The sequence below is a fragment of the Panthera leo genome, chromosome C1 (genome assembly GCF_018350215.1).
Source record: "Panthera leo isolate Ple1 chromosome C1, P.leo_Ple1_pat1.1, whole genome shotgun sequence".
NCBI lineage: Eukaryota > Metazoa > Chordata > Mammalia > Carnivora > Felidae > Panthera > Panthera leo.
Genome location: NC_056686.1, coordinates 98,592,364 through 98,725,727, shown reverse-complemented (window position 1 = coordinate 98,725,727; position 133,364 = coordinate 98,592,364). Strand labels below are relative to the sequence as shown.

The following is a 133,364-nucleotide window of genomic DNA, read 5'->3' as shown; positions in this document are numbered from 1 at the left end:
TTATAGCCCAGGGAAATGAAAACTTGGTTTATATAGAAACCTGTACGTGAACATTTACAGCAATTTTATTTGTGATAGTCAAAAGCTGGATACCACCCCAAAGCTCTTCAACAGGTGAATGGCTAAATAAACTATGTGACCTCCACACCATAGACCACTACGCAACAATAAAAAAGCAACAAACTATTGATACACATAACACAGATGAATCTTAAAAACACAATGCTGAGTGAGAGAACCCAATACCAAAAGGTGACATACCATATGATCCTATTTTGGCATTCTCAAAAATCCTCAAAGAAAGATCAAGCTATAATGGTGGAGAACAGATCAGTGGTTGACAGGGTGTTTGGGGTGAGGCGAGGATGTGACAACAAGCAGACGGCTGAGGGAACTTTTTGGGATGGGGGAACTATTCTGTATCCCAATGTTGGTGGGGTTTTCATGAATCCATATATGTGTTAAAATTCATAGAACTTTTCACCAAAAAAAAGTGTTACCACAGATATTTTTTTTTTTTAATTTATTTTGAGAGAGAGAGAGAGAGCACGCTCATGCCAACGAGCAGGGTAGGGGCAGAAAGAGAGGGAGAGAGAGAATCCCAAGCAGGTTCCACACCATCAGTGCAGAGCTGGATGTGGGGCTCTATCTCACAAACCGTGAGATCATGACCTGAGCCCAAACCAAGAGTCAGACACTCAAGTGATTGAGCCACCCAGGCTCCCCACCATAGATCATTTTAAAATAAAGAAACCCAATGATATTGATTGTAATGAAAATAAAATCAAGTTACCAGATTTCTCAGAATATATTCTGTGTTATTTTATTGAAAAAAAAATTAAGTATTGTGAAAAGTAATTGAATACTGCCTTTTTTTAAAAAAAGACCTTTTTTTTTTCAATATATGAAATTTATTGTCAAATTGGTTTCCATACAACACCCAGTGCTCATCCCAAAAAGTGCCCTCCTCAATACCCATCACCCACCCTCCCCTCCCTCCCACTCCCCAACAACCCTCAGACTGTTCTCAGTTTTTAACAGTCTCTTATGCTTTGGCTCTCTCCCACTCTAACCTCTTTTTTTTTTCCTTCCCTCCCCCATGGGTTTCTGTTAAGTTTCTCAGGATCCACATAAGAGTGAAACCATATGGTATCTATCTTTCTCTGTATGGCTTATTTCACTTAGCATCACACTCTCCAGTTCCATCCACGTTGCTACAAAAGGCCATATTTCATTCTTTCTCATTGCCACGTAGTATTCCATTGTGTATATAAACCACAATTTCTTTATCCATTCATCAGTTGATGGACATTTAGGCTCTTTCCATAATTTGGCTATTGTTGAGAGTGCTGCTATAAACATTGGGGTACAAGTGCCCCTATGCATCAGTACTCCTGTATCCCTTGGGTAAATTCCTAGCAGTGCTATTGCTGGGTCATAGGGTAGGTCTATTTTTAATTTTCTGAGGAACCTCCACACTGCTTCCCAGAGCGGCTGCACTAGTTTGCATTCCCACCAACAGTGCAAGAGGGTTCCCGTTTCTCCACATCCTCTCTAGCATCTATAGTCTCCTGATTTGTTCATTTTGGCCACTCTGACTGGCGTGAGGTGATATCTGAGTGTGGTTTTGATTTGTATTTCCCTGATAAGGAGCGACGTTGAACATCTTTTCATGTGCCTGTTGGCCATCCGGATGTCTTCTTTAGAGAAGTGTCTATTCATGTTTTCTGCCCATTTCTTCACTAGGTTATTTGTTTTTTGGGTGTGGAGTTTGGTGAGCTCTTTATAGATTTTGGATACTAGCCCTTTGTCCGATATGTCATTTGCAAATATCTTTTCCCATTCCGTTGGTTGCCTTTTAGTTTTGTTGGTTGTTTCCTTTGCTGTGCAGAAGCTTTTTATCTTCATAAGGAAAAAAGACCTTTTTTTTAAAGAGAGTTTTAGGTTCACAGAAAAGTTGAGAGGAAGGAACAGAAATTTCCCATGTACCCCATACCTCCCACACATGCACAGCCTCCCCCATTACCAACACCTGCCACCAGATTATTACATTTGTGCAGCTGATGAACCTCATTATCACTCAAAGTTCGTTATCACCCAAAGAGTGCTATCTCTTCAGTGTTGCTGAATTTGATTTTGCTGATTTTTTAATTTTTTAGTTGTTGAGCTAGGGTTTTACAACTAATTCAAATCTACTTTCAAATAACACGGTACCACTTTACGGGTGGTCTGAGTACCTTACAATAACAAAATAATCTTGACTCCTCCCATCCCATCTATCCCTGCTGTCATTGCTATCATTCATTTTACTCATATACAAGAATACATAAGTAGTAATATACATCCAATATGTATAAGCATACACAATTGAATACACTATTATTTTGAACAAACCATTTTCTGTTAACTCAATTCATAAGAAAAATAAAAGTTTTAACCAATATTGTTAAAATGTCCATACTACCCAAAGCAATCTACACATTTCATGCAATCCTTATCAAAATACCAACAGCATTTTTCACAGAACTAGAACAAACAATTTAAAAATTTGTACGGACCCACAAAAGACCCCAAATAGCCACAATAATCTTGAAAAAGAAAAGCAAAGCTGGAGACATCACAATTCCAGACTTAAGTTGTATTACAAAGCTGTAGTCATTAAAAAGTATGGTGCTGGCACAAAAACAGATACATCGATCAGCAGAACAGAAAGAAAAACCCAGAAATGAGCCCACGATTTATTTATTTATTTTTTTATTTATTTATTTTTTTATTTTATTTTATTTTTTATTTTTTAATATATGAAATTTACTGTCAAATTGGTTTCCATACAACTGAGCCCACGATTATATGGCCAATTAATCTTCCGCAAAGCAGGAAAGAACATCTAACGGGAAAGACTGTCTCTTGAACAAATAGTGTTGGGAAAACTAGACAGCTACATGCAAAAGAATGAAACGGGACCAATCTCTTTTACCATACATAGAAACAAACTCAAAATGGATTAAAGACCTAATTGTGAGATCTGAAACCATAAAAGCCCTTGAAGAGAGCACAGGCAGTAATTTCTCTGACACTGGCCATAGCATTGGTCTCCTGAAGCAAGGGAAAGAAAAGTAAAAATAAACTATTGGGGGCACCTGGGTGGCTCGTCAGTTAAGCATTTGATTTTTGATTTTGGCTCAAGTCATGATCTCACAGGTTTGTGGGCTCTATCTGCACTGATGGCATGGAGCCTGCTTGGAATTCTCTCCCTCTCTCTCTCCCTCTCTCTGCCCCTCCCTTGCTTGTGTGTGCGCATGCGCTCTCTCTCAAATAAACTTAAAAAAACTAAAAAAATAAACTACTGGGACTACATCAAAAAGCTTCTGCACAGCAAAGGAAATAATCAATAAAACTAAAAGGCAATCTATGGAATAGGAGAAGATATTTACAAATGACATATTTGATAACGGGTTAGTATCAAAAATATAGAAAGAACTTACACAAGTCAACACCCAAAAACAAATAATTCAATTCAAAGATGGGCAGAAGACATAAATAGACATGTCTCCAAAGAAGACATCAGGGAAATACAAATCAAAACTACATGAGATATCACCTCACACCTGTCAGAATGGCTAAAATCAACAACAGAAGAAACGGGTGTTGGCGAGGATGTGGAGAAAGGGGAACCCTCTTGAACTCTTGCTAGGAATGCAAACTGGTGTAGCCACCATGGAAAACAGTAGGGAGGATCTTCAAAAATTTTTAAATAGAACCACTTTACGATTCAGCAATCGCACCACTAGGTATTTACCTGAAGAATAGAAAAATACTAATTCAAAGGGATATGCGCACCCCAAAGTTTACAGCAGCAGTATTTACAATAGCGAAGACATAGAAGTAGCCCAAGTGTCCATCGATTGATAAATGGATAGAGAAGATATGGTAGCATACACAATGGAATATTATTCAACCATAAAAATGAATGAAATCTTGCAATTTTCAACGATGTGGATGGAGCTAGAGCATTATGCTAAGCAAAATAAGTCAGAGAAAGATAAATAGCATATGATTTCACTCAGGTGGAATTTAAGAAACAAAACAAATGATCACAGGGGAAAAAAGAGACAGACCAAGAAACAGACTAGTAACTACACAGAACAAACTGATGGTTACCAGAGAAGGTGGGAGATGGGTAAAATCGGTGATGGGGATTAAGGAGTGCACTTATGGTGATGAACACTGGGTGGTGTATGTAAGTGTTCAATCGCAATACTGTACAGCTGAAATTGATATTACATTGTATGTTACCAACCGGAATTTAAATAAAAACGTAAAAAAAAATTAGAAACAAAAAGAAAAGAAAGTGAAAAGTTTTTATTTTACCTTCTTCAATCCTCTTTTTTTCTTAATGTAGATCCAAGTCTCTGACCTATATTCTTTTCCTTCTCTAAAGAACCTCTTTTACCATTTATTGCCAGGCAAGTCTACTTGGCAATGTATTCTCTCAATTTCTGTTGGTCTGAGAATGTGTTTCTTCTTCACTTTTGAAGGATAATTTCATAGGGTACAGAACACTAGGTTGGTGGTTTCTATTCTCCCAATGCTTTTAATACTTCACCCCACCCTTTCTTTGTTTGCATTATTTCTTTTTTTAAAATTTTTTAAAATGTTCATTTATTTTTGAGAGACAGAGAGAGACAGAGAGAGAAAGAGAGAGAGAGAGAATGATATCAGGGAGGGGCAGAGAGAGAGAGAGCGAGACACAGAATCCGAAGCGGGCTCCAGGCCCTGTGCTGTCAGCGCAGAGCCTGACATGGGGCTCAAACCCACAAGCCGTGAGATCATGACCTGAGCTGGTTGGACACTTAACTGAGTCACCCAGGCACCCCTGTTTGCATCATTTTTGAGAAGTCAGAGATAATTCTTACCTTTGTTCCCCTGTTGATCGGTGTTTTTTTCCCTTCTTGAGGGATTTTTTTCATTATCTTTGATTTTCCTGTTATTTAAATATGCTATGCCTAGATGCAGTTTTTGATTGGTTTGGTTTGCTTTGGTTGGCATTTGACACTGAACAGACTTGGTGTTCTCTGAGAATCCTGGATCTGTGTTGGGGCCCCTGCCATTTAATTGGGAGGATTCTCAGTATCATTGTTTCAAATATCTCTTCTGCTTGTTCTCTGTTTCTTCTGGTGCTCTCATTGCATATATGCTTACCTTTTGTGGTTGTCCTACGGTCATTAGGTGTTTTGTTCTGTGTTTTACGATCTTTGTTCTCTTTACTTTTCAGTTTCGGAGATTTCTGTTGAGATAGCATGACACTCACAGATTCTCTCCTCGGTGTGTTCAGCCTATCATAAGCACCTCAGAGTTAAGTCTTCATTTCTCTTTATGTGGTTTTTAATCTCTGGCATTTCTTTTTGGTTCTTTCTCAGGATTTCCACTTCTACATACATTGCTTATCTGTTTGCATATGCTGTGTCCTTTATCCACTAAAGCCCTTTACATATTAACCACAGTTGTTTGTAACTTCCTATCTAACATTTCCAACATCCCTTGTCATGTCTGATGCTAACTGTGATTTTTGTTTTTCATATGCCTTGTACATTTTCCTTGACAGTTGGACATTCTGGGTAAAAGAAACTGCTGGAAATAGGCCTAAAGTAAGGTGGTGCTGGGACATGGGATGGGGGGGGGGGGGTTTAGGGGTGGGAGGGGGATGAGGAGTCTTCCCCAGTCCCATGATTAGGTTGCAGACTTTTAGTGAGTCTGTGCCCCTGGACTGTGAACTTTTAGTGTTCTTCCATTTTCTCTTCTCTCCTAAAGTGAGATAGGAGTTGGCTATATTTCCTTCTTCCCCATGGAGGGTTAAAGCTGACTGGGGTTGAGAATTTCCCTTCTCTCAAGTCAGTTTTGGTAAGTCCCCTGCAGCTTTGGCTTTGGTTAACTAGTTTCTGCTAAAGGCGGGCCTTTTCAGAAAGAACAGCTTGCTTGGATGTATTTAAAAATGGTTCCTTCTCCCTCCCCCGCAGGAAGTGCCAGGATATTTTTTTCTGGTAATTACTGTGAGGATCTGGTAGAGAGCCGAGAGGTAAATCTCACAAAATTGTGGAGGCCTGTCATGTCTGGGCCCCTGGAGTTTTTATCTCAGAATTCTCCGCACTGAACCTCTAGCAATGTGCCCCACCACCCTGCCGCTGATTCCCAGGGGGGTTCTTTCTCTGTGTTTCTGCTTTGCTAAGCAGGGGCGCTCTGTATTCACCTCGCTCTTCAATTTGGAGGGCAGTGGTCTGCCTGTGGCATGTTCTCTCTTACGAATCCGAGAAGAGTTGTTGATTTTTCAGTCTGTTCAGCGTTTTACTAGTTAGGATGGTGTGGCGACTCCCAAGCTCCTTACGTGTGGAATAAGCGACCAGATGTCCAATAGTGTCTGTTTAGAACTCTCATTGTTAGATCTCATATACTAATTACTAAAATGCCAGTAATGGTTTTAAACTTTAAAATCAGTACAGCTAACAAGTCAGATTGAAATAATTAAGTCTAATATTATGAGTGAAACATCAGGAGGGTCATTCTGGACATGTGTATGCCCTATTACTACCTTGGACAGTGGCCTTTCTGAATAATACATTTTAATAACCAGGTGTACTGGAATTTTTTGAAAGGTGTGTAGGAGGAAGGAGAAGGGGGGAGAAAAATACAAAATGAAGTTGACAGTTGTTATTTTGGGATGGTGGAATAATTATGGGCTTTTTTTGGTGTGAATTTGTTTTTATACATTTTCTACAATGAGCATATGTTATTTATAATCAGAAAAAAAGGTGTAAATGCTACAAATGCTATGTAAATAAAACACTCATTTTTTTAAATTTTATTTTTATTTTAGAGAGAGAGCGAGCAGGGGAGAGTGGCAGAAGGACAGAGAGAGAGAGAGAGAGAAAGAAAGAGAATCCCAAGGAGGCTCCACGCTTAGCACAGAGCCTGATGAGGGGCTCGATCTCACAAACCATGGGATCATGACCAGAGCCAAAATCAAAGGTCAGCATCGCAACCTACTGAGCCATCCAGGTGCCCCTAAAACACTCATTTCTTGATACTTTCTTTATATTTGCTTTCTAGTTTTGCCAATATTATTCTGCATAATTAGAAAACAGGTTCAGGATACCTGAGTGGCTCAGCCGGTTAAGCATTTGACTTCAGCTCAGGTGATGATCTCATGGTTCATGGGTTCAAGCCCAGTGTCGCGCTCTGTGCTGACAGCTCAGAGCCTGGAGCCTGCTTTGGATTCTGTGTCTCCCTCTCTCTGCCCCTCCCCAGCTCACTCTCTGTTTCTCTCTCAAAAAATAAATTAAAACAAAATTAAAACAAAAAAAAATAGATTCAATTTTGTAAAAGTTTTAAAGTAGGGAAATATTGGCACAACTGTAAAGTACATATTTCTGTGCTGATTTTCTTTATTAAGATGTATCATGCTGAGGCAGGAAAGATATAAAAAAAACGTAAAAATATATGTATGTCGGAGGCTTAAGAGAACATTCATAAATCATTTCGTAGTACACCTCTATCTTTCAAGGTAGCTATACAATTTCAAGGGCAAGCATCTGACAGAAATAGTTGCAAGTACATTGGAAAATTTTAAAAGGATCTTCAGGGGCGCGTGGGTGGCTCAGTCTGACTTCAGCTCAGGTCATGATCTCATGGTTCATGGGTTCAAGCCCCACATCAGGCTCTGTGCTGACAGCTCAGAGCCTGGAGCCTGCTTCAGATTCTGTGTCTCCCTCTCTCTCTCTGCCCCTACCCCACTTGCACTCTGCCTCTCTCTCTCTCTCTCTCTCTCAAAAATAAATGAACATTAAAAAATTTTTTTAAAGAATCTTCAGACCACACAGTCAAACTCATCGTGCTCTGCTGGGTACCAACAATGCAAAGATCCTACTGATTCCATAGGCTCCTTCCTTAGGTAAAGTTTGAAAGTCAAAGCCAAAGTATAAAGAATGATGTCATCAGCCCTGTCCTTATGGGGCATGTCCCAGCTGGCCCAGACAGAAATTGCTGCAGGGAATCATGGAGAGGAAGGCTGAGAGCACACTGAGGAGGTGAGAGCTATGAAAGGAAGGTGGGAGGGACTATCTTAAGCCAGGGATACCATCCCGGCACAGGCATAGAGACATTGTCAGGGACCGTGGTCAAAGAAGTCAATCTGGAGGATGCCTGACTAGTCTGGAGAGATTATATAAGGCACTGAATTCAAAGCTAAGATATTTTTATTTTTCTTTGTAGGCAGTGGAGAGCCTTTGAAGGATTGTGAACAATACATTGATATGATAGAGATTGTTCTTTTGAGGAGTTTGGATGGCTCAGTCGGTTAAGCATCTGACTTCGGCTCAGGTCATGACCTCAAGGTTCATGAGTTCGAGCCCCGCATCATGCTCTGTGCTGACGGCTTGGAGCCTGGTGTCTGCTTTGGATTGTGTCTCCCTCTCGGTCTGCCTCTCCCCTGCTGGCTCTCTGTCTGTCTCTCTCTCAAAAAATAAATAATAACATTAAAAAGAATTTTAAAAAATTGTTCTTTAAAGTGACTTACTTTGCAACTAGTTGTCTGTGGGATTATCCACCTCTACTAGCCTGTTAGCCTTGCAGGCAGAGATTGTGTCTGGTTCGCTGTTGTCATGGGACTCGGAACTGATACTAGACACTTCAACACCTTCTGTGCAAATCAGAGAAGGTTGGCCCCTTCCCTGGTCCTGCAAAGCTAATGTATGGTGAGCTGGCCACACCTGCATTAGCAAGATCTTCCAGGCAGAAGCAGTCCACACAAGGTTTCACGGGTTGGTGAGAAGAGCTAGATTTCAGTCCCACTCGCCCCTCCCTCAGGTATCCTTGTGCAGTAGACCACCTAGCATTAGCTGAAGACACTGAGAAGCTACACGCAGGGGACTAGTTCAGAAGTGATCCCACTAGGCAGTGAGCCAGGCTAATGGCAGTGGGGTTAGAAAGAAGAGGAGAGGTCTAAGCGGCACGTACACTCTCCAACACTTTGACTGGAAGGCTGCTCTGAGAGATCCTGGGTAGTATGTGTCATAAGCACGGGCCTTTCTTAAAAATTTACTCCATTCAGCTCCTCAGTGATGCCTCTACCAGCAAATTCTGTTTTCAAAGTCTTGTGTGAAGGCAAAGGCTTCTCCATAGATTGGCCCTAGTCTCCTCTAGTCTCATTTGGGGGTGTTCAAGCATGAGAGCTTCCTCAGGAAGCTTTGGTTTTTCTTGAGTTAACAGTACTTACACACACGTATCCTCCTGCTGTCTTAGAAAGAAGCTGTGAAGAATGTTGAACAACTGGTTGGCAATAATATTCTGGTGGTGGGAAGGACAGGGTGGGGGTGGGGAGAGAGGTTATTTCTCTTATGAGTTTCTGGTCATGAAGACCACTTCTATCAAAGTGAGGCCCACCCAAACCCCAGACCACTCGAAGTCTGCTATCCCAGAATCACTTGTTTGCCTTGTGGCATTTCTGGTGGTTCCATCCTGCTCTCTTTCACTGGTGCTTCCTCTTTCACTGAACATCTCTTTGCCAGAGTTCCTTCTGGCATGGTCTTGTGTTTTGTTCTTCACTTACTTTACATGTCCACTCAGCAGTCCTATCCACTCCCATGATGCCCCAAATGTCCCACTGCCGTGACTCCCACTGATGATCTCCAGCTCATGCCTCTCTTCCAAACACCAGACCTTATAGCATCTTGATCATTTGACATTGCCTTCTAGATTTCTTGAAGATTTCTTAAAATCAACATAACCAAAACCGAACTGATTACTTTTCGTGTTTCATCATAAAAGTAATATATTCTCATAGTGACAAGTGAGACCATTTGAAATATGAATATAAAAAGGAAAAAGGAATCTCTACATCACTACTACATTTGTACATGCATATCATTTACGTTCATTTCCGGTGTTTCTTAAAAAAAAAAAAAAAAAAAAAGACTACATACACTCTCTCTGCATCTTGCCCCCTAACAGTGTAGTGTAGAAATTCCCACCCCCTTGCCCTACCACATTTACTAGTATAGACAGGATTCACTCTTTAAATAGCTGTATAGTAGTCCATGGTGTAAGTGTGCAAGGGTTTACTCCACTTCTCTCTTTTTTTTTAACTTTTTAATGTTTATTTCTTTTTGAGAGAGAGGGAGAGAGACAGAGACAGAATGTGAGTGGGGAGGGATGGAGAGAGAGGGAAACACAGAATCTGAAGCAGGCTCCAAGCTCTGAGCTGTCAGCACAGAGCCCGACGTGGGGCTCGAACCCAGACCGTGAGATCATGAACTGAGCCGAGGTCGGATGTTTAACCAACTGAGCCACCTGGGTGCCTCAGGTTTACTCTACTTCTGATGGGCATTTCCCTTGTTTCAAGGTTTCCCTGAAAACAATTCATCTGCAATTCATCTATATCTTTCAGTAGTCTAGAATGGCTTAAGTAATATAAGAAACATCTTTTCTTCAAAGCTTAGATACAACTCAGCTGCCAAAGCATTCTGGCCTGGTCTGGTCCTTTTAAAAGGGAAAAATCTCCATTTTGAACATCTCCCAAGGCTACCCATATGTTTAATTTTTCTGCCTCTTCTAGGGTCAGTGTTGGCAGTTTACATTTGACTCAAAATGGGAAGGAAAGGAAAAATAAAATAAGATAAAAACAGAGACGGGGGGCAAACCATAAGAGACTCTTAAGTAGAACAAACAGGGTTGCTGGAGGGGAGGTGGGGGAGGATGGGCTAAATGGGTGATGGGCACTGAGGAGGGCACTTGTTGGGATGAGCACTGGGTGACATATGTAAGTGATGAATCACTAAATTCTACTCCTGAAACCAATATTACACTATATGTTAACTAACTTGAACCTAAATTTAAAAAAAAAATCATCCATTCCATCCATTTTCAAGTTTACTGCCAGAGACTTTTATATAATAGTGTTCCTTTATGATCGTTTTCATCTCTTTCATACTAAATTCTTGACATTTCTCTCAAATCTGCTTTTTGTCCAGTTTTATGGAGACCAGGAAGAGGAACCACTACCATCCCCAAATTGAAGTCATCTTTGACTCTTTCCTGTCCTTCACCTTCCACATTTAATCTTCCATTCAGCTCTGCCCACCTCCAAAATAGCTCTTGGGTCCATCAACCCAATCTGGACCACAAGTGCCATTGCTCCCCCGTATCACCATCACATCTTTCCTGGACTATTCCAGTATAAATCATCCCTCCACTTCCTCACTTGTACCTCAGCACCATTTCCACACTGGGGTGAGCAATCTTTTTTTTCTTTTCTTTTTTTTAAGGAGCAGAAAAACCCAATTTTTATTACATGTATAGGTATGGGAGCCCCAAAGAGAGGTGAGACTCCTGGGGTGAGCAATCTTAAAATTCCCATTGGATCATATCACTCTTCTGCTGAAACTCTTGCATGAAATTGCCTTTTTTTTTTTTAGTTTATTTATTTATTTTGAGACAGAGTGCGAGTGGGGGAGAGGCAGAGAGAGAGAGAGAGAGAGAGAGAGAGAGAGAGAGAGAGAATCCCAAGCAGTCTCCAGAACCTGACCTAGGTCTTGATCCCACAAACTTTGAGATCATGACCTGAGCCTAAATCAAGAGTCAGATACTTAACCAAGTGAGCCACCCAGGCACCCCTGGAATTGCATTTTTAAGGTAAGTTCCAAAGTCCTTTCTTATGCGTAGGATCCTGTGTGACCAGATTCCTGCCTACTTCTCAACTCTCACTTCTCACTATTCTTCTCCCTTATTCCGGTAAAATTTTAGTCCCAAAGACCTTTTCTTATTTCTCTAAAAGCACCAGGCTGGAAAGGATGGCTTATTTAATAAGTGCTGGTGTAAAAACTGGCTCTCCATCCTGCAGAAAATAAAGATTTCTTCACCCTACCTCACACCATATTTTTAAGGTAAAATAAATTCAAATTTCTTAAATCTTGAACCAAATTTTAAGAGAATATATGTATAACCTACGAATTGGGTTCCAACCAAGAAACCCAGAAGCTATATAAGAAAATACAGATAAATTTGACGATACAAACATCAAAACTAATCATGTGAACAAAGGCACCACAAAAAAGCTAACAAGATAAATAATAGTTTGGGATAAAATATTCACAAGGTAAATGGAAAAAATAAAGGTCACACTATATGTGTTAACAAAGAGCTCCTACAAATGATAACAAAAAAGACAAATATTCCAATAGAAAACATAGGCAAAGGAAAATAAAAGGAGAATCTCTCTCTCTTCTCTCAGTGTTCCCTTCTGAAACATTGTCAGCGTAAGTATGAATCATTACCTTTTAGGAAAATATTCTGACAATATCTATCAAAATTTTAAAAATATATCCCAGAGGGGCATCTGTGGCTCAGTTGGTTGAGCGTCTGACTCTTAATTTTGTCTCGGGTTCTGATCCCAGTTGTGACAGTGAGCCCCGCTTTGGGCTCCGTGCTGAACATGGAGCCTGCTTGGGATTTCTCTCCCTCTCTTCACCCTTCCCCTGCTCATACACACACACATTCACTCTCTCTGTCTTTCAAAATAAATGAACATTTAAATATGTAATATATATATCCCAGAAATCTCACCCTTAAGAATCCAACCCAAAGAAATAATCATAAGAATATCAGATACAAGTAATAATGATGATACCATCGATAATAATAGTTGACATTTATTAAATACATTTCATATGCCAGGTACTGTTATAACTATTTTACAAATAGTATGCCACTTTATCTACATGGCAACCCAATGAGGTAAGTGTTATCATTATTTCCCTTTTACAAGTGAACTAGAAAAGGATGTATATAATAGTGTTATTTATAATGGAGACACAGGGATTGCCTATCAATGGTGGAATGGTTGAATAGAATGTGACCATCCAGAGGCGCCTGGTTGGCTCAGTTAAGTGTCTGACTTCCGCCCAAGTCATGATCTTATGGTTGGTGAATTCGAGCCCTATATTGGGCTCTGTGCTGACAGCTCAAAGTTTGGAGCCTGCTTCAGATTCTGTGTCTCCCTCTCTCTCTGACCCTCCCCCTCCCCCGCTCATGCTCTGTCTCTCTCTCTAAAAAATAAAAAAACATAGGGGCGCCTGGGTGGGTCAGTTGGTTAAGCGTCCGACTTCGGCTCAGGTCATGATCTCATGGTTCTTGAGTTTGAACCCCGCGTCGGGCTCTGTGCTGACAGTCCAAAGCCTGGAGCCTGCTTCGGATTCTGTGTCTCCCTCTCTCTCTGCCCCTCCCCTGCTCATGCTCTGTTTCTCTCTGTCTCTCAAAAAATAAATAAACATTAAAAAAAATTTTTTTTAAATAAACATAAAAAAACTTTTTTTTAAATGTGACCACCCATATTATATGATAGTGTGCAACTATTTGAAAGAATGATTTGGATTAGTGGTTCTGAATCTTGGCTAAATACAGAATCATTTGGGGAGCATTTGAAAAACACAGATGCGTGGACCCAACTCCAAACCAATAAATCAGCATCTGGGGGCAGTATGTATGTATGTGTGTGTGTGTGTGTGTGTGTGTGTATGACACAAACACAAACATGGAAAATATTTGGAAATATACAGGTGTGGTTGTTATTAGTTAAGAAATGGGGTACAAATGGTCCACGAGTCCAGGACAGAGAGAGAGGAAGCAGAGACAGGATGGGAAGAAAGTAAAAAAGAAAAACAGGCTTTAAACTGAAGTTTACCATACAAAACAGCATATATTCTCGTAATAGTTATCTCAAGGAAGCGAGATTTTAGGTAATTTTTAATACTTTAATGCATAAAATACATATCCTATAAGCATGCATCATTTTTATAATCATAAAAAGCTTTCACAGCTTATGAAAGAAATTGAAGAAGATACAAAGAAATGGAAAGACATTCTGTGCTCATGGATTGGAAGAATAAATATTGTTAAAATGTCAATACTACCCAAAGCAATCTACACATTCAATGCAATCCCAATCAAAATTGCACCAGCATTCTTCTTGAAGCTAGAACAAGCAATCCTAAAATTTGTATGGAACCACAAAAGACCCCGAATAGCCAAAGTAATTTTGAAGAAGAAGACCAAAGTGGGAGGCATCACAATCCCAGACTTTGGCCTCTACTACAAAGCTGTAATCATCAAGACAGCATGGTATTGGCACAAAAACAGACACATATACCAATGGAATAGAATAGAGACTCCAGAAGTGGACCCACAAATATATGGCCAACTAATCTTTGACAAAGCAGGAAAGAATATTCAATGGAAAAAAGCCTCTTTAACAAACGGTGCTGGGAAAACTGGATAGCAACATGCAGAAGAATGAAACTAGACCTCTTTCTTACACCATTCACAAAAATAAACTCAAAATGGATGAAGGACCTGAATGTGAGACAGGAAACCATCAAAACCCTAGAGGAGAAAGCAGGAAAAAAACCTCTCTGACTTCAACCGCAGCAATTTCTTACTCGACACATCTCCAAAGGCAAGGGAATTAAAAGCAAAAATGAACTATTGGGACCTCATCAAGATAAAGAGCTTCTGCACTGCAAAGGAAACAATCAACAAAACTAAAAGGCAACCGAGGGAATGGGAAAATATATTTGCAAATGATGTATTGGATAAAGGGCTAGTATCCAAAATCTATAAAGAATTTACCAAACTCCACATCCGAAAAACAAATAATCCAGTGAAGAAATGGGCAGAAGACATGAATAGACACTTTTCTAAAGAAGACATCCGGATGGCCAACAGGCACATGAAAAGATGCTCAACATCACTCCTCATCAGGTAAATACAAATCAAAACCACACTCAGATACCACCTCACGCTGGTCAGAGTGGCTAAAATGAACAACTCAGGAGATTATAGATGCTGGCGAGGGTGTGGAGAAATGGGAACCCTCTTGCACTGTTGGTGGGAATGCAAATTGGTGCAGCCACTCTGGAAAACAGTGTGGAGGTTCCTCAAAAAATTAAAAATAGACCTACCCTATGACCCAGCAATAGCACTGCTAGGAATTTACCCAAGGGATACAGGAGTACTGATGCATAGGGGCACTTGTACCCCAATGTTTATAACAGCACTTTCAGCAATAGCCAAATTATGGAAAGAGCCTAAATGTCCACCAGCTGATGAATGGATAAAGATGTGGTTTATATATACAATGGAGTACTACTTGGCAACGAGGAAGAATGAAATCTGGCCATTTGCAGCAATGTGGATGAAACTGGAGGGTATTATGCTAAGTGAAATGAAGTCAGCCAGAGAAGGACAGATACCATGTTTTCACTCTTATGTGGATCCTGAGAAACTTAACAGAGACCATGGGGGAGGGGAAGGGGGAAAAATGTTACAGAGAGGGAGGGAGGCAAACCATAAGAGATTCTTGAGTACTGAGAACAAACTGAGGGTTGATGGGGGATGGGGGAGAGGGGAAAGTGGGTGATGGGCATTGAGGAGGGCACCTGTTGGGATGACCACTGGGTGTTGTATGGAAACCGATTTGACAATAAATTATATAAAAAGGAAAAGCTTTCACATTATCCTTCCCCCTCCCCCTGCTATGTGTTGCTCTTAGTTCACATAATGGCCTCTGCTGGAACAAGGTTCCTTTGATTATTTGGTGGCTAACTGTTATCCTTGGGCCTGCAGAATTCCTTTGAGATGGATTTGTTCTCTCACACTCAACCCTGTCCCATTGTCCTTTGCTTCTAAAGCACTTAACACAGTTTGAAATTATTTGTATGGCTATTAGTCTGTCTCCCCCTCTAGAGTAGAAGCCACAAGAGGTCAGGGGCCAGGTCTATTTTGCTCTCCATCAATTTCCCAGTGCCATGCCCACTGTTGGGCACATAGGGGGTCTCCAAAAAAAAAATCTTAGTAACCACTTGGATCATTTCTCTGCATTTAATAACTTTCCATACATTCCTTCCTTGTGTTTTAATGAGATTTTGTGGTCTTTGATGTCTGGGACTGTGTCTTACACCTTTTTATTCTCTTGAAATCTCAACAGATCTGTCTGTGGGTGATTTGATATGTTACTAACCCTTGTTTCCCTCCGGAACATCACCATCTTCCCTTATATCATGCCCACGGCTGCTGTCACTTTCTCCTGCTGCTCTGGGAGAAAGATAAATTGGAATGAATCCCAACCATCCCAGAGGCTTCCGTCCTTTTAAGTACACTTCAGCTCCTTTGATTATACTTTGATGGTCATCAGCTGCCAAGTAAGTTACCGTTCCCTTTTTTTGTGAACTTCCCCTTCTCCAGCCCCCAGTGGTAGAGTTTCCCATCCCATCTTGGTATTAGCTGAATGATGTCCCTCACAAATTCATATGTTAAATTCCTAACTCACAGTACCTCAGAATGTGACTGTATTTGAAGGCAGGACCTTTCAGGTGGTAGGTAATAAAATTAATATGAGACCTTTTGAGTGGGTCCCCAGTCCAATCTGACTGGCGTCCCTATAAGAAAAGGAAGACATAAGGATGCACCTACCCAGAGGAAAGGCCATGTGAGGATACAGGAGAAGGCAGCCATCTGAAAGGAGTCTCAAAAGAAACCAACCCTACTGGCACCTCGATCTTGATCTTGGTCTTCTGGCCTCCAGAACCGTGAAAAAATTAATTTCATTGTTGAAGCCACCCAGTTGGTGGTATTTTGTTATGGCAGCTCTAGCAGACTAACACACTCACTTGGGTTTCCCACAGCTGGACAGAGACATCTTAGTGGCACCACCCTGTGTTGTCCTACCTCCTATCAGTCAACCAGTTGCCCTAGGAAGGGGGGAACAACCTTTCAGCTGATGTCTTCTGAAGGGTGAGTTTCTTGCTTCTCTGGGGTGGGTTTCTGATACTCTTTCTACCTCTCCCAGAAGTTGGGGACAGTGTTCCTCTTTACACAGGAGTTTCAATCTTAGGACCACAGGAAGCTCACTATTACCACTGTCCCAGCTTTATTATTTCTCTTCAGGAGGCCTATCAGGTAGTCTTCAAATGAGTCACCTGATGTTCAGTCTTGGTAACAGAGTTCTTGGTTTAGGCATCCAAATCAGGAATCTACTAAAGTTAAATCTTTCTTCTGAGCTTTCTCTCAGGGCTTTGGGAAACCAAGAAAGCCCACAAAGGCTACATTGGAGATAACCCTTCCTTTGAGAAAGGAAAAACGTCTCAAAATACATGCTGGAGGCATCATCACCAAAAGGAACACTCAGACCCTACTTCTGTTCCACTACTCAGAAACCACAATATTTGTTATTGAAACATGATTAAGGAGACCAAATGCTAAGGAAAACGAGGCATTTTACCACAGGTTTATGGCAGTTTATAATCTACAGTCAATGTTGAGAAAATAAAATTTGGCCTTTTGGGTCCCGCCAATAAAAATGATCAAGGTTAAACCATCTAGACAAAACGATAACAATAATAAAAATAGAAAAAAAAATTAATGAAGTCTGAAATCTAAACATCTATGAGTCTTTATTTTTAAACATTTCATAAAGAAAAAAAACTCTTGGAACAAAGTGTCAAATGACTGGTACCAATCGAAATAAGTCTTACATTTGGCTGTAGTTCCTAAACTTATCATATAAACACTACAAGTCTTTCATTACCAAGTCTCTGCCTCATATCTAAGCCTCCTTGGGGTCATGGGATAATGGAGTGAAGACAGAGACAGGTCTGATTTGCAGAACATAGTATATTTTTACTGTCTTCATTTCACACTCTAGCATCAGGAAAGGAACATAATATTTCAAACCCTATGCATTGGAAGGCTATGACAAAGTCCTATTAACAAAGGATACGTATGTTAAGTCCCCTTCTTCTGCACTGTAATACCTATCATGGCTACCTGCCAATTCATTCTCTCCCATTACCATGACAACCCCCATCATCATAAGCAGCCAGAACAACCCGGAAGTAAAGACTAAGTCTTTATCCCCAACTCATGTGACTTTATTTCAAATAATAATCTTGTTTTTCTGTAAGCTCTTGCCTTATTATGACATCAAGTAGCCAGTCCCTAGCACTGGGGAGATCCAAGGGCTCTTGGGCTCTTGACGTCTAGGACTGCTTAGATTCTGGTTTCCTCTTCAATAGCCCATTAAGAGTAAGATTAAATAAATCCTCAGTTTTCCAGCTCAATCAAATTATACCCCCATCATTAAATGAGACTAAAATGATCCAAGATAAAAGGCCACATTAAACGACACTAGGCAACAAATAAACCACACAAAAAAGCCCTATCAGAAAGGAAATGGAAGAAACAGCATACAGGTCAACCCCATCTGTGGGGTTTTGTATCCCAGCTGGAGTGCCTCGAACAATTTACCATAACTTCTTTTGATTAATAATCTCTAGAAGCTTCCTAAACCAAAATGTCTGTTATAAATATTTCAGTTTCATTGAAATGATATAGTTAAAGATATAACAAACCATGGCTATAATTACTGGGGAATTATATAAGAGCTTTTCTCCACAAGCTGAGGACACAGTAATTATTCTTTGTATAGTTTGTAATCCTGAAATGGGTAAAAGCCAACTACTCCTAGAAAGATTGCTACGTAAAATAGAAGAATACATAACTGACAAATCTGTCTGCCATTTGAGGGTCTATCCATACCTGGGTTTTAGTCTCTTGATAACTGAATTTTACATTTTCTCCCTTAAAGCCTTAAGTAAAGTCTGCAGATTAGTTGTGTGCATTTAAATGAAGCTGAACACTGAGAATGCTTTTCTTTACGTGAAACATGGCACGACACTGAAAACTTGCAAAATCATGGAAGAGAAATGAAAAGGGCCCATTTTAATAATGGGAGAAATACAGACACTTAATTGTAATGCTGGGTGAGAGTGAGGACAACAGTGATACATACACACAAGACCATGAGTGGTGCCAAAGTAAATAAAAGCAATGTTCCCAGCAGGTTAGGGAAACACTTCACTGAAGAAGGAACATTTAGACTGAGCCTTATAGGTGAAAGGATTTATGAGGCTATTTAGGAAGGTAAGGATGCTTATGACAAGAAAATGGCAGGTTGAAAAGCATGGAAGCAAGTGATGTCAGTGACAATGGCAAAGACCTTCAAAACTTCTCTCCTCCCTAAAAATAATGAGAAAACTGGCAACAGTGGTCAAAATCAACTTTTTCAGAAAGCAGTAAACTAAAGTAAACTTACTTTAAACTTACAGCAATCTGGGCAGGATTTAAAGTAAAGTAAACTTACAGCAATCTGGGCAGGATTTATTCGAGAAAAACAACTGAGGGCTCCTGGGTGGCTCAGTCGGCTAAGCATCCAACTCTTGATTTCAACTCAGGTCATGATCTCACAGTCGTGAGATCGAGCCCCACGTAGGGCTCCACACCAAGCACAGAACCTGCTTTGGATTCTCTCTCTCTCTCTCTCTCTGCCCCTCCCCAACCCGTGCTTTCTCTCTCTCTCAAAATAAATAAATAAACATTTTTTAAAAAAGGAAAAGTAGCTGAATCTTGGTGAAAAGAAAGCGTTTTGTGGTGTTTTAACTTTTCCTCTATTTCACTTGCTACTCTATAGTAGCCTTGAAAATTAACAGCCCATAATCATGATGAAAACCAGCAGGCTGGCAGCCATCAGAGGAGGAACAGGAATGGAGCTCCCCCACAGCTTCATTCCCAGAGAATTGCCACGATTTCACCTGGCTAGTAATTCCTGTTCTTGCTGTCTATATCTGACCTCACTTGCTGTCTATCATTTGACTTGACTTTGGTTCTTCCGGTACAGACTTGTCTCTAAGCACATTTGTCAAAACAATTACAATCAACAGTTTTATTTCATGGCTGCCCAAAGAGGTGAATTATAGTTGGGGCAAAGAATAGACTAACCAAGAACTTAAAAAGAACTGGAGAATGAGATCTTCACAGAGGCTTTGGAAATCTCATTGGTATTTCTGGGAATCCAAAAAGCTATGCCTGTACACATGGTTGTGCACATTCCCATGGGATAAAAAATGCTCAGGAAAGAGCTGAAAAAGCCCTATGCTCTCACCTCTGGCTGACTTAAGGCTCCACATCAAGCCGGAAATGAATGCTAAGGCAAAGTTGTAAACTGCCTGGCTGTTTGTTGAAGGCAGGTTCTATAGGAAAGACTAAAAGGTGTCCTTCAAGCTAAAATAAAAGGACACTAGACAGTAGGTTGAATCCATATAAAAAATGAGCATCAGTAAAGGAAGCAATAACTGATGGAATTAAAGAGAGAAAAAGACAATTAAACAATAATAGTTGAAAACTCCAATACCCCACTTTCAATAATGGATAGAAGAACTAGACAGAAGATCAACAAGGAAATAAAAGACTTGAAAAACACTATAAAGCAACGAGACCTGATACACATCTATAGAACACTCACCTATTGACAGTAGGATATACTTTCTTCTCAAGTGAACATGGAACATTCTCCAGGAGAGGCCAGATGCATGGCCTTAAAGAAAACATCAATATTCTTTTAAAAGGACAGAAACCACATGAAATATATTCTTCAATCACAAAAGAATTAAATTAGAAATCTGTAACAGTAAGAAATTTGGGAAATTCAAAAATAGTAAAAATTAATCCACACACTCCTGAATAACAAACAGGTCAAAAATGAAATCACAAGAGAAATTTTAAAATACTTTGAAATGAAAACATTAAAAACAAAGAAAGATCTCAAATAACTTCAACTTCTACCTAAAGAAACTAAAATAGAAGAGCAAACTAAACTCAAGGAAAACTGAAAATAGTAAGTAATAAAAGTAAGAGTGGAAATAAATAAATAAAAGAGAAAATAGAAAAATAATGGAGAAATATCAATGAAACCAAAAGTTGGTTGTCTGAAAAGGTCAATGAAACTGACAAACCTTTAGTTGGAATGACCAAGAAAAAAGGGAGACATCTCAAAATACATCTCAAGAATGAAAAAGGGGGCATCACTAGCAATCCTATAGAAGTACAAAGATAATAATAATGGAACACCATGACCACTTGTATGCTAACAAATTAGATAACCTAAATGGACAAATTTTAGTAGCAGACACAAACTATCAAAACTGAGTCCAGAATAAAGAGGACATTTGAATAGACCTAAAACAATTAAAGATTTTTAATTAATAATCAAAAAACTTCCCTGAAAAAAAACACCACAGGACCAGATGGCTTCACAGGTGAATTCTACCAAACAATTAAAAAAGAATTTAAGGGCACCTGGGCGGCTCAGTCGGTTAAGCATCTGACTTGTGGTTTTGGCTCAGGCCATGATCTCATAGCTTGTGAGTTCGAGCTGTGCTTCGGGGTCCATGCTGGCAGTGCAGAGCCTGCTTGGGATTGTCTCACTCCCTCTCTCTCTGTCTTTCCTTGCTCTCACACATTCTCTCTCTCAAAATATGTAAATAAACTTAAAAAAGAAAGAAAGAATTTGCACCAATTATTTACAAACTCTTCCAAAAGAAATAAGAGGAAACACTTCTCAACTTATTTTATGAGGTAATACCCAAACCTGACAAAGACATCACAAGCAAAGAAAACTATTGAGCAATATTCTATATGAGTATAGGTTGAAAAATCCTCAAAACACTAGCAAACCAAATCCTGCAACCTATATAAGGACCATACATACAAAATGACCAAATGGGATTTACTGCAGGAACACAAGGTTGTTATAACATATAAAAATTTAAAAAATGTAACACACCATATGCATAGTATAAAGAACAAAGCTCACACGATAAGCTCAGTAGAGCTGAAAAAGCATTCGACAAAATCCAACACCATTTCATGATAAAAAATGATAAACAACAAGTTATGAAGTTTGTTAGGCCATCTATGTAAATGGCCATCTACTAAAAGCCCACAACTAATATCATACCTAATGGTGAAAGACCTGGTGATCTCATAGTTCATGAGTTTGAGCCCTGCATCAGGCTCTGCACTGACAGTGCTGAGCTTGCTTCGGATTCTCTCTCTCTCTCCCTCTCTCTCTGTCCCTCCCCGACCTCTCTCAAAATAAATAAACAAACAAAATAAAATAAAATAAAGACAAATTAATCATGTGGACAAATTTGAAAAACCTCTGCTAAAATGCAAAGAAAAAAGACAAAAACATTAAAATGATGAGAAGGTGATGGATATGAAGGAAAGAAAATGGCGACCCAACACAGAAAATCGGTGCACCTTAAGAAGAGATCAGAACAAATAGGAAAGAATCAATAATTAAATAAAAAATAGAAGAAAGCCTTCACCAGTGAAAAAAAGACCTGAATCCAGGGAATAAAGGACTCATGCGTTCCCTACAACATAAATGAAGAGACAAGATATGTTAGACCTGCCCAAGCAAATCTTTGTAATTTAAGTGATAAGCAAAGAATTCTACCAACATCTAGGATGGAGAAAAAAACCTAAAAAGGAGCAAAAAATAAGGTGGCCTCAGACTTCTCTATAACAGTAAGTGACAGACTACAACAAGTTGACAGTTTTGAAGGAAAATGTTCTTAATCATCATGAAGACAGCAAAAACATTCTCAGATATCTAAGAATTTAGAAAGCATACAACTACATAGCCATCCTGAAAAACTGACTCAAATTCATGAGGACAGCTGGATTTCCACAGCCAAAAGAATGAAGTTACCTTACAAATACATGGAAGTTAACTCAAAATGGATCAATGACCTAAATGTAAACACTAAAACTGTAACACCCTTAGCAGAAGATATAAGGGAAAAGCTTCGTGACATTGGATTTGGAAGTGATTTCTTGGATATGATACCAAAAGCATAGGTGACAAAAGTAAAAATCGATAAATTAGATTGTATCAAAACTAAAACATCGTGCACCAAAAAGGATATTATCAAGAGATTGAAAAGACAACATACAGAATAGGAGAAAATACTTGCAAATCGTATATATTTCTGAAAAGAGATTGATATACAGAATATATAAAGAACTGCTACAACTCAACAAAGAAGCAACTCAACTTAAAAATGGGCAAAGGACTCAAATAATTTATTTTCCAAAGATCTTCAAGTAGCCGATAAGCACATTAAAAGATGTTCAGCATCACTAATCACTAGGAATGCAAATCAAAACCTGTAATGAGATACCACTGCACATCCATTAGAATGGCTCTAATTCAAGAAATTGGAAAATAACAGAGATGCTGGGGAGGATGTGGAGAAATTAGAACTTTGTGCATTGATGCAGGAAATGTAAAATAGTGCAGCCATTGTGAAAAATGGTATAGCAATTCCTCAAAAAATTAAACATTTAATTAACATGATATAGCAATTCACTTCTGGGTATATACTGAAGAGAAATCAAAGCAAAAACTCACACTGTTACTGTACACCTATATTCATCATTTTTTTCAGTTTATTTTATTTTTTTATTCTCAAGTTAGTTAACATACAGTATAGTCTTGGCTTCAGGAGTAGAACCCAGTGATTCGTCTCTTACATATGATACCCTGTGCTTATGCCGAAAAGTGCCATCCTTAATGACCGTCACCCACTTAACCCAACGCCCCCTACCCTACCCCACCAGCCCTAAGTTTGTTCTCTATATTTAAGAGTCTCTTATTTGCTCTGGAAAACAGTATGGAGGTTCCTCAAAAAATTAAAACTAGAACTACCCTACGACCCAGCAATTGCACTACTAGGCATTTATCCATGGGATACGGCGGGTGTGCTGTTTCGAAGGGACACATGCACCCCCATGTCTATAGCAGCACTATCAACAATAGCCAAAGTATGGAAAGAGCCCAGATGTCCATCGATGGATGAATGGATAAAGAAGATGTGGTATGTGTGTGTGTATATATATATATATATATATATATATATATATATATATATAATATATATATTACATATATATATTTATGAAAACATACATATATTTATTTATTTATGTATTTATATATATATACACACACACACAACTGAGTATTACTCGGCAATCAAAAAGAATGAAATCTTGCCATTTGCAACTACGTGGATGGACATAAGGGAAGGGAAGCAAAAATAATATAAAAACCGGGAGGGGGACAAAACAGAAGAGACTCTTAAATATGGAGAACAAACTGAGGGTTCCTGGAGGGGTTGTGGGAGGGGGGATGGGCTAAATGGGTAAGGGGCATTAAGGAATCTACTCCTGAAATCATTGTTGAACTATATGCTAACTAACTTGAATGTAAATTAAAAAAAAATTAAATTAAAAAAATAACAAAAAAATAAAAATGAATAAAACACTGTTGAAAATAGAAAAAGTCTCTTATTGTACACCTATATTCATAGCAGCATTATTCACAATAGCCAAAAGGTAGAAGCAATCCAAATGTCTATGAACATATGAATGAATCAAAAAATGTGGTATACAACATAATGGAATATAATCTTAAATTATATTCAATATAATATTGGAATAAATTATATTCCAATCTTAAAAGGAAGAAAATTCTAACATGGTACGACATGGATGAATCTTGAGGGCATTGTGTTGAGTGAAATAAGCTGGTTACAAAAGCACAAATATTGAATGATTCCACTTACATGAGGTACCTAAAGAAGTCGAATGCATAGAGTCAAAAAAGTAGAACAGTAGTAACCAGAGTCTAGGGGAAGAAAGAATGGGGATTCAGGGTTTAATGAATAGAGTTTCAATCTGGGGAGACAAAAAAGTTCTCGAGATGGGTAGTGGTGATTGCTGTATAATGATGTCAATGTACTTTGTGTCACAGAACTGTGCACCTAAAAATGGTTACAATGGTGGCTTTTATGCCACATATATTTTATCACCTAAAAACACAATCCATATAGAAAAATATAGTGTATGGTGTCTGCTCTTGTTTGGTCTGAGCAGGCTTCGTCACCAATTTGTCTCACCAAGCATGCCTGTACAACTTCAGTTCTTTATTTTTCATAAAGGAATGTCCCCTATGAATTCAATAAAATTCACTGCAGAATAGAAAGAAAAAAGAAAAGAAAAATATCGTATATAATATAGCAAGGAAACATACAAGCCAGAAAAATACGATGACAGAGGCTAAAAATATCAATTATGACAATAAATGCTAGTGGGTTAAACTCCCTTATGGACACAATGATTTCAATTTTCTGCTCTCTCTTTTTTTTTTTTTTAATGTTTATTTCTTTTTGAGAGAGAGACAGAGACAGAGCACAAGCAGGGGAGGGACAGAGAGGGAGGGAGACACAGAATCTGAAGTAGGCTCCAGGCTCTGAGCTGTTAGCACAGAGCCTGACTCAGGGCTCAAACTCGAGAACCGTGAGATCATGCCTGAGCTGAAGTTGTATGCTTAACCAACTGAGCCACCCAGGTGCCCCTCAACTTTCTGCTCTTTTTAACAGACACTATGAAAACAGAATAGTCAGGCAAGAATACTTATGTGTCATTACTAACATTAAGAATAATCATATAAAGCATATACTACTAAGAAGTACAAAATAAAGCTGGCAGAAACACTATGGCAGTAGAAGTTTTAACATGCCTGTTTCAGTCTTTGGCAGATCAAGAAGGCAAAAAATAAAATAGAAATGTGGGCCATCTTATCAAAAGCTCATAAAAATTGTGTAGGGATGTTTGGCTGGCTAAGTCTGTAGAGCATGTGATTCTGGATCCTGGGGTTGTGAGTTCAAACCCTACAATCCCCAAACATAAGTAAGAGATTATTTAAAAATAAAATCCTTGGGGCACCTGGGTGGCTCAGTCGGTTGAGCGTCCGGCTTTGGCTCAGGTCATGATCTCGCAGTCTGTGGGTTCGAGCCCCGCTTCGGGCTCTGTGCTGACAGCTCAGAGCCTGGAGCCTGCTTCTTGTTCTGTGTCTCCCTCTCTCTGCCCCTCCCCTGCTCATGCTCTGCCTCTCTCTCTCTCTCTCTCTCTCTCTCTCAAAAATAAATAAACATTAAAAAAATTTTTTTAAATAAAAATAAAATCAAATAATAAAATCTTTAAGGGCACCTGGGTGGCTCAGTCAGTTAAGCATCCAACTTCAGTTCAGGCATGATCTCCTGGTCCATGGGTTTGAGCCCCGTATCAGGCTCTGTGCTGACAGCTCAGAGCCTGGAGTCTGCTTCAGATTCTGTGTCTCCCTCTCTCTCTGCCCCTCCCCTGCTCATGCTCTGTCTTCTCTCCATCTCTCAAAAATGAATAAGCATTTAAATACATACATATATACGTACATACATAAAATAAAGTAAAATCTTTAAAAAAATTTTTGTAAAATCCATGGCAAAGAGAATCTTAAATATTCTAAAAAGCAATCATACTGGCTACATCTTTTGACCAGTGCAAAACAACAACAAAAATAATGATTATATACAAACCAATTCCAACTACTTGGATTTCTCTTAATAATTAAAAACAACAGAGACACAAGACACTTTAGCTAATCTTATAAAGTAAAATGAAAATTACGATATACAATACACAAAATAAGAATCAGAAAGATATAGACACAGATATGGAGAGATTACTCTGTTAAACCACATGCTAATCAATTTAAAATCTGAATGAACTAGATGATTAATTACAAACATTGATTGAAAAGAAGTTAAGAAAAAAAAGAAAAAATTAAAAAAAGAAGTTAAGAACATTTGAAGAGAAACCACTATAGAAGAAATGATAACATTGTCAAGAAAGTGCAGGGCTCAATTTACTAATTCTTTTAAACTTCCAGGGAATATATAGTTCCCATAATTTTTTTTTACAGAGCACCAGAAAAACAGAAAAAACTCCCAGGCCCATACATTCAGACTTTATAAATGAAAATATCTGTCATTTTTGCTGCTCTTTTAAAAAATATATAATTGACAATTGAAATCTCCTTCCTTAATGCCTTTCCCAAGCCCCCCATTCCTTCCCACCCACTACCCTTCTTCTGCCTAAACTACCTTGTCTGCACCTGAGCTCTGCCTGCTTACATGCTTTGAGATAAAGGTGGGATTTTAATCAGTGAGGACAAGATAAACAACTGAGTAAATGATGGAAAGGAACATACTCACCTCTTTGGAAGAAAATAAAGCCAGGTCCCTATATTCCTCCATATGCCAAAATGCATTCCAAGTAAAAGAGTTAAATTTAACACATTTAAGGAGTTAAATATAAACACAAATCATAAAAGAAATCAGAAGAAAATAGACATGAGCATTTATCTAAGCTTGTGTGTATGAGGAATATATTATATACTGAAGGTACAGAAAAAAAAATTTAAAGTTTATTCGTTTAGAGAGAGAGAAAGAGAGAGAGAGGGCAGGGGAGGGGGACAGAGAGGGAGACAGAGAATCCCAAGCAGGCTCTGTACTGTCAGCGCTGAGCCTGACGCAGGGCTCAAACCCACGAAACACGAGATCATGACCTGAGGCGAAACCAAGAGTCGGATGCTTAACCGACTGAGCCACCCAGGCACTCCTGAAGGTACAGAAAATTTTAATTAAATATTCAAAACTTCAAAATCAGAAAACATAATTTCACAGTAGAGAATAAGCAGAGAACCTGAATAGGCAATTCACAAAAGAAGAAATACAAATGATTAATAAGCACAAAACTACTACATCTCCAGTTACCAAAAACATGCAAATGAAAATCTAACAATGAGATACACTCTTCAGTGCCTTCCTGCCCCCCCCCCCCACCAATTTGATAATTTGGTGAAAATCAGAAAAAGATAATAGTGCTTAGGAGGCTGTGGGGAGTCTGTCCTCATATATTAACATTTGCAGTGTGAATTGATATAAAAAAATCATGGCCACTAACCCAATGAGTCTACATCTTAAAATTTATCTGAAGGATATATGAGAGGTATTTTAAGTCTCTGTATGCCTCATTTATAGTAGGAAAAATGGACATAAACTACATATCTGGTAATTGGACACTGGCTATAAGTCAATGGAAGACTCTGCAACCTTTAAAAATTACTTAGTAAAAGAGAGGAGTCTGGGTGGCGCAGTTGGTTAAGCATCCAACTTCAGCTCAGATGATGATCTCACAGTTCGTGGGTTCGAGCCCTGTGTTGGGCTCTGTGCCGACAGCTCAGAGCCTGGAGCCTGCTTTAGATACTGTGTCTCCCTCTCTCTCTGCCCCTTCCCCACTTGCACTCTCTCTCTCTGAAAAAAATTAAATAAATATTAAAAAAAAATTTTAAATTACATAGTAAAAGAATATTTAATAACAAAAAAGTGTTACTAATGTATTGACAAATGGGAAAAAAGCTGGTCACAAAACACTACCCATACACGGAGGTTAGGAATCATTTTCTCGAGGCGATGGGATTATATCTAATTTTTATTTTCATGTTAACTTTTTTTCATTGTATGACTTTCTTTTTACAATTAACATATTGAGATTTTTATAAACAGAAACAAGATGTAATATGCAGATAATCAAACTCAATATTCAGAGTAGATGATGTTGCGATCGCTTGGAGAGAGTGTATAAAATGGAAAGGGCAAAGGATACCACCCATGGGAACAACTAGATATGAATGAGTCTGATGGTATTTTTTTGTCCTTAAAACAGTGAGACCTGTCCATCAACCTTAAGGGTGGTGCATATAATGTGTAATCGAATTTGCTTTCCTGCTCAATTACCTAAGTCTTCCATGGGTTTTTATGATTTAAATGCAGATAGTACCCAGGGCAGATCACACTCTTCCTGAGCACACCCAAAGAATCCTGAAGGATCATTCTCTCTCCCTTGTGACCCAGATCATGGTGCAACCAGGGCTCCTGGCTTCCTCTCCCCAGTTCCCTTATAGAGATCTAGATCACACACACACACACACACACACACACACACACACACACCCTTCCCAATTAACTCTCCCACACTTACCCCTCCAAGCTGGTTCCAAAAGGGGCAGAGAGAAGATCTGTTGACCTCAGCTAGAGGAGGTGTTTTAAAATCCTTCCACCCCTCCCACTAGGAGGCTATTCCCTCCTCCCAATCCAGGATTCCTCAGAAAAGTGGGGGCGGGGGGGGGGCAGCAGTGGAGGGGATGCTCTTCACTGCTCATGGGCAATTCCTCTATAGGAAATGCAGATCTTCAAGTACAATAAGGAAGACGGAAGTAGTTTTACAAAAGTCCTATCTCCTCAATTACGAGATGAGTTGGCCAACAAAGTAGATCCGATGAAAATATATTTTCTTGAAACGTTCTATATCAATTTCATTTTTGAGAAATAATGGCACCATGAGAGTTCACCTTTTTTTCATCACTTTTAAAAATGTGTGGGTTAAATCCTTGTTTGAAAATTTGGGGCAGTTCCTAAGTGGTACCATTAATCGAAGCCCTCCTACCTGGCAGTTGGAATGCTACATACATATTGCAGAGCGATCAGCACAATGGACTTACAGTAAAGATGGTATTATTGACATTTCATGTTAAAGAAGGAGGAAATGACAACGAGAAGTTTCCCTGATTCCAAAGCCATAGTCATGTGATACTGTGAATACCATAGAAGATACTTAAAATATCTTCTGGGAATATTTTGAACTGCCCTAAAGCTAAAATTTATTAAACATCAAATAAAGATGTTAAATACGAATGTGGGGAAAAAGTCGTGAAGTTGGGGAAGCCTGGTCATTTGCTCTGGGCTTTGAAATGTGGCTAATACTAGAAAATGTTTATGGTTCCTTCTGCTGTTAGCAGCAAGCTTCTTCTCCTAACAGGTTTTAGGCTGTTGATTAATTTTAATTATTGGCATAATTAAAGGCATATGGGGAGGGATAACCTAGAGGCTATATGACTTGGGCTTCCCTTGAAATCATGGGTAGAAGCCTTGGCCTGAGATTTTACTTCTTAAGAAATTCTTCCTTGAAAAAGATCCATTGCTGTTACTAACCAGTTTCCTAAACTTGGATCCCAGAAGTTCTAACTCCCGCCCCCCCCACCCCCTGGGTGTCCCAGGCCTTTTCACCTTTGCTGTATCAACCCCTCCCACATCCCATGTAGGTCAAAGACTCTGGGAAGGCTCACTGCTTGAGCAACCCACCTCACTGTTTTCTGACAATGTCAAGCCTACTACAATGCCTGGCACAGATTAGGCCCCAGTAAATCTTTCTTGAATATACTAGGTGGAATGTCGGGTTAATAGCAGCCCTAGAGTGAATAATGAAAGTAATCCCAAAGGGTCCCCTACAGACATGGAAAACTTTTCCATTTCCTCTATGAGCTCATAACTGGATTTGGCCCATTAATGAGAAGTCTGAGTTTTGACAAGCTTCTCAATCCATAATATTGACTCATTTAATTCTGGAGAAAAAAAAAAATCTCAACGGTTCTAAATATAGGGAGAATCTTCCTTAAAATGGTCTGCTGGAGAAGGAGCCCAATCAAAATGTCTGAGACTTGGTCTAAAATCAAGAATATAAGATACAACAAGTATTGGCAAGGATGTGGAAAAAAGGGAATCTTCATGCACTGTTGGTGGGAATATAAATCGGTGCAGCCACTGTGGAAAACAATAAGGAGGTTCCTCAAAAAATTAAAAATAGAAATACTGTAGGGGAACCTGGGTGGCTCAGTTGAGCATCCAACTTCGGCTCAGGTCATGATCTCATAGTTCGTGGGTTCGAGCCCTGTGTCGGGCTCTGTGCTGACAGCTCAGAGCCTGGAGCCTGCTTCAGATTCTGTGTCTCCCTCTCGCTCTCTGCCCCTCCCCCACTTGTACTCTGTCTCTGTCTCTCAAAATTAAATAAACATTAAAAAGGTTTTTTTGAAGAAATACTATATGATTCAATAATTTCACTATTGGGTATTTACCCAGAGAAAATGAAAACACTAACTCAAAAAGATATATGCACCACTATGTTCACTGCATTATTTGCAATAGCCAAGCAGCCTAATGGATCACAGTCTTGTGGGCCAAGCTCCCATTTACATGGGAGCAACCTAAGGGTCCATCAATAGATGAATTAATAAACAAAATGTGGCATATATACAATGAAACATTACACAGCCATAAAAGATGAGGTCATGCCATTTGAGACAGAATGGACAGACCTGGAGGGTATTATGCTAAGAGAACTAAGTCAGACTAGAAAGACAAATACTATATGATTCACTCATAAATGTGATCTATGCACCGAAAGCCATAAAATACCTAGGAATAAAGCTAACCAAAGAGGTAACAAAATCTACACACTGAAAACTATAGAAAGCTTATGAAAGAAATTGAAGAAGACACAAAAAAATGGAAAAAGACTCCATGCTCCTGGATAGGAAGAACAGATATTGTTAAAATGTAGATACTACCCAAAGCAATCTACATATTCAATGTAATCCCTATCAAAATAACACCAGCATTCTTCACAGAGCTAGAACAAACAATCCTAAAATTTGTATGGAACCAGAAAAGACCCCAAATAGCCAAAGCAATCTTGAAAAAGAAAACTGAAGCTGGAGACATCACAATCCTGGACTTCATGCTGTATTACAAAGCTGTAATCATCAAGACAGTATTGTTCAGGCACAAAAACTGACACATAGCTCAATAGAACAGAATACAGAACTCAGAAATGGACTCACAAATGTATGGCTAACTAATCTTTGACAAAGCAGGAAAGAATATCCAATGGAATAAAGACAAATTTCTTCAGCAAGTGGTACTGGGAAAACTGGACAGCGACATGCAGAAAAATGAACCTGGACCACTTTCTTACACCATACACAAAAATCAACCCAAAATGGATGAAAGACCTAAACGTAAGACAGGAAGCCATCAAAATCCTCAAGGAGAAAGCAGGTAAAAACCTCTTTGACCTTGGCCGCAACAACTTCTTATTCACCGTGTCTCCGGAGGCAAGAATAACAAAAGCAAAAATGAACTATTGGGACTTCATCAAAATAAAAAGCTTCTGCACAGTGAAGGAAACAATCAGCAAAATTAAAAAGCAACCGACGGAATGGGAGAAGATATTTGCAAATGACATATCAGATAAAGGGTTAGTACACAGAATCTATAAAAAACTTATCAAACTCAACACCCATTTCTTCCAGTGAAGACATGAATAGACACTTCTCCAAAGAAGACATCCAGATGGCTAATAGACACATGGAAAAATGCTCATCACTCACCATCAGGGAAATACAAATCAAAACCACAATGAGATACTACCTCACACCTGTCAGAATGGCTAACATGAACAACTCAGGCAACAACAGATGTTGGAGAGGATGCGGAGAAAGAGGATCTCTTTTGCATTGTTGATGGGAATGCAAACTGGTGCAGCCACTCTGGTAAACAATATGGAGGTTCCTCAAAAAATTAAAACTAGAACTACCCTACGACCCAGCAATTGCACTACTAGGCATTAATCCATGGGATACAGGTGTGCTGTTTCGAAGGGACACAGCAGCACTAACAATAGCCAAAGTATGGAAAGAGCCCAAATGTCCATCAGAGGATGAATGGATAAAGAGGATGCGGTATATATGTACAATGGAGTATTACTCGGCAATCAAAAAGAATGAAATCTTGCCATTTGCAGCTATGTGGATGGAACTGGAGGGTATTATGCTAAGCAAAATTCGTCAGTCAGAGAAAGACAAATATCATATGACTTCACTCATATGAGGACTTTAAGATAAAAACAGATGAACTTAAGGGAAGGGAAGCAAAAATAATATAAAAACCGGGAGGGGGACAAAACAGAAGAGACTCTTAAATATGGAGAACAAACAGAGGGTTGCTGGAGGGGTTGTGGGAGTCGGGAGGGACAAAATGGGTAAGGGACATTAAGGGATCTACTCTTGAAATCACTGTTGCACTATATGCTAACTAACTTGGATGCAAATTAAAAAATCAATTAATTAAAAAAATAAATGTGATCTAAAACAATAATGAATAAACAGACATAAAGCAGAATCAGAACTATAAATACAGATACAAACTGATGGTTGCCAGATGGTTGCCAAAATCGGTGAAGGAGAGAGGGAGATACAGGCCTCCAGTTATGGAATGAGTAAGTCCTAGGAACAGAAAGCAGAGCATAAAGAATACAGTGATACTGTCATAGCGATGTAATGATGTAACGGGACAGATGGTAGCTATACCTGTGGTGAACACAGCATCATGTATACACTTGGCAAATCACTTGTGGGACACCTGAAACTAATGTAACAATGTGGGTCAACTACACTCACACTCAAAAAAAAAAAAAAAAAAAAAAGTTCTGTCTTGGTTTCATAAGGATTCCACCAGTGTCTGTTCTCAACTTACTGTTCGTGCCCTGAACTTGTCCTGAAACCCTCTTTGAAAGAGAAGTGTCCCCTTTTCTCTTGAATTAACTCTCTTTCACAGGAGGCAGACCAGAAGGGGTAACTAAGCACATGGACCTTGGCAGAAGACAAAAGAGGATCTAGACCTAGCAGTCACATACAGAGTCTGGAGCCTGCTTCAGATTCTGTGTCTCCCTCTCTCTCTGCCCCTGCCGTGCTTGCACTCTGTGCCTCTCTCTCTGTCTCTCTCTTGAAAATAAACATTAAAAAAAAAGCTATTTAATGAACTCCAAGTTTATTATCTTCATCAACAGAGGAGGGATTATAAACCTACTTAATAGAGTTGTTCTGAGAAGTATGACATGACCATAGAATGTATTTCACATGGTCATATGGAGCATGGCACTCGCCATCCTCACTGCCATTATTGTCATTGAACAGCCCATGGAAACCTAAGGGCTGGCTAGAATCAAAACCCCTCAAGAATCGTAGCAGTATACAGCAGAGTGACTTAACAAGTGATCTCTAAAGTCAGATAATCCAGGCTTTGCCAATTATTAGTTGCATGGCTTGGGAAAGTTCCTTAACTAGAGCCTCAGTTCTCTCATCCATAAAATGGAATCAATAGCACACATTTCATAGTTTTCTTCTGAGGATTAGATATGCCAAGGAATGCAAAGTTTTAGGACAATACTCAACACACGTTACCTCTTTTAACATAGAACCTAGAAGAGAATGCAGCACATAGTAGGTACTCAAAATATTTGATGAATAAATAAATGTGATTCCTCCTCCCCACTCCGAAACTATCTTTGGAATACTAGAAACTAGTTAAGGAAATTTTTTGATACCTTGTGTACGTACATCTTCCTAGGATAAACTTGAAGCTATGTGGGGTGGTTTGAAATGCTTGAAAGGAAACTGAGACACACAAAGCTTCGGTGCTCACTCCGTTTCTCACTGAATGCCATTTTATGACCCCTTGTCGTAAAACCTTTTACCTAGTCCCCTTTCTCCTTACAGCTGACTCCTTATCAAGCCACATCCCTCTCCGGATGGACTGGATTGGGAAGATTATAAATTCTTTCGCTGTGAGAAAATTGTCTCTTCACAACAAAATGAAGATGTTTGGGAGCTATTCATAAATTAATGAGTAGCCTCTTCTGGGATGCAGTGGACTGGAGGAATAAAGACAGCTATCTATTGTCTAACTTTCCCCTTAGGCTTTATTGACAGTTGTCTTCATGTATGTATTCATTCTTTTGACCAAGCATTCCTTGGATAAATCAAAGGTAACCTATATATTAGGCAACACGCAAGAGCCAGCTTCTCAGCTACCAAGCAAACAGAAAAATCTAGACACTGATCCAACTCCTAATGATTTTTTTTTTTTCTGAATGTGCTGCTCCCTCAAATGCCTGGAATGAAACTGATACCATTTCTAAAATGTTTCCTTTAGATGAGTTATTTTAGGAGATCTGATGGTTGTACCAAAAATTCCTTAGTTGAGGAATTAAGATAATACATTACCTCTCTATGGAGGCAGGGAAATGTTTCAGTTAAAAAAAATCACCAAATTCATTTATTCTACAACTCTAGGATGTTGGTACTCTAGGATGAATGGTTATTTTGGTAATAAATTTATAAATACATTGACAAGATTATTAATTTTTTTTACAATACCATTGACTATATTCTCTATGCAGTACTTTCCATCCCCATGACTTACTCATTCCATAACTGGAAGCCTATACCTCCTACTCTCCTTCCCTCATGTTGCCCCCGCCCCCCCCCCCCGCCAACAAACATCAGTTTGTTCTCTATATTTATGGACGTGTTTTTGTTTTTTGTTTTGTCTTTTAGGTTCCACATATAAGTAAAATCATATGGTATTTTTCTCTTATTTCATGTATCATAATACCTCTAGGTCCATTCATGTTGTTGCAAATAGTAAGATCTCATTCTTTCTTATAGCTGAGTAATATTCCATTGCATATGTATGCCACATCTTCTTTATCCATTCATCTATGGATGGCCAGTTAGGTTGCTCCTATATTTTGGCTATATATCTTTTTGAGTTAGTGTTTTCATTTTCTTTAGATAAATTTTCAATAGTGGAGTTCTGGATCACATAGTAGTTCTATTTTTAATTTTCTGAGGAACCTCCATGATGAGGCTGCACCAGTTTGCATTCCCACCAACAGTGCACGAGGGTTCCTTTTTCTCCACGTCCTCACCAACACTTGTTATTTCTTGTTATTTTGTGGACAGGATTATTTAATAATCAGCCCTTGTTTGCTTACTTCCATTTTCAGAATAGGCATCTCAGACCTTGTTAAGGGGGATCATTGCTCTCGAATATATTCTAGTCCTAATTCTAATTTTGTACAGAATGGTGAGATTAGATAACAAGAAGGTTAAAGTGGAATGGTCTTTCTGGTCGTCTGTAAGTAGCTTTCTCAGAGCTAAGCAACCCACAGACCCCTTGTCAAGTTAGTTTTGGAGAAGAATATTCCTTTTGAGTACATTACTTGATAGGTCAGTTAAGCTAATCTTGACTTGTGTCTGGGCTTTCATTTAAAACATCCTCTGTGTCCCAAATACTGTGCTAGTTCTTAGTTACTAAGATGAATAAGATAACAGTCCTTGTTTGCTTTTGAACGCAGTGTAGCAGTAGAGTTGATAAGGAGGAGTGGTGAGAAATTCATGCATTCCTTCAAAATCATTTAAATGCCTATGACACCCAGGGTTCAGTGCAGTGAGCTAGCATGTAGTAAAAACAGAAGAAAGACATGTCCCCCGTCTTCACAGAGCTTATGGCCTATGAACGACCTAGGGAAGACATCATTTATTACATTATACAGTAAGTGCTATAATGGAAAAGTATAGGATGCCTAAGGGCACATAACAAAGGTAGAGGGAATAATAGAATTGATTTCGATGAGAAATTGCTAGAAACTGTTGAGGCACAGCAACAAATAAAACTCGGAAACAAAGTTTCAGTAGGTTTAAATTCTGTTGTAAGTGGTTCAATCTTCAAACAGTAAGTGAAAGACTTCAGACTTAACTAACTGGGTCAATAAAATCAGCAATAAATGTACATTTCAAACTGTTACCCATGGTCTGGGTCTGGCTTCTCCAACAACGGCGAGGTTACCCCACAGGACTTACAGTTATACACTAATGAGCCAGCACGTCCTGTCTACTTGGGATCCCTTGATGGCACACACTTAAAAAACACCTGTGATTAGCTATATAATTGTCCCCAAAGACACCCACATTCTAATCCCCAAAACCTGTAAATGTTACCTTTTATGGCAAAAGAGACTCTACAGATGTGATTAAGGTAAGGATCTTGAAAGGGGGAGATTAGCCTGGATCATCTAGGTGAGCCCAATGTAACCACCAAGGTCCTTAGAAGGCGGGGGGGGGGGGGGGGGGGGGAGAGAAGGTCAGAAGTAGAAGGCCGCTAGGCGGCCACAGAAGCAGAGACCGGCGTGATGAGGCCAGGACCAAGGAATACTGCAGTCTCTGGATACTGCAAGAGACAAAGCATGGAGTCTTCCCTAGAGAATTCAGAAGCCACTAGCCCCACTGACATCTTCCTTTTAGCCCCTGAAGACTCATCTTGTAGCCTGACCTCCGGAACTGTTCTAGAATAAACTTGTGTTTTCTAAAGCCACTAGGTTTGTGATAATTTGTTAGAGCAACAGGAAACAGATACCACACTCCATTACTTAAGTCAGCAAAGAGGGACCTCGGGAGTCTTTATGGAAGTTAGTGTGGTTGGCATTTCCTTACCACTGGTCTTTGCCGTACTTCCTGTAGAAGCAAAATACTCTTCATTCTCCTCCTCTCCCTTGGCCATAGTGTCCATTCAGAGGAAACTAAGATGGAAAAACTAATTACAATAACTAATACATTGAAAAGAAGATTATTTGAAAGTGAACTGCTGCTCTCTGCTAATTTTCTTCCTTATAAACTCAAGAATTAATCTTTCCAATCTACGCTGCGTAAGAGGCAAGAATATTGTAAGACATAACAACTCATTTCAGATCACTGTTTTTCTATTTGCTATTATCAAGGAAATTAGTGTGCGGGGTGGGGGGAATCATGAGGCTTCGAATTGTTTGCTGGTGACAATCAATCTTCATTTCCTCACAAAGGATCAGCAATGTGGTGAGATCCCATCCTTGATGTTGTCAGCATTTCTTCAGTGCCCACCGAAAGAATGAGCGTGGGGAAGGGAGGGACGAGTGGCAGACCACACTCCAACTGTAGGCAGTGTAAAACACATTCCAGCCCTCCTTCTTTTATCTCCGAAAACGTATCACTGAATCGTGCTACACAATTAAGCGGATGCGAGCCGCCTGCAACAGCAAATAGGAAAGCAAACATTTGCAATATGAAGTGCATCTATAGTAATTGAAGTGGCTCGAGGAAGCAAATGAGTCTGTTGTGTTACCACCTGCAATAAGAGCTTGGCTTCAGTGATTTTAAGACCCTAATGATCTGATGTGATGGATATTCACCAACTCTCAAGTGCCTCCCAGTGCGAAGGGTCTCCTGTTTGCCTCTCTGGATCCCGAGCCCCTGTGATCACTGTGTCCGCTGTTATCAGTGGGCTTCCTTCCGCATACTGACTTCTCTTCTGTGGTGTCTGGAGGCTCTGCCCACATGTTGATAAATCTCTCATTTATTAAACTCTCCTCCGAGTTGAGTGTGCATTTTTTGCCCATCTTACACAATCATCTCATTCAATTTCTTGAAGTTGTATTTTGGAGCAAAGCAATTCCATCAGAATCTATTCTTTTGTTTCAAATATTTATTTTTGAGAGATACAGCACGCATGAGTGGGGAGGGGCAAAGAGGGAGGGGGGCAAAGGATCTGAAGCAGGCTCTGCGCTGATGGCAGAGACCCCAATATCTGAAAACTGTTCTATGATAAATACATAGGAGCACAATTTCTGTACATTTTCAATCTGACTCTATTAACAATCCAGTTGATGAATGAATTTATGCTTCTATGAGGATGTAAGTGAATTTCTTTTTCTTTGTATCTTTAAAATTAGATTTTATGGCTCTCCCTCACCAATCTAACAGATTTAAAATTATATCTTTATGTTGTTTCAATTTACATTTCTCTGACCCTCCAGTGAATTGGAGCATCTTTTCATCTGTGAACTGCCTAACAAAAATTGTGAATTTTTGTAAATTTCCTATTACTTTTCTTTCTAATTTGCAGGGTTTTTTTTAAAGAAAAATCTTAAATTTTATTTAAGATCACATCTAATAAATGACAGGGTTCTGATTCATACCCAGGCAATCTAATTATAAAATTCTTACTGTTTTGCTTGTAATCAGCTGAAATGAGGTACATTTTCATTTTAATTTCCAATTGTTCGTTGCTATGACATAGAAATACAATTGATTTTTACATATTGACTATATCCATACACCTTATACAATTTTTTAGTTGTAGCAGCTTTTTGGTAAATCTTTTAGGTCTTTCTATGAGGTAGGAAATGTATCCCTCTCCTCTATTTTCTGAAAGACTGTGTAGAATTGGTAACATTACTCCCTTAAATACTTGGTAGAATTCACAAGTAAAGCCAGCTGGACCTGGAACTTTCTTTGTGGAAAGATTTATAACTGGGACGTCAATTTCTTTCATTGATAGAGGCTGAATATTCAGGTTACATATTTCTTCTTGGGTAAGCTTTAGCAGTTTGTGTCTTTCAAAGTATTTCTCCATTTCATCTAAATTGTAGAATTTACTGGAATAAAGTTGTTCATAATAATGTCTCACCAACCTAGAGGATCTGTAGTGATGTCTATTCTTTGATTCTTGATATTGGTAATTTGCTGCACTTATTCTTGATATATTCTGAATATTAATCCTTATCTCATACAGAAGTGGCAAATATTTTTTCCTAATTTATTGCTCTTCTTTGAACTTTGTGGTATGTTTAGTCATGTAGAAGGAAAACTTAAATTTAGATATAATCAATCATATTAATTTTTTTAGTGATTTGTAATTTTCACTTTTTATCTGAGAAATCCTTCTATCCCACAAGGTCATAAGAATATTTTTCTGTATCACTTTCTAATAGTTATAAAGTTTTGGGTTTTTGTTTTTCCATTTAGGTCTGTAACTCACTTGGAATTTACTTTTATTACGGTGAGAAGAAAGGATCTAATTTTGTTTTCTTTGATATGGAAACCCAGTAGTTCTCACATCAACAACTGAATAGTTTGCTCTTTTCCCACTGACTCGTGAAGCCATCTTTTAAAAACGCCAAACTGTTTTATATGCTTGGTCTTGTTCTGGGATCTCTATTATGTTCAGCTGTTCCACTTGCTTTTGCTGCATCAACACTACAGATTCTCCATAAGTTTCGGTATCTGGGAAGTCAAGTCCCTCTGCTTGCTCTTATCTTTCAGGATTATGAAACATTCAGTGTGAATATTTTTGGATCTTTATTTTCCAATCAAATACTAGAATTATTTTGCCAGCTTCTATGTTAAAACCTTGTTCTATCTAGGTTCTATCTTGTTCAATCTATGTTCTATCTAAAATCTTGGTAAGATGTTAACCAAAGTTGCCCTTGTCAATGATGCTGCTGAGATTGCCTCAGCAAAACCAAGCGCCTCGGTCACTGCGGAACCCAGCTGAAAAAAACCAACACATCACACGCATGGCCTCTACATCACTCCCATCTTCCAAATTCCAGCTGTCGCTGACGGATGGACACTAAATCACACCTAGAAGCCTGGCTGTAAGGGACTATGGGAAGAGTACATTTTAGCTTTAAAACCTTTGCAGTACAGAGCAGTTAACAGGTTTCACACTATGGGTGGCAACCTATTAGTGGGTTATGAAATTAATTTCTTGATTTCAATAATCGATTTATTTTCAATAATTGATTTCTATTAGTGGGTCATAAATGGTATTTTAAAAAATGAAATAGAACAGAATATAAGTTATCAGTGTACCTAGCAAGAATAGTTTCATTAAGGGTCTCTCTCTCTCTCTATATATATATGTAATATATACTATAACTATATATATAAAACTTCTGTGAAACAATACTTATTCATATATATATATACACACACACAAACACATATATATAAAATATTTTAGGGGGAGGGGCCAAGATGGCAGAAGAGAATGGAAGGTTGTTTTTTTTTTTTTTTTGCTTCTCGGGTCCATGAAACACAACCAGACCAACACTAAACCATCCTCCACACCTAGAAAACTGATCTGAGGATTGACACAACAATATGCACAACCTGAACCACAGAACTCAGCAGGTATGCGGTGTCGAGAGGTGAACCAGGGAGAGAAGCCACAGAGGGCAGGGAGTTGTTTCTCCTTGCAGAGAGAGGATGCAGATGGGGGAGAATACGGGAAAAGCACCCCCCCCCCCAAAAAAAAACAGCTGGAGAGAAAGCAGAAAAGTGGAAACAGCTGCAGAGACTGAACTGAAAAGGGAGAAAGGAGAGGAGAGGGTTTAAATTCCATTAAGACTATAAACAGGGAGCGCAGAGTCTGCAACTCTGCAGCTGATACCTGGCGGTGCTCCGGTGGGAAGGGCGAATCCCCAGGAGCAGAGTGGGGTCCGGGGCTCTTCAGGCCACAAGAGGAGAGGCGGTTCCCCTGCTGGGAGGACATTCGGTAGAGGCTGTGCGGCCACCCGGTCCCAGCGGACCCCGGAGAACAATCGCATTCGCTGGTGCTGGAACAAGGTCGCTGGGGGTGAAGCCAGATGTGCATTGAGATTTTCCATAATCCCTGAAACGCTGCTGCCACCCGATCGCAGGAACTTTCTCTGGGGCGGCTGGCACCCAGCCCAGCCGCAGTCTCTGGGGGTCAGCAGCATGGTCCAGCCAACATTCCTGGGGGCGGCGGCACCCGGCCAGTGCTCGGTGAGACCCTCCCGCAGAGGGGCGGAGCGGGTCAGAGCCACGGTCCCTCGGAAGTGAGGGGTCGGGAAACACAGTCTCATCTGAGATAAAACTCAGGAGGGAAGTGCCGCCTGGAACCCTGATGACTTGGTCATGGAGGGTATAAAAGTGGGGAGCCGCCAGAAGCCAATGACAAAGGATGGGTGCGCGACAAGAGACGGGGTAGCTGGGTGACGCCATTTGTGCCCCTCCCACGCATGCGCATATACGCACCGACACGGGACACAACAATCCACCCTGGTAAGCTAAGCAGCGCCATCTAGTGGAGAAAGGAGCCATTACACTGAGCCCCGCCCAACTGGGCCAACCTCCCTCTTCGGAAACATGACAAATCTCTCCACTTGCTTAGTTTATGGACTATAAAGTGCTTCATAGTTTGACTTCTAGGGGAAAATGGTGTAATTTCAATCGTATTTCAGTCTGTTCACTGGTCCATCTATTCAATTTCTTTTCTTTTTCTTGAATTCAGAAAGAGAAAAAATTTATTTTTATTTTCAATTTTTATTAAAAATATTATTTTTTTCCACTATTTTTTTACTTTTTTTAAATTTTCAAGTTCTATTTTACTTCCATCATTCCATTTTATTCTATTTATTCATTTTATCAAATTTTCAGTTTTCCTCCCCCCCCCCCCCCTCCGTTTCTCTAATCTGTCAAGCTCCTTTCAACAACCAGACCAAAACACACCTAGGATCTAGCTTCCTTTATTGATTTTGTGTGTGTGTGTGTGTGTGTGTGTGTGTGTGTGTGTTGCTTTTAATTTTTTTACCTTACTAATTTCTTTTCTTCCTTCAAAATGATGAAACAAAGGAATTCACCCCAAAAGAAAGAGTAGGAAGAAATGACAGCCAGGGACTTAATAAACACAGATACAAGCAAGATGTCTGAACCAGAATTCTGAATCACAATAATAAGAATACTAGCTGGGGTCAAAAATAGATTAGAATCCCTTTCTGCAGAGATAAAAGAAGTAAAAGCTAGTTAGGATGAAATAAAAAACGCTATAACTGAGATGCAATCTCTAATGGATGCCTTGCCCTGGCAAGGATGGATGAGGCAGAGCAGTGAATCAGTGATATAGAGGACAAACTTATGGAGAATAACGAACCAGAAAAAAAAGAGGGAGACTAAGGCAAAAGAGCATGACTTAAGAATTAGAGAAATCAGTGACTCATTAAAAAGGAAAAACATCTGGGAGAGAGCCAAAGCATAAGAGACTGTTAAAAACTGAGAACGGGGCGCCTGGGTGGCTCAGTCAGTTAAGCATCCGACATCAGCTCAGGTCACAATCTCGCGGTCTGTGAGTTCGAGCCCCGCGTCGGACTCTGGGCTGATGGCTCAGAGCCTGGAGCCTGCTTCCGATTCTGTGTCTCCCTCTCTCTCTGCCCCTCCCCCGTTCATTCTCTGTCTCTCTCTGTCTCAAAAATAAATAAAACGTTAAAAAAAATTTTTTAAAAACTGAGAACAAACTGAGGGTTGATGGGGGGTGGGAGGGAGGGGAGGGTGGGTGATGGGTATTGAGGAGGGCACCTTTTGGGATGAGCACTGGGTGATGTATGGAAACCAATTTGACAATAAATTTCATATATTGAAAAAAAAATCAGTATATACCTACTCTACAACCTAGCTGTTTGACTAACGGTATTTACCCACAAAAAAGGAAACTTTACGTATACACAAGGACTTGTTTATCAATATTCACAGCAGTTTTATTTGCAATAGCCAAAAACTGGAAACTCATTATCACCTGAATAACAAAGCGTGGTATATCCATACAATGAAAAGCTAGTCAGCAATAAAAAGAACCAAACTATAAATATACAACAATATGGATGATTTTCAAAATATTTATGATGGAAAAAAGAAGCCAGACCAAAAAAGTATGTACTACAGGATTCCATTTACATAAAAATATGGAAAATGCAAACTATAGTGACAAAGATCAATAGTTGCCTGGGATTAGGAAGCAGTTAGGAATGGAAAAGGATATATTACGAAGGCATCTGAGAACTTTTAGGGGTGATATGGTCATTATATTGATTGTGGTGATGGCTGCATGTTGTACACCTATAATAAATTTCATCAAATTGTATATTTCAATATTGCAGTTTACTGTATGCCAATTATATCTCAATAAACCAGCAAAACATTTAAAAACCTAAAAAAAAAAAAAAAAAAAAAGGAAAAACCTCAGAATCATAGGGTTCCCCAAAGGCGAAAAGAGAGAAAAACGGGTAGAAGGATTATGTGAGCAAATCATAGCAGAAAACTTTCCTAACCTGGGGAAAGACACAGACATCAAAATCCAAGAAGCACAGAGGACTCCCATAAGGTTCAACAAAAACCGGCCAACAACAAGGCATATCATAGTCAAATTCACAAAATACTCAGGCAAGGAAAGAATCATGAAAGCAGCAAGAGAAAAAAGTCCTTAACCTACAAGAGAAGACAGATCAGGTTTGCAGCAGACCTATCCACAGAAACTTGGCAGGCCAGAAAGGAGTGGCAGGATATATTCAGTGTGCTGAATCAGAAAAATATGCAGCCAAGAATTCTTTATCCAGCAAAGCTGTCATTCAAAATAGAAGCAGAGATTAAAAGTTTCCCAGAAAATCAAAAATTAAAGGAGTTTGTGACCACTAACCCAGCCCTGCAAGAAATTTTAAGGGGGACTCTCTGAGAGGAGAACAGACTGACTGACTGACTGACTAAATAAATAAATAAATAAATACCAAAAGCAACAAAGACTAGAAAGGACCAGAGAACACCACCAGAAACTCCAACTCTATGAGAAACATAATGGCAATAAATTCATATCTTTCAGTACTCATTCTAAATGTCAATGGGCTCAATGCTCCAATCAAAAGACACAGGGTAACAGAATGGATAAGAAACAAGATCCATCTATATGCTGTTTACAAGAGACCCACTTTAGACCTAAAGACACCTTCAGATTGAAAGTAAGGGGATGGAGAACCATCTATCATGCTGATGGTCAACAAAAGAAAGCTGGAGTAGCCATACTTATTTCAGACAATCTAGACTTTAAAATAAAAACTGTAACAAGAGATGAAGAAGGGCATTATATCATAATTAAGGGGTCTATCCACCAAGAAGACCTAGCAATTGTAAACATTTATGCTTCAAATGTGGAACACCCAAATATATAAATCAATTAATCACAAACATAAAGAACTCATTGATAATAATACCATAATAGTAGGGGACTTCAACACCCCACTTACAGCAATGGACAGACCATCTAACAGAAAATTAACAAGGAAACAATGGCTTTGAATGACACACTGGACCAGATGGGCTTAACAGATAGATTCAGAACATTTCATCCTAAAGCAGTAGAATATACAGTCTTCTCCAGTGCACAGGGAACATTCTCCAGAACAGATCATATACTGGGACACAAATCAGCCTTCAACAAGTACAAAAATATCGAGATCATACCGTGTGTATTTTCAGACCACAATGCTATGACACTTGAAATCAACCACAAGAAAAAATTTGTAAAGATAACAAATACGTGGAGCCTAAAGAGCATCCTACTAAAGAATGAATGGGCTAACCAAGAAGCTAAAGAGGAAATTAAAAAGTACATGGAAGCCAATGAAAATGATAACACCACAGCCCAAAACCTCTGGGATGCAGCAAAGGCGGTCATAAGAGGAAAGTATATAGCAATCCAGGCCTTCCTAAAGAAGGAAGAAAGTTCTCAGATATACAACCTAACTTTACACCTTAAAGAGCTGGAAAAAGAACAGCAAATAAAACCCCAAACCAGCAGAAGACAGGAAATAATAAAGATTAGAGCAGAAATCAATGCTATCGAAACCAAAAAACAAAAAAACAAAAAACAAAAAAACCAGTAGAACAAATCAATGAAACCAGAAGCTGGTTCTTTGAAAGAATTAACAAAATTGACAAACCACTAGCCAGTTTGATCAAAAAGAAAAAGGAAAGGATCCAAATAAATAAAATCAAGAATGAAAGAGGAGAGATCACAGCCAACACAGCAGAAATAAAAATAATAAGAGAATATCATGAGCAATTATACGCCAATAAAATGGGCAATCTGGAAGAAGTGGACAAATTCCTGGAAACATAAATTACAAAAACTGAAACAGGAATAGAAAATTTCAACAGACCCATAACCAAAAGTAAAGAAATCAAATTAGTAATCAAAAATCTCCCAAAAAACAAGAGTCCAGGGCCAGATGGCTTTCCAGGGGGAATTCTACCAAACATTTACAGAAGAGTTAACACCTATTCTCTTGAAGCCATTCCAAAAAATAGAAATGGAAGGAAAACTTCCAAATTCTTTCTATTAAGCCAGCATTACCTTGATTCCAAAACCAGACAAAGACCCCACTAAAAAGGAGAACTATAGGCCAATTTCCCTGATGAAAATGGATGCAAAAATCCTCAACAAGATATTAGCCAACCAGATCCAACAATACATTAAAAAAATTACTCATCATGACCAAGTGGGATTTATACCTGGGATGCAGGGCAGTTTCAATATCCACAAAACAATCAGTGTGATTCATCACATCAATAAAAGAAAGGACAAGAACAACATGATCCCCTCAATAGATGCAGAGAAAGCATTTGAAAAAATACAGCATCCTTTCTTGATAAAAACCGTCAAGAAAGTAGGGATAGAAGGAGCATACCTCGAGATCATAAAAGCCATATATGAAGGACCTAACACTAATATTATCCTCAATGGGGAAAAACTGAGAGCTCTCCCCTAAGGTCAGGAACAAGATAGGGATGTCCACTCTCACCACTGTTATTTAACATGGTATTGGAAGTCTTAGTCTCTGTAATCAGACAACACAAGGAAATAAAAGGCATCCAAATTGGCCAGGAGGAGGTCAAACTTTCACTCTTTGCAGATGACATGATACTCTATATGGAAAACCCAAAAGATTACACCAAAAAACTGCTAGAACTGATCCATGAATTCAGCAAAGTGGCAGGATATAAAATCAATGCACAGAAATTGGTTGCATTCCTACACACCAATAATGAAGCAACGGATAGAGAAATCAAGGAATTGATCCCATTTACAATTGCACCAAAACCCAAAAAATACCTAGGAATAAATCTCACCAAAGAGGTGAAAAATCTATACACTGAAAACTATAGAAAGCTTATGAAAGAAATTGAAGAAGACACACAAAAAAAATGGAAAAATATCCCATGCTCCTGGATAGGAAGAACAAATATTGTTAAAATGTCAATACTACCCAAAGCAATCTACATATTCAATGCAATCCCTATCAAAGTAACACCCACATTCTTCACAGAGCTAGAACAAACAATCCTAAAAATTGTATGGAACCAGAAAAGACCCCAAATAACCAAAGCAATCTTGAAAAAGTAAGCCAGAGCAGGAGGCATCACAATTCTGGACTTCAAAGTTGTATTACAAAACTGTTATCATCAAGACAGTATGGCACTGACACAAAAACTGACACATAGCTCAATAGAACAGAATACAGTACTCAGAAATGGGCCCTCAAATGTATGGCCAACTAATCTTTGACAAAGCAGGAAAAAATATCCAATGGAATAAAGACAATCTCTTCAGCAAGTGGTGCTGGGAAAACTGGACAGCGACATGCAGAAAAATGAACCTGGACCACTTTCTTATACCACAAAAATCAACCCAAAATGGATGAAAGACCTAAATGTAAGACAGGAAGCCATCAAAATCCTCGAGGAGAAAGCAGGCAAAAACCTATTTGACCTTGACTGCAGCAACTTCTTACTCAACACGTCTCTAGAGGCAAGGGAAACAAAAGCAAAAATGAACTACTGGGACCTCATCAAAATAAAAAGTTTCTGCACAGCAAGGGAAATACTCAGCAAAACTAAAAGGCAACCAATGGAATGGGAGAAGATATTTGCAAATGACATATCAGATAAAGGGTTAGTATCCAATATCTAGAAAGAATTTATCCAACTCCACACCCAAAAAACAAATAATGCAGTGAGGAAATGGGCAAAAGACATGAATAGACACTTCTCCAAAGAAGACATCCAGATGGCTAATAGACACATGGAAAAATACTCATCACTCACCATCAGGGAAATACAAATCAAAACCACAATGAGATACCACCTCACACCTGTCAGAATGGCTAACATGAACAACTCAGGCAATGGCAGATGTTGGCGAGGATGCGGAGAAAGATCATCTCTTTTGCACTACTGGTGGAAATGCAAACTGGTGCAGTAACTCTGGAAAACAATATGGAGGTTCCTCAAAAAATTAAAACTGGAACTACCCTACGACCCAGCAATTGCACTAGTAGGCATTTATCCATGGAATACAGGTGTGCTGTTTCGAAGGGACACATTCATCTCAATGTTTATAGCAGCACTATCAACAATAGCCAAATGTCCATCGATGGATGAATGGATAAAGAAGGCATATTGTATGGCGTATGTACAATGGAGTATTACTCGGCAATCAAAAAGAAAGAAATCTTGCCATTTGCAACTCCATGGATGGAACTGGAGGGTATTAGGCTAAGTGAAATTAGTCAGAGAAAGACAAAAATCATGACTTCACTCACGTGAGGACTTTAAGAGACAAAACAGATGAACACAAGGGAAGGGAAACAAAAATAATATAAAAACAGGGAGAGGACAAAACAGAAGGGACTCTTAAATATGGAGAACAAACAGAGGGTTCCTGGAGGGGTTGTGGGAAGGCGGATGGTCTAAACAGGGAAGGGGCATTAAGGAATCTACTCCTGAAATCACTGTTGCACTATATGCTAACTAATTTGGATGTAAATTTAAAAAATTAAATTAAAATACCAAAAAAAAATGCTACCAAATAAAAGGTTGAAAGTAAAAAAAATATTTTAAACACATAAATAAGGGATAACAGAAAGAGAAAGTAAGAATAAGAGGAAGAAAGAAAATATATATAAAAATTAAAAAAGAAAACATTTCTTATTGTGGGTCATGATCAAGAAAGTTTGGAGGCCAAGGTCCCAGGAAGGTGTAGAGACACTGTGTGCTAATTCATCACGTCTTCTACAATATCCCTTAGTTTGCTAAGGAAGTTTCCTTTGATTCATCATCTGCTAATACCTTTTATTTTGAATAGGTGAATTTTGCCAAATAATATTTACATATATATTGAGGTAATCATTAAGTTCTTTCTCCTTTAATATGTGACACAGGTGAATTTTCCAACACTGTATTATCTTTGCATTTTTCTCTCTAAAAATATTTTTATAGTTACCTGTTGTGCCCTAGCTATTGGGCCATGACTCTCTTGCTACAGCCCCTGCTACATATACCACCCATAATTTCCAGCAGATTCTGTATTTGCCCAGTTTGTCAAAGATGCTACTATACATCCTGAGTCATTCTCTAACAACAAAATAGACCTATGCTTTGTGATTCTTTATTAAATTAATAGGAAGCCTAAATACTTGCACTTTATTTTAAAAAAATCCTTTATAGATACTGTTCTAATTTCAGAACCAATAATCTAATAAGAATTTATAACAGAGGACTAAGTCCTACTGGAGAGCTGTATTCTATTTTTTTTTATTTTTATTTTTTAACGTTTATTTATTTTTGAGACAGAGAGAGACAGAGTATGAACGGGGGAAGGGCAGAGAGAGAGGGACACAGAATCTGAAGCAGTCTCCAGGCTCTGAGCCATCAGCCCAGAGCCCGACGCGGGGCTCGAACTCACAGACCGCGCGATCATGACCTGAGCTGAAGTCGGACGCTTAACCGACCGAGCCACCCAGGCGCCCCTGGAGAGCTGTATTTTAATTCTGATATACTAGTGACAATTATTTCCATCTTTTTGTTGAGAATATAAATCTACTAACAGTATCTTCATCAATTTGACCTCCACAAAAACACCTGCCCAGATTATATTCACGTAAGCAGTGCCCCAGACACGTTCATGTGCTTTTTTGTTGTATCGTGTTTACTTGCTCCTTTAAAAAATTTTTTTAATGTTTATTTATTTTTGAGAGACAGAGAGACAGAGCACGAGTGGGGGAGAGGCAGAGAGAGAATGAGACATAGAATCTGAAACAGGCTCCAGGCTCTGAGCTGTCAGCACAGAGCCCAACGTAGGGCTCGAACCCATCAACCAGGAGATCATGACCTGAGCTGAAGTTAGACGCTCAACTGACTGAGCCACCCAGGCGCCCCTATTTGCTCATTTTTAAATACTAAAGAATGTCCATATTGCTCAAAAGCAGCCAAATGACAAATACTGCATTTTCAACGGGCAGTGGTTTTCACTCACCAAATCAGGAAACTACAGCACAGTATCTTTTAACATATCAGTGTGGTACCAAGGTTCCGAACCAGCTGTTATAAGACCTTTGACCTTTAAGCGTCTTACATTTCTCTAGCTGCTTGTGAGGAGAAAAGAAATTTAATTTTGAATGCAATAAAAACATTAAAAGGACGCTTTTTACCAATCACCTGCACAAACAAATTATGTTACCTGTAAATTAGCTTTCTGATCATTTACTCAATGCGAATACACACATGTGCAGTCTTCGACAGTTAATACCAAAAGGAAACAAAATCTGATTTTATAAAAGGCAGTACAGTGAACACACAGTAATTATTAAACTTCCCCAGAAGACCATCTAGAAAGAAATGACTACCTAATTAGCTGACACGAGCAGCTGAACACCTGCCCGGCCTGTTTAAGTAACATGTGTTCAAACTGTGTGTCCTCCTTCCGTTCTTCCACCCCATAGCTGGGAAAAGACGATACCCAGGGATGGGGCTAATAGAATCCTCCTCTATTTAGCCAGAGGCAGAGGGAACCCCAGTGCCAACCGAGAGATGGGTTCCCAACTGGTCTTCAGTTAGAACAAAGCCACCACACTGGTTGCCTCTGGGCGTTGGGCCTACGAGTGACAGATTTTTTTTTTTTTTACCTTCTAGTTTCCAAATTTTCTATAACGGGATGTATTCCTCTTCTAATGCAAAGGCCGTGCTAACTGACCAAAGAGCACATATATGCTAGATCGTTGTTTTATTTTTAACGCCTGACCATTAAAAAGAGCTTCTAAGTGTCCTTGTAAGTTCTTTCTCTCTTCCTCTCCTCGTGGTGGGCAGGGTCTCCATTTGCCAGAGAAAGACAGGCAGGATTCCACAGTTTGGGGGTTTGGGTCAGATTTGCCTGATCTGGGATTTATAAAAATGATACTGCAAAGAATTCCACCGTTTTCTTGATGGCTAGGAACAGTAACATTTATTAGGTCCTCACTGGGTCTAGGGCCCATATTCTTCTGGGCACGGCAGAGAGAAACAAACAGCAGTAAAGATGGCCCTTATTTATGAAGAACTTAAAACATGATCAAGGGCATAAAGGACAGAAAAATACCTGAACACAAAGGTGGAGGGTAATATAGTGCAAACCATGAGGTTAATGTGGAAGAGGACAGGGAAGTGTCAGAGCCAACTGGGGGGGATGCCCCCAAGATTTCCAGAAGCAGTCACAATGATGTCTTCTCTTTACTTCCAATGCAATTCCCTTCTCTCCAAGAGCTAGTAGAAAGAGAAATTCTGAAGAAACAGAAATGCTCCTTGTTGGGAAAGTGACCAAAAGCAATGCTGCACAAGCCTGTTGACTCCAGGTTAGTACCACTCCTATTTGAGAGAGCACTCAAGTTTCTAGGGAAACAGATTTTCAGCATATGATTTTAGAAAACTAAGTGCGACCGATTTATTTGAAAGTTGGTGGTACTTCACAGAAAACCATTTCCTATGAAATTACTTGCTTTCCACTCTGACTAAACAGGCAGAGACTGATCTGGGACCAGAAGTGTTCAAGCTCTTAAATGTTACCCAAGTGCTTCGTTGCACAATGCCCAAAATAGAACACAAAATTGTGAAAGGTCACGTTCTTTTCTTCCTTGTAAAAAATGGCACCTTTTGGGGCACCTGGGTGACTCAGTCAGTTAAGCGTCCAACTTTGGCTCAGGTCACAATCTCACGGGTTTGTGGGTCCGAGCCCTGCATTGGGCTCTGTGCTGACAGCTCAGAGCCTGAAACTTGCTCCGATTCTGTGTCTCCCTCTCTATCTGTCCTTTCCCTGCTCTGTGTCTCAAAAATAAACGAACATAAAAAATTTTTTTAAAAAAGCACCTTTTCCCCCCTAACATCCAAGTGCTCAACATGTCACTTTTTAAAAAATTTTTAATGTTTATTTCTTTTTGAGAGAGAGAGAGAGAGAGAGAGAGAGAGAGAGAGCATGAGCGGGGGAGGGTCAGAGAGCGAGGGAGACACAGAATCTGAAGCAGGATCCAAGCTCAGAGCTGTTAGCACAGAGCCCGACATCAGGCTCGAACCCACGGACCAAGAGATTATGACCTGACTCAAAGTCGGACGCTTAACTGCCTGAGTCACCCAGGCGCCCCTCAACATGTCATTTTTTAACTGCCCTCCATTTTAAAAAGCTTCCTCACTTACTGACACAGTTCTGAAGTTATTGCTGGTACTAGAATCTGAGATGGAAATTTTCCTGGAGGTGCACACAAGTCGTAACTGAAGAAATGACCCAAGTTGAGTGTCAAAGGGAGTGAACAAGCAGCTGCAGCCACACCTTTGGCTCTGAGAGAATCCCTTAAATACAGTTGGCTTTTCCGAGTGGATTGTCTGTGGGACCAACGGCACAAGGAGTTCAAGCCAACCATTAGCCTGGGAACCAAGCTGAGGACCCAGGTCTCATCAGTTAGGGTAAAGCTGGAGGCCTCAGGCCACACACAGTCACCTCTCAGTGCTTTTCCTCTGGCACCAAAGTGAAATGCTAACGCCAATCTGCCTCAAGAGATTCCTGGTGAGTGAGGCACAAATGGTAAGGGGGGAGGCGTCAGATATGGTATTAAGATGAGATGTGAAGGGTGGTTTCTCTTATCCCACTAGTGTGGTGAGAAGAAATTTTACATGTCTGCCTTTAGGTCAGGAGGAAAGATAAGCAACACGATCAGACTTCCAGAAACAAATTAGCTTTCCCCTCCAGCATGTGGATTTGAGCTACCTGGCCAGATGTCAAGGTTCTGAACTGAACGTGAACTCTGGACGACTGTTCCCCTGATATGGTGATGTTTCTCTCATGCGATGTCTTCTCCATCTTCCTTGGTGCATGAAAACAACGAGCCCATAAGGAGTGAGTACCTTCCATGTATGTTCAAGCCTGTATTTCGACAACTCTCTGAAGTTTCCCAGAAAAGCCTGCCTTGACCAGAGGCAAGGAGATCATCTGCTTGTGACGGGGGCTCGGGGGCTCTTCACTTAATCATCTGTGTTTCTTCATCCGCATCGAAAAACTCCTCCTCTTCCTCACTCTCACTCCCTAAAGTGTTCTCCTTGTCTGAAGACTGAAATAGGAAAGGAGAGCAAGGACCAAATTATTATTTGCCATTCGACAGACAGATGCATTTTTATGACATCTATTTCCCCTAAGAATTGGCCCTAAAGTCTTCTAAGAAAGTGAATGAATCACGAGCCATCTTTATTTCTCTCAAAAAATCAACTGCTGGGGCTCCTGGGTGGCTCAGTCGGTTAAGCGTCCGACTTCAGCTCAGGTCACGATCTCGCGGTCCGTGAGTTTGAGCCCTGCGTCGGGCTCTGGGCTGATGGCTCAGAGCCTGGAGCCTGTTTCCGATTCTGTGTCTCCCTCTCTCTCTGCTCCTCCCCTGTTCATGCTCTGTCTCTCTCTGTCTCAAAAATAAATAAACGTTAAAAAAAAAAAAAAAAAAAACTACCGCCATACCTGTGGGGGATCCAAGGTCTGTAAAGATAACGCCTCCTCCCCCAGCCTCCGATATGAATACACCTGAAGGTCAGAAAATGTCTCTAGCAATGGGCTGTTAAGGGTTTCTGGCAATAATAAACTCAGGAGGCCCGAAGTCAGGCCGGTGGCTCCGAAGACAATGAAGGGTAAGGACCACTGCACATATTTCTGTGGGGGCAGAGAGTAGAACAAAAAACATACAAAAACTCAGTATTCGTTTCCCAGCATATGACATCAGTAGTCTTATGACCGAGGAGCTGCCACATTTACTACCCAACTCACGCCTCCCCACTAGAATGTACTGTCAGCCACTTGTTCCCCAACAAGAGATACCCTGGAAAACCACTGAGTGGTTGCTCTGCCACACAGAAGGGAGAGCGAGAACATAAAAAGGCAGCAGAGGTATGGGGATCAAAAGGGGTGGGGTGGGTACTGCTTTTGCGCCAGGTGACTCGCTTATAACACAGGGATCTCCACGTACTTTTCACTTAGGAGACTCCCCAGATACTCGCGCCCGATGAACTTTGACGTTCTCAGCCTTGGAATCGGCCAAACAATCCCACGTATGCTCGCTCATTCATTCAGCACCGTAACCAGGAAGACAGGGGTTAAGGGTGTAAACACCCCGAAAAGAAAAAGAGAAGCCTGAAGAACCTAGCACACCCGTGTGGTTTGGAAACTACCTGAACCGAACACAGTAATTCAAGCATTGCGTCAGAGATCCAAAAGACATTCTCGGGAATATTTACATAGTTTCTTTAAACACAAACAGGTTCGGGGCACCCAGGTGGCTCAGTCGGTTAAGCTTCCGACTTCGGCTCAGGTCATGATCTCACGGTTTGTGAGTTCGAGCCCTGCGTCAGGCTCTGTGCTGGCAGCTCGGAGCCTGGAGCCTGCTTTGGATTCTGTGTCTCCCACTCTCTCTACCCCTCCCTCACGTGTGCTCTGTCTCTGTCTCTCAAAAATGAATAAACGTTAAAAAAAAATTTTAGGGGGCGCCTGGGTGGCTTGGTCGGTTAAGCGTCCGACTTCAGCTCAGGTCATGATCTCACAGTCCGTGAGTTCGAGCCCCGCGTCGGGCTCTGTGCTGACAGCTCGGAGCCTGGAAACTGCTTCAGATTCTGTGTCTCCCTCTCTCTCTGCCCCTCCCCCACTCATGCTCTGTCTCTCTCTGTCTCAAAAATAAATAAACGTCAAAAAAAAATTTTTAGGCACACACAGGTTCAAAGATAACACAGAAAACTGTCTTTGGGATGCTGCTCTGGGCCTTTCTGAGCTGAATAACATTCTTAAATTCCTGCACAAGAATGGTATTATCATCTTCTCATTTGGGCTTCCAAACTCTGTGGATGAGACCACAACTAGTTAGGATCTCCTCTCGGATTTAATAAGTTCCTGATTTTTCCGAAGTAAAGAGACGATGGAGATGATCGAGAAGAGGGCAGGGGGGAGTAGAGGTGATGGGGAGCGGGGAGGGGAGAATCTCACCTCTGCCACCCACATGAAAACACACGTCCAACACTGTGGGTGTGTTGCTGAATCAAGGGAGACACAACACTTTGATCTCTTCTCAACTGAGCAGGGATCAGGAGAGACAGAGTGCTGGGTTTTCTAACGTTCTAGGAGGGCCATCCAAAGTCGGAGATCTTTAGAGACAAACACCTGGTGTCAGACACATTTTGCAGAACGGAGCAAATCCGCATGAGAGGATGGTCTTGTAACGTAAAATTAAGCATGAAACACGGAAAGATACTCATGAGAAGGAAGCGAACTCAGAAAAAGAAAGAAAGGAAAGGCTTTTCCAAGACAACCTCCCGTACTAGTGAGACAGGGAAACCGAAGGGACCCTGGGAGAGAGAAAGCTGTTTCATGGCTTTGCTGCTTTACCCGTTTCTAGTCTTCCTAGGACCTGTACCCTCACCCCACTTTACACATGCCTTGTAATGTAAACAGCATATGTCTTTGTAAGGGACAAGGAGTTAATGATTTCTCTAGAACAGATAACATCTAAGGAAGGGGCAAGTGAGAATGACCAGGGGAAGCTATCGCACGCGTATTCCAGACCCCTGGGGTAGACAGTTCATGGCCAAGATCCCCTGCTTCCAAGGTGTAACACCTGGCCCCTCATCCTTGATCCAACCGGTTCCTGGCTGCCTGAGAGGACACGTACCCCCAGAGCCCCGTCCTCAAGAAAAACCCTGACCCTGAACAACGATGAGACTCTCTCCTTTCCTTTCTGAGTCTCTCGGACACTCACTCTTGTGTGTATCTGCTCTCTCTGTATCCTCAGTAAATGCTGCTTTCACCTCCCGCTGGCTCGTGTTGGACTTCTATCCTGAGTGAAGGCAAGGGCCCTCTGGGCTGGTGCTGCGGGAACCCCGCTGGGTCCGTGGACCTGGCCCGCCAACATTGCTAAGGAGTGCTGAGAAAAGTTGCCCGAGTGACGAACAGCTATCCGCACACCCAGTCTAGTCAGCCTTTGCCGAGTCCTGGCTGGCAAGGCCACAGGTCAGACCAAGCACAGACATGCGTAGGACTCCACGGATTGTGTCACAGAACCTGAACGTGTCAAGTTCAGGAAGGATCTTCAGAACTGCCGTTTAGTCTATCTTTTGACCATGAACTTTAGAAAATGCTAGAAACTCTTAATAGACACACTGCTAGGCATATTTCCTCTTCTAATTTTCTTTTTAAGAAATTTTTTCATGGTTATTTATTTTTGAGAGAGAGAGACAGAGTGCGAGTGGGGGAGGGGCAGGAAGAAAGGGAGACAGACTGTGAAGTGGGCTCCAGGCTCAGAGCTGTCAGCACAGAACCCGACACAGGACTCGAACTCACGAACCGTGAGATCGTGACCTGAACCGAAGACGGAGGCTTAGCCGACTGAGCCCCCCAGGCGCCCCTAGTTTTCTTATTCTAAGTGGTGTGCCATCGGGCAAGTTAATCTGCTTCTGCTACATTTCTCATCTTTATTAGAGGGTAACGATAATGCTGCCTCACACGGTGGCTGTGAATAGTACATGAGACGATGTGTGCTGAAGTGCTCAGCACAGAGCCCAGTCCACAGCCGAAGCTTAAAAAATATTCGCTAAGTGACTAACCTACGAATGGAGATGGGAAGGGGCAAGCTGGCATTAGCTCCAGTAAATACAGAGAAGCAAACAGTCAGAGCCTCTGGTACGAGTCCTTCTGCCCCGAGGGATCCGTCACCTAAAAGGCTCCTTAATCTAGAAGGTACAAGGATCAGACTTGGGTCAGGCTGATCGTTAAGTGGCAACTGTTCCTTACCCCTTTCTACTCAAAAGCATAAGCATTTCTAAAGCAGAGGATCGAGAAAAACAAAACTAGGAGGTACAAACCAACCAGTGAGGGGACGAAGGGAGCAATAATCCCACCAACTCGGGAGAACATAGAACAAGTTCCAAGCCCAACGTTCCTGAAAGGAATACAAAAAGGGGGGAAAGTCAGTAAGTTCTGGGTGGGGGGCAGAATTTAAAGATGCCATGGCTTAGTGGACCTATAATCATGAATCCCACAGTGGAGGAAGCACAGGCTCCTGTAGAGCAGTGCTCCCTACCGGAACATTCTGAGATGCTGGAAATGTTCTATAATTGCGCTGTCCAGTATGAAAGCTGCTAGATGCCTGCGGCTATGAGCACTTGAAACGTGGCTAGTGAGAATGAGGAACTGGATTTTTTTTTAATGTTTATTTTTGAGAGAGAGAGAGACAGAGTGCGAGCAGGGATGGGGCAGACAGAGAGGGAAACACAGAATCTGAAGCAGGCTCCAGGCTCTGAGCTGTCAGCACGGAGCTTGATGTGGGGCTCACACTCATGAGCCATCATGAGATCATGACCTGAGCTGAAGTCGGATGCTTAACTGACTGGGCCACCCAGGCACCCCGAGGAACTGGATTTTTAATTTATTTCACTTTAACTGATTTAAATTTAAATAGCCACATGAGGCTAGTAACTACCATACTGGACAGTGCGGTTACTATAGAGAATAGTACAGAAATGACCATGTGAATATTTCTTGCCAAATGTTCTCATGGGTTTTGTGTCAAATGTTCTCATGGCTATGAATTAATATAGCCATGGAGACCTAGGGCTTTATGATCTGAGAAGTTTGCCCATTTAGTTAAAGTCAACTAACTGGCGATTAAAGGGTCAGGCATATAAATAAGAACGAGGAACATGACGTTTGTGAGGAGTACGGACATGCAAACGGGGGTAGGGCATGGGAACGAGGAGGGTTACAGGAAAGGTGGCCATCCACCACTGCTCCCCCCACCCACCCATATCCACTCTCCAGAGTGTCCCAGTTTGGACAAAATGATCATCCTAGTTTCATAGCCAGCAGGCAGAGAAAACAGGTCAGAGGAATAATTAGGAAATGACTAGTCAATCACATGCAGTCTGGGAAAAACTGGAGGAAAAGGGAGCTGATATTAATAGGCAGAAAGAACCAGGAAGTCTGATGGATGTGGGAAACACTTGGAACGCTCCTCAGAAGGACTGGGGAAGGGCTGACCTAGGGAATACCCGCTGGGTTCACAGAGGCAATTCTGAGAAGACTAAGCTGGGTCCCTGCCCTTCAAATGTGGGTTTAATTTTTTGTTTTCAGACTTCTTTTAGAAGGGGAAACTTCAGATCGAATATGCTGTTTTTGATATAAGCATGTCCTACTTGTTAGAAACCACACTTAACGATCAATATGTAAACCTCCTGTTCACTTATTACTGTATGGAATTATCTTTTTTTAAGTTTATTTATTTATTTTAAGAGAAAGAGAGAAGAACAGAGAGACAGAGAGAGAGAGGGTGTGAGCAAGGGAGGGGCAGAGAGAGAATCCCAAGCAGCTCTGCACTGTCAGCATGGAGCCCGACGTGGGGCTCAAACCCATGAACTGTGAGAGCATGACCGAGTGGGAATCAAGAGCCGGACGCTCAACCAACTGAGCCACCCAGGTGCCCCTGGAATTATCTTTTTACAGATGTGTATATTTTGTGTTAAAATGTAGGTTCTGAGAGAACACGGGGACCCAGTCCTCTTGTCTGTCTGTGCCTGACAGAGGCTGGGTGACTGAATCAATCAAGTCCACTGAAATAAAAATGGCAACCGAGCCCCATTTGGGTGATGGGATGTGCTTTGCGTAGAGTACTTCTCTCACGATTTACACAAGGGAGTTCGGCCCAAAACACAGCTCCGCCTTCCCCAGCCAAGCGGGCAAAGTGTGGTCTACACAGACAGCTTCTGGGCTTGCAGCTGCTCGCTGACTTGTTGCTGGCCCCCACTCACTGTGCTCCCGGTGGAATGAGAACCACACCTCTGTTGCTGTGAGCATCTACAGCGAAACATGCGGGGTGTGTGAGACATACCTGATGACTGTGGGGTACAGCTCAGACGTGTAGATGTAGACCACGTTAAAGGCAGCACTGATCGTCAGCTTCCCGAGCAGAGACAAGGAATGGCTGTTCACCACTGCAAACACACCCGTGTCTGAGGAGGACAAGGGTTAACACTTGTGAGGTCCTTCTGAGAGAAAAATTCCTTTAAATGACACAATTATGAACTAAGCCAGAGGCATTAATATGGGTCTCAAACAGTGAGGAGGTGGTAAAACTGAATACACACTCAGAAGGTTTAGTAAGCACACACACAACACACACACACACACGAATCTTCTCAGCGTCTTGGCTATCCCTGTGAAGTCGTCCATAATGGCGGTCATCATGGGCGATTGAACTTGCTCACTCCTCAATGGCAGAGCTCTTGGAATACTTCTTTACTAAAAGCAAGCTTCGTGGGGATCGTTAAGTCTCATCCACCACGGGGGCCACTCGCCTCTCCTTCCCAGCCTTGTTCAACAACCAGTGATGGGAAATGGTGGGTAGCATGACAAGCCTTGGCACACGTGGAATAAGTCTGACAGATATGGGACAGACAGAGGCAAGGTCCAGAAAATCTCCTCTCTGCAGTTTGTATTTCCTGGCGTTCCACTGGACGAGAAGGAATAATCCCAATAAATTACAACCAGAAGGTATCAAATATTAATGTTCTTTAAAGAACGAGCCTCTAAATATGGAACTACTTTTAATCTTTCTTCTTTCCCAACTTCTTACTGAATCACTAACCACTAATAACATTTCAGTTTCTTACTGCAATGTTTTTATATAAAATACAAAAATACATTTTATGGCAGTTCCTTTCCCTATCAAAAATACTATCAGGGCAGCTGGGTGGCTCAGTCGGTTAAGCCTGCAACTGTTGGTTTCGGCTCAGGTCATGATCTTGTAGCTTTGTGGGTTCGAGCCCCGCACGGGGCTCTGTGCGGACAGTGCAGAGCCTGCTTTAGATTCTCTCTCCCCCTCTCTCGCTGCCGGTCCCCAACTCGTGCTGTCTCTGTCTCTCTCAAAATAAATAAACTTAAAAAAATTACTATCAGGGTGCCTGGGTGGCTCAGTCACTTAAGCATCCAACTTCGGCTCAGGTCATGATCTCACAGTTTGTGAGTTCAAGCCCCGTGTCAGGCTCTGTGCTGTCAGCCTGGAGCCTGCTTTAGATTCTATGTCTCCCTCTCTTTCTGCCCCTCCCCCACTGGTGCTCTGTCTCTCTCTCAAAAAAATACACACTAAAAAAATTTTTTTTAGATACTATCAATTATCTCATGCTCCTTTCCTTTATTAACATTATTCTCCCTGGGATCTTGCAATGTAATTATTCCCTTTCAAACATATTTAACCTCTCCATAACCCACTAGTCTCTGCTTTCAAAATAACAATTTCTCCTTCTAAGAAAAAAACAATCTCATTGACTCTGTTGTCCTTTCCCCCTTCCCTAGCAAACATCTTCAATGAGCGAGCAACTCACTGTTGCCGAGTATGCATCTGCCCTGTAGCTCACTGCGTTCTGACTTCTAATAACATCCTCTGCTGAAAGTCCTGCTCTTGAAGGTCAACAGTGAAGTCCTAATCACCAAAGTAATTGCCTCTCATTGCCCCTGACATTTCTGCCAAATGGAACACACCTGTCCCCTTCCTTGGGACAGCCTGCAGGACTCATAGAAACCACTCCACCCTTAAATAACTCAAAAGCAATATCCTTTCCTCCCTTTGACCTCCACTGTCCCTATGTCCTGATCCATTAAATGGTTCTGCAGTTGCTTACTTTTCCATCTTGTCTGCCCCAAATATTTCGAGTTACTTCAGGCTAAGGCTGGTATCTGGTTGTATCTGTGCCCCTCACAGCATACCGTCTTCCACAGTACAATACTCAGCAGTGCCCACTGCATATCTGTGGAACAACGAAGTAGAAGGACTACAATAGGAATTAATTTAGTGAGAAGAATCTGGGTTCAGGTTCTTTCAACTTCTAAGGAGGGGGTTATTTAAACATGCCATCCTAAAGTATGCTTCGCCTTCCCTGCTTGACTATGAAATAAATCCTCATCTACTTTAAAGACGGCGTCCTGAACACAGTGGCCCAGGCATTGCCAAACCCGACCATCTGGGGCTTTCTCCTCTTCTGCCAGGCTATTTGGAAGAACATGCTAGCTCTCTTAAGGACTGAATATATTATTTTAGGCCATGAGGTGCTTCTGGAAAAAGAACTATGCTGTTCAGCATTTTCCCCGAGAAATATGTCTGCACTTGAGATCAACAATCTCATCGATTAAACCAATAGTAAGGGCAATTCTTCAATTATTTTCCAGAAAACTTAGCATGTCAAGAAAAGGTATTCAGTGGCCTTGAAGCCAACAGAAATGTGCACATTTACTTTACTGCAAATGATCTCTGGGACTGTTTTCAATCCATACAGGATGGCGTCTTTTGGAACTGTATAGTGACACTCTAACATCTTTAACAACAGGTTAGGGGATTACCATCCTGAAAATTGAATTTTTTTTTATTAAATTTTTTTTAACGTTTACTTATTTTTGAGACAGAGAGAGACAGAGCATGAACGGGGGAGGGGCAGAGAGAGGGAGACACAGAATCGGAAGCAGGCTCCAGGCTCCGAGCCATCAGCCCAGAGCCCGACGCGGGGCTTGAACTCACGGACTGCGAGATCGTGACCTGAGCTGAAGTCGGATGCTTAACCAACTGAGCCACCCAGGCGCCCCTGATAATTGAATTTTAATGGCACACCATGGAAGACTTTTATCTACACACCCGCAGGATCCAAAGCTGGAAGAAGTCATTTGTGGAGCCTGGCTCCAGCCGCACACCCACAGAGTGCTCACAGAAGCCCAACACATCATCAGATGCTTGAAACTTCTCTTGTACATCCCTGCCTATGGAGTCTGCAGTCACCACTTGAATCTGGGGAGAATTCACGTTCACCCAAGGAAGCCCACGTCAATTTCAGACAGCTCTGTTTATTAGAAACTTCCTTACCTAATGAAGGGTTGGTATCTGAAATCTATAAAGAACTTATGAAACTCAACACCCAAAAACCAAATAATGCAGTGAAGAAATGGACAGAAGACCTGAACAGACACTTCTCCCAAGAAGACATCCAGATGGCTAACAGACATGAAGAGATGCTCAACGTCACTCACCATCAGGGAAATACAAATCAAAACCACAATGAGATACCACCTCACTGTCAGAATGGCTAACATGAACAACTCAGGCAACAACAGATGTTGGTGAGGATGCGGAGAAAGAGGATCTCTTTTGCACTGCTGGTGGGAGTGCAAACTGGTGCAGCCACTCTGGAAAACAGTATGGAGGGTCCTCAAAAAATTAAAAATAGAACTACCCTATGATCCAACGATTGCACTACTAGGTATTTATCCAAAGAATACAAAAATGCTGATTCAAAGGGGCGCATGCACCCCAACGTTTATAGCAGTGCTATCAACAATAGTCAAATTATGGAAAGAGCCCAAATGTCCACTGACTGAAGAATGGATAGAGAAGATGTGGTTTATATATACAATGGAATACTACTTAGCGATGAAAAAGAATGGAATCTTGCCATTTACAACAATGTGGATAGAACTAGAGTGTATTACACTAAGGAAAATAAGTCAGATAAAGACAGATATCACATGATTTCACTTATATGTGGAATTTGAGAAACTCAACAGAAGAACATAGGGGAAGGGAAGGAAAAATAAGATAAAAACAGAGAAGGAGGCAAACCTTAAGAGACCCTTAAATACAAATTTACCCAAGGGATACAGGAGTGCTGATGCACAGGGGCAATTGTACCCCAATGTTTATACAGCACTTTCAACAATAGCCAAATTATGGAAAGAGCCTAAATGTCCATCAACTGATGAATGGATAAAGATGTGGTTTATATATATAATGGAATACTACTTGGCAATGAGAAAGAGTGAAATATGGCCTTTTGTAGCAACGTGGATGGAACTGGAGAGTGTTATGCTAAGTGAAATAATACAGAGAAAGACAGATACCATATGTTTTCACTCTTATGTGGATCCTGAGAAACTTAACAGAAGACCATGGGGGAGGGGAAGGGGGAATAAAAAGTTAGAAAGGGAGGGAGGCAAACCATAAGAGACTCTTAAAAACTAAAAATAAACTGAGGGCTGATGGGGGGTGGGAGGGAGGGGAGGGTGAGTAATGGGCATTGAGGAGGGCACCTGTTGGGATGAGCACTGGGTGTTGTATGGAAACCAATTTGACAATAAATTTCATATTAAAAAAAAAAAAAGAGAGAGAGAGAGAGAGAGAGAGACCCTTAAATACAGAGAACAAACTGAGGGCTGCAGGAGGGGAGGTGGGTGGGGGATGGGTTAAATGGGTGATGGGCATTAAGGAGGGCACTTTTGGGGATGAGCACCGGGTGTCCTACGTAAGAGATGAATCACTGAGTTCTCTTCCTGATGCTTAAGACTATACTGTATGTTAACTAACTTGAATTTAAATTTAAAAAAAGAAAATTATTTCTTATCTTTTTTTTTAAGTATATTTATTTGTTTTAAGAGAGAGAGGGGGGGAGGAGCAGAGAGAGAGAGGGAGAGAGAATCCCAAGCAGGCTCCAGGCTGTCAGCGCAGAGTCCGGCATGGGGCTCAAACTCACAAATTGTGAGATCATGACCTGAGTCGAAATCAAGAGTCAGATGCTTAACTGACTGAGCCACGCGGGCACCCCTCTTATCCTTTTTGAGGCTCCTTTTTGGGGAGCTTCTAGACTCTTGGTCATCCTGAATCAATATTTAGTAGTGGTTTTTAGCCACTGGGCTAAATCATTTGATTCTTGACCTTGATCTGCAAATAAAATCAAATATTACTGCCTATTACCAGTGAATATCCAAAGTAACTGCTTTGAAAAAAGAGTGATTTAAAAAGGAAAATTAAACTCAATTATCTTTGGGGGGAAAAAAGGTAATTCTTAAAACACGTGTATCCCTCAAAGCACTGAATTCAAGACGTTGTAAGTTTTTTCCAATGATGCAGTTATACGACCATCATTTTTGGGACTAGCTGTCTGGAAGTTTTCTTAGAGCCCATATGAGGTCATCAGAAAAAAAAGAATGTTTTAGTCATATTTCACTGACCCCAAATAGTAAAAATCAAGCTTAATCGTCCACTTCATTCACTGGCTGAATACGGCAAATTTGGGATGGTTCGCATATATGTTAAAATTCTTTAAGACAGTGGTATGCCCTCTACTATGATACATAATTGCGGGCAAAAACCCACAATTCATTTGCTTCCCCTTTTTTAAAGAAAAATACCCTATATGCATAAAGATCTGTCACTACAGTTTTTTCTAAATTTCTAAGTTAGAAATTTCTAAAATTTCACATGAATGAAATGAGTCAGTTTGAGGACTTCTGTGTCTGGCTTCTTTTAGTTACCATTAATGCTTTTGACATTTATCCATGTTGTTGTATGTATCAGTAGGTCACAGTTCAATCCTTTTAATGTTTTCAGTAATATTTCACTGTATGGATATACCACAATTTGTCTATCCCTTCTTCAGCTGGTGGGTATTGGGCTCCTTCCAGTTTGGGGGCTATTATTAATAAACCTACTACGAACATTTGCATCAAAGTCTTTGTGCAAATCTGTGTTTCTGCTTCCCTTCAGAAAAGGTGAGTCATATAGCAAGTGTATATTTCCCTTTTAAATAAGCTGCTAATGTTTTTCAAAGTGTCGCTACCATTTTACATTTCTATCAGCAGTATATAAGAGTTCTGGTTCTCCCGTATCATGGTCAGTGTTTGATACGGTCAGCCTCTACGTTCTCTTATAGAAGTTGTATGGTTTTAGCCTTTGCATTTAAGTCTCTCGTCCATTTTGAGTTAATTACTGCATATGATGTGACATGCAAGTTGACGTCAAATTTTTTGCACATGGATATCCAATTATTCCAGCACCAAGTGGTGAAAAGATTATCTGTTCCTCACTGAACTAACTTGTCATCGTCGCCAAAAATCAATTAACCAGGTGCATTTTTCTCTTTGTAACGTTATCATTGGATAAAACATTTTTAAAGGGTGATCAAAACCTCAGGCCTGGCCTCAAAAAACAAAATAAAAGTCACCTGACCATATGCATGGGTTTATTTCATACTAAATTCTGTTCTATTATCTATATATCCATTCCTATCTGCCAATATCATACTGTCCTGATTCATGTAACTTTGTAGGAAGTTTTAAAATCAGGTAGGGTAAGTCTTCCAACTTTATTTTCCTTGATAAAACTCAGTTTGGATATTCGAGATCCTTTACATCTCTATAAAAATTTTGGTATTAATTTGTCGACATCTGTCCACAAAAAGAAGTCTGCTGGAAACTTTATTGGGATTGACCGTGCTGAAGACAGTGTGATTTGGGAAGAACTGACACCTTAAACAACGTCTTCGGACCTTTAGTAGTATGGTAATCTCTTCATTTATTTTTATTATTATTATTACCACCAATTCATTTATGTAGTCTCTGCTTTGATTTCTCTCATCAACATTTTATATTTTATAGTTTTCTACAGGTCTGAAACATATTTTGTAAAACTTATCCCTAAATACATCATATTTTTAATTTATTATAAATGGTATTGTTTTCTTTCAATTTTATTTTTTCTAAGTTTGTTTATTGAATTAAGTAATCTCTATACCCAAAGTGGGACTCACACTCACGACCCTGAGATCAAGAGTCGCATGCTCTACAAACTGAGGCAGCCAGGCACCCCTCTGTCATTTTAAATTGTTTGTTGCTGGGGCACCTGGGTGGCTCTGTCGGTTAAGCAGCCGACTTGGCTCAGGTCATGATCTCATGGCTCGTGGGTTCGAGCCCCGCGTCGGGCTCTGTGCTGACAGCTCAGAGCCTGGAGCCTGTTTCAGATTCTGTGTCTCCCTCTCTCTCTGCCCCTCCCCTGTTCATGCTCTGTCTCTCCCTGTCTCAAAAATAAATAAAACGTTAAAAAAAAAATTTAAAAAAAAATTGTTTGTTGCTAATACATAGAAATAAAAGGGTGTCACATGACTCTGAAACTCATTAATTTTAGTAGATTTTAATATTTCCTAGGATTTTCTATGGAGACGACCATGTACCCTTGTGAATAAAGACAGTTTTACTTCTTCCTTTCTAATTTGGATCCCTTTAATTTCTCTTTATTGGCTTATCGTATTCATTAGTAATTTCAGTACAATGTTCCATAGAAGTGATAAGAATGGACATCCTTGCCTTTGTCCTGGTCTTAGGGAACAAGTACTTAGCTTTTCACCATTAAATGCAATGTTGGCTGTAGGTTTCCCCCAATGACCTTGATCAACTACTTCTAGTTGGTTGATGGTTTTTGTAGTGAATGGATATTGAATTCTGACAAGTGCTTTTTTTTACTTGTATTGAAATGATCATATGATTTTTTTTCTTTCAGCTTTTGAAGATGGTGAATAACACTGATTAGATTTTGAATGTCAAAATAACCCTGCACTGAGAGCATAAACCCTGCTTGGTCACGATGTATTACCCTTCTTGAGCATTGCTGGGTTCAATTTGCTAATATTTAGTTGAGGATTTTTGTCATCGATACTGACCTGCAGTTTTCTTGCAAGGTCTTTGGTTTTATATCAGGATAACTGCTGGCCTCAAAAATGAGGTTGGGGGAGTATTCCTCCCTTCTGTATTTTCTGGAAGAATATACAGGATTAGTATTATTTCTGCCTGGAATTCTGCCTGGAATTCTCCTACAGGAATGTTTTTACCTACAAATTAAATTTCTTTAATAGATAGAGGTCTATTCAGGTTATCTGCTTTTTTGAGTAGGAATTGGTAGTTTGTATCTTTGAAAGAATGGATCCATTTTGCCTAAGCTGGATTTACTGGCATAAAAATGTGTACAATATTCCTTATAGATGCCAACAGGTTCTACAGGTTCCCCTCTTTCATTCTTGATATTGCTGATGTGTGTCTTCTCTCTTTGGCTGGAGGTTTACTGACTTTATATATCTCAACAACCAGCTTTTGGTTTCATTGATTTTTCTCTAGTATTTTCCAGTTTTTATTTCATTGATATTTGTTCTTATTAGTTCCTTTCTTCTCTTTGCATTGTGCTTAATTTGTCATTAAAAAATTTTTTTTAATGTTTATTTTTGAGAGAGAGAGTGCAAGCAGGGGAGGGGCAGAGAGAGAGGGAGACACAGAATCCGAAGCAGGCTCCAGGCTCTGAGCTGTCAGCAGGGACCATGAGATCATGACCTGAGCTGAATTCGGACGCTCAACTGACTGAGCCACCCAGGTGCTGCTGTCATTACTTTTTTTTTATTATTTGCTTAAGAAAGAACCTTAGATCATTAATTTGAAAACTTTTCAACTAAATTTTTCTCTAAGCCCTGCTTTACTGCATCCCACAAACTTTGATACGTTATAATTTTTGTTTAATTAAAAATATTTTCTAATTTCCTTTGCAATTTCCTTTCTTCTTTGACCCGTTTTTACAAGAATGTCTTTTAAAATCCAAATATCTGAGGATTTCCCTGATATCTTCTGGTTACTGATTTCTAGCTTAATTCCATTCTCATCAAATAACTATTTTGGGGGAGCACCAGGGTGGCTCAGTCAGCTAAGTGTCTGACTGTTGATTTCAGCTCAGGTCATGATCTCACGGTTCATGAGTTCGAGCCCCACATCATGCTTTGTGCTGACAATGCAGAGCCTGCTTGGGATTCTCTCTCTCTCTCTCTCTCTCTCCCTCTCCCCCTCTCTCTGCCCCTCCCCAACTTGTGTTTCCTCTCTCAAAATTTTTTTAAAAATAACTATTTTGGGAAGATTTCAATCCTTTTCAATTTTTGAAACTTGTTTTACGGCCCAAATGTGACCCTTCTTGGTAAATGTTCCATGCGCTTTTCAGATGGAATGCATGTTCTGCTGTATTTGGGTACAGTGTTCGACAAATGGCAGTTAGGTCATGTTCAAGTCTCCATATCCTTCGGCATTTTCTGTCTGATTTTTCTATCAGTGGTTGAGAGAGGGGTGGTGAAATATCCAACTATGATTTTGGATTTGTCTATTTATCCTCTCAGTTCTATCCAATTTCGCTTCCTGTATTCTGAATCTGTTATTAGATGCACACACAATCAGGACTATTACATCTCCTTGATGAACATGCTTTCTCGTTACGTATTTATAGCTTTCATCAAATGAGGAAAGTCTCTGACCGCCATTTCTGCAAATAATGTTTTCTTTACTTCCTCCTTCTTCGACTCCAATTACAAATACACGCTAGGCTTTGTGTTGCCCTATAACTCATTGATACCTTGTTAACTCTTCATTCAATTTTTCTTTTCTGCTTCATTCTGCATGGTTTCTTTAGATATGTCTTTTTCACTGATCTTCTGTGGTTAATCTCATTCACTGGATTTGTTTTTCATATAACATATGCTTCATTTCTAGATGTCACACAATGTCTTTTTTTTTTATCCTCTATTTCTCTGTTCATGATGATCATGCTTTCCTCTATCTTCTTAAATGTGTGGAACATCTTGATAATAGCTGTTTTCAAGTTCTTGTCTCCTCATTCTATCATCTGGGTCATTTCTGGTTTTGTTTCTATCGATATGTTTCCTGGTTATAGGTGGTATTATCCTGCCTGGTAGTTTTGGCTGGATGCCATACACTGTGGATATGACGGCGCTGGATTTTACTGTCTTCCTTGACTGCTCTTTGTTCTGGGATGCTGTTACTTTGTTTTTCTTCTTTGTTTTTTGGGGGAGGCTTTTTTTTTGTAGGGGGGATGCTGTTACTTTGAATCATTTGATCCTTCTAAGATTTTTAAAGCACTTTGAGGACATGCAGAGAAGGCCTTTAGCGTAGGGCTACTTTGACCTAGGAGGTCTCTACTCAATGCTGCACATCTGGCTGAAAAGAACACAAACTAGGCATGGCCTTGGATTCCAAGAATTATTCCAAATGCTGCTTCCTCGTGGTCCTCTCTCTGGCCTCAGTGGTTTCCTCAAACTCCTGCACAAATCAGGAAGCAGCCTAAGACTCAGAGGCCCCTTCTGCAGATCTCTGGAGTTCATCCTCTGTGTATCTTACTCCTCTTCAGTCATTTTTCTAGCGAATTCTAAAAATCGTGGCCTCCCCAGGTTTTAATACTGTCTTCTCAGTACAGTGCTGGGCTCCCCGTCCCTGCACCATGACTTGGACACCCTGGGTTAGGTCAGTCTTGGGGAGCACTTTGTTTCCTTCCCCTCGGGGATCACTGTCTTTCCTGGACAGCCTGCTGTCCAGTGTCTGAAAATCAGAGTTGTTTATATTTGTCTGGTTTTATGGCTATTTAACACAGGAGGATAGCTGGTCTCCATTCCTATCATGGTCCAAAGTTGAAGTCCCCATAGTGTTTTGCCGTGTCGATTCTCATATGGCACCTTCTGACTTTACTGTTGTTGCTTCTCTCTAATGACTCATCTTTCTCACCAGACTGTAAGCTCTTAGGGCCTAGGGACTAGGTCTTGTTTATGAATTGTGCCCTGAACGTGGCCAGCACAAGAGAAGTCAAGTGAATAGAATGGGCAGATCAAGATAGATAAAAGAAATGAGATAGAGAGGTGCTCAGAGTGGAGCACCTTGAAATGTTTCAACTATGAAACTTGTTTATCTGGTCGTGTGCTGTGACTTCCTAGTATTCAGACTCTGGCAGGACCGTAACTGCCAGGAACCAACCTCCTTGCCAATAAGAACCCAGTGTCGGTCAGTCTGACAATGCAGGTTCTTGAACCCTGGCCAATTCCCATCAGACTGTCTGCTGAAGAGTTAAGAACTGACTCTAATTAGGCAGCGTTAATTCTCTAAGACAAAAGTCTCACCATGTGCAATGAATACGCTGGCTGTAAAACTCCAAGATGGCAAATCAGCATTCCCCAAAGGCACTGATTTTAGAATCAGAAAGATCTGAAATCTGAATCCTAGGTGTGCTGCTTACCTGCTGTGCAAACCTAGGTAAGTTGCTTGACCTATCTGAACTTTAGCTTCCTTATAAAATGGGGGTAATACCTAATATCTTCTCTAGATGAAGAGAACCCAGTATACAGTTAACCCTTAATAAATGATAGTATTGTAGGTTTAATTAGGATCCTTTAAGCAAAGATAGAAGTCAGGTAAAATGCATTAGTAGCCACCTGGTAACACTACCCCCAGGGAGAACATTTACTTGGAGGCCACCCAACGTGCAAATATGCACTGGGCAGGACACTTTGCCTAATAATTATAAACCACAGGCCGAGGGATGCCAAACAATCTGTTTTCTAGCTTACTGGCTGTTTCTTCTAGGGGTGTGCCTGTCCGTCTGTCTGTCTGTGCCTCAGACACAGAGAACCACAATCATACTCAGGTACTAAAAAACAGTTGGCAGGTACTGGGACACTTAAATTGGATGGAAGAAGAGAGGGAATATATGTTTGGCGGGAAAAATTGAGGGGAAAATGGGTGCAAAAAGTTCTGACAAGATGCTAATAAAATTTTTCAAACTACTAGGTGCCTTCTGGAACAGGCAGCTTAAGGCTGAGCACTTTGAAAACACTGAGATTTACAAGAGGGCCATCGAAATATTTTAAGAAGTAAACAGGAAAGGTTCAAAGAACGTTAGAGAACAAATGTTTTCAGCTCAAAGAAGAGAAGGTTCAGGAATAGTTAAGATGACTCCTGGCAAACACAGGAAGGATTATGCAAAAGAAGGGGGTGGCCACCTGTCCTCTCGCCCTAGTGATGAATAAAATGAAAAGAAATGGACTCAGTTGTGACAGAAGAGGCCCACTCTAATGGCTATTAAAAATAGAAACAATTTTCTAAGGGACAGTGTGAGATTTTTTTTCCCCTGGAAATCCTCAAAAATAGAGTAGACGTCCACTTTTCTAAGGATAACAGAGGTACCATGTTGGTGAGGCGCTTTCCCGGGGTCTGAAAGATTCCCTGCTATGCTGTTTCTTATTCACAGTCCACCAAGGGGCACAATCAACAAAGGGCTTGAGCTTTTCCTCTCTCTCTCTTTTTTTTAAATTTGTTTAATGTTTATTTATTTATTTATTTTTGAGAGCGAGAGTGAGAGCGAGAGACAGCATGAGTGGGGAAGGGGCAGAGAGAGAGGGAGACACAGAATCCGAAGCAGGCTCCAGGCTCTGAGCTGTCAGCGGCACAGAGCCCGACGCAGGGCTCGAACCCACTAACTGTGAGATCATGACCTGAGCCGAAGTTGGACGCTCAACCGACTGAGCCACCCAGGCGCCCGCCCCACTGAGCTTTTTCTCTCATAAGGGCCCTGAAGTGAGCAGAGAGTGGGGTGGGTCTGGATGGAGACCACACACCTGCTTTCACTTGGGTTTCTGTAGAAAGGGCCCCGTGCAGAGTGTCGGGGTGGGGGTTCCCTGGAGTGCACAGATAGGTGAGAGGGGGAAGGACATAAACTGGCCTGGCTGGCAGAGGTGTGAGAGGTGACAGGTGTGCTTAGAGCAACAAGGAAACATTTTTCTCTCCAAGGTGACAGATAGAACAATGGACTTTTAGAGATAGAAAGCAACTGAATTTCCAAGGTGTCTATGAAAAACAAAAGCTGAATCTAAAGCCACAATATGATGGTTTGAAACCACTACTGTCTGTCCCAGACCAACAGAACCGGGCACTTAATTCTACGAGCCCACGGCAGGGCAGCAGCTGAGGACGGTCTCCCTTTCCCGGCACTAGCAAAGGTAACAGTTTCCTTAGACAATAAAAAGCAAGCAAACTTACTCACTTCTCTAGTTTCTGCGATTCCATGAAAATCACTCTAAGGCTGGGTCAAATAACTGGGTCAAATCCACAGTCATGAACAAACTGCCCTCTGGATTCAAGGCACAGAACTTGAGGTGGCAACTGGCAGCATAGCAGGTGTCCTGGAGGGTTCCAGAACTAGAACACAAGGCTTTGGGGTCTGCAGTGGGGCACTGGTACAACTGAACCTCGAGGAGAAGCAATGGCCAAAGGTGCGTTTCATACGTGATTTGCTGTCGGGAAAGACATTCTCCAGCTGCCTTTCTAGTAGCTGTCAAACTCCGGTAGCTGTGAAACCGCCTCACAATGATTCCCACCTGAAGTAAAAGCTCCAGGATGGGGCCCCATTAAGATCCAAAAGCCCCCCAAACAGGGCTTTTGCTGTACCGTATGCCCCCAGCAGCACGGGGTTTGTTATGGCCCGCTCCTCATTGTTGAAAATGACTGCTCATGGGGTGCCTGGGTGGCTCAGTCGGTTAAACGTCCAACTTCAGCTCAGGTCATGATCTCACGGTTCATGAGTTCAAGCCCCGTGTCGGGCTCTGGGCTGACAGCTCGGAGCCTGGAGCCTGCTTCAGATTCTGTGTCTCCCTCTCTCTGCCCCTCCCCAGCTTGCGCTCTGTCTCTCAAAAATAAATAAAATGTTAAAAAATTTTTTTTTTAAAAAAGAAAAGAAAATCACTACCCAAATCAGTTTTTTGACGTTTTAGCTAGTATGCCTCACATGTGTTAGTGCAAGGAAAAAAAAAAAAAAAAGGTTGAGAACCATCACTCTTATACACTTTCTATAAAGGGAAAGAAATCAGGATGCCAAAGGGACCCTTTCCTTGCAGCTATGTTTGCATAGCCACAAATATATAAAAATGCCAAAGTTTCCTAAAGCTGTTTCGTTCACACTTTATATAAGAACGAGAAAATGTCAGGCGTCACCAACCATGAACACTACTCCTACTGTTGCTGCTGTTATCATCAGGGTGCCCGGGGAGTATGGATGGAGGTGCTGAGGGTGCCGTTGAGAACCAGCGTCTCTGACCTCTGATCTGTGATTGGCTGGAACGGGGAGTGCAATCTGTAACCCTGGATGGAGTTTTTCTCTGCAGAACTACATGGTCCTCCCCATCAGCAAATAAGCAACTCTAATACCAGCGTTGCAGCCCAGACGCCCCAGATGGTGGCTTAATCGCCCGCAAGAATTAATAGTGCACCTCTAAGCACATTATTCACCCAGAGAACGGTTTGGGCAATGGGCAAGATTCTGGCCCATTATGCTCCACACAATCGCTAAATAATATGCAATCATAGAAATGAAGCATGGCATATGGTAATCTCTCCACGATATTGGGATTCATTGTAATAAAAGCGCCGTTCAGAACCCTTATGTAGAAATCTGAAAGGCTTACCTTTCTTTTCTGGAAGGAACATCACAATAAGACAAGCCAGTCCTCCTAGGCACAGAAATGCTGCTAAGGTCCGCTTCCGGCCACACCTAAACAATGGAAAGAAATGACACATTTCTCTTGGGGATCTTGTAAACACATCTGCGGCTTCTCCCGAACCTCCTTCCTGAAACGTCCCCAGTGGCATTATATACGTTCGTCTTTGATCAAGGAATGGGTGGCAAATGGGACTGACCAGGACATAGAATATGTGACCATCACAACGCAAAGAACTAGCTGGATGGCAGCATCAAACGACGTGTGCAGAAGAACAGAGAATCGCTCTGTTCCTGAGGGTTCGCTCTGTTCTGGGTGGTTCTGAATGCTTTCTGTCGAGCATTTTACTTAGTCCTCAAAATAAACCTATAAGGCATGTGCTGTGCCTTCCATCTTCCAGAGAATGATAATAAATAAAACATGGAGAATGGAGTCTCCTAACTCACTTCCTTTCCTCGGTACTGAAATCTTGAGCACTTCAGATTTTATTTTATTTATTTAAAAAAAAATTTTTTTTTAACATTGATCCATTTTTGAGAGACAGAGAGACAGAGCATGAGCAGGGGAAGGGCAGAGAGAGAGGGAGACACAGAATCCGAAGCAGGCTCCAGGCTCTGAGCTGTCAGCACAGAGCAGGACGCGGGGCTCGAACTCAGGAACCGCGAGATCATGACCGAAGTCGGAAGCTTAACCGACTGAGCCACCCGGGCGCCCCAAGCACTTCAAATTTTCAACACTGTAAAACAAGCCCCTCTCTCTTAAAAATGCAAACTGAAAATAATTTCTTGTTAGTACGTCAGAATCAAGTGAAATTTATGGCACGCTTTATGAAGGGAAATCATTTTCAAAGAAGAGCTTGAGGCTTGGGCGAAAGACACTGGTGGTGACAAGCCTCCCTTCACGAGGAGCCTAGGACCCGCTAGGTCCCCTGCAGGACTTTCGGTAGCACCTGTAACTTTTCTGACAATTTTGCCAGGGAATTTTATAATCCCGAGTTTGAGGGTAAGTACAGCTTACTGAGCTTGTTAAAGCCATAAAACTAACACGTGGCTAGGACCAGATTTGAATTCAGTGGCAGTGGCTGGGAGACAGGACAGGACGTGGGTCCCCAGGTCACACTGTGCTTCATGTAACACCAGTACTGAACGCCCTTCAGTGGACAGGCACCACGCTAGGCAGGCAGTGGGGAGGCAAAGCCACACAGGGAACTCCCGTGGATGGCACCCTTCTAAACCTTCAGTCGTCCTCGGAGGTGCGCATGAGCAGCTGTGACAGCATAGAGGAGGGGCATCTGGCACACCGGAGGTGTTGGGGACGGATTTCTGAATTTGCAGCCTGACTCGGCTCTTGGAACAGCATTGGCCGCAAGCTTGGTCACTAACAGAGAGGTCGGCAGAGACAACTGGGACCGCCCCCAGAGAAAGGGTTCCACTGAACAGAATCCAAACTTGCCCTTTGGAAGGCACTAAGCATGCCATTCATGACAACATCACCAAGGAATGCTGTTTTGCTTTGAGTGATGGTTTCTGGGTAGTGGGACAAGGCACGATCCAGCAGACTCCTGGTTCGTACAGAATGGGGTTTTCGGTTGTCCTGGTCAGGCGCTCAGGAACAGAAGTGACCCCAGGAAACTGAGGAAAAGGTACTTTGTCAAAGAGTTTTGAAAGGGCCTTGTAAAACTGCCCACTGACAATGAGAAGCGAAAGCAGGGTGTATTCCTCCCCTCAACAAAGTCGAGTGGGTCTTAAGAGGGAAGAAAAGTCTTTCCAGGCCCTCCAGTTCATGCCTTGTGAAGGAATGTGCACATGACAGGGGCTGGGTCCATGGAGTTCTATCTACACAGAGCCAATACTCCTATCTGTTGGGGCTAACAAATGACACACAGGCTACTAAAAAACCTTCTGGGGCGCCTGGGTGGCTTGGTCGGTTAAGCGTCCGACTTCGGCTCAGGTCATGATCTCACGGTCTGTGAGTTCAAGCCCCGCGTCGGGCTCTGTGTTGACAGCTCAGAGCCTGGAGCCTGTTTCAGATTCTGTGTCTCCCTCTCTCTCTGCTCCTCCCCTGTTCATGCTCTGTCTCTCTCTGTCTCAAAAATAAATAAACGTTAAAAAATAAAAAATTAAAAAAAAAAGAAAAAAACCTTCTGGTGGTAGTGCATTTGGATTGAAAACCTACATAAAAACTCACAAACATGAAACCCAAGAAATGCCACCCTAAAAAATGAATTCTAACTGCATTTGGTCTGAGAATAAATCACCATCGAGTGCTTAACAGATACTAGCTGTGGACAAAGACAAAAATCTTTAAGTATTTATGGATATAAGAGCATGTGTATGTACGTATTCTACGTAGTCCACTTCATACTCGTCTATACTCACCATTTTTGGTTAATCAAGTAGATGCAGATAGGGTAAGAAGGAATCTCTATGAGGCCAGACAGAGCCAGGTTGGCATAAATATTTCCGCCTAGATCACCTGCACTCAGAGTGAGGCCATAATACACCAAGCTGCACACAAACCTGCAGTTGGGGGTAAAAGACAAGAAGGACAACAGAACAAGTACATTAAGAATCTGCCGGGGAAGATTCGATCACTGGTTCAGTGTAATGCCACGTGTCGTAAGCAGTGAGCCTGACGTTCCCACTGACCTTCGTATCCCGATCAAAATTTTTACTAGGAAAAAATACAAACGTAAGGGGCCTTGGAAATTATCTGCGCTGTACTTGGATGCTCTCTAAAGCAAATGAGTGGTCAGCTGCTGAAAGAGCAAACACGCTGACCTTTCGTCAAGCATATCTGCATTTAATAGAAGACAAGGACGATTCTTACTTTAATCCAGCAGTTACCGGAACCCTTGCCGTAGGTGACTGCTGGGTCAAAATGACTCTAGAGAAGAACTCCCGGGGGGAAAGCCAAGAGAGGATGGTGTTGAGAACATGCACTGAGAAGCGACTGGAGTCGGTGGTGGTGACCTGTATAGACCAGAAATGACTGGCACTGCACCCCCCTGACCAGGTTCTTGACCCCACCCGACATTCAGCAGGCGTATGTGCTGTAGACACCCAGACAGGAAAGGGAAGACCAGGGGACAGCAGAGGAAGGACGCTTTAAAAAGCCACTAGTTTATTTCTGCATGCCGTTACTGCAATACATAGGGAGAGCCTCCTGGGTGGCAGGCACTGAGCCAACCTCTCAAGGTCTGGGAACCGAGGAACCCAGGAGCTTTAGTGTTTATTTATTTTTGAGTCAGAGCATGCACAAGCAGGGAAGGGGCAGAGAGAGGGAGCCAGAGGGTCCAAAGCGGGCTCCATGCTGACAGCAGAGCCCTGATGCTGGGCTCGAACTCAGGAACCACGAGATCATGACCTGTGCCGAAGCCGGACGCCCGACTGAGCCATTGAGGCGCCCCAAGCCCAGAGGCTTTAAATAAGTCAAGCAAAGTACCATCCTGAAGCCCCAGGTTGAGGATTTCTCAGAGTGAAGGAAATAATACAAACTTGTGTGCCTAGGAAACTGCATTATTAAAAATAAAACAGAACATACAAAAATAAAACCCTGAAACTAGGCTTAGTAGTTGATGAATATGTTTCCTAACCATACGTTTCTATTAAATGTACTACAGGTTTTGGGAGCATATCAGTTTTTACATTTTGCAATTCACTTTGACAGGTGTTTATTCCGGGGACGTTTCCATTTGCTTCCCTTTAATTTTCCTTAGAACAAATCCAATGAGCTGTGGCATGATGAGATCAAAAAGGAAAGGGAAAGCCTTCTTTCCATCTCTGCCAAAACAGCAAAGTGGGCCAAGCGCCCTGGGCTATTAAGAAGGGGCTGCAGTGGACAGGAGACGTGTGGGGGATGGGAAGAGGGAACCCTGGAGCTTGACTGCTTGGTGGGTCATCCCTTCCTGGCAAATGAGCCAGGGGTGCCAGCTACTTCCCATTACCTCTCACTGGGTGAGCTGTCACTCGTGTTCTAAGGATGATGAGCAGTGTCGGAGCCAGGATGTCATGAGTAAGGATGCAAGGGGTCACTGAGTTGTCTGTGTTCCCTGTCCCCCAGAACCCTGTCTGTAAGCAGTAAGCTAAACAAATTTAAACCCATGCAGTTTTCTAAAGTATTTTTAAAATCCTTTGTACCTGCAGTAGATACCCTCCTCTGACAGGTATCTCAGTGTGTTCACTCTGCATTTAAAATAGAAATCCCAGGGGCGCCTGGGCGGCTCAGTCAGTTAAGTATCCGGCTTCGGTCATGATCTCGCGGTTGGTGGGTTCGAGCCCCGCGTCGGGCTCCGTGCTGACAGCTCAGAGCCTAGAGCCTGCTTCAGATTCTGTGCCCCCCACCCTGGGCTCTCTGCCCCTCCCCACTTGTATTCTCTCTCTCTCTCTCTGTCTCCCTCCCTCTCAAAAATAAACATTAAAAACTAATAATAATAAATAAATAAAATAGATATCCCGGTGAAGCAATTCCCACCATGGAAACACACATACGTATTTAAACCCAGTTGTGATGGCAGCAAGTCAGGCTCAAATAATGCCCAGTTCAGGACACACGAGGCATCTGGTGCCCGCTCGTGGGGAGGGAGAACGGGGAGAGCACGGGCAAGGAGGGCCTACGGTCCCAAAGCGGGCACTATGCTTGGGAGCTTCCTTAATGGCAAGTTGGTCATTGGGATGCATAATTACAGCTATTAAAATCATCTTGACCCTTTTTATGGGCCCAAGCAAACTTTAAAATGCTTGCATAATATTTAACGGTATAATTAGGGCATCAAAGAACTGTTGAAAAAGGAACCACTGTGGGGAGTAACCAGAAGAACAGATGTGAAACACAGAGGTGTGATTTTACTCCCGGGGAAGGGCTTTCTTCAATGATAGATCCACAGAAAAGAATTCGGAATTTTATGGCATCTTCAGAAAGAACAGCAGTATGTGGAATGACTCTGCTGTTATTGCATATTTTAGCATTCGGAGCCCAAGGGGAAGAGGTTTATTTGAGAAGAACTCCTTTGGCTGTGTAAGATATAAAATAAACGGGGACAGGGTGCCTGGGTGGCTCAGTCGGTTGAGCGTCCGACTTCAGCTCAGGTCATGATCTCACGGTCTGTGAGTTCGACCCCCGAGACGGGCTCTGTGCTGACAGCTCAGAGCCTGGAGCCTGCTTCGGATTCTGTCTCTCCCTCTCTCTCTCTGCCCCTCCCCCACTCACACTCTGTCTCTCTCTCTCTCTCTGTCAAAAATAAATAAACATTAAAAAAAATTTATAAAATAAACAGGGACGCTCTCCCTGGCTCCATATCTACTTTGTTGGTTTGTTCATCTGTTTTTTATCCCCTGAAGGCCAGACTCCAGAAATTAACATGCCTCCAAAGAACAAACAACCTTAAAACAAGAAGTAAATTATCCTCAAGAAGAAGGCAGAGGGTTTGACTGTCTATATGACATGCAAATGCTGAGTTTTACTGAGCCCTAAGCGCCGGCACATATTTTCTAAGTGTTTGCACTCGGCAGAACCTCAAATTAGTTGCTCCTGTGCTGGGTTGTCAGGTTTGGCTTTTAATGGTTCCCTTAATCTCCACACCTCCAAGCTTGGGTCCCTCGTTGAACACTTATTATGCATCTGTGATATTCCAGCACTGTTCTGGGTCTGTGGGGAAGGTGGCAGTGGGTGTGACCTGATCACACAGGTGGCAGCCAGGGAGAATCACGATATGGAAAAATATATTCACACCTTCTTGTTCTCAATCTGCTGTTCTTTACAGCTGTGTACCTAAGATCACTTTCATATAAAATTATTCTCCTTGGGGAGGCTGGGTGGCCCAGTCGGTTTAGCGGCGGACTTCAGCCCAGGTCATGATCTCATGGTTCGTGAGTTCGAGCCCCCCATCAGGCTCTCTGCTGTCAGCGCAGCTCCTGCTTGGATCCTCTGTCTCCCGCTCTCTCTGCCCCTCCCCTCTCTCTCTCTGCCCATCCCCAGTTGGTGCGCTCTCTCTCAAAAATAAAGATTTAAAAAAATAATAAAAAATAAAATAAAACAATTCTCCTGAATCCCCACATGAAAATGTAGGTCTCCGCACAGCCTTCAAGGCAAATACGTACCAACCACAGCACAGCGGTCCTTTTAGGCCAGTAAATATTATGCTCACACCCAACACTGGACCAAATAACATCGATGGCACCCTAGCAGAGGCTGCAGGCATACCGAGGAGATATTGCGGGTTACGTTCCAGAACACTGTAATAGCCATAAAGCGATGATCGCAGTAAAGCAAGTCAAATAAACTTTTTTGTTTCCCAGTGCGTGTAAAAGTTACGTTGACACTATACTATAGTCCACTATGTGTGCAAACGCATAATGCCTTAAAAAGCAATGTACCTACCTAATTAAAAATATTTTGTTGCTAAAAAATGCTAACCATCATCTGAACTTTTAGCAGATCATGTTTCTGCCGGTGGAGGGTCCTGCCTCGATGTGGGTGGCTGCTGACTGATCGAGGTGGTGGCCGCCGAAGGTTGGGTGGCTGTGGCCATTTCTCAAGGCAGCAGTGAAGTCTGCCACCTTGACTGACTCTTTCTTTCACAAACAATTTCTCTACAGCATGTGATGCAATTTGACAGCATTTTGCCCACGGCAGAACTTCTGTCAAAATTGGAATCTAACTTCTCAAACCCTGCTGCTGCTTTCTCAACTAAGTTTCTGGAGCATTCTAAATCCTTTGTCGTCATTTTGACAGTCCGCACAGCATCTTCACCAGGAGCAGATTCCATCTTAAGAAACCACTGTCTTTGCTCATCCATCAGAAGCAGCTCCTCATCCATTCAAGTTTGATCATGAGATTGCAGCCATTCAGTCCCATATTCAGGCTCCGCTTCTAATTCTAGTTCACTTGCTGTTTTCACCACATCCACAGCTACTTCCTCCACCGAAATCTGGAATCCCTTAAAATCATCCATGAGGACTGGATTCAACTTATTCCAAATTCCTGTTAATGTTGATATCGTGACCTCTTCCCATGAATCACAAACGTTCACAATGGTATCTAGGAATAGTGAATCCTTTCCAGGAGGTTTTCCATTTACTTTGCCCAGATCCATCAGAGGCATCACTATCGATGGCACCGATATCCTTACGAAATGTATGTCTTAAATAAGATCAAAATTACTGAAAGTTGAAATTACTCCTGGATCCATGGGCTGGAGAAGGTTGTATTAGCAGGCATGAAACCAACATTAATCTCATCGCACATCTCCATCTGAGCTCTTGGGTGACGAGGTGTGTTATCAACTAGCAGTAATATTTTGAAAAGAATCTTTTTTAAAATCATTTTTAAGGTTTACTTATTTACATTGAGAGAGAGAAAGAGAGAGCGAGCATGTGTGTGACAGTGGGGGAGGGGCACAGAGAGGGGGAGAGAGAATCTCAAGCAGGCTCCATGCTGTCAGCTAAGAGCCCCACATGGGGCTCGATCTCACGAACCGGGAGTTCATGACCTAAGCCGAAATCAAGAGCTCAACTCCCAACCAACTGGGCCACCCAGGCACCCCAGAATCTTTTTTTCTGAGCAGTAGGTCTCAATGGCAGGCTTAAAAATTTAGTAAACCGTACTGCAAACAGATGCGCTGTCATCCATGCTTGGTTATTACATTTACAGAGCACAGGCAGAATAGATTTAGCATAATTCTTTTTTTTTTTTAGTTTATTTATTTATTTTGAGAGCAAGAGAGAGAGAGTGTGTGAGCAGAGGAGGGGCAGAGAGAGAGGGAGAGAGAGAGAATTCTAAGCAGGCTCCACCCTGTCAGTGAGGAGCCCGATGCGGGGCTCGAACTCACAAACCACAAGTTCATGGCCTGAGCTGAAATCAAGAGTCAGACACTTAACTGACTGAGCCACCCAGGCACCCCCAGATTTAGCATAGTTCTTCAGGGCCGTAGAATTTTCAGAATGGTCACTGAGCACTGGCTTCCACTTAAAGTCACCAACTGCATTAGCCTCTAGCAAGAGTCAGCCTGCCCTTTGAAGCCAGGCATTGACTTCTCCTCTCTAGCCATAAAAGTCCTACATGGCATCTTCTTCCAAACGAAGCCTGTTTCATCTACGTGGAAATCTAGTGTGTAGTGTAGCCACCTTCATGAATGGTCTTAGCTGGATCTTCTGGAGAACTTGCTGGAGCTTCTACACCAGCACCTGCTGGCTGCTTCACTGTGCACTTTTATACTGTGGAGATGGCTTCTTTCCTTAAACCTCATGATCTAACCTCTGCTAGCTTTAGACTTTCCTTCTGCAGCTTCCTCACCTCCCAGCCTTCATAGAATGGGAGAGAGGGTGTTGCTCTGTACCAGGCTTTTAAGGGAACGTTGTGGCTGCTCTGATCGTCTCTCCAGACCACTCAAACTTTCTCCGTATCAGCAACCAGGCTGTTTTGCTTTATCGTTCATGTGTTCACTGGAGTGGCTCTTCTCACTTCCTTCCAGAACTTTTCCTTCATTCACAGTGTGGCTAACTGGTCAGCACGAGAAGCCTAGCTTTTGGCCTACCTTGGCTTTCAACCTGCCTTCCTCAAAGCTGCGTCATTTCTAGCTTTTGACTTAAAGTGAGAGGTGTGTGATTCTTCTTTTCATTTGGACACCTGGAGACCACTGTAGGGTTATTAACTGGCCTAATCCCAGTATTGTCATGTTTCCAGGAGGACAGGGGTCCCAAAGAAGAGAGATGGGGGAACGGCCAGTCGGTGGAGTCGTTGGAACACACACAACATTTATTAGGTTTACTCTCTTCTATGGGTGTGGTTCGTGGTGCCCCAAAACATCACAGTAGTAACACAAAAGAGCACTGATCACAGATCACCATGGCAAATGTAACAATAATGACAAAGTTCGACACAGAGCCGTGAAGCGAACAAATACTGTTGGAAAACGGTACCAACAGAGTCGCTTGCCGCAGCGCTGGCACACGCCTTCCACCGTAAAAAACGCGGCATCTGAGAAGCATAGTAAAACGTGGTACGTCTATACAGTACGCAAGTACCGCCATCCACTTGACCCCTTCCCACGTCATTCTGTAAATGGGACCATCTTCAGTCGTTCGATGCAATTTACATGGATGCCGAGAGCATTCTGAGAGGCAGGTAGGAATGAGCTATTCAAGTGGCTTCAGGTCCGTCATTTCACACTCCCAGGATCCCATCAGGGCAAGGAACAACACCGCCCACCCCCGTGAGTGAGTGAGTGAGCGAGCGGGAACGCCACAGAATGTGCTATCTGACCACTCGATGCCAAACCAAAGTTGGTATTTTAAACTCCTATTTAGAAACTCTTCTGTTTCTAATATGCTTTCTTACTTTCCTTTTTTTTAGAGGTGGGGGAGGGCGGTTCTTAAACATTTACATTAAATAGCTCAGAAGCACAGATGTGCTTCTGCTGTCTGTTTATTCAAGTTCAATGGACCTGCTGTCAGGCCCCATCGGTTCCTCCTGGACAGGGTGGGTGCCGGAAAAGCAGAGGTGAGCACGACGCAGGCATCAAGATACAAAACTTGTTTTCATGAAAACGTCAGGCTGACAAATCAGGTTACGTTTTCTGTCGCCCTGTAGAAGGACGTCATCAACAGACCTCTAGCACCCTGAGTTGAAGATCAAGACAACACCCCCTAGATATAATTACCAGATGAACATCAGGGTCAGCGTGTGCCCCAAGAGGATCCGGTAACGGAAGAGATCCAGGAAACTTCCGGTTTCCCTGTAGCTCCTGCTGGCCGGATGTGTTAGTGAGAACGTACACTTGAGCTTGTGGTTCCTCTTGGCAATGAGGTACAGAGCCGCTTCAGCCTCACTCAGCCGACCCTGGGAGTATAACCAACGAGGTGATTCAGGAATGAATCTGAAAGAGACGTCATTAAAGGCTGTATATTCATATAGGTACACGGGCACAGGAAGGAGCATGTAGATTTCCTCACCACAACTGGATTCCACATGAGGTTTAAAACCAACTCTCCCAATGACATGGGGGGGGGGGGGTCCCCTTCAACAGCGTGCCAGTGTTAAATGGTGGTCTGCTTTACGAATGGAAACCAAGAACACACTTCCAAAACAGCAGCAAAAAAAAAAAAAAAAAAAAGTAAGCAGTATGCATTTCCTTTTGAATAAATTTTAATAGATAAATGGCAAGTTAAGCCGAGAATACTGAAAAATTCAAATTTTTCATAAAGCACAGGTCGGAGAGAGGGCTCTAAATCACAGCCATGTGTTAGAACAATACCACAGAGTGAACAGGTGTTTAAGTTCTGACAAAGCTTCACAAAGAAGATAAAAATATTTATCGTCTTATCAGAAAAACATAAATTTTTAAAAAGTGTTTTTAACATTGTGATATGTTATTAAGAAGGCAGAGATTATTTTAAGATTCTACATGAAAATTAAACAGGGTTTATCCCATCTCAGCTACTTTTGAGCATTTCCAACTTCAAAATACTCGAATTAGCTGATACACTTGCTTTAATATGTCCTCAGGATATTTCCTGCCCATGCCGCCCCCCCCCCCCCGCCCGCCCAAGATCTTAAAGAATAAAAGTCATCTCCTGGTTAACTTTCAGTTACATAACAACAATTCTTTTCTACTGAATACTGAATACTGAATGTCAGTGATGTCACCACTGGTATTTTCCAATAGTTCCAAGACTTAACTATGATGTGTCTCCTCTCACAGCCGTGTGCACACTTCTAGAGGACTGAGGACTTGTGAAAGGCCAAACTGTGATAGGAACACAGACACGCATTTAATAAATACAGCAGCCAGTGGCTTTTGACCTAATGTGACATTATTTGCCTAAAATGAAACTTCTCTAAGGAAACTTGGCTATTTAAGGTGCCTTTTGGAATTCTTTGTGCCCTTCTGTAAGGGCAGTGAAGTGGCAACAAAACCCACAGAATTTGGAACTTCATGGACAGCCAGTCGGTCGATAACCATTTGTTGAGCACTTTTGATTTTGTATTGAGCTGTGTAGTAGGTGCTCAGAGGAAACAGAAAGGCACGAATTCTCCCAGAGCTTTGCCGCTGGACAGAGAATACCCATGCAGATCTGACTCTCAACAAAAGCAGGAACGTAGGCCATCCTTTATTTCCTTTTTTATTGCCCTCTGATTATTATTACTAATACACAAGGTGGATGATCGAGTAAAATATCGTTCTCTTGGAAGTTAGGTCTGCCGATCATCAAGTGGACCGACTGGCCCTATCCACAAGGCCACTTACAAGGTACCACATAAACACCAGCTGCATCTAAATGCAAATAAAAAAGAGCATAAATGAAGCCTATTGTGATGAATGTAGACAGTATACCTGGGAGAGATAAGTGAGCTACCAGAAGTCTATCACAATAAAAATCAAAAATGAGGAGAACTGGGAGGTAAGAAAAAAAAAAAAAAGACAAGGAAATAGCCAAAATACTAACAGTCATTATCTTTGGGTAATTTAGGTCATTTTTCCCCTCTCCTTAAATTCCATTGTTTCCAGAATTGTTGATAAGCGTTAATTATCGTTAAAATGTTTATAAATCGGGGTGCCTGAGTGGCTCAGTCGGTTAACCATCTGACTCTGGCTCAGGTCATGATCTCACGGTCCGTGGGTTCAAGCCCCATGTTGGGCTCTGTGCTGACAGCCCGGAGCCTGATTCAGATTCTGTGTCTCCCTCTCTCTCTGCCCCTCTCCTGCTCATGCTCTGTTTCTGTCTCTCTCTTTCAAGAAATAAATACATAAATAAGAATATATAATAATAATTATAATAAATAAATAAAATATTTATAATAAATAAATAAAATAATTATAAGAAATAAATAAATAATAAGAAATAAATAAACATTAAAAATTAAAAAAATGTTTATAAATCATGGTTAAAGATGAGACATGAGAGATATTGAGGCTTTGGAAATTTGAGTTAATCAAGAATTTCTACTTGGGAAAGCACGTATCTCGGGCACAAACTGAGGACGAGACATGTTCCCACATTTGGGGAAGCCAATGAGCTTTCTTATACAAAGGCTCACCTATCTGCTAATGGATGGACTTGGGAATGTAAATTCTGACACATGCAGATTTTTCATATCAAACAGCAAGAGGTGTTTTGAAAGAAAAAGCAGTTTTTGAACACACTGCCCTCTCAGTAGTGCTGGGGACAACTTCAGAAGCCACGGTGCTAATTTGGGTGCTAATTTAACAATGTTGCCTCTGCTCGAAATATGTCCTGTCAATCTCTTAGAAGATGGAAAATCTTTGTAAATTATGGGAGTGTGATTTTTTTAAGTAAAGCTGCTCAAATCCAAGTACTGTGAAAACGAGGAATTTTTTAAACTAAGCGATAATGTTTCTAGGAAAAAACACAAGGTATGACCCAAAAATAATGTGACATTTTCGTATGTGGCTGACAGCTAATTCTGAAGGCTGATTCCAGATGTTTCTGTGCCAACACCTGCCCAACGGATACGAGGGATCTTCTGTGGGGAAGGTCCTGGGCTTTGCTGCTGGGGGACACGCAGCCAAGCCGAGAGCCTGCAACCGTCAGGGAGCTCCTGGTACAGAGAGAGGGGCTCCACTCCAGCACGAGGTGGAAATAAGAACCCCACTCGAAGGCATGGGTTTAGTGCTGCAGAATTCAGAAGCAAATGACTTGCAGCTAGAGGTGTGATCAGAAGTTTGGAGGGGGTGGCAATTTGAGCACTCCAGAAGGCTAGGAGTTAAACAGGAAGAAATGGAGAGAAGGGTGTTGAAGGGGCAGGTGCAGCAGTGAGTAGGAGGTAGGGAAGCAGGCCAGCGCCAGGTGAGTGCTGGGAACTCCATGCAGCCGGCTGTGTCTGGAACACAGGGTATGGGAAACAGGGTGGGAGAAAATCAGGGCAGATCAGCTGGAGGCCGACTGTGGGAAGGCTCGCATTCCAGGCCTATTTCAGTTTTACATGCTCTTTTCTCTCCGTTTCCTATTTTTTCCTGACCTGAATTCATTTCCCAGTGAGTAGATGTCCCCACCTAGCGCTGGGCCATAAACACTCTTCCAACTGAGCCAGCCAGACGCCCTACTGTTACATTCATTTTTGCGCTTAATTCTCTTATTTCAAAGGGAATACAGAAACAGATTGCAGCTCAACCCTCACCAAATCTCAATTAGTAGAACTTGAAGAAAGAACTACTACGCTAAAGATGTATCTGAAGGAAAATTCTACTACAGTTATTCCTCATTTTACGGCATAGAAGCTGGGACCGCCGGCTGAAAGTTTCATTTATTCCAAAGATTTTAATGGTTCAAATCAGAGGTCTGAAACCTCAGGAGACAGCCTTTCACAAGCACATTGAAACTTCTAGTGAAGTAAAATTAAAAACTCGAACTTCTTTTTTTTTTTTTTTAACATTTTTTTTTTATTTATTTTTGAGACAGGGAGAGACAGAGCATGAACGGGGAGGGTCAGAGACAGGGACACACAGAATCTGAAACAGGCTCCAGGCTCTGAGCCGTCAGCACAGAGCCCGACGCGGGGCTCGAACTCACGGACTGTGAGATCATGACCTGAGCCGAAGTCGGACGCCCAACCGACTGAGCCACCCAGGTGCCCCTAAAAACTCGAACTTCTTAAGCACATCATTAAACTGATGAAATAAGAGATGAACCAAGTATTACTTTGCGACTAAAGATCCAAATGCAGTACGGTATTTACAGGCAAAACTGGGTTCCTTAGCCCCAGCAAGATGGTCAGCATTTAATGTTAATTTTACGGAGAACTCTGTAAATGTCTCTGAAATATCTGTTTTATTGTTACCGGACTCTATTTGGGGAAAAATGTTAATAAATAACATTCCTGTATTCTATATTATGTGATACATATTCTATAATAAACAATATTAATAAAGTGTCTGCTGGGGGGAAAAAGCACTGATAAGATAGCTCTACGTTGGTGGCTCACCTCCTGCATTCAGAGCGCCACAGTGGGGCATCTGGGCAAGTTGTTTGGAGCGCCCTGCCCTGACCAGGCATTGAGCCCATCCACCCTACGGGTTTCTGCCATATGTGAGAATCTTCCCGCGCCCACATTTAGAGGCCCTGAGATAATAGTCACGCGCAGGATAAAGAGGTGCCACTACACATTGGATACGGATGGAGTGTCCTGTGGTATCGTACCTGGGCCATACACCTAGCACATGATCTGATCCAGCCTGAAGATCTTTACGCTTGAGGCATTAGGTTAAAAAAGAAATGGGTACCCTGGGTCAACAACTCGAAGGTTCAAATATGGTCTATGGAGAGGTTACTTCAAATAAGGGATACCTGCATTCTGAATTAATTAAGCATCTCTCCTCCCAGCATCTGCCAAGCTTTGGAGCGCTTGTGGAATTTAGCTCTTCACCAAAGTCAGTTCAGGTAAACTCCTGAAAGGGAATAACGCTGCTCATTGACCCGCATCCTCTTAAGACATTCCTTCTGCGTATTAACTTAAACCTCTTAGAGGAAAAACTACTTACAAAGATAGGAGGAAGACCACTGTTCCCTGCAGGTTAACCAGAATGGCGAGGGTCCTCCAGGAGCGGATGAAGTATCCCAACAGGGCATACTGGGCGATGCCAACCGCGAAGAAGAGGCCACCGATCGATCCTAATTCAGGGAAGAGACGCCTGTTACTGGAGATGGCACCCTCCCTGTCACCCTCTCCAACCCAAGTCACAAGCCAATGCCTTCCTTGGGAGACATCAACAGGAAAGAAAATCCTACCCAAATATTGAGTATCAGATGATAAATGTGGAAGAGAGGCCAGCAAGTTAGTGGAAAAGGAGGAAGGACAGGTGAAAAATATGAATGACATGTGGTCAAGATGACTTGTAAGGGTTTGTCCAAATGCTTTCTGCATTGAAGGCTGTGTTGACATCTGCCTGAGCATGTGCTGAAGCTTGGACGATGTTTTCCTGGATGGTGGTAAGGTTTTTAGGTCATGAGATGATTGCAGCAGTGGGACTTCATCTTATCACAAGGCTGTGCCTCAAATCCTTATTTTAAATCACAGGCTACTCCTCAGCTCTCCCAACTGCCCTTCCCTACTTCATTTATTATCACCAGATATATGACATTTTCTATTTGTTTCTTGTCTGTCTCTATGACACATGGATTTTCGCCAGCACCCTGATGGAAAAAAATCAACCATGGGATTGTTAAAAAAAAAAAAATCCTATGTTTTTTGAAATAAATGCTGAGACGGGAAGTAGGCCCACTAGCTTTGCTCAATATACTTGTGAATTTGTACCTCGGACACACTTTTTATAATTACTACCATCACCATCGGTAGCAGTAATAGCTACTATTTATCGTGTATTAATAAATGATTACATACATTGTCCTACAAAGCAGGTGCCATTGTGGACCACGCACAAAGAGGAAGAAGCACAGAGAGGTTGGATGCCACTGCTAGGGAACGGAGCTGTGCACAGCATGCCTGAGACCATACTCCGATCTGCCTGACTACAGAGCCTGTGATGCTATACCAATCCTCTCTCTCCGCCCTTCTGGGGAGAAGCAGGCTTCTGGGGGCAACCCACAGCAATGGGACGATCTTGTTACAAGACTTCTCTACGACGATCCCATAAAAGAAATGTATACTTGGATTCTTGCCCACAGGCTTTCATTTTCTAGCAATGATGACTTGTAGGCTCTGTGCCTTGGTGAGGAAAGGGGGGAAGAAGGGAGAGCCGAGACAGCACCTTCAGCGTGTTCCGAGCATGTGGTCAGATAAGTAAGGGAGTGGGGACGCCATGATCTCCCTGGAAACTTAAGATAATCAATACCTATTACAGGTTCATTACAGTGTATCAGACAGCACCTGGCTTGCAAGAGTAAGACTTTCTGTCCTTGCTCAGAACAGCTCTGAGCACTTGGTATCCACGGACAACAAGGTAGATGAAAGGAAGATAGCCCACAAAATCGGACTGTTTTAGAGGGGGTGAGTTCAGACCCCAGGTCTGCCACTTGCTGTTGTGCGACCTTGGGCAAATCACTAAACGTCTCTGAGCCTCACATTCCTCATCGGTAAAACAGAAATAATACTACCTACCTCAAAGAGTAGTTGTTAGCTTCAGACGGAATAATGCATGCTATGCAAATGTTAGCTATACTATCCTGCTGTGACACAGGTATAGCCCTTGACATCTATTAATCTCCCCCCCCAAACAAAGCCATCTGGAAGCCTCCTGTGGTGAGTATCTGCTACAAAATATTGTCTACCTAGCACTATGTCTAATTCCAAGAATATTCCTTCCCTCTTCTGGAGAGCGGACCTCTCTTTACTTCATTCCCGTGGTTCAAGTGGGGGCTGACCATCCTGGTCCCCCTCACTGCAGTGACCCCTGCTGGGCCAGTCAAGCTCTTACCCAGGATTTTTTTAAGTAGGCTCTACACCCAACGTGGGGCTTGAACTCACAACCTCAAGACCTGGAGTCGCATGCTTCACTGACTGAACCAGCCAGGCACCCCTTACCCAGGATTTTAAATACTGTACTTGGTGGTGAAACCTGAGAGCTATAGGGTCCCATCCGTGACTGTGCAGCAGAAGCTTCTCAGGGAGGATGGGGGGCAGAGACGAGGAGCATCTGACTTCCTGGTTCCGGGCATCTCTGAGGCCTGGCTTGGGTATATTATCCAAATAATTTCCCTTTATATGCAGATGCTCAGCAGAGTTGAGTCTCCATTACTTACGATCGGTAAGAGTTGGTATCAATTGGGTATGACGGACAAGAGGAAATGATTCCAAGGGGTCTAGTTTAATGGCCTTAAAGACTGTGATGACCATGCACAGAGGTGCTGGAAGATGGAAAATGCAGGTGAAAGAAAGCAGTATTTTTATTTGAGGGTCCAACTGACATTCATATCTAATGTCCAGCAAGAAGCTGCACGTGTATGCCTGGAAATGACAATGGAGATAAGGTGTGGAGATGTAGGTGTGGTAAGCCTCTAGGTATTTGGTTAAAAAAATTAATGAAAAAAAATGAACACTTCCAATCACCATTTTTGCATCTTGTAATTCTGGAATACCATACTGGTGATTTTATAACTGTTTGTGGGCCGTTACATATTTATCCCAGTTTTCAGATTTCTTTTCTGTTTAATTTTCAAGCCTGCTATTTTTGCTCCGTTTGAACTAGTAAAAGCCAAATTGTGGCAGGTGAGACTTCATTTTTTTGTAAAGGGTGCCAGCGAACCACCCAGTTTTCAAGCAAAGCCACAAGGTCCCCCCGATTCCTTTCTCTCCCCACTCCGATCCTTCAGCAAGTCATTGTCCCACCAAAATCCAGCTCAAATGGACCTCCTCGCTGCTCCTCTCGCCGTACCTGTCTATGCCTGCATCACGTTTCTCGGACCAATCACAACCACCTCCCGAATGACCCCTCAATTCCTCCACTTGTCCCTCAACAGTCCATTCTCCACACCTCTGCCAGAGGCGTCTTCCTGTATCCTATGTGATCCTACCACTCCACTATTTCATTCGCCCGCTGACTTCTCACTGCACTTTGAATACAAACAAATTTCTCATTTGGCCTAGCGCGGGGCCTATGTCATCTGGTCCCTCCAGCGTGTCTCTCCCCGGCCCACGGAATCAGTATTTAATAAAATACAGTAAGAAGGTGCCGGGGGAGGCGTGTCTAGGATCTCCTATGTCTGCGCCATTTTTCAGTTTAAGGTGAAAACAGTTAACGCCCTTCTGAGGAAACAGACCCTCTCAGAACTATCTGGAGACAATCTGTGAGGATGGGAGGCAAGCTCCGGCCCCAGGGGAGACTTTCTACAGAGCAATATGAATACAATGACTCATTCAAGGTCATACAGAACAAACTCTGGAACGCAAATCTAATGGTTAGTTAGTCCCAAGTCCAAGTGCATTTTTGGACTCTGGGGTTAAACTGGTGCCCAGCAGGGTTTTCTGGGGCAGCTCACTATCTGCGTTATGTACACGGAGTGAAGCAGTACCTGCGAGCGCCCAGTAGGCGGTGCCCACACATTCGTTCAGCAGGACAAAGGCCACCAGTGACATTCCTCCGTTCATCACACCCACCAGGAAGCGAGTTATTGCAAAGAACTCATAGGAGGGGGAAAACCCATTTGCAATGGCAAATAAGATGTCAAGAGCAAAACCTAGAATAAGAGGAACAGCGGTCAACAATCCAGACACAAGACAGCATTTGAGCAAAGTAACAAATGATACTCATTACGTTAGTAAAGATAAATCTTTGTAAGCTTAAATTTTCTGAGCTGTGCTCTTTTAAAACTGTAAAAGGAAACTGTAAAGGAAAACCGAAGTTTTTCTTTCTTCGTTACAAGTGGATATCTGTCAATCATGCACCGTTGTTATTCACAATAACGTTGGAGATGGAAAAATCCCAGCTCAGACTCAGCTTGTCAAGAGAACTCCACCGAGTCTTACACAACACAGTTGAACTGAACCGACACACAACATATAAGGAAATGGATCCAGTACGCTGGTTCCATCTCTGTTCTCCTTAGAACCATGGTATAAATTAGAATTCAGGAGGTGCCGAAAGCACCATCATCTCTGAAAAGCTTAACTGCAAATACATGGCCTTCCTCAGGTATGCTGCTGGTCCTTTTAACACGCTTTGGCAGAAGCAACTCTGGCTGCGGTGTGGCCCCCTGCCAGTGTAATAAAAATCAGTTGTGTATCCACATGGCAATTTCCTGAGAACCTTAAGGAAATAGTCCCCTTGTTATTTCCCTGAGAACCTTCAGGAAATAAGTCCTCCTAGTCAGTTCATGAACAGTCTAACACGTTACCTGTGAGATAGACTTTTTTCCTCCCGAAGCGATCTGAAAGCTGACCAAAAGAGATAACTCCCACAAACACACCACTGAAGAAGAAAGAGCTTGCTGCGCTGACTTTGTAGGATCTGTTGGCAATTAAAAACCACTAGGGGAAGAAAAAACAAAAGGGACACTGAGATCACAGAAAAGACGGATGGACGGAGTTAGCTATTAAAAAAAAGAAGAAAAAAAACCACAACAGACGTACAACCAAAACTTGAACACTGGGAAATTGTCTACTGCATGACTCATTACTAACCAGGATTTGGTAGGTCATCTACCTTGGATAATATCCAAGATTTTGTCATCAGAAACGCTAGAATTCATTATTATAATGTGCTGCCACAATACTGTATACACATCTTATCACAACACTGAATACGGTACGAGGGCTACTTTTATATATGCATTTGGTGGCTACGTCCCTCTTCTTAAGCCCTTGTATTTTTTTTTAAGTTTATTTATTTATTTTGAGAGACAGAACATGTGCATGTGGGAGGGGCAGAGAGAGAGGAAGAGAGAATCTTAAGCAGGTTCTGCACTGCCAGCATGGAGCCCAATGCGGGGCTCAAACTCAAGAACTGAGAGATCTTGACCTGAGCTGAAATCAGGAGTTGGATGCTTAACCTACTGAGCCACCCAGGTGCCCCCATACAATAGAACATTATGCAACCTTAAAAGGGAAGGAGATTTTGACAAGCTATGACACAGATGAACCTTAACCTTATGCTAAGTGAAATAAGCAGACAAAAAAAAAAAAAAAGACAAATATTGTAAGAACTTATTTATGCCTGTAATATTGTGATTTATGGTAAGAAACATATATTTGGTCTTCGTCCCCTATTCCTAGCACACAGTTCCTAAAAACCCTTGTAATTTCCTACAGAAATATTTAGTATTTAGTTTTGTTCCCAGTTCCTGAAATAATTTCAGAGCAATGAAGGAGAAATGGGTGTCCTTTGTTGTTTTAACAGCCTCTTTCAAACACACCTGAGTTTAGTAAGATCACTTTTGGAAAGCTCCTGGTTGGGGGCTCGTTGCCAGGGGAACCCTCCCCTATCTCCCACCCCCGCCTCCGGGAGGGGGTGAGGGACTGGAACTGCCAAGGGCCAATAATTTAATCAGTTACGCCTACATAATGACACCTCCCTAAAAACCCAAAGGGACAGGGGTTCGAAAAGCTTCTCAGCTGGTGAACACGTGGAGGAGCTGGGAGAGTGGTGCCCTGGGAGGGCACGGGAGCCTGCGCCCCTTCCCACCGCCTTGTCCCGGGCATCTCTTCCATCAGGCTGTTCCCGAGTTATATCCCTTGGAATAAACCAGTGATCTGGTAAGATGTCTCCCTGAGTTCCGTGAGCCGCTCTGGCAAATTAATCTCTCCCGAGGAGGACATTGCAGGGACCTCTGATTTCCGGTGGACCAGAAGCCCAGGAAACGAAGCGGACTCGCATCTGGTGTCTGAAGGTGGAGGCTGGGTGAGCCTTGTGGAATCAGTGGGAATCAGTGGAATCTGATGCTACCTCCAGGTGGACGGTGTCAGAACTGAGTCAAGTTGTAGGACATCCAGCCGGTGAGGCGGAGCTGTGTGATGTGGGAACCTGGCTCACCTGCCCCCACAAACCCTACCTCACGCATCTGGCGGCCAGAAGGGTCCATGGTGAAGTAGTTGACAGTAAAGGAGGCACAGGGGGAAGGTTTTTCCTTCACCTGGAGTAGTCAAAGCCAGAGACGGAAAGTCAAATAAGGGTTGCCAGGGGCCGGGCGAATGGGGAGTTACTGTTTAATGGGAACAGGTTTTCAGTTTGGGACGATAGAAAAGTTCTCGAGATGGACGGCGGTGATGGTTGCATGACATGTGTATACTTAACACCACTGCACCCTCAAAACGGCTGAAGTGTTAACATTTTATGTTATTTTACCACAATAATAATAAAAAAAAAAAAACCTTGAGTACTATTATCTTGTGGTCTAGGGAAACTTATGAACTTAAAGAGAAGGCAATCACCCCTGCTTAAAATGCTATTACATGAAACCCTGTTGGCTGCTGTGTAAGGTGATGTTTGGTTATAGAGGTAAAAGTGAACCTGCATCACAGAGACAAAGAAGCAGGAAATGCTTCTCTCTCCCCTTCACCGCCCCCTCTCCTGGAGTCCCCGAAGATAGGCTTAGGAAGAGCCCCAACACGCAAGGAGGAGCCCCCCTCGGCTATCCCTTTGCCTCTTGGACCTCCCTTCCCACGCTCTGACAAGCAGTCCTCAAGGCTCAGAGCACATCTGACTTCTCTCTTCTTGTATGGCGATGGTGAAGTTCTTGACCACACAGCTTCTGGACATCTCTGTGCAGCAGCAATAACAAAATTCATAGCAGTGATGACAATAATATTCCCTGGAAAATAAACAAGGGTAACGCCTCCTCACTAATGCTGGACTCAACTTCTGAATTCCCCGGTTCTTCAGATGCAGTTCTTAACGAGGTTAGTGAACTGGTTTTCCCAGGCCCTTGTGGATGAGAGATTGCAGACTAGGGTGTCACTGGTTTTAGAAAAAGTAATCAGGAATTACTGCTCCTGGTGGCAGTCATGATTCAAATAAGAGGGAAGGAAGCGGTGTGACAAGTATCTGCGATATGTTCTAGACAGGTTTCCGTTCGGGTATTCAACAAATATTTGATTAGTTTCTACTGAAGGTTGACAACTACACTAAACACTGGGAACACAGATGTGAGTAAGTTGGACATGGTCCCTTCCCAAATGGACGGTCAGTGCCAGTGGAATAAACACACAGGGATAGACTAGGAGGGCAGCTCTTCAAATCAGGTAATCAGGGAAGGCTTCTCTAGGGAGGTGATGTTTGGACCTGAATGATGAGAAGTGACCACTCTGGAAAGCTGTTCAGAGACCATGAGAAGAAGTGCCCCTACCCTAAGGTGAAGGTCCAGCAGTGCACCTCCAGCAGGTGCTATGATGAGGCCAGACAGGTGCATGGGTGTCAGACCACACAGGGCCCTGGGCCACGGAAGGAGCCGAATTACTCTAGTGCAAAGGGAAGGTGTTGGATTACTGGAATTCTGTTTCCAAGGATCACTCTTAGAGAATGCATTACAACAGAGAAAAGTGGGAGTGGGGAGGCTAGTGCATTAGCTCAGGAGACCATGGTGGCCTGGATGAGGGCAGAAGTGATGGGGGTGGAGAATTACAAGGACTTGTGATGGATTCCGAAGGCAGAAGTGGCAGGCCTTCCTGATGGATGACACAGGGTGGGGGACGGAGAATCAAGGGCTTCACCTAAGTCGTTACCTTTGGCCACTCTGTGGATGACCTTTATGGAGGTGGAGAAGGTGGCAAGCGGGGACCAGGTATGTGGCGGGAAAGAAAGAACTCTGTTTGGACTTGCTGAGGTTGAGATGCCTATAAAACATCCAAGTGGCGATGCCGAGCAGAAATCTGGACACGAGTCTGGAGCTCCAGGGAGAGGTTATGAGGGTTTAAGAGGGTTTAAGAACCTATAGAGAAGGAAGAGGCTCAGGACTGGGGCCCAGGACACCCCCATGTTCAGAAGCCGAGGAGAAGAATGCCCATTATAGCAAACTCACAAGTAGGACTCAGAGACGTAGCAAGAAAACAGGGCGGAATGTGGTGTCGGAAACGCTACAAGAAGAAATTGGATGTGGGGAGGAAGGGGTGGTCAAGCGCGTGGAATGCTGCTTTAGAGGTCAGGTGAGATAAGCACAGGGACATGCGGTTATATTTAGAAACAAATGGACACTTCAAAATAGCAATTGCGGTGAAGAGTGAATGGAAGCCAGACTGGAGGAGGACGAGGAATTGCTGGCAGCAGTTCTGTACAGAATGGCTTCCAGAAGTTTTGGCTGTGAAGAGGAAGCAAGAAATGGGACAGTGTGGGGACAGGTATGTGGGACAGATTATTGGCTTGTTTTCTTTTAACATGGGTGCATCCTGATGAGAGTGAGTCAGCAGAGCAGATATCCCTGCAGAAGAAAAATATCTGGAAAAGCAAGAAGGGATGGGCTTGAGGGTACAGAGCGGAGAGGTTAACCGCTCACAGAAGCCGGGAGATGTCGAGGTAAAGGGAGCCAGAGAGGAAAGGCAGAATGTGGACTCAGAAGCAGGCAGTGAAGAAACCCCTGCCTGATTGCTTCATTTCTTTTTCAGTGAAATATCAAGTGAGGCCACTAGCCGAAGGAGAGTAGAAGTGGGGGAAAGGGGCATTTCAAGTTTCAGGAGGACTATGACAGACTCCTCTGAGGAAAGGGACATGACCCTTTCAAGGGAAATGTTGCAGGAGACTGCCACGCCATGGTGAATATACACTTGAGCTGTGTAGTTACCAATTTTGTGAGGAGGATGTTGGGAGTTAAGCTTACACAGAGTCGGGGACTTCTCAGGAGAATTACAAAGAGAGAGAAGCATCAGGGCGCTGTGGGGATTCACAAAAGAGTGATTAGTATAATACTGGAATATATGCTGTTTAAGGAGAAAAGCAGGCATAGGGGGATTGTGGGTAGAGAAATAAATGTCCTGACCAGAAAAATCCCCTACATCATTAACTTCCCTGTACTTCCCATTCTTGCCCTGACTGAAGCTTGGTGGTCCCCTGCAGAAATCACTCAGTGAACCGGATCCCTCTCAACTGGAGCCTGCTTTTCCTTTTCCACCCATGGACCTGAGAGCCTGAGATGGGAGAAGATGACCAAACTTCAAAATCATCAACTCACCTGAAGATCACATTACCAGAGGGCGTAATCCACTACCCTTCTAGAGCTGACAGAGATGCTAGCTTGTTTTGAACAGTAGCCACTCTCCCTCTGTTCCATAGTAATAGCATGTTTACTGGGCATATGGCTACCCAGATTGAAGACTAATGTCCCAACCTCTCTCACAATTAGGTATGACACGTTACCAAGTTCTGCACAATGAATGCAAACAGAAGCACCATGTGGCAACTTCCACGACTTTGTCTTAGGAGATGGGTGATTTACCCTTTGCCCCTTCTTCCTTTCTATCCCACTACTCAGAATGTCCATAGGGAAGCTGGGGCTCTATCTGAGGCCATGATGAAGAGGGCCACAAATTAAGGATGGTGAAGTCAAAAGCTGAAGGAGCCTAGGTCCCTGAGAACACTGGGGTAGGGCCCAGGCATTGGCATATTTTTTAAGTTCTCCAGATGATTCTCCTAGGCAATCAGGTTAAGAACCCCCATCCTAGACCTAGTCATCTTTTATAGCTGCATCACCTCTAAAACCTTGACTTTGAACATCTTACTCACTCTCCTTCTACCCCCTTCTCTTCCAACTCACTTCCCCCAGTACCCTGCTCCAAACATTCTTGAAGCTCTTCAAGACCCCAGTCACCACACTCTACACTAACTGTAGAGTGACTCAGTATGGCCTGAATCAGCAAAAGAGATTCAATCATAGTAAGAAGCTCTGATTTAAGGATCTGTAAAGGGTAAAATATATTGTAAAGTTCACATGAAAGAGTTCTGGAAGCTGAAGGATAAGCGCTATTTTGTAAAACAAATTAGTTATTTTGGATTACAGATAGTTCTACTGTAGAATTTTCAATTCATGAGGAATGTCTATGGTGACATTTTTCTAGGTTGAAAAAGAAATCCAATATTACATATCCTGTTGGCCTAGAAAAGAAAGGACCATATTTGTCACAGGGATATCCCTTCTACAATGGCCAATAAACAAGACCTCATTGTATTGATTTTTAATATCCTGAAGTTCAAACAACTTCTTTTCATATTTTTTAAGTTGTTGGTATTTGCTTTGGTGTTTTTATGCCTTTAAAACGTGGTCTTCACCTTTGGTCCTGATTATCCCATACTTCGATTTTTACTAGTCTGTTTCTTTGGCCAAGATGTTCAAGCTCATACTGATCTGTTTTGTGCTTAATTAAGAAGTGGCTAATCTGCCTTCTCAATAATCAACTGTTCTGTTGATCACATTTGTAGAACTCAAATCCACCAAGAAGGCCATTCTTCCAACAACTGGAAAGCTGTCGGCTTGGATGACAGTTTTGGGATGAAGTAGCCCACAAGATGGGTGACCAGCAAATTCCAAATTCTGATTCTCAGTTTCATGTGTGAAAGTAATTTCCAGTAATTCTTCTTCATGTCAATGCTGGTTGGGGTAATGCGCTTCCTTAGTTCTCCTGTAATACGTTCAGGAATGGATAAAAAAAAAAAAACCTAAAGGCATTGTCAAATTATAAAAAAAAAAAAAAAAGCAAATTATGGGTGCCTGGGTGGCCTAGTCGGTTGAGCATCCAGCTGTTGGTTTCGGCTCAGGTCATGATCTCATGGTTTGTGGGATCGAGCCCCACATTGGGCTCTGTGCTGACACCATGGAGCCTGCTTGGGTTTTTTTTCTGTGTCTCTCTCTGTTTCTTTTTCTGCCCCTCCCCTGCTTGTGCTCTAACTGTCTCTCTCTCAAAATAAGCCAATGTAAAAAAAAAAAAAAAAAAAACAAAAAAAAAAAACTTCAAAAATTAAAAAAAAAAAAAAAGCAAATTAAAGCATACAAAACTGAAACCCAGGAAAACTCCTTGACAGATCTAGGTAAACTGGGCATGGTTGATTTAGAAATGTCAATTCAGGGACTTAAGGACAATGTGTTTACAACCAGCTTTCCATATGCACCACTCCCTAACACATGAGATTTTGGTTTGTTTTGTTTCCAACTTTTAAAACTTTTCAAATATACTTTATTTATCACATACCTACTATGTGATCTAAAGAGTTCTGTTTTGTCAAAGCTCAGACAAGACACACTAGGACCGTGATCCCTATAGTATTCAAGAAGATTGTACTGGTGTAAGGTTTTGGAAAGAGGTCACTCACCAGACTCGACTCAATTGCTAGCATGTTTTCTTATCCCTTTGGCCAATACTTAAACCAAGGTAAAATCCAAACCAGGATATCACCAGGTCATTGCAAACTAAACTATAATAAACCTAAATATGGCAACCATTATATTCTCAAAGAGTGTGTTTTTTTATGAGGCATACATGTATAAATGTATAAGTCACTCAAATCCTTAACTGGCTAGAGAGTACTGGAGGGATGACTCTCTTATTATTTTAAGCGACAAGTCAAATTCCAAAGCTAGAATGTTCTTTTTTGTACAATTCATTTCAAACTGAAAAGCCACTCACAAGTTGAAAAACCTGGAAATCTTCTTTCCCCATACATTAACAGACAAGAAAGAAGAGAAAGACAAAATATTTTCAGTCTTTCAGGATGACCTAGATAAATCTATTTCCGTCTTATAACCAACATCTGTATTTTTGTTCATATGCTTACCAAAATCATTGAGTTCATCAGCTGGGCATTTATTATACTGTATTTTGAAAAAGGATTTGAGGGGGTTAGCACTAAAAATGTGGGCAAAATCATTCACCCATCTAAAGAAAATAGCCCGGAGGGAAAATCAGACACCAGCAGCAGGTGCCTCAGACATAAAAGGTGAAAGGAACATAAATATGGTGAATACTGGCGTGGTACAGAGCCAGGTGCCATGCAGAGCCATCCAGCTCTTAAGGATGAAAAAAAGGCAAGCAAGCAGAAGTGAAGAGTGTTGACACTGGGTAGCAGGGAAGGATCCAGGAAGATTTTTAATATCTGGATTCTTATTGCTTAGAGGCTTAGAAGAAGATGTCACTTCTTGTAAAGGGATAAAGTATTATGTGTGTCAAGAAAAGGTGTTTTAGCTGTAACACAGAGATTGGAATAGACCCATCAAAGGTCATTATGGTGATCCAAGCCAGCCAGGATGGGGTGGGGGCCTCAGAGAAGAAAATGGATTCAAGATGGAAACAGAGATTTGGGTTGAGCCATCCATAAACAGCTATTATATGACACCAAGAGATCAATCACAGATTGAGTGAAGCTGGAAGATGACTTTTTAAACAATTTTTTACTTTACATAGTGAGGAGGGGGAAAGGAAAAGGGAGAGAGAGAATCCCAAGCAGCCTCCATGCCCAGCGTGGAGCCCGACGCGGGGCTCAAACTCACGAACCGTGAGATCATGACCTGAGCCGAAATCAAGAGCTGGACACTCAACCAACTGAGCCACCCAGGCATGCCTAGAGAGAAGATGAGTTTTAAAAGAAGTACCAAAATGTATTTTTAGCATCTCCCTTGAAATCATCGACCTTAAGCTTTCTGGAAATGTCACAAGTCAATTCAGTCCTTTTTTCTGACACGGCAGAAATAGGATAATCTAAAAAAATTAATTATTGCTTCAAAATGGACTGCATGCTTATACAATCCTAAAAGTAAAATCAATGTCCAAGTAATGACAACTGCGTATCAAAGATATATCAAATGGAAAGGCACAGCACCTTATAACCGGATAATTAACAACCAACCAACTTTTGCATAATACTCTCCCCTAATCCCAACAACCACCTTTTAGAATTGGGTATTTATTATTATTATTATTAATTATTCCCATTTGATGGATGACGCAGCTGCAGCTCAAACATGATCACACTAGAGTAAGCCTTGGGGACTGCACCTGATGCTGACATCAGTCTCAAAACCTCCTTCTTTGAGTACTATGTACTCGAATTAGTTAAGTAGGACAACTGTGGGGCTAAATCAATGAAATAACACTATATTTAAGTATGTTAAATCCCAAGCACAGAAATTCCCATATACCAGGGAAAGAGTTTCTATTTCTTAACCACATGCATGTGTTCCATCCAGGAAGCTATGAAAAAAAAATCAACGATATTAGAACCAACACTAGAAACATGTAGGTTTTTGTGGCTCAGGGTAACAGAATCAGGGGCTCCTGGAAAGGAGAGGGCAAAGGGAGAAAAGGAAGGTCCTGTGTCAGATATGAAGTTAAGGTCACATGACCCACGGGTGTGAGGAACATGAGAAGGCTCAGAGTGAGGAGAACAGAATAACATACTTAAAAATCAACCTCCAGGGGCACCTGGGTGGCTCAGTCGGTTAAGCGTCTGACTTCGGCTCAGGTCATGATCTCAAGGCTTGTGAGTTCGAGCCCCATGTTGAGCTCACTGCTGTAAGCACAGAGGCTGCTTCGGATCTTCTGTCCCCCCACCCTCTCTCTCTACCCTTACACTGCTTGGGCTCTCTCTCAAAAATAAATAAATCTTAAAAAAAATAAATCAATCAACTTCCAAAGTGTTTTCGAGGGTGGGCAGGGGAGGGATTTATCTCATCCCATGGTGCATGTTTTAAATACAAATACTTAAAATGTCTGTATATTTTTTAAATATTTTACACTTTTTAAGTAATCTCTATACCCAATGTGGGGCTCGAACCCCAAACTCCAAGATCAAAAGTTGCATGCACCACTGATCAAGCCAGCCAGGTGCCCCCAAATTTCTATACATTTTTTAAGTTTATTTTTTATTTATTTTGGGTGAAAGAGAGAGGAGAGAGCGCATGCGCAAGCAGGGGAGGGGCAGAGAGAGAGGGAGAGACAGAATCCCAAGCAGGCTCCATGCTGGCAGCCTAGAGCCTGATGCGGTGCTTAAACTCATGAACTGTGAGATTCATGACCTGAGCCAAAACCAAGAGTCGGACGCTGAACCGACGGAGGCACCCAGGTGCCCCCCAATTTCTGTATTTTTAAATGAACTTTTATCATGTACTCTTTGACATCCTCATATACCCACATGACACAAAGGAGCTTTTTCGCTAGCTTGCTTCTTCCCTCTGCTGAACAGCCCCATGCTACCTCACCCCTCCGTACAGCACTAGAACACAGATTATAAAATGCTTCCAAAAATCGGTCAGGGCTATCAGGAGACGAATAAGCAAGAAGAGACCCTCTTAACTCTGAGAACTGAGTCACACACCCAGCCTCTGCCCTGGGCAACTTCTCACCGGCTCTGTCAATGTCACAAATTTGTCTTGTCTCTGCTTCGGTTTTTTTTCCTGTGATCTGAACTGCCCGCTCCTCCCCCTTCTATTGTAGGGTGACATTCCACGGAATGAGGGTTGAGAAACATGCTGTAGCCACAGACGACTCTAATGGAAGGGACAACACATTATGTAAACAAAAATCCTTTAGCCTAAACTCTTCCAAGCAGGGGGTCGTTTCCCTTCCCTAAGGAGGCTGTGCGTGCCTGTCCTTGTCTTGGCCCTCAGCGGTGAAAACGAATAATCCCTCACTCACATGTGAATAATACAGACCCGCTGCCCTGCAGGGCCCATGGAGGGCACAGCTCCCCACAGGGAAACAAACGTTCATCACTCGACTTTGCGTGAAGCCTGGCACCTCCAGGAACTGATTGCCGCCCCCCCAGTACAGCCCTCCTCCGCTCACCCCAGCCCCCCTCGTCCCTGGTGCACTCATGTTCACCCTCCACGGCCCTGCCTGATCCACCGAGTGGGTCCATCTCCCTCCCTACTTTGGCTTCAAGTATGATGTTTGGTGAATTACACATTTCCTTGTCTCTCGCGTAGGATGCCGTGAGCTTCTTACAGCCCTATTTGCGTCTAAGTGCTTACCTGTCAGGACCAGCACTAATTAAATATATGCTGAATTATTCATGCAACAAGAGTGAGTGATGTGGGTTACAGGCATCTTCATATACAATATCTCGATGTCACGACTTCAAGGATTGAGTTGTGCATTTATGGACAGGCAGGGCAGGAACGGCCTTACCAGTCACCCAGGGGCCAGAGTGGCGCTCTCGTGACAGGAAGGGAGAGGGAGATCTGGAATCAGAGGGGTCTCCTAGAGGACATAGAGAATACTTTGGCTTTATCGTTAGCCTCTACATTAATGAGAAAGAAAACTATGGAGGAAAAAAAAATTCCCAAACGATGGCAGTTTTCTGCCTAGGAAGGCAAAGTCTGTTCCATTGAAACACACTTCCCAAAGCCTGCTTTGGGGGAGCACTGTGAGCGGTCCACAAATACCTGCACTGAGAGAAGTGTGGAGGGTCTGTGGGGGGTAAGAATGCTGCCGTGAACAACCCACAGACCATCAGTGAACCCGCAAGCCAGGCAGGGGCCGTGGCAGGTCTCAGAGTCGCGTCCAAGCCCCTTGCCTGGCTTCTGTGTCTCTTGGAAAGGTGAACTTGTTCACAAGCTTGGTGTTCACCACGAGCCCCGACTCGGACTTCCCCAGAGGGGGAACAGACCCCCCCCCCCGCCCACCGTGGCACAGCCTACCTTCTTCTCCCAGCAGTCCTGGCAGGCTAGCCAGAATGGGCAGACAAGACTGGGCATGTGTTTTCTGACAGCTCTTTGTCACTGGAAGTCCCGCTTTAGGGAAAATCAAGTCATATTAGAAGTGCCGTAGCCCTACCCAGACTCTCGGCTTGTCAGCAGCTTCCCCGACACGCCTGCAGGACATCCCTGAGGGCTCTGCACAGTGCTGGTTACGGTGGCTCCGTAGAAGATTCTGGATTCTCTGCTACCAAGTCCAACCAAATTTCAGCCCTCCGCCGTCCTGTATGTCCCATAAAAATATTTACAGCCTCTTGCAGGAAAATCTCACTTCAGTAGAAAATGTGGTAATCAGAGGCCTCCAGTGATTCGGGAGTACTTGGCCAGGGTATTTCAGGAACAGTTTCATGGTGATTAACTAACTTGCTTCATTTCAATGTAGTTGTCACTCTGAATTACCACTTAATGGGTGAAGTGTGCAGGCTATAACAATCAGTAGTGCAGGCATAAGGAAGCAAGACATTAAAAAAAAAAAAAAATTAGCCCCTAAAGCAATTATTGTAGTGAATTTTTCAAATAGTTTTAATACTCGGTCCTTTGACCCGAGGGTATGGCTTGGGGAAAATATATTAATCTCAAGATAATAATCAGTCAATTTCAGTTCTTCGATATCTACAATGATATTAAAGATTTCAACCTTACTCTTTTCGGTTGCAAACATTAATTAAGCATGATAATTGTGTGTCTCCGTGATATTTGGTACTTTCTGAATGAGTCAGAGCTCAGGGAATAATTTGAATACAGCAGACAGCAATTTGCTACATAAATTCACCCCAATGCCTATTAGCTCATTGTGAAATAGTCAAAGCTCCTAGATTAGAGGGGTTCTTTTTTGCATTAATACCAAGTTAATCACATCTACGTAACCTTTTATTCACCCTTCCCCAAACCTTCCATGAATAACTTCCGTAAGCCCTGACCTGAATGTAATAAGGTATCGGGTGGGAGTTTTAAAGTACGTATTTTGAATACCGTCTCCTGAAATGATAGAGCTCTACAGGCTCCATCCTGGTATTTATTTTCAGGGGGATTAGGTGAGAGGTGAACAGGCTTTATACTTGTTTTTTTTTAAACCAAATACCAAATTTGGTTATTTTACGCCAAATAATTTCCATCAGAGCCATACAGCATCTATATACCACAAACCTGCATCTTAAGGGTATTTATCAACTACTGGGTAAGTCACCTGACAAGTTCAGGTGCCAGTTTCAATGCTACCCCCTGGAGATTTGGAGGAGCAACTGTAGGAAAGCCTACAGAGGCCATTAAAACGGACTGCATGCTGACAGTCAGTGGAGGGTGTGCTTGGGGACCGCATCCGCTGAAATAAAGATGACCTCATCTGGGGGCGCAGAGACCAGCAGCTCCTAAAGGGGTGCTGGCGATGGTGCGGCTGCGGTCGCCATCCTGCCCTCCACTAGTGGCCCCGGCTGCTCCATCAGCCTAGTTCTCTCTGTTCTTCCCTCTGCTGCTGCTTCTCTGCTGACTCTTGTCATTTTGGTAGCAGCGGCAAGAAACCTGGAAGCCGCCCATAGCACCCTCTTCGAACCACCCCCGGGACTTGGAACGCCACCCACACGGGGCTCCGATGTCCGGGGCGGAAGGAGAGTGTGGGAGTTCACACGAGACGCCCACGGCCCGAGCGGTGGGCAGGAGGGCACGCAGTCTGCACACTCTATTTGCACCTCAAAATAAAAGGGAAAACATGAGATCTGCACTAAAAATGCAAAGCAGAGAGCGTCCTCTCAGGTCCGCCTGAATATAGCCAGAGGAGAGAGGTGTGTGGTACCATCCACACGAGGGCAGCCGGCCGCTGAGTCTAGATGCAGGTGGACCCCCGAGGAGCAGGGAGACTGCCGCTCGTTTGACTTAATTCTCCTTCGCTATTTTTTGTTATATCAGGAAACCAGTAAGTTTATTTGGGCTTGACAATTACTGAGGCTTAACTGAATCATTACTACTCTGACAGTACTTGTGTGATTTATTGTTTTATGTTTTTTGGTGGCGGGGGGAACCGCTGGCCAGGTTCCTCATGAGATGTTTACAAACATCCTGAGAGTTGTATGATCACCTTGGGGACAGCAAACTCGTGAAAGATTTGCAGGTGGGCTGACCCCCTCTTCCCTTTTTTTTTTTTTTTTAACATTTTATTTATTTTTGAGAGACAGAGACAGAGCATGAGCAGGGGAGGGGCAGAAAGAGGGAGACACAGAGTCTGAAGCAGAATGCAGGCTCTGAGCTGTCAGCACAAAGCCTGACATGGGGCTCGAACTCACAAACCGTGAGATCATGCCCTGAGCTGAAGTCGGAAGCTTAACTGACTGAGCCAGCCAGGCGCCCCCTCCCTCTTACCTTCTACCTCAGTCATATGCCACAGTGGAAGGGCCACAGGAATCTGTGGCCCAGCTCCTTCATTTACAGTGTGACACTGAGTGAGTCACCAGCTACTCTGAGCTCACGAATTCCGATATTTTTAATTTGCGAGCCACAATGCAAACGCTATGACTGTTTGCCCTTCTTCCTTAGAATTCACTCTCTCAGAGGCAAATCCAAGCAGGTGACGGGCAGCCCAAGCTCGGTGAGGATTTATTTTGCTTAGCCTTCCACCCAACATGTATGCACCATGCGCCATCGTCCCACAGTCACCTGGCCGACCTTCATTCCCACCAACCCACCGACCCATACCTCCAGCCACTCTTCCCAGGCAGAGCCAAGCTCCTCCCTCTGTTCCGCATGGAAGTGCTTCTGGGGCTGCGGAGGGCGGCTGGGGGCCATGGGGTATGGAAGCCCTTGATCTCTCTTCTCTTCACTGACAGCAGCAAAGTACCTAGCTATTTTAAATCCTGAAATGCCAACTGAGAAGACGTTAAACCTAAAGGCTTCTGTCTGTTGAGAAAAAACAAGCCTGAAAATCACTGGAGTAGTGGAAAGAATATGGGCTCATCGAACCCAGACCGGTGACTTATTAAATACGTGATTTAGGGCAAATTCCTTCAACTTTCTGCCCACCAGTTGTTTCATCTATAGGTAGGGCTACGGCCAGGACTAACGAAGCAGCACATGGGGAAGGTCTCTGAGAGAGAGAGCCTCTCCCATAAGAGCAGAATAAAGTAGTCACAGTTACCTGCCTCTTCACTCTCCTCTACCCACCGAACCTTATAAAACTCATCTGCACCCACAAACTCTTTGCGTGGAATGGTCTCACTGCAGCAGAGGATTCCGTGAGGACCGTGGACCTCTGTCTCGTTATGCGGCCAGCAATGCCACGTGCACTCCTCCATTAGCAGAGTGGGCAGGCCACGGCCGCCCTTGCAAAGCATCATGAACCCACTCAGGCCGGAAGCAGCCGGTTTAGCATCTGGGATGCCCCAAAGATAACCTGTCCCCATGCGGGATAACCTGTCCACCCCCTGGAGGTGCCCACAGAGCAGCAGTGCAGCAATATCTCCAACTGTGCAGCTGGACAACCCCACCGCCACCCACCATTCTGGACACATCTTGGGGCACCTGCTGGAGACCAAGGATCACGGTCTGCACAGAGAATATTTGTGCCTTGAGATACACCTCTGAGGTAGATAACTGACCTCCTGATGGGACGGGAACCTCATGTGTGCCTCTCTACCACGGGAGGAAAGTAGCAGGCATCTATAAATCCATAATGAGAAGACATAATAATCAAGATGGATAGCAGCATATACAGCCAAATACATACATCTCAGGAATGAGAAAGGACAGGTGAGTAACAGGAAGGAGGGAGACAGGGTGGGGAAGGAGGGGTGAAAGACAAAGAGAAAAACAGGGACATACATGCAGAGAGAATGAGACAGAAACATCAGAGAAAGAGAAAGGCAAGACAGAGACAGTGAGATAGAGACACAGAAAAAGGCAGAGAGGAAGAAATGGGAGGTAAATAACGAGAAAGGCAGAGATGGCGAGAGGTGGGGATAGAGAGAAACAGGTGCAGAGAGACAAAATGACAGAGACCGGGAAAAAATAAGGAGAGAAAAGAGAGAGCAAGGGGGGGGGGGGGGAGGGAGACAGGCACACAGTTCCGGTCTGATGAAGCCAGATGGCGAGAGAGACAGTGATTCACAGATGTGCCCCAGTGGTCATTAGAAGGGGACATGACAGGCAGGTAAGGTGAAGCCATCTTAGCCCATCATCCTTTTTTTTTTTCAGAGCTGCTTTAAACATCATCAGCACTTGCTGAGAAAGCTATTTAATCCCATTTCTCCTGCATCTACCAACTCTTTATCTTGGGAGTAGTAGCCCCTGGGACTCCCTTCTTTCCCTATTCAGCCTTCAGTCGAGCACTGTGAAGGGGGTAAGCCACTGGGCACCAGCACGGGAGGTACGCTGGTGACCAGGGCGCCCAATCCTGCTGGCCTGGAGCGTAGGTTCTGATGGCACTCTCCTTCCTTGGCCCATATCAAGGCCTTATCTAGCATCAGGTGAGTAGTACTTGCCCAAGGAATTATTTGCTAATAATGGGGTCCCTCTGATGATATCTGAAAGGGCTCCTAATTATAGATTTCATTAGTATTAATTTAATTCAATTCCATTGAAATGTGTTGAGTGTCTGTGCTGAAGCACGGTGTTGCTATGGTATTTAATTTACTTTAAAGTATGAAGTACATACCATGGGATATTCTGCATAAACATTACTTAGGCCAAGCTCCCATCTGGTACCACGAGTATTCTAGTGGAGGCTGTACTGGCCAGTGGTGGTCAGTGGGCCCATTCTCCAGAGCGAGGTCCTGCAAGGACTTTAATCACTGTCTCTATCAGCAATGGTTCCTTTGCTTCTTGATTAAAGCAGTGGCCTGTTGACTAGCAATGATATGATCCCAAAAAACAGGTTATCTCTGGTGAAATTAGAGACACCCAAGTTATATAAATTAGGTCAATATATTTTAGAGACATTCACTACCCTTCCCTGAATTTGTGGGATAATCCAGTGTGTTCTGTATTCTTTATAAAGGGGTGATGCCCTCGGCTCAACTCCCTCCTTGGTCCTGAGACAATATGAATTCTGGATGGTTCTGCTTGCTTGATGCTAACAGGGAGGGGAAGTGTCAGTACTCTCACTATGGAAAACTGGAGTTTTTCTGTAGTGACCTGATACGCAAACTGTAGAGTACCGATAGAACCACAAAGCTATGACTTCTCAAGCCTGTAAGATATTTTATTTTGTGCTTCTCTGATAATAAGAATTAAGTTGATAAATGCTTCTATATGGGGCAGAATCTGGTCCGAGATCCACTTTCAGTATAATATGGTAATGGATTTGTTGGAGGGCAGACTTACGGCTCTCACCCACCGCAAAATCCTATGAGGACTGTTTATAAACAGAACAAAGGCTTTTTGGAGAAATGACTAATTCCACATTTGGGGTGGAGGGGGGGGTAAAAGATGAACCTGAAATCTGTTGTTATGCCAAAATTTTTTCAACCCCCCCCCCCCCCCCCCCCCCCCACAAATGATGGGCACATCAGGACACAGGAGGACTTTCAGCTCCAGGAAAATGGAATAAACGTACTTTTCCTTGTTTCTCCCAGTAGATACCACTAAGACCCCTGGGCATCGGGTGTAACGCAAACATAAAAAAACTCTGAAAGACGGAGGGAAGACCAGCCAAGACCCTGGGACCCAAGGAATGAGCCAGTGGTGAATTCCCCAGGTTTCTCTTTGCCTCACATGCCCAAGACTGGGGACTGAAGAAGACAGCAACTTAGAAATGCCAAGAAAATTACAAAAGAAGCCCCAAACAAAACCTACTTTCTCCAGCCAAAGGCCTGGGAAAGGGGCAGCACAGAAAGACAGAACATTGTTAGATTATAACCGTTTTATTCTGGCCAATCACCACCATGAGAAACAAAAACCAACTATGGCCCCAACCCCATCCACAGCGAAGGCTAAGTGGGGAAACTAACCCTTCCCCCCAGGCTGGGTAGTAATAAGTGACCCCACCTTACTCCACTTGGGTGTGTCAGAAAAAGACAAACAGGTGAGCCAGCACGATCATTCCTGCCGCCTGCAGTAGGAACCCTCCATACCACCGCCACCACCACTGGTGGCGGTGCGACCACGGGGAGACGGGATTTCCACCACCATGGGACAGTGATGAGGCCCCTCTCCCCTCTTCCTGGGCCAGAGCTGTGTCCGAGAAAGTCTGCTAAAATGGAAGATTTACTTAAGGCCCAGAATCTCTTAACATAATCCCCCTAAGTGCTGGTTTCAAACAAAAATAATTTGTGATACCAGCAACCAGGAAAATCTCAAAGTAGAATGAAAACAAACAAACAAACAAAAAAGACAACTACTGAGATGGCAGAGATGTTAGAACTATCTGACAAAGATGTGAAAGCGGCCATTATAACAATGCTTCCAGGAGCACTTACAAACATGCTTCAAACAGATGACAAAATAGACCCAGCGGAAATACAGAAAGTCTCACCGAATAAAGAGAATATACTAAAAAAGAACAAAATGGAAAGCTTAGAACTAAAAACCGCAATGAGTGGGTTCAACAGCAGAATGAAAGAGACAGAGGGAAGAATCAATACAGGTGAAAATGGAGTAAAGGAAAATCTCCAATATGAAAACAAAGATAAACTAGACAGAAGAAAATGAATGAGGCTTCAGAGATCTATGGGGCTAGAGCAAAAAAAAAAAAACCCTAATATTTCTGTCATTGGAGTTATGGAAGGAAAAGGGGAAGAGGATAAGCTTAAAATTAAAAATAAATATAAATAAATAAATAAATAAATAAATAAATAAATAAATAAATAAATAAGAGGGGCACCTGGGTGGCTCAGTCAGTTAAGCGTCCGACTTAGGCTCTGGTCATGATCTCACAGTTCGTGGGTTCGAGCCTTGTGTCCGGCTCTGTGCTGACAGCTCAGAGCCTGAAGCCTGCTTCCGATTCTGTGTCTCCCTGTCTATCTGCCCCTCCCCACCTCATGCTTGCTCACGCTCTCTCATTCTCTCAAAAATGAATTATCATTGAAAAAAGTGTTAAAACAGAGTACTTGAATAAATAACAGCTGATAATTTCCCAATTTGTCAAGAGCCATACACCTACAGATCCAAGAAGCTCAGTAAATCCCCAACAGGATAAACCTGAAGAAATTCACACCAAGAAACATCATAATCTGACTTCTAAACACTAGCAACTAAAACACTAAAAAAAATCTTGAAAGTAGCAAGAGGGAAATTCCCTGTAGGAAAAAAAAAAAGAAAAAGCAATTCAAATACCACCATATTTCTCATCAGAAGCCATGAAGCCTGAAGGAAGTGGCACAGGAGTTTCTAATGCTGAAGGAAATCAACTGTCCACCAAGAATTTTATTACCAGTGAAAATAAGTGATGAAGGAAAACTAAGAGAATGTGCCAGCATCACAATTACCCTAAGACAATGGCTAATGGAAGTTCTCTAAAAAGGAAGAAAACATAAAAAGGGGATCGTGGAACATCAGGAAGTAAAAAAGAGCACTGTAAGAAAAAACTGGGGTAAATATGTTAGACTTTCCTTCTCTTGAGTTTTCTAAATTACGTTTGATGGTTGAAGCAAAAATGATAACACTATGTAATGTGGTTCTAAAAGTATGTGGGAAAAATATTTAGAACAATTATATAAATAAACCGGAGAGGGCAAAGGAATGTACAGTGAAGTAGAATTTCTGTACGTCACTCAAACTGGTGATATGACATCAATAGACTGTGATAAGTTATGTAAATATAAGGCAATGTCAAGAGCAATCACTAAAAAAGCTATAAAAAATACTACAGGTAAGTCAAAATAAATTCTAAAAATGTTCAAATAACCTACAGAAAGACTGGAAAAATCAAAGAAAAGAAACCAACAACAGAAAACAATAAAAAATAATAAGTTAGAAGAGGTAAGTTCTATTGTATAAATAATTATAGTAAATGTAAATTATATAAAAAACATAAATAAAGAGAGATTGACAGTGTGGGTTTAAAAACCTGACCCAATTATGTGCTGTCTACAAGAAACTAATTTCATACATACAGACAAGTTGAAAGTAAAGTGGAAAAATACATATCATGCTAACAAAACTAATCGAAGAAAGCAAGAGTGGCTAGATTAGTATCAAACCACATTTCAGAACATAGAAAATTACCAGGGACATAAAGGTACATAATAAAATGATAAAAAGAAAAAGTCCATCAAGAAGACATAGCAATCATCCATATGTATAGACTAAATAGAGCTAAAAAATATATGAAGGAAAAACTAGGAGCAGTGAAAGGAGAATTCAACAAATCTACAATAATAATTGAAGACATAAATACTCTTCTCTTAACAATATAGAACAACTAGGCGGAAAATCAGCAAGGATATAGAAGAAATCAACAATACCATTGACCAACAGGATCTAAACAATATTTATAAAACACTCCACATAACAGCAGCAGTTTGTTCAAGTGCCAGTGAAACATATACCAAAAGAGACCACATCCTGAATCATAAAGGAAACCATAACAAATTTTTTAAAAATTGAAATCACACTGTCCTCTGACCATAATGGAATCAAACTAGAAAGCAAAAACAGAAAGCTAACAGGAAAATCTCCAAACACTAGGTAACTAAACAAGAGACTTCTAAGTAACCATTGGGTCAAAGAGGAAGTCTTAAGGAGGAAAAAAAAATACAGTGAGCTAAATGAAAATAAAAATACAACATACCAAAATTTGTGGGACACAGCTAAAACAGTCATGAGAGGAAAATTTATAGCACTAAAATACTTATATTTGTAAAGAAGAAGACTCATTAAAAATCTAGGCTACCAACTCTATAACCTTAAAAAGAAAAAGAGGAAAAGAAACTCAAAGCAAGCACAAGAAAGGAAATAATAAAGGTAAGAACAGAAGTCAATACAATTAAAAACAGAAAAATAACAGGGAAAAATCAATGAACAAAATGCTGGTTCTTTAAAACAATCAGTAACACTGACAAGCTTGTATGACTGACAAGTAATTAAATAGGACAGAAGACACAAATTACTAAGATCGGGTAATAGAAGAGGGGATTTCATTTCAGACTCTGCAAACATCAAAAGAATAATAAAGTAATACAATGAACGACTCTACACACGTAAATCTGACAACTTAGATGAAATCGACCAAGTCCTTGAAAAGCACAAATTGCCACAACTTACAATACAAAATAAATCATTTAAACAGCTACATAACCTTTAAGAAAATTGAATTCATAATTTTAAAACTCCCAAAAAAGAAATCTAAAAAAAAAAAAAAAAAAAAGCCCAGATGATATTACTGGAAAGTTCTACCAAATATTTAAAGAACTAACACCAATTCTACCCAATCACTTCCAGAAAACAGAAAAGAATGGAATACTTCCCAATTCATTTTATGAATGCACCCTGATACCAAAACCAGACAAAGGTCCAAAAAAAGAAAACAACAGATCAATATCTCTCATAAATACAGAAGCAAAAATTCTTAACAAAATATCAACAAACAGAATTCAGCAATATATACAGAGAATATGCCATCAAGAGATGCAAAGCTGGTTCAATATTTGAAAGTCAATCAGGACAATCCACCATAGTAGAAGGTGAAAAAAAAAACCCATATAATCGCTGCAATTGATGTCAAACATTGCAAATTGCTCTATTTGACAAAATTCAATACATATTCAAAATAAAAACTAAAAAAAATTAGAGGGGCACCTGGGTGGCTTAGTCAGTTAAGGGTCTGACTCTTCATTTCGGCTCAGGTCGGCTCAGATCACGATCTCATGGTTGTGGGATAGAGCCCTGTGTTGGGCTCCTTGCTGAGTGTGGAGCCTGCTTGAGATTCTCTCTCTCCCCCTCTGCCACTCTCCCCCACTTGCACACTCTTTAAAACAAATAATTGAATGAATGAATGAATGAATGAATGAGTAAATAAATGAAATAAATAAATATTTTAAAAAGGACACAAGAGCCAGCTTGAAGAGATTCCTACTGGTAAACTGGGGATAATTTGAGCACCAAAATAATTAAAGATGGTAAAAAATTATAAATAATTAAGAATAGGGACCAATAAGTACATACTAATGATAGATATATAGGTAGAGATATACATAGATAGAGATAGAGATAGAGATAGAGATAAAGAGAGATAGAGAAAGAGAAAGAGATAGAGAGATAGAGAGATAGGGACAGAGAGCCAGGCATACAGATGGACAAGGGAAAAGCAAGCGTTTTGCTTCCAGCTAAAAATGGAATGCCATGGAAATCTTAAAAAAAAAAAAAAAAAAAAAGCTTACAGATATAGAGAACAGACTGGTGATTGCCAGAGGGAGGGGGTAGAGGGGGTGGGTAAAATAGGTAAAGGGGTTCAAAAGGTACAAACTTCAGGTTATAAAATACGTAAGTCCTGGGGATGTAATGAGCAGCCTGGTGACAACAGATAATAATAATGTACAGATGCTAAAAGAATACATCTTAAAAGTTCTCCTCACAAGAACAAATTTTGTAACTATGGATGGCGATGGATGTTAACCAGACCTACCGTGGTGATCATTTTGCAATGCATACAAACATTGAATCATTATGTTGTACTCCTAAAAGTAATATAATGTTATAGGTCAACTATACTTCAAAAAAACGGGGGGGGGGGTGCAGAATGCCAACTGGTAAATATGGAGGAAGTGCTAGAGTAAAGAAATCATCATTTTGCAACCATCATAGTCTTAGCTTGGTTTACAAAAGCATCATGAAAAGATGCTCAATTTGGAGTGGGGTGTTCTGATAAGGAAGAGTACATTTGCATAACCTTGAAGTGATTCTCCATAGATTACATATTCCTGGAAATGAAAAGAATGTTCACTGGACAGGGGAAAAGTCAAGCAATACCTGGAGTGGCTGATCAAAATTATCACCAAAAAGGGACAGATGGATAGTGTATGTGACCCAGAAGGGCATATTACTTATTACTATTCTGACTTAGGATGCGTAACCTTAATGAGAAATCATCAGACAGACCCAAAATGGAGAACATTCTTATTTTTAAAAAGAGGGGAGGTATGTCTTCTTCAAAAGTATCAATGTCATAAAAGGAAAAGGCTGAAGGTGAAAAGACCCTAAGAGCCATGACAACTAAATGTTAACATGTGACCCTAAAACGGAACTGAGTACAAGAGGGGGAAACCAGTGCTAGCAAGGACAGTACTGGGTCAAGTGACAAAATTGGGTATGGATGGTAGATTAAAATATAGAATCAATGTTAAACTTCTTTTTTTTTTTTAATATTTTAATGTTTATTTATTTTTGAGAGAGAGAGAGAAGAGAGCCAGAGAGACAGCGCATGAGCAGGGGAGGGCAGAGAGAGAGGGAGACGCAGAATCTGAAGCAGAACAGAATTCTGTCAGCACAGAGTCTGATGCAGGCTCTAACTCATGAACTTTGAGACCGTGACCTGAGCCAAAGTCAGACGCTTAACGGACTGGGCCACCCGGGTGCCCCAATGATAAATGTCTTGAAGTTAGTAATTGTCCTGTGGTTATGTAAGAAAATTCCTTTACTTTTTAGGAAGTACACGCAGAAGTATTTGGGCATAAAAGAACAACAGTATGGTATATGGAACTTTCAAAAGGCTTGGAAAAAAACGGAGATAGTAATGATAGGTGAAATTAAAGGATGTAAGGGTATTTATTCTCTGTATGAGTCTTGAAATTTGCCAGTTTGAAATTATTTCCAAATTAAAAAAAAATTTTTTTTAAGTTCTTTGGCTACCGTTACCTATCAAAGAACTAAGAGATGTGCATACCAATTTGTACGGGATAGGCTTCCAAAAAGTACAGTAATTAAGAGCATAGGCCTCTCAGTTAAGACAAACTTGGCTTCAAATCTAGCTCTGACCCTCTAAGCTGACCTGACCTCAAGATGCCTCAATTTCTTCACCTGTAAAATGGGGAAAATAACGTTGACCTCATAAATTATTCTGAAGGTTAATGAGTTCAGGGCGCGTATCACAACACCTAGCATATAGTCAGTCATCATTCCACAGTGCTACTTGCTATTTCAATACGTCAGCAGTTGTGGTACTCGGTTAGCACTTGTGGTGACGGTCATTGCTGCTAGTAGGCCACAGAGGTACAAAGATGACCAAAATATGGTTTCTGACCTCAAATGACCTCAAAAGAAACAGAGTTGAACCACAAGCTACCGTGGGTGACGTAAGTGCACATAAAATGTTATCGCAGCGGAAACAAGCATATTTGCTTCTTCTGGGGGGTGGACTGGAAAGGACATCGCAGGGAAGGCGACAGTCAAGGTGAGCAGTAGAGGGTAAGGTTAGGATTTCACCAGGTGGACACAAGGGTGAGGTTAGGGCATTCCGAGGTCAGTTACCTACTGAGGTAACAGGTAGGCTAAGCACTCAGGGCTTGGGTGGGAAAGAGTGGAGGCAGAGGGAAGTGCAGGTGGGGCTGGAAAAGTACATCCGGGCCACAGCTGTGGAGGGTAAAGGGCCTTGAATGTAACACCCTAAGTGGGTTTCACTGTTTCCTGTGTGCAGTGGGAGAATCGCGGGAGGTTTTGAATGAGGGGTGACGTGACTGGATTGTTGTCATAGAAAATATACTACCTGGCAGGAGCTCGGAACGTTAATCCAGTAATCATGCCTTCAAATGGAAACTCTTAAGGGAAGGCCAAGCAAATAGCCCCTTCATGTCTCTTCTGTTTTTGGCACATCCCGCCCAAAGGGTGATAATCAAAACAGTCAGCAACAGGTAAGACTGGCTGATGCCATGGTGCACACACACACACGCACACACACACACACAGGGGAGGTTGGGCAGGGGATGCAGGCAGGGCACCTGCAAGCACTCTGGTAGCCCTGCAGGGGGGCAGCCAAATGGATCTGGGGGCAGCTAACTGGCATGACAGTCAGCACCGGGAGCTGGCAATGCCCACCAGGCATTAACCCTACGGTTACGAGATCACCGGGACCAAGGGCTAGGCCAGGGTGGTGGTGGGCAAACAGATAGCTTGTGGGGAGCAGGCAAAGGACTGAGTAAGTCAACTTTTTAACAACCAGTACACGTGCTTTCCGGCTGAGCGTGAGCCGTGCCCCTCTTACGCCAGGGTTTCCTTCACCAGACTATCCGTCCTTGGTTTATTTACCTGGGGCTGGCCCAGAAGGTGCCATCCTTACCAGAACTCTCTTGGCCACAAAGCCCCCTTCAAAGTAAGGCTTCCTGCACACACGAGGCGGTCCCACCTGTATTCTATATTGTACAGTCAAGGGGCCCCATGTGGTCTACACACAGGACTGCACTGAATCCACACGAACTGTGGATGTTGTAGACAGTCACCACATTTCTGTCTCTTGACTCGGCTAATTTTTGTGTACATAAGAAAAAGAAATGAGAGTTTTAATTCACTTTTTAAAAGGACACTGTAGTCCGACTTCGGCTCAGGTCATGATCTCGCAGCTCGTGGGTTCGAGCCCCGCGTCGGGCTCTGTGCCGACAGCTCGGAGCCCTGGAGCCTGCTTCGGATTCTGTGCCTCCCTCTCTCTCTGCCCCTAACCCACTCGCATTCTGTCTCTGTCTCTCTCAAACATAAATCAACTTTAAAAAATAAATAAATAAATAAATAAAAATAAAAGGACACTGTAATTGGAATGTGGCTCTTCCGGAGTGCACATCGTACTTCATCTAACCAGTCTGGTAAGGCTCATGCTTTTCCTGTTGGTAGCAAGAAGGAAAGAGAATGCGTTTCCATACGACATTCTCCTTTAAACTCTCCAATGTACCCGACAGCTATTTGAAGAGGTGGCTGACATTTAAATCAACAAGACAGAAAAATGGTTCCATCTGGACCAGGAGAAACGTTCACCCAGCGATCGTGATCTTGTTTTCCCGACGGCCACCACTGGTGTTACCTCCGAGGCGATGGAGGTGAAAGTGCTGCTGAAGTGCACGTGCTTCCGGACCTCGCTGCCATTGGCAGTCAGCAGCCAGTCCCCCAAGGCGTGGTCGTCACCTGCCGACCGGTTGCCGTGGCTCTGGTTGGGCAGGAGCTCTGCCAGGTCCCAGTGGTAGGACGGCGTGGCCCCCACCAGTGCGATGAGGATGGCCTCCGTGGCCACGTAGAGCTGAAGGAGCAAACATACAAACCCATCAGTGTTGAGATGGCGATCAGCAGGCTCACAAGCCCCGCAAGATCAGTTTCTTGCTTTTGTGTTTTCGTGAGCTACACAAAACCAGACACATCAGAAGCAAAGGAGAGAAACTTGAAAAGGAAGCTTCCCGATCTACTAGCAACAGCATCATCAGCAATCCCACTTGTAAAGCGCCTTAGGCTTTTTCTGGGGGGGGAGAGGGTCTCCTCTACATTTGAGACACATCTGATGCTCAGGACCCTGCACACGGATGACAGTATGACACTGGTGAAGGTGGGGATGGGGGGGGGGCCATTACGGCTCTGAAACACAACACTCTCAGTTCAGATAAGCAGGCACCAGGGTCCAAGAGTATCTTGGCCTTGGATTCACCATCTAAACAAAACCTTTTGTGGCACAGTTAAATGTCTCAGAAAACAGCACACATATATTCTCTCTCTCTTAGAGAGAGAATATACATACAGTAAAAGAATATAGAGAGAGCATATTCATATAGAGTGTATATATATACACACAGAGAGAAAGAATCTATATAGTGTGTATATACAGAGAGAACATTTATAGAGTACATATAGAGAATATATATAGAAAGTATATATAGGAAGAAAATATATATTGAGAGAAGTAGTATAGATAGATAACACATATATACAGAGAACACAAATGAAAATACTTTATTAAAGCAGGTAAGCATAGTATGTACTTGAGTAGGCACTATTTTATTTTATTTTATTTTATTTTATTTTGAGAGAGAGAGAGGCACAAGTAAGCGAGGGGCAGAGAGAGAGAGAGAGAGAGAGAGAGAGAGAGAGAGAAGTGGAGCTCACTCCAAGGGGGGCTTGAGCTCCCAAACCATGAGATCATGACCGGAGCCAAAGTCAGATACTTAACCAACTGACCCACCCAGGCTCCCAAGTAGATACTATTTTAAAACATAATAGACAAATTTCATAAGCTGTAAAGAAATTCAAAATCCTATAATAAATACTCGCTTTATAACCCTTAGCTCTACTTAATCATTATTTAATCTAAACATAGTTGTTCCCCTAAAAAAAAAAATTCCCTCATTCATTCAAGAAATAATTATTGAGCACATATGCCATTTGTCTCTGATTGTTCTGGGCCTTACAGCTATTCACAATCGGGTTTACAAGCTGTTGAGCCCTATGCAGCCTTTATATGCTATGAATTTCCATTTATATTAGTTCTCATTGCCGGATGATTATTTCAAGCTTCAAATGAATTCGGAAAACACAGAATCAGTCTGTTCCAGTGAGAACTGTCTCACTAAGGAAGAAATCTTATTTTAAGAACTGATCCCCATTAATTTAGAACCTGGTATCTTAAAATACCTTTAAACACAATAAGCGTTTTACAAAGTACGAAGCTGTGATTTCGCTATAGCATATAGTAACACCCCCACTGGACGGATGTGCTGACTGAGGCACGAAAAGGAGGAGATCTGCCAACAGCTTCGGCTCCATCCATCAGTGAACCCCGAGCTCCTTCCACACCACGGTGTAGGGGCATATTCAGCTGTTAAGTGGATAAGCTAAAATGCCAAAGGCAGAGTAATTTATCACAAGTAGATGATGGAATTAGTGTCAAGGAAAGAGAAAGGAAGTCCTGACATTGTGTGTGTCATAACAGAAAGTGAACGTAAAACCCAGGGTGTGATTTTTGCACTCTCTGTGAGGCTGCGAGGATATGAGGCAGCCCCAATCTGTTTTGAGGCAAATGACGGTGGGCCTCCCGAGAGGTACCCAGCCACCACAGGTCAGTCTGCATGGGTGATTTATTGTAGAAGGCAGAAGAAATCATGTGTCTAGATTTATACTGCTTCCTGGCCCCTATTTGCATACTGTTAGGGAAGTTTTAGGCCAGGAGGCAATCAGTCTGTAAAAATAAAAACCTTAATAATTACAAGAACAGATAGATTACACATTCGGCAGCAGCTATAATTACAAAGCCGCTTGCATCGTGTTAGTAACTGCCCCTCCTTATTATAATCTGCTGATCTTAATTGAAGGGCAAAGAAATGAAAAAATATGGGGCACGTGAACTCTGGAGATGAAGCAAAACACATGTTCAAAACAGAGCCGTCAATCGGGCAAAGCAAACTAGTTATATTTTCTCTCTTAAATATGCTATTTTCTGCTTTTGTGCCTCCCACTTGCTTTACATGGAAAGCACTTCACCTGGTTCAGCAGCGTCTCTGAACCTTTTCCATCCTCTGGGATGCGACTCAGGTACCACTTCCAGCCGCCCCCCCCCCCCACCTTCCTTTCGTACCCACCGGAAGCCCTCTCCTGCTTCTGTTCACCCCCCAAAGCTCCATCTAGACCTTTCTTAGTAAGAGACAGATCATTTTCTTCATGCCATCCTATTTATGTACTTGCTCATCTTATTTTTCCTACCAGAATATTCTGTCCCTGAGGGCAGGATCTTTGTGTGATCCACTCCTGGGCTTCCACACCAAACAACTCAGGGCCTGGACACATGAAGCCCACACTCAGCAAGTGAATGAATGAATAAATAAATGACTGGGCTAGAATGCTAATAACAGCAGCAAATGCTTCTCTAAATTCTAATTATGCGCCAAGCCCTATTCTAGGTGCTTGTTGAAAATATGTTAATACATCATATTTTTATCTGGACTGTTCTAAGATAAGCAATGTTCTAGGTAAGAGAGGAAATGCTCAAAGGATCCTCTACTCTGAAGTGTGCTTTTCCGTGGACACTCCCGTTCTCAGCAGAAGCTACGCTGTGTTAAAAGCAGTTCAGAAACTACATGCACCCCAGTGTTTACTGCAGCATTCATTTACAATAGCCAAACTATGGAGGCGGCCCCAGTGTCCAGATGAATGGATAAAGACACTGTATGTTAACTATCCTGGAATTACAATTAAACGATTAAAAATTTTTAAAAAGAAAACAGTTCAGAAACAAAGAGGTGGTGCTCATACACACGTTAATTCACAGAGGGGAGCAGTGAAACCCAGTTAATCAGTATGATCTGTGTTAATCAGTATTATTCCCAGCAACCTGAAGCCCGATGAACGCTTTCACCTTCTCATCTCCTCTGCCCTCCTCCCACCCCTCGTGGTGTTTCCAGTGTGCACGCCATGCGTGCACACACACATGTACACCCAGGGACCTCAACTGCACACACAGAGCCGTGGCGTTATGTCACCAGACGGGTCAGACACGTGCAGCCCAGAACTCCTGCTTCTCTCCGCCAGAGTCCAAAGAGTCTCTCAATCTTGTCTGTATTACCCTATAACTGCCATGCCCACGGATTCTTGTCGAATGATCATACCCATCAGCGGCTGGGTCTTAAAGCCACAATCAGAAACCACCATCCACGCTCCTTCCAAGTGGGGTCAACAACACCGCAGAGAGGCCATTACCTTCTCCAAAGCCCCCTCCAGGGAAGGAAAACAAGTGTCACAGATGGCTGCACTTTTTCTTCCCCTTTCAATGTCATTATAATTGGGTGACTACAATGCACCAGGGGACTGAAATTTCTGAAGTTGCAAAAAGTGAAGGTTTTAAAAGTGATTTTATATCGACAGCATTATAAGCTTTTATACCACTCCGGAAACCAAACCGTCCCCCATAAATGATCTCATCACAATATCTTGTGCTGTGAAGTCATGGGAAGTATGATGTTTAGGTCTTAAAGTAGGTAAAATGGGCAATTAAGTGACTCGTTCAAGATCACGTATAACACTAATAGCAAAACCAGGATGAGAACGGGATCACCTCATGGGAGAAATGGAAGATGACTTTGTTGTTGTCATTACCGTTAGTCTTTTCTGCACTTCGTACTCTGTTACTGACTGACTCAACCAAAGCATTACGTGGGCAAGCCTATCATGACAGCACGCCCAGATGCCCAGTGCCCAGCACAAACTGGGTCTTCAGTCAATGTCGGGTGACTTACAGATACCACCTATTTTTTTTTTTAATTGAAAATATTTAATATCATGCCCTGAATAACTGGTGTCTCGAAGTCCTGTTTCTTTCAACTCTAATTCATCCACATAATGCCACCAGATTGGTCTCCCTGAGACACTCCTCATGACATTCTTCTGGCCAAAACGTATCAATGGATAAGTGATAAATGTCTTAACGTTCCAGATCCCCACTGTATGGGCCAGCTGCTACCTAATCCACATTCACGCTTTCTGTACTGGCGTGCTCAGCTCCCCATTGCATGACTTCTCATGGTGTGGTGTGAAAAGGGAAAGGAATCTGTATACCTGAGTTGGAAACTCAGCTCTAGGAACCTTTCAGCAAATCAAAACCTCTCCAAACTTCAGGTTTTCTTTTCAGTGAGACTGGACACTGGTAGTAAACATCTTTATCTAATTCATTCATATCTAACCTATTCTGAGGGTCAAATGGGATGTTTCCTTTAGCCAGCAGTAAACTCTACAGCCCCATACAAATGGCATCTACCAGTGCCTCCCAGACTTTAAAGTGCAGGGTCTGGTCCTGTAGCCTGGGAAAGACCTGAGTTCCACATTTCTAGCAAGCTCTCCTGAGCTCAATGCTGCTAGTCTGGGCCACACTCTGTGTAGTAAGCCTAAAAGTTGTTCCGTCTTCTACACTTTTTTCCCCCAATTTTACTGTTTTCCATCTGAAATGACCTTCCCACTTCTCTCTAAACCCAAGCTCCCAAGTTCAGCACAAGCTCAGCCCTTCTCAAGTCTTCAACAAACCACTCCAGACCACGCTGATGGCTCCTTTGTTAATCTCCAAAGCGGTCAATGGCTGCACTATTTACTGGGGAAATATTATTTTGTATCTAACAGTGCAGATATAGTGAAATTCTAATTTGTTAATGATCTGTTTTCTCCTGAACGAAAGAAACGCTAACTTCGATTTCTATATGCTTCCAAATAAACCCAACATACCACTCTATAACTAACAGCCTAGGATACATTTTAACTAATTCCTTGCAAAATGGTGTAGAAAAAGAAAAGAAAAAGAAAAGATGATGATCAAGATAAAAAACCAGTCATTCCAGGACCTAATCTTTGTTCCATCCACTAATTAAGACTTTGGATAAATTAAGTATTTGGGTAAACAGTGATTTAACCTGCATCCGTTTCCCTCCCTTTCTCCCAAATAAAATGGAAATACCCCCACCTGACTACCTTCCTTCTGTGACTTCAGTTTAATTCTTAAAAAATTTTAGTGAGCTCCAACACTCTGCAACACATTATATTATGGGCCTCAGATGATAACAAGGCTGGCTAAAAAATAATCACTTCCTTCTAGGCAAATACATTCAAATGAGGACAACAAACGTACCGAAAGCTACAAACACAAGGCAGATTTTCACAAATGCAGTATTAGCCACGGCGGAAATGAGGTGATGAGAGCACAGAGAAAGTAGATGGGAAATCTAACTGGGGAATAAGGAAAAAGTTGCAAATATGACACCAGAAACTAGGAAGAGAAAACCTAGTAGGGGTTTAATCAAAACCACATTCAGAGGAAGGAACTTTTGGGGCAAAAAAATAGGCCAATCAGAGTCGAGAAGGTAAACCACATATTTTCAGTGTTCTTTGAAGAAATATTACAGGATAGCTCAGTTTTCCCAAACTTCGGTCACCTGTGTGCTCCCTGCAAGAATTTTATGTGCCGTTTTTTGTTTTCTATTTACTTAATAGTCTTCTTTTTTTTTTTTTTTCTTTTAGAGAGACAGAGAGAGGGAGAGAGAGAGAGAGAGAGAGAGAGAGAAAATCCCAAGCAGGCTCCACACTCAGCATGGAGCCTGACACGCGGCTCGATTCCCCGACCCCGGAATCATGACCTGAGCCAATATCAAGAGTCAGATGCTGAACGGACTGAGTCATCCAGGCGCCCCTAACGGTCTTCTTTTAAATTGATTCAAGATGTTTCTTTAAGCTTTTATTTCAATTCCAGTTAACATACAGTGTAATATTAATTTCGGGTGTACAATATAGTGAGTCAAGACTTCCTTCCAACAGCCAGTGCTCACCACAGCAAGTGCGCTCCTTAGTCCCCACCGTATATTTCACCCACCCCCCTCCCCTCCCCTCCCGCAACCGTCAGTGTGTTCTCTAGGGTTAAGAGTTTGTTTCATGGTTTGCCTCTCGCTCTTTTCTTTCCCCTTTGCTTGTTTCGTTTCTTAAATTTCACTTTTCTTAAATTTTACTGCAGCATTCATTTACAATAGCCAAACTATGGAGGCGGCCCCAGTGTCCAGATGAATGGATAAAGACACTGTATGTTAACTATCCTGGAATTACAATTAAACGATTAAAAATTTTTAAAAAGAAAACAGTTCAGAAACAAAGAGGTGAAATTGATCTGATATCAAATGAGTGAAATTACATGGTATTTGTCTTTCTCTGACTTAATTTCACTTAGCATTGTGCTCTCCAGCTCCAACCACATCATCACAGATGACAAGATCTCATTCTTTTTTGTGGCTGAATAATATTGCATTGTATATATATGCCGCATCTTTATCCATTCATCCATCGATGGACACTTGGGCTGTTCCCACAATAATGCTGCTGTAAACATCGGGGTACATGTATCCCTTCGAATTAGTATTTTTGTATTCTTTGAGTAAATACCTAGTAGTACGATTGCTGGATCATAGGCTGGTTCTATTTTTAACTTCTTGAGGAACCTGCATACTGTTCTCCATAGTGGCTGCACCAGTCTGCATTCCCACCAACAGTGCAAGAGGGTTCCTTTTTCTTCACATCCTTGCCAACACCTGTTGTTTCTTATGCTGATTTCAGTCATTCTGACAGGTGTAAGGTGATATCTCATGTAGTTTTGATTTGTATTTCCCTGATGATGAGTGATGCTGAGCATCTTTTCATATGTGTGTTGACCATCTGTATAGTCTTCTTTGGAAAAATGTCTATTCATGTCTTCTGCCCATTTTTTAATTGGATTATTCATTTTGGGGGTGTTGAGTTTTATAAGTTCTTTATATATTTTGGATACTAACCCTTTATCAGATATGCCCTTTGAAAATTCAGTTCAAAATTTTTAACTTAAGTGAATTTGCAAAGAAATAAAATTTTATATCAATAGAAATACGACCAGACAGATGGAACTATCAAAATAAACACCATGTCATAATGCCAAGTGTTGGCTAGTGTGTTTTTACTTAAGACGGGCCACAAGAGATATTTTCAGGCAGGATTTGGGGAGAGAGGGTGAAAGAAAGGAGCAGCCATCTTGTTTTTTTATGCTCAGAAGGCTGGGAAAGGTGTTTTTTGCCTTTCTTTGCCACTTCTTTGCTGGCTCGCTCTGCTGGTAGAGCACAACAGCTGGGCCTGCAACGGATCCACGTTCCCCTGGACCCTCCCTCAGCATCTCTGACTCCCGGGCCAAGTATGTGTTTTCCAAGATGAAAGGCAGTTGCTTCATCAAGGTTGGAGGCAGTGAGAACAGCACAGATTCCCATCAATTCGGATGGCTTCCAGACCATACTTTCCCTTCCAGACTGCCTTCCCTGCAGACGTCAAGCTCCAACATCAGACACAAAGACAACAGCCTTACAGGGACGGCTTAACCAACTCTCGCAATTGTGCGTGGTCAAATCTCTGTGACAAATTATTCACTGATTATGTGTATAATCATACACATATGAATACATACCACACACACACACACACACACACACACACACACACACACACGTGTCCCCATCCCAGGAGTTCTGCTTTCTGCCTCTCGGGTTGAACTACAACTCACACCACCTTCAGCAAATATGGCACAATATTAGCACTTGTCAAATCTAGAAGTAGGCACAGGTATGTTTGCGACATTAGTCTCTGTGTTTCATGTGAAATGTTTCTTTGAAAATAAAATGGCCACTACCATAAAAAAAGAATAACGTTATTAAATTTCAACTAGGTAAGGTTTTCTGCCCACATCTGAACTCTGAGCCTTCTTTTTTTTTTTAATTTTTTTTTAACGTTTATTTATTTTTGAGACAGAGAGAGACAGAGCATGAATGGGGGAGGGGCAGAGAGAGAGGGAGACACAGAATCGGAAGCAGGCTCCAGGCTCTGAGCCATCAGCCCAGAGCCCGACGCGGGGCTCGAACTCACGGACCGCGAGATCGTGACCTGAGCTGAAGTCGGATGCTCAACCGACTGAGCCACCCAGGCGCCCCTCTGAGCCTTCTTTAATTCTTACTTCTAGTTCATTTCCTTTGCTAAAACAGAAATAGTTGCAAAAGTTTTGAGAACTGCTAGCACCAGATGAGATTTTCTTCTTAGATAAAAGAAAGATCAGGGCGCCTGGGTGGCTCAGTCGGTTGAGGGTCCAACTATGGCTCAGGTCATGATCTCGCAGTCCGTGGGTTCGAGCCCTGCGTCGGGCTCTGTGCTGACGGCTCGGAGCCTGGAGCCTGCTTCAGATTCTGTGTCTCCCTCTCTCTTTCTGCCTCTCCCCTGCTCACGCTCTGTCTCTCTCTCTCTCTCAAAAATAAATAAACATTTAAAAATTGTAATTAAAGAAAGATTAAGGAAGAACTGAAAAGGTAATAACTCTCTCACTTTATAAGCTAATGCTATTCAATATAATTTCCACAGACCACCTAGATCTACCATATGCAGGCCACCCTTTGGGACATGAGAGAATGCAGAAAGATGGAAGATTAGAAACGACTGAGAGAGTAATAAGGAATCAAGAACAAAGGTGAGAGGATGTCCCTGGAAGGAAGGTTGAGCTGTCTTCCTCCTGGACACTCTGAAGAGATGTAATGACAGGTAAGGGTAAACGTTAATTTCAAAGCAAAAGAAAGGAGATGTTTAGGAAGTTTGTACTTCTATTCCATCCATAAAGTGGGACCAAAGAACATCTGGAGAGGGTGTGAGCAATGGAGTCAGGAGAAATTTGAGCTTAGGAAGAGTGGCCAACAGCCAACCGGGAGAAGTGCAGACCAGAGCCGGACAATGGCCCAAAGCATGGGTTTCAGAACTCCGAAAGAGAGGAACCAACCAGCCTATGTTTGCAACAAGAGATAATGGAATAAGCAAGTTCTGGTACAGCCACACATTGCTACACTGCTACAGCCATTATAAAATATGTGGTTGTTCATTTATGACTGCAGCAAGGCATGCACGATATTGCTGACAGACAAAAATTGAGGTTAAGATACAAATTTATGCAAAAAAGGCAAATGTACATGTTTGTATAACTAAAAGTCTGGAAGACAATCCACCAACATGTGAGTGTGTTTCATGTCTGAGTGGTCCAAGTTCTGGTGATTCTTTCCCTTTTCTCTTTTCTATGTTTTCTCTTTTTGCTACAATCCCCATATACTCCTTGTTGAGCCTCATACAACTCCCCTAAATGCAGATGCTAATTTCTGCCCGAACGGTTGGTTAAGGGAGTCAGAGATGAGCTTCCTGAGTTGTGCGTATCTTGGGGTTGGCCAGCTCTCCCTTATAAGGCAGGCTTTGACCGTGGTGAAGGGCCAAGCTCGTGTTCCGAAAACCTCAAGGTGAAATTGACACAACGCCAACTAACTGCTGGGCATTGGGCAACTTGAAGAAATCCTGAACTTGCAAAACAAATGAATTACACTTTCGTGATCCAGCCGCTTCCCAGAGTACACAAACGACTGAGGGGTCCCCTACTGAAGCTGTCTCAGCCATCTCAGAGCAGAGGGTCACGGCATTCAGAGAGTCTAGCGTTCTCTCTGCCACACATTGTCTATCTTCACATTTTTAATGACGTGTGTGTGTGTGACCTTCTCTGTCAGGGCACATGCTGAGTAGCTGTGCTGTGTGTGGCCCCAGCAGGCATGCTGCTAGAGATGTGAGTGCTGTGGGGGTGTTGAGCCAGTTGCTTTCTAAGGCACATCCCAATTCTTCAGATGCCCGAGGCTCAAAGGGGCTCCCTAAACCTCCCAGAGGCTCCCTGTATTTCCATAACCTCCCCGGATGGAAATCTGGTCTGGCTGATTTGCAACTTCGCCTGCTTTACGCCAGGGGGCAGTGTCTGTCTACAGACAACAGCTTTCCTGAGGACGTACTAGGGGGCAAGTGTAGCCATGGTCTCTTTAGGAAGCGCCCCACTTACCTAAAGTGATGGAATATTCCACCAACAAAGGTTCCCCGGATTATCACCCAAACTCGCGGCCACCGTCTGAGGGCAGACACAACTAAATCTGAGGGTAAGGGCGGCGTAAAACTTGCCCAAACTAACAGAGAACCTGGTAGATGCTCACGTGTTCTGGAGTCATGATAGAGTGGCTCTCATGCCGGGTGTTGTCATCACGGCTGAACCCCTGGTGGTGGTGAGACTCTCCTGAGGCACAAGGGCTGGTCTCAACGACCAACACAGTGAGGTCTTCCCTAATGTCTGCCCTACGAACTTCATTACTTGCTTAAGGTTGAGGGGTTGGAACCACCTCAGCGATACCTCAATCAAAAGAAGTCTTTCCACGAATCTCCTGGGGAGATTAGGACCGGGAGGCAAATGCAAGCACGTAGGAGACATTCCCTGTGACAGTGTTCTACACAAAGTTCAAGAGCGCACCCTGAACAAAACTCTCTCTACCTCATTCTCTTAAGTGTGAAATTCATAGACCACAGTTGACAGCGCTAACTGGTTAAAGGGACGGCAGGAGAAGGGTGGACGGTTACTCTAATGAAGTGAACTGTAGCATTTGCTTCTCAGTATGCCGATCTTTTCTATGCCACACTCTTGTTTTTTTGTTTTCTTTTTTTTAATTTAACACAGAGAAGCAAAACAAAATAAAGTTCAGGAACCCACCATCACAATTAACAAGCTACATTTTATTATATTTGCTTCAGATTTTTAAAATACGGTATTATGAATACAGAGCAAATCTCTTCTGTACCCCCCTCACCCCCACCCCTCCTTCCTTCCCTGGAGGTAACCAATCTGATGGATTGGGTGTGGAGCCTTCTACCCCATATGTTTATACTGCTACATTGTCCATATACACTGATAAACCAAATACGGTACAGTTTCCTGTATTTTGACAATTTTTTCAGATTTTATTTTAGAGAGAGAGAGAGAGAGAGCGTGCATGCAAGTAGGGGAAAGGGGCAGAGGGAGAGAGACTGAGAATCTGAGGCAGGCTCTGTACTAAGCGGAGGGCTCGATCCCACGACCCCGGGTCCATGACCTGAGCCAAAATCAAGAGTGAGGCGCTCAACCCACTGACTGAGTCACCCAGGAGCCCCGATATTTTTACAATTTTTAGTAAGACTTTTGTGTCATATTGTATATATCACACTTGTTATTTTTTTCATGTAACACCGTGTTTTAGAAATTCATTCCTGTAGTTGTTTATCGATGTGGTTCATTCACGCCAACCTGTTACAGCCCATCAAATTTATGCCACATTTTGATTACCTGGTCCCTTTTTGGGAGTCGCTAAGGTGGTTACTAATTTTTATTATTACAAACAGTGCTGCAGTAAACATCTGAGCCATATCTTCATGCACGTGTTCAAGAAACGTTGGAGGACGTACACCTAGGAATCTAAAGCTGGGTTTCAATTTTACTAGACCGTGCCAAATTATTCTCTGAACGGCACAGTTCCCGCTCCTCTTTTTCAGTACACCTGTACTGTTAGACTATTTAATGTCTGCTCATCTATTCAGTGTGAAATGATATTTCATAGTCATTTTAATACGCCCGTCCCAGGTGACCACTGAAGGTAAACATCTTTTCCTGTGTTGACTATCAGTTTCCTCTTCTGCACAATACCTGGTCAGTCATTCTGCTTTCTAAAACACCATGAAAGGATGTTTATTGCGTGAATGATCTGAAGGCACTGGTAACCCCAGGGTTGATAAATAAGATTGGGGTTATTAAGAGTTTACATTAAAATAATGCGTTCCAGAACACCTGAAGACTGTACCTCAAGCTGAGGTCCACGATGACATCACACTTTTGCTGGAGAAACTAATGCCTGTTACAGGTTACATGTTCCCTTTGGCTCATGGATGTTTTAAATCCCGTGCAAATTATACTACAATCTGTGACGCATGATCCCCGGGAAAATGAAGGAGCTGGAGTCGACGGCTTAGAACACAAAGAAGTGGGTTCCATTTTCACTTTGCGTCTAAAGGGCTCAAAAAACAAAGAACTGTATTCCAACCTTCTTCCTCCAGACAGCCTGGCAAACAAACACACACGTACGCAAACACAAAGGACGATGACAGCATCGGCTCTGAATCACTACCAGAAAATAGAAACAGAAATAAAGCACACAGAATTATTCACATTTAAATACCACAGATAGCTCTTGTCCAAGGGAGGGCACCTATATTTGGACAGTAAGAGTTTTTCTAACTACAGAATTGTGAACATTGCTGCGCGTTCATGAGACAACGATTTTTACCTGTGGCAATCCCTTTTCCTCTAGCTTTCTGCTTATCTACTTTCAAACCGCCTATCACTCTTGTCAGGGGCATTTTCATCAGCATAAGAAGGGAGATCTACAAAATCTGCATCAATCCTTTATGTACCTGAAAGGTGACCACTATAGAGATTCTAAAGGTTGTGTTTGCAGAGTGTGTGGCCAGAAGTCACCTTGCTAAAGGCAAGCGGATATTGAGGTAACTTGCGAGCGCTACCTGATGGTACCCACAATCCACAAAAACGGTTAACCTAAAGACCTTCTGAGTTGGCTTTGTGATGTGCTTTTGTCCTTTTAGTTTGAACTTGGATGTTCGAAGTAAGGGGGGGTTAAAACCATTAATAATAATAATAATAATAATAATAAAACCCAGATAGAAGAAAATGCAAAGATCTGAATTTGCCATCTCTGTCCCTTCTAGTTCTGTGTTTCTCGACTGGGGTCGGTCATTGCCACACTGCAGATGCAGAAAAGGCTCTTGCTTCAGCAGTGGCTCCCTGTCTGGCTGTCCCTCTCTCTGGGAGTCCCGCCTACTGTGTACAGGGCTCTCTTTCTGCTAGCGCTGCTGTGCAGGTGGGTCTGCATGTTCCTTGGGCAACAGTAGACCAGGGCTTTGGTTTTTTTGAGGGTTTTTGTCATTGTTGTTTTTGGTTTTGTTTTTAAGATTTTTTATTTATTTTTTTAATTTTTTTTTTGGTTTTTTTTTTTGTTTTTTTTCAATATATGAAGTTTATTGTCAAATTGGTTTCTATATAACACCCAGTGCTCTTTAAGATTTTTTAAAGTAATCTCTATACCCAACATGGGCTCAAACTCCCAACACCAAGATCAAGAGTCATACACTCCACTGACTGAGACAGCCTGGCACCCCAGGGCTCTGGTTTCTTTTCTTTTTTTTTTTTCTTTTGAGTTTATTTTTGAGAGAAGGAGCAGGGAGAGAGACAGAGAGAATCTCAAGCAGGCTCTGCACTGTTGGTGTGGAGCCTGACGTGGGGCTCGAACCCACGAACTGTGAGATCCTGACCTGAGTCTGGGCCAAAATCAAGAGTCAGACACTTAACTGACTGAGTCACCCAGGTGCCCAGGGCTTTGATTTTTGAAGCAAACATCAACTTCCCATCTAAGCCAGCTCTGAAAAGGGCTTCCTACTTTCTTCCTTTGCTGGAAGAAGCAACTTTCACAAGATGATGAAAGCATCATATTATAATTGTGTAATGGGGCTCCTAGTATTCCCACTCCATAGGCCATCCCAAACCAAACCCATCTCCAACAAGTGACTTGGTAGAGAAGTCTTTGGTGATGTCCACTTTCATATCCAAAATAGCTTTGGGTGACCCCAAGACCACCTTTATCATGAATATCAATGGGGCAGTTGAATACTCATGAATATGTGCCACTATGAAGGATTCACTTCTGCCTGGACTGAGGCATTGTTGGGACAGACACAGCTACAGGGTGCCTCCCAGTCCACACCTACAAGATAAACAGTCACTCTCTCCCAATACTCATAAGACCTGGTTCTTCAATGGCAAATACTGACCACATGTCAGGCAGGGATCAGTGAACAATCATGGTCACAGGCTTAGAGCTCTTTGGTACTAAACTCAAACCAACTGGGTCAACCATAAGGAAAAGTAAATGAGAAAAACAATAGGTCTCGAACCCAGAACCATGGCCCTTTTTTTTTTTTTTTAAGTTTTTATTTATTTATTTAGAGAGAGAGAGCATGCAAGCAGGAGAGGGGCAGAGAGAGAGGAAGATAGAGAGAGAGAGAGAGAGAGAGAGAGAGAGAGAGAATCCCAAGCAGATTCCTCCATATCAGCACAGAGCCTGACAAAGGGCTCAAACCCACGAACCATGAGATCGTGACCTGAGCCAAAATCAAGAGTGGGACACTTAACTGACTGAGCCACCTAGGGGCCCCAGAACAGTGGCCTTTTTAGTGCTGCACTCCCTCAAGACAAACTTATTCTAAATAGGCAGACACCTAGCTAGGCCTGTAACAAGATAATGACAGCAGGTGGAGTATAGGCATGGGGGGACGGGATTGTTCAGAAAAGGAATTATATTCCTGTAATTCTTGGTTAGAAGAGGAAAGAGTTTTCTCAAAGAAAAAGTATTCTAAATGAACATCAGGCATCATGGGTACAATGAAATACTCTCTGTATTAAATACTGTTTTGTGATTTAGGAAGTACTTTTTCCCCACAGGAAAATTACAGTTAAAGCTGAAACACCGAACTTAAAGAACTTCAGAATCCTGAATATTTGTGAACTGAAAACTTGCTTTGCTAAAAAAAGGACTGACATCATCTATCAGTCCATCGTTTGAACAGCTCTTCTGGCTGGAGATAAAAACAACTGAACTTGCAAACATTTTAATGGAAAACAGAATCAGTAAGGCAACTCTTACCCTCCCCCACCCCCTACCTTCCTGTTGAGCAGTTGCCTTATGCCAGTTTCAAGCAACTGGTGGTTATACTCACGACTTCCCTGTACTTTCCTCGGGATAATTATCATCGCACACTAACTGTACTTATTGAACTGTCTGCCTGCCTCACCCACCCCCCCCCCACTAGAATGGGGGTCTTCTGGGGGGAAAGGGGCTTTGATTTGCCCACCACGGTAGCCCCTGCTAAGCAAATAGTAGGCATCATTAAATATGTGCTGAATGAAGGAGTAGTAAAATGAGGGCTCACAGTAGATACTAATCAAGAATTTGTGAATGAAACGCCTTTAGAATATTGGGAGAGGTAACTGATGTCATTAAATGGGCCATTTAGGCTGGCAAAGGAAGAGTAACTCTTGCCTGGCAAAGTGTATCTATAGCGACCTTGAGCATACTAAACCCACATTTTTGGGCTGGGGTGGGCAAGCAGTGTGGGAGAATTTTGTAAAGAAATGATTCTACTTTATAACTGAATCTTATACATTGTAGATGACATTATTCAATTTATAGTAGTCTCAGCCCGAGGCTGGCCTCTGGCAGAATGACCCAGCAGAACCTGAACGGGGGAGAAATAAACCCCATGCACGGAAAGCACCTGGAACAGAAAGCCTCCTGGAATGCAGGAAAAGATGGTAGGTAAGTGGACACCCAGAACTGAAGGAGGCCGCTCTAGGTCGGACCTTCGTCAGCGTCAGCGGCGACCGGGGCTCACTGTGTGCTCTAGATTCCAAGGTGACAGAGCCGCAGGTGAGTAACAATTCCGTCACGCGTTCACGACGTTGTCCCAGGTAACCGCAGAACCCAGCATCCGCTACGATTAACCAGCTCGTCGGCGGATAAAGTACCACCCCCCCCCCCCACTCCCTCTCCCACTGGAGGTGGCAGGTGGGTGGGCCTGGCGGAACAGCCCCAGGGGGCAGGCTCTGAGGCTGGGGCGGGCACCAAAGACCAGGCCTGATGGCGACCTGGTGCTGGGGCCCAGGCCGGCCCTCGCGCGGGACGGGGGCAGGGGGCTCGTGTCCCCTCCCTCCCCCCGGGGTTTGCAGAGCCTGGGCGACCGGCCGGGTCCCTCGGGGGATCCGCGGGAGGCGGGGCAGCGGGGCGCTGGGGGTGGAGGGGGACTCACCTGCAGCAGCACGGCCAGCAGGAAGCACAAGTACATCTGGTAGATGCCCATCTCCCCCACCGCCTGAAACGCCTCCTCCACCTCCATGGCGGCCCCGGCCCGGCGGCCCCGGCTCGGCCCGGTGGCGCGGAGCGGGAGCGGGAGCGGGGGCCGGGGAGGGGAGAGAAGGGGTGGGGCGGGGGCGGGGGCAGAGCCAGAGCCGGCGCGGGGGCGGCGCGCGTGCGCGGGCGGGGCGGGGCCGGGAGGGGGCGGGCACGGGGCGCGGGGCGCGGGGCTGCGCGTCGGGGATCTGGGTGGGAGAGGGGCTGGCGTGCGCGCAGCTCGCGGGGCGAGGGAAGAGGAAGTGGGCGCGGGCTGAGACATCCGCGGCGATGGAGAAACTCGGAAACGGCTGCCAGTCGGATCCCCGGCCCTGCTTGGGGCAG

At 42.4% G+C, this 133,364-nt stretch overlaps 1 protein-coding gene across 1 annotated transcript; it reads right to left on the bottom strand.

Annotated features, from left to right (window-relative positions):
- Positions 1-51,727: 51,727 nt before the first annotated feature.
- SLC22A15 (solute carrier family 22 member 15) lies at positions 51,728-133,080 on the bottom strand. The gene is made up of 12 exons (XM_042953564.1): positions 132,940-133,080; positions 116,711-116,923; positions 91,516-91,648; positions 90,694-90,858; positions 87,207-87,336; positions 82,368-82,583; positions 75,088-75,228; positions 72,677-72,762; positions 58,432-58,552; positions 56,415-56,487; positions 53,031-53,219; positions 51,728-52,635 (listed from the first exon to the last, which is right to left on the bottom strand). The coding sequence occupies exons 1-12, from the start codon at positions 133,024-133,026 to the stop codon at positions 52,546-52,548; spliced, it is 1,644 nt and encodes a 547-aa protein (XP_042809498.1). The 5' UTR covers positions 133,027-133,080; the 3' UTR covers positions 51,728-52,545.
- Positions 133,081-133,364: the final 284 nt, after the last annotated feature.

What these genes read in the sequence shown, in the direction of transcription:
- SLC22A15 (XM_042953564.1), bottom strand. Translation starts at nt 133,026, where the DNA reads ATGGAGGTGGAGGAGGCGTTTCAGGCGGTGGGGGAGATGGGCATCTAC. An exon ending in GAAAAAAGTCTATCTCACAG is followed by an intron (nt 90,859 to 91,515) that starts GTAACGTGTTAG and finishes CTCTTATTCTAG; the next exon opens with GTTTTGCTCTTGACATCTTA. An exon ending in CTCCCTTCGTCCCCTCACTG is followed by an intron (nt 53,220 to 56,414) that starts GTTGGTTTGTAC and finishes CTGCCCCCACAG; the next exon opens with AAATATGTGCAGTGGTCCTT.